At 42.3% G+C, this 117,751-nt stretch overlaps 1 protein-coding gene and 1 long non-coding RNA gene across 4 annotated transcripts; both read right to left on the bottom strand.

Annotated features, from left to right (window-relative positions):
* Positions 1 to 2,592: 2,592 nt before the first annotated feature.
* LOC135185933 (uncharacterized) lies at positions 2,593 to 16,546 on the bottom strand. The gene is made up of 3 exons (XR_010306689.1): positions 16,317 to 16,546; positions 15,099 to 15,194; positions 2,593 to 3,168 (listed from the first exon to the last, which is right to left on the bottom strand). It is a non-coding gene; the product is annotated as an uncharacterized LOC135185933 (long non-coding RNA).
* A 5,565-nt stretch (positions 16,547 to 22,111) lies between these two features.
* Positions 22,112 to 111,208, bottom strand: TLK1 (tousled like kinase 1). 3 transcript variants are annotated; one of them, XM_064163095.1, is made up of 21 exons: positions 111,064 to 111,208; positions 77,824 to 77,942; positions 73,792 to 73,863; positions 63,792 to 63,867; positions 60,006 to 60,052; positions 59,588 to 59,674; positions 57,907 to 57,996; positions 56,984 to 57,076; positions 56,492 to 56,602; positions 53,725 to 53,861; positions 52,343 to 52,531; positions 42,520 to 42,586; positions 39,307 to 39,404; positions 35,784 to 35,865; positions 35,419 to 35,510; positions 35,243 to 35,332; positions 34,332 to 34,501; positions 31,517 to 31,652; positions 28,991 to 29,102; positions 28,598 to 28,705; positions 22,112 to 23,867 (listed from the first exon to the last, which is right to left on the bottom strand). In XM_064163095.1, exons 1-21 carry the CDS (start codon positions 111,206 to 111,208, stop codon positions 23,691 to 23,693), a joined length of 2,298 nt encoding a protein of 765 aa, XP_064019165.1. In that variant the 3' UTR covers positions 22,112 to 23,690. The 3 variants fall into 3 exon arrangements, with proteins under 3 accessions (XP_064019165.1, XP_064019175.1, XP_064019184.1); XM_064163105.1 differs by lacking the exon at positions 111,064 to 111,208 and adding an exon at positions 109,765 to 109,784; XM_064163114.1 differs by lacking the exon at positions 111,064 to 111,208 and adding an exon at positions 104,026 to 104,087.
* Between the last annotated feature and the right edge of the window lie 6,543 nt (positions 111,209 to 117,751).

The following is a 117,751-nucleotide window of genomic DNA, read 5'->3' as shown; positions in this document are numbered from 1 at the left end:
AGGATGGAGCGCAAGTCTGTCTCAACAGCTCCACAATCCCTTTTGGAATTGTGGTGTGACTGATCACTGTCTGGAATAGTAGTTGCATCTAACTGCTGATCATAATGTCTTAATTAGTTTTGAGTGGAAGCCTTACCTCTAATGCCTGTTATCCTGTCTCATCCTTATCACTTAAGTATATATATTTGCCCCATGACTGCATATTTCCTATCACCTGTTGTCTCAAAAGCCTCTGTCAGAGAGATCTCAAATACTTTATTTTTTTTTTTCACACTGTGAGCAGTTTCTTTTCTCAGCTGCTTGTAGTGTGGAGTCTCTGCCTTGTTAGGTAGGAGGCTCACTGTTTCTTGGAATGTATTTTTTTATTTACCTTTGTAAAGCTGGTGTCACATACCTCAGAATTAAACATTGGCATGGGCTGAAGGATGTCCCCTCTTTTCTTTGCTGTATACAGATTATGTGATAGTACTGAGCTTCAGAAGACCTTGTAGGTCTGACAGTCTTTCCTGTAACTTCCTTGTACCCTTCCACAGCTAAAGTTCTTTTCATAACTGTTTTCTAGCTTAAGAACAGCAGAAATAGAAGTTCTGTCACATACAGTCAGCAACTGCTCTAAATCTGGCACTAGATGCCTTGAACTGGAATCCTTGGGTAGGTATTTTTGTTCCTACAGTATGGCACAGTGTCCTTTAGAGTAACATCTGAAGCTAGCTGGTATGTCTGTTCCAAAAGCAAGCTGCAAAGTTTTGTAGCTGTCTCTAGAAGCAGACAAAATAAGATGCTTTATTCTGAAGTCGTGCACTGATGTTAGCTATTTTAAAGTCCCATGTTGCTTCAGAGCTAGATCTAGTGCTTTGATTGGTGTGCAAGCAGTGAAAGGAAGGCAGTGTTTAGCAGCCATTCTGCTAAAGATAACTGGACTTCAAATTAGGAGATGATTCAGTGGTGCAAGATTAAGCTGTAATCTCCCAGCCAAAAGCAAGAAGGCAAAAAAAGACCACTTAACCTAGAAACAAGGACCTTGAAGTTGTACTGTTGCATTCTGTCCCTGGTTTCTAATTCATTCTAGTAGATTTCCTGAAACCATATCTTAATCATGACAAGAGTGTCTGAATGACTGAAGGAGACATAAGGACTTAAGGTGCACCAAGGGACTGGCAGCTACTGTAGCCTTGCTTCCATGCGTTCATCTATTCAGATGGTAATGAGCAGTTACGAATAGGCATCTTAGCTTTATCTAAACCACTGACACATGGAGTTCTTTAACACTGACAGCAGACAAGACAGATGTACCATGAACACTGTCAGCCTTGCATAGAATTAGGAATGATTAATATGCATGTGACATACAGTAAATTGAATAAGGTAATTTCCTGCTTCAACGAAGACTGCTTCGGTGCAGTAGTGTTGGTGTGGTTATTGAGTGCAAGGCCACCTGCAGCTCTGCTGAAGAAGCCATGAGCACACTGAAGAAGTGCATTCTGCAGCTTGAGGGTTTGCTGCTGCTCCAGGAAAGGGCCTCTCGGACTACAAGGTCAGGACAGGAGTGCGGGCAAAACATTAACGGTGCACGTCTCATAATTTTGGTGGTGTCGTACAGTGGGCGCTTTGTGAGCCCTTACCAATCGTTTTTTCGTCCTGCCTAACACGAAAGCTGCCCGTGGCGACTGGAGCTCCCTTCGTTGCCGGGAGCTGGCTGCGGCTGGCCACGCGATGGCGTGCAATGGTTGCTTTTGCCGAGTGGCAGCGTCAGGCTCAGCACTGAGAGCGCTTGGTCCCTTCCCGCCCCGCCCCCCCAGCAGCAGCAACTGTAGGCAAATGGATGCCAGCTGGATGCGGAATGATTGTGCTTTAAGGAAACGCAGATAACCGTAAAAGCAACTGCTCTGAAGGCAGAAATAGGCTGATGTTAAGCTGTTTCTAAATTACAGAATTGTGCTGGCAGTTTGCTGACTTAAGCCAAGCTAACCACAGGGCAGGGTGAAAGTTTGTTTTGAAGACAGCAAATGCTTACACGCAAGGACTTGACTGAGATACCGTAACGCTGAAGGAGAGCCCCGGCTAATATTTGCTACCTCTTGGTGATGTAAGTGTTGATTATGAAATAGTTAAGTTGAAGGGGACAGGATAAGGATCAGTGGTGTCTGATCATGACACCCTGGCTTCCTCAATTATACTAGGGAAATGAATTCACACTCACACCCTGCCACAGAGGACTCACTGGCACCAAGTGCAAGTTCTTTGGTCCATCACTTGGACTTAGACACATAGAATTTGTTTCATTTTAGATTTGAAACCCATAATGGTAGGCAAGAATCAGACTGCAGAAGTGTTTCTTCCTTTGTAAGTATTGGTAGTTCTTAACTAACTCCCGTGTTGTAGTCCTGCTCTGTACATTCTTCCTTGTAGCACCAAAGGCTTGAGATGCATTTGCACAACCCAGTAAACAATGTCTTGCACTGAACTGCACCTTCTAGTAGTAACTTCAGCTCAGAAAGCAAAAAAAATCTTCAAAGTGATTTGCCTGTAACATCTGTGGTAGAAATCTATTTTTTTTTGGTGGTGGTGGTATAATGGGGAGCTAACACCTACTGTAGCACAGTTTTATACTGAAATACTTAAGGTGCAAGAAACAATTTCAAGAAAACAAAACCAAGCAACCCACAGCCCTGGTGAAAGAGAAAACTTAATTTAGCTCAGGTTCTTTTCTGCAGCCCTGGTGAAAGAGTTGAAGCACAGCAATCTGCCATTTTACAGAGGTATTTGCAGATTGTGGTTAGAGAGCTAGTAAGCTGAGCAAGGAACAAATAACATCCTTTTCCAGAAGCCTCAATTCATGTTTATCCTTAGGTCTTGTGAATACATTATGTTGCCAGGCTGCAGCTAGCAAATCAGAATTTCACTTGGGTGAATGAGTGGTGTTTCTTAGGAACAGCTTTTGCATGTTACTTCAGTTGCAAGGTCATACCAAAGTGTTGGTCTTCTGCTATGACATACTTGACACGCAAAGCTTCATTAAGTTCAAAGGTGACAGAACTGGCATGTGAACACCTGCTCTGGATGAGAAGGGTTAGGTGAGGGGCACGATTTTGTTACCTTACAGTGGAAAAGTGCTGTCTCATCTGTCCATTGGCCACTGATCTGTTTCTCCGCTGCCCTTTCTTGCACCTAGAAAGGCAGAATTTTGTCCTAAGAGAAGGCTACAAACACTACTACCCTGCACCAACAAGCTGACTAGGGGCCTATCAAATAATCATGGTCTCAGCCTTGGAACTTTTATCCTATGAGATCAAAAGCTAGTTTTCATTCTTTCTTGTGCAACATAGTATTTTTAATTGCTCCAAACAGTTTCCTGGGTTAAGTTCACAGTTAATCTGTCTTAAAAGCTACATTCCAGCATTTCTCAGCTCACCCACAAGAGCTTCAGAGACCACAGAGGTCAGGCTCACCTTGGGCACCACATGGCAACAGCAAAATCCACTTCTGCCAACAAAACAAGCCATTTTAATAACAGTCCTCTTGGCTGAGAGCCGTTTGCCAGCAAGTGGTTGCATGTTCACGTACTTTGTTCATGGCCCTTGCAGCTTAGGTGAGCTATGAAACCCCAACAGAAGATAAAAATAAAGGAATTGTGGTGAACTCAAGCTGCAAAGCTTAGAGTCGACATAGACTACTTACATACAAAAATCCTGCAGTGGAAGATTATGCTATTAGCAAAAGCAATGCAGATCTATGAGCTGTGCATTTGTCAAGGGGCACAGGATGTAATGAGTTGATCTGTCTGGACCTTCTGGTGTGCCAAATAGACAGTACAGTGCTGCCTGGATCCTGCTTCCTGAAGACATCTCTTCCTGCCTCTCACATCCTCTGCTGGCAGCTTCGTTGAAGAAAAGACTCAAGCAGTGCTCTTACGCCTAAGTGGTCAATAGCCACAAGTAACAAATCTTCACCCAACCCCACTATTTTCTCACCTGGGATAAGAGAACTAGCAGTGAGTTCTTTGCACTGAAGAAAGGGACAGACAGTTCAATAGCTAAGACTTAGTAGTGACCATTTTAATACCAACACACTCTTACCCTTCAAACTGTTTTCCCCATAAATTCTGTTGTTCTAGTCTTAAATATAGCCTTCTTCAAAAACAAAATGAAGATTTCAAGCTTCCTACTCTGGTGTTTTTGAGTACCCATTGTATGGGCTTGGAGCTGTGCATATACCATGTGCTGGGATTGGCACATATCGGCAGGCAGCGCTTAAACATTTTAAGGACAGAATCTGGGAAGTAGAGAGAAATGGTGAGAGGGAGGGAGAGAAATTTCACTCAGAGAAATGATGCAACTAATTTGAGAAACAGAGGTGTGTGTGTGGGAAAGTTGGAATTTTTGTAAACAAGCTCAATATTGATGTTTTTGAGGGATCAGTCAAGTTTTGTCAGCTATGATGCTAAAACCTAGAACTAAAAGAAGAAGAAAGCTGCAAGAAGCTATTTCACAACATTATTTATGCCCTCAGGCGAGTTTGTTTTCACGTGAAATGGAACAGAAGACCTTGGTCGTGTTACTTTGCTAAGACTCAGAAGTCTGACAGTAGATTTTTTTGGTACATATAAACAGTACTTGGGAAGTCCTTTTTGAGAGCAACTACAACTGCTAAGAAAATAGAACCCAACTGGAAGTCTGTGTATTGCCAAATAACATGCTGGGCACTGGAAATGGCTAAATGTGTAAAACAATTACCTTTTGTTTCAAGGTTACATTTTAACCTGTAACAGATTTCTGTCTTACCCATCTTACCAAGTACTGCCTGTTGAGAGAGAAGACAAAAAAAAACCCCAAATACCTACACTTGCTCTCTGAGCACAAGCTATTTAATAATGAAAACCAACCCATTTCTTGACCATTTTAATTTCTAACTAGAAAGAAGAAAAAGAAAGGTAACAAAAAGACCATTCTTCCAAATTGCATTGTGCTTCTGAGTAGTTTCGGCCTAAAAGCACACACCATAAAGGAAGACTTTGAGGAATTTGAGGTGAAATACTGAGAACTTTGAGGAACTGAAACAAATACTTTTCAAATGTTGCTGGGAAACTGCCATACATCATTCATGTAGAGACATGCTCATTCACCCTTACCTGGCAGATTTGCATTGCCAGAGATCAGTATGAAGCATAATCTAGTCCACAGTCTGTCTCCTGCTTGCAGAAATATTTGCTTCAGTCTTGAACCCTGTCTTCATAAAGCCTACCAACTTTTACCTCCAACAGCTTGGCACCGTTCTTCAACAGCTACATTACTAGCCTCCTACTCTAACTTCCTGTGTCTGTGACTCCAGTGCTAGAGAGGTAATATTTCAGGATAAGACCTGAAACCATCTCAGTTTCTTGTGATCTTCCTCCCTTTTCTCTCTTTCTGCCTTACTCCCCATTCATTTCTAGATAGGGCCTTGTAGTATCATTAAGGAAGGCTAGACAGAGTTGCTAAAAGCACAGGGAGATGTGTTGTGGTCCATTATAAAAGGCACATTGTAATAGAGCTATTAAAGGCCAGAAGCCAGATGGCTTTCTCCATACTAATCACTGCATTTGGCACTCTACTTGACTACTCCACAGAGCAGAGGGGTCCCACTGTCACCTTTTGCCTGTCCTCCCACAGAGAGTGCCTATGTTTTTGGAACTACTTCTTAGATCTCCCAAGAAAGGAGAAGTCAACACCCATGTCCACTGCCTGCTCTGCTCTGTACACCCTGCTCACCACCCTTCAGCCACAGTCTGTGCTTCACTTCAGAGCTCTGCAGCTTCCCTGGAAGATGTGGGCTGGCTTGCGGGTGGATAATGAGTCAGCTGGTAGAAAAGAATGCCCACAGACATAGCGCATCACATCAGGCTGACACAGCAGCAGTTTTCAAGAGGCAGGTTAGCAAAAAGCAGCTTGCTTGCACTCACACCTGTAGCCCACTGGAGGAAAGGCATCACACTCTCTTCAAGAAGACCTCTTTGAAAGGATTAAGAAAACTGTTGTTATGGCACACAGGGCTGAATCTGAACAGCATCTATGACTGAATGTCACACTGAGAACAGCTCATGGGCACAGTGCAGGTTCGACTGCAAGGTCTTTGCTCCTGATCCCATGAGCCAAGCAGGTGTGCTTTCACTAGAGGAGGGCATCTGATGAGTCCTGCATGTATCTCCTTATAAATACTAGAAATATGCTTCCTGAAAGAAAGCAGCATTCAGATTGATTAGGCAAATAATAAATGATGCCCTCAGCCTTCCATCTGCAGCAGTCTCTGAGCACTGGGCATATGGCTCATTTCCAGACCACATGGCAGCCAATGAAGCAGAGCTGGTGATTATTATTTCACCCACCTTTGGCAGGAAATGAAACATCTGTTTAATCCTGACAGTGGGACTCCCCAGCAGTTAAGATAAGCTGGTTAAAAAGAAATATAATTGAAACTCATGTTTAAGGCAGCAGAAGGCAGTGCTAGACTTTCCAAAATCAGGAAGACTTTGATACTTCAAGAGTTGTGTGATATTTTCACTGCCATAGCCAGTCAGGACTTCTGTTTCACAGCCCAGTCAAAGAAAAAAATCTTGCTTTTGAAAAAGGGCACCTTTTCAGCTGAGCTCAAGGGACAAGTGGTTGTGGATCTGATCTGTTCACAAGTGAAGTTGCCCACAGTTCTTATGATTACCAATGGTATATCCCATTGCTGTTCAACCACAGGGCAGCTTTAAAGGCTTGAACACTTGGATGATTAGTGCGAAAAAAGCAGCATGAATGCACATGACATTTTGTGAAATATATTAACAGATTAAGACGGTTTTGGGGAGTGCAGAACAACTCCTGAAATTATTTGCTCCCCTGAAACCAGCAATTTTGACTATGAATGAGTAGCCAGTGGGCAGGTTGACTACTTCAGCTAGCCTGTGATGGAGGGAAAGGACAGCTGCAAGTCTCAGCTTCTATAAGAGTGGCAGAACCCTAAGTGGTCAAAAGAGGCAGCCTTCAAAAGAGGGAGGTATATTTGCTACAGGTGATACAGTCAGAGTAGTCCAGTGAAACTGAGCAATAGGAACTTCTTTAGACCAAATGCTTGTAGTATGATTCTGGTGTCTCAAATTAATCTGCATAATACTCTTAGCAGGGATGTGTTTCAAATCCCCTTCCAGAAAAGGACAAAACAAAGACTTGTTTTCAGCGACCCAAAGAATAAGCCTGTGCTGAATTACTGGAGCAAGATGAAAAACATCTCACTCTACCCTCTGTATCCAGCAGAGCCTGCTCACAGCCACTGTAGTTCTCTTTGAGCTGGTTTGGCTCAGTGGGTGGAAGGGCATTTAGTTAGCAGTGGTCACTTTGGAGGGAGAATGGGTTGGAGAATCTTTGTTCCACAGACAGTCACTGAGAACAGATTCCTGCTGGTTGCAAGTGCTCCCATTAGGATGTGAAGCACAGTGAAAGCTTAAGTGAATGATGCTTCTGAGCACCCTTGACAGTCAGCAAGCACAAGCACCCTGTCACACATGGCAGTCACAGTCATTATTGGGCCACCCCTAAGGAAGCAGGTGATTTTGCAGCAACAGATGTGGACTAAACCCTCCAAAAATTTGTATCCATTTTATGGAGGAAGCAGTACATTATACAAGGGAGTCTGAGTCCATCCAAACATATAACTGAAAAACAAAATGAGATTTCAGTAAACTTGACTTTTCCTATTGCAACCACCTCTCTACTAGCTTTGACTAGGGAAAAATACTAACCAAAATAACCCAACACCAACCAACCAAAAACCCCACCACAACGATCCAGCCCCTGCTGCTGCAAGGTAGCTGCTTTTTTAAAATTCATTAATCAAATCAGCTATTGGAGCAGAGCTGTAACACAGAGTCCTACTCTGGTCATAAGCTTAGAGCTGCTAAGACTGTGCAAGATCATTACAATCGTCCACCCTAGCCTGCCACAAAGTACTCACCACACGAATTCCTGTGCAAGCCTCACTTTTCCAGATGAGTTAGAGCATATTTTGAGAGTAATGGTGGATTATATACCTACAACTGTGAAAACTCTCACTGTGTTTTGTTTCCATCACTGGAAACAAGAAGAGGTGAACTTTTCTTCCTCAATATGGCCTTTGTAATACTGTGAAATGGCATTTTTCAAAGGTTCACCACAAAAAGAGTGCCTTGCTTGACTGTTGGTTACACATGCACAGGTATCTTTGCTGCCAGTTAATGATGCTATCATGAAAGCTGCATCCCTTAAAAGGCTTCCAGCTGAATTGAACCTCCAGGCCAGATACTTTCTCTCTGCAGGGCAACTTTTTACCATCAAATCTCACTGGAACAAAAAGGCTTTAAAAATAGGAAAAATAAATGAGGAAATCAGTGACACCAATTACGTGCCAAACAAAGATACACCACTCTGTCTCATTAGCATTGTTTAATTATGCTTGGATTTAAATTCTAAATATAGTTCATAAGAATTCACAAGGGCCAGTGTTGTAATCCTCTCTGTATCTAAAGTTTCTCATTCCTATAAGAGCAACAAGCTTTAAGGACCTGTCTGCTTGAGTCACAAATAGATGGTAACACTTCATCCCTTAGAAGTGAAAAATGTCAGCTAAGCATTGCCATATGTTTGATATTTGCATTATTGTGGGAGTCCAGAAGTCTGAGCTAACTTCTCAGCTTCCTGTGCTGGGTCTGTGTGAATATGTGGACAGAGTCCCTGCCACAGGGTCCTATACTCTTAACAAGGCAGAGGTAGTGTATTTTCAGTATGCACATGTATATATATTAATGTATGCATCTATCTGTCTATCTCTTCAAATACAAAGCATCAAAGTTTGCAGGAATTTGAGTCTTATCTCCCCAATCTAAGTCAAGCACTTAACCCAATCCATCTCTCTTTGGGATTCACTTTAACCTCTTTACCAGTTTATCACTACAAGCCTGGTAGTGATTATTATGTCTTAGCTATTTGAGTCAGTCCAGTTACTAGTACATTTCAAGAGTATTACAAAAAACACCCCCTAAATCTGAGTCTTGTACTAAGGAGCTCATCTGGTAAAGACAGGAGACTGATTTCTTGACTCCCTGGAGAAAATGTCCCCAGAGTCAGTTCTCACCAATAGAAGCCTACTCTCAGACTGTGTAGATTGAACCTGTGTAGATTGAACCTGCCCAAAACATCAATGAAACTCTGCAGTAGTCAATTCTAAAAGTAGAGAATGGGGCAGTTCAGCAGGGAGGTTCCCAGTCAGTCACCAGTCATGAAGTAGGCACCTGGCATTGATGCCAAAAACTCCTGGCAGTTACATTCAGCATATTACATTCCCTTGCTGTAAAATATTCTTCGATGTGCACTCATGGCCAGGAGGGGCAATGCCATTCTGAGGTGGATTAGAAAGGCTGTGCCTAGTAGGTCGAGAGACTTTCTCCTGCTTAGAGCCTCCACCATGACTGTGAGCATCAGGGTCCAGTGACTCACCACCCTTATGGGGAAGAATTTCTTCCTCATGTCTCATCCAAATCCAGTTTCTTCTATTTTGAAGCCATCACCCCTCACCACGCTTTTCCCCTTCCAAGCTTGTGTCCCAGGTTAGGGTGGATCTCTCCCCTGGTAAAATAAACTCACTACAATGCAGATTTTTTTTTTTGGAAAGTCAGGGGAAAATGAAATTGTATTTCTTATAGTTTAAATATAACAGCCTAAGGAGAATAAACTACTAGAGAAATACAATCACCTTAGTGAAGACGGGGAAGGGGTCAAGTGGCAGTGAAGCAGCAAAAGCAGCAGCAGACAAAACAGTGACAGGAGGAGATGGCAGCAAGGGGAAGGTCCAAGATGTGCTTCCAGACGTAAAGCTCTTGATGCTCCAATGAAATGATACTAACTTATCCACTGTTGCCATTATATGGCCTGTCCCTAGAATGTTCACCTCTCCACTCAAGAGCTTCTACTTCTCCGTTTCTCTGTTGTGAATAATTTTATGTCTGAGCTAGAAATCTAGCTCAAATGGCCACAGCCTGGTTAGAAAAACAAGAAGCTCCATCTAAGATAGAGCTTTCCTAAACATCATCAGCATTTCTAAAAGCACAGTGAGCACAAACATGTTGCTTAGAATGGCACCAATCTTTGCTAATCCTTTATCAGTAGTTTTGACTCGTAAATACTATTAATTCATCTAACAACATACAAAGATTGTTGACTGAGTGAAAATTTTACTTCCCTCAAAACTACAAGTATATTGTACTTACAAATGCATTTTACATTTGAACCCTGGATTAGTACATAGCTGCCAAGAGTAGAAGTAATTGCTTAGTCACAGTGCACAAAGCGTCTGAAGCTCATATTTAATACTGCATCTATGTTCAATATCCTTTGGGCACCTAAAGCTGAGCCTATTCTGAGCATCAGAATTCATGCAGGACCTACAGGAGTAAGTCCTTTTGCTCCCGTGGGATATGGGATAGTTACAACACCAAATTCCTTCTACATTAGTTTAGCTGGAGACACTTTAAAAAAGAGGCAGAGGTTTTGTAACTCCTCTAGAGATGCTTACTCACAAATGGCACCGAGTGCTTAAAAGCTGATAGCACCCAGAGGTGGTGGTGGTGTTTCTTGCAAATTGTGGGTCTTTGTAGTCCCTCAGCAGAAAGCCCAGCCCAGCATGGTATCTCACACATGCTATAAAAGCAGTGACTTGGTCAAGGATTTGTGTGATGGCACAAAACAACACTAAACTAACCAGCTGCTTGAGGGCGCTGTGGGAAGCGATATCGACTCGCAGAGGAATGTTTCCTCCATCTCCTGCTGGTGGCTTTGCCTTCTGCTGCAGAACGCGCAGAATCTGAAAGCCTTACTCTCCTCTTAACACAACTGAATTTGGTCAGTGAATGAAGATAGTACGCCACCCACATGGGGAGGATTAATAGCTGTCGTGTGGAGGAATGCTCTTTGTTCCAAGCCCTGGCTGAAAAGTTTTCTATCAAACCGGGCAGAGACTGACAGACAACTCTGAAAGCAGGCTCTAATCTTTGGCAGTCTAGGGGAGTGTAAGGCAGACATGAAAGAACATAACTGCTGGATACCACTCGCTGCTTTAATGAGAACATGTCCTTGGGGTTTATGACAAACAAATTCCAGTTGCTGTCTTGCATTGTGTCTGAATTTCCTAGTGTCATTTCAGCTGGATACAGCACACTGTTGGATCATAGCTGGAGAGGGAAGTTATTTGTGCAGCTGTGGAGGGAAGGAGAAAATCTCTGGCAAGATGTCCACACAATAGAAATTGGAGACTATTGGTAGGGTAGTCAGCCAATTGTTCCCACTAAGAAGGGTGCTCCTCCTGGGAGAAATCCAGCACACCAAGGCCCAGCTATGAAAGTAAGCCTGCCTCAGGGGAAGCCCCTTTTTCTCCAGTCCAGAGGGAGCACAGGCAGGCAGCAGAGTAGCTTGAGCAAAAAGTGAAGACCTGCCCTACACCAAGTTAAGATGCAGACATTTCCAGAAGTGCCTCTTCCCTTTTTCCCCCATGCCCAGTGGTGCTCACACCCATTTCCCAGCTCTGATGCCTGCACCCATGTGGCTGCTTGGAGCCTTGGGTCAACTCTTGGTCTTGGCTGAGAAGTAATCCAGCCAGAAAGAGTGCTGTATTTTCACCCAAGCATTCTAGCTGATGAGACTGAGCACATGGCTGCAGGGGTTTTGGTCTGGAGACAGGGGAAGCTGAGGGTTGAGCCCTGTCTTAGTTTACACTGACAGCAAAAGCCACATCTTCACTCAGGAATGTAAAACTGAGTGGTATTAAATACTGGAGCAAGACCAAGACCTTCACAGATCTCACACCTTTTAAAACTTCACTTCAGTAGCTACAAAACAGTGGGTTTTTTCCCCTCCAAAACCACAAATGATTGCAAAACAATAGTTTTAATTGTTAAGACAGAAATGTGTAACATAGAACCACACTCCAATGCAATCGACTTATCTGAAACACTTAGATAATTTTCATGGTAAATATTTGTCCTGAGTAAAAAACACAACAAAATCCTTAATGCCAGTAGGATATTTAATTGTCCTAAAGTTCCAAAGTCATGCTATTAGGATAGTAACTACTGAATTATATTTAAGTGAAAAACTCTCTTGCAGATTATATGTTGTAGTAACTCTCAGTATTTCTTTCACCATATTAGAAATTAGCTTAAAAATATATCCTATCATTAATTAACCTTTATCAGCACAATATCCTCCAAATAAAATGTTAGAAATCTAAGCAGTGACCATCACAAGGAAATATGTGGCTTGAAAATGATAAAATGACACTTTATAAGGCTTCTAAGTTATGGCTGTGTCATTTCAAGTTACAAGAATGGCAGAAATAAAAATTCAATCCAGAATGGAGAGAAAAAGACCTGAATTACAACATTTCCAACAACTCTCAATTGTATTCTGTTAATTTTGTCTCAATTTATTAGGTATCGATCTGTGCATCTAATAGATTCATCATTCTAGTATCTGAGCATCTAGAAGTCCACCATTTCTTAATGACAGGCCTAGAGGCTTAACACAAAAACTGAGGGGACAAAATTCAGGATTGTTAGAGTTAAGTTCTTTTACAGACCCTTTTCTCAGACACTACAGTTCAATACAGCCATGAATGCCAAACAGAACTCAAGCCTCACACTGGAAACTTTGATTATTATTGCAAAGCTCTTGCTTCAAGTCAGATGGATTGTATGAACTGGTTACAAGCTATCCCTCCTTGTTTTACATAATCTATAAGAGAAACAGTTTTATCATTTGTTGACTCAATAGGTATTGATAAATAATAAATACTGATACCTCATGCCAATTTCTAGGAAAATTATAGACTCAACCTGGTTAGAAGATACCTCCAAGATCATCCAGTCCAACCTAGCACTCAGCCCTATCCAGTCAACTAGACCATGGCACTAAGTGCCTCACCCAGGCTTTTCTTCAACACCTCCAGAGACAGTGACTCCACCACCTCCCTGGGCAGTCCATTGCAATGGCAAATCACTCTCTCTGGCAACAATTTCCTCCTAACATCCAGCCTATACCTCCCTCACCACAACTTGAGACTGTGTCCCCTTGTTCTGTTGCTGCTTGCCTGAGAGATCAAACCCCACCTGGCTACAGCCTCCCTTCAGGTAGCTATAGACAGCAATGAGGTCCCCCCTGAGCCTCCTCTTCTCCAGGCTAAACAACCCCAGCTCCTTCAGCCTCTCCTCACAGGGCTATGTTCCAGGTCCCTCACCAGCTTCATTGCCCTTCTCTGGACACATTCCAGCATCTCAACATCTCTCTTGAATTGAGGAGACCAGAACTGGACAGAGGACTCAAGGTGTGGCCTGATCAGTGCTGAGTACAGGGGCAGAAGAACCTCCCTTGTCCTATTGGCCACACTGTTCCTGATACAGGCCACGATGCCATTGGCTCTCTTAGCCACCTTGGCACACTGCTGGCTCATCTTCAGCCTACTATCTAATCTAATTATCTACTATCTATCTAATTAGTATAATTACTATTTAAATGCTCTGTCTGCAAGAGACAGAAGCCCTGGTCCAATAGCCCAGAGTGATGAGCAGTCCTGATCAGTCACAGCATCCCTTGCTCTGATGTTGCCATGCCCAAGCTCTATGTCAGTGTTTGGTGCAGGCTGGTAAAGTTGATGTTCTGTTGTCTGAATACAGCACCTTGCTTTGCCATCTAGTGGGCACTGGGAATCACGTGCTTCCTTCCAGGCTGCTGGCAAGTATGTCTAATGCCTCTTTCCAGTGGCATGTTGAGTTTTGATATACCTCAGTGATTTTGGGCCAAGGCCAATTTATAAGCAGCAAAGTGATGTTTATAAAGTCGTGATGGTTCAGGCACTGCTACTTTCCCCCTTGTGCCCTGGTCTTGCTTTCAGTATATATGAATATGAAACACAATGTCAAACTTTGCCACTAGCTACTACAGCAATTTACCTTACATCCACCCAGTGCATAGTGCTGAGACTAACAGTGTTCTGGATGTACAGCAAGTTATCTCAGTGAGCACAGCTGGAGAGTTGTTTCAGTCACACTATCTGTCTGCAGCCTTCCCTAGTTGACTCCTGCTTGCTTTTCTCCAAATTCAAATAGTAATGCCTCATACTGGCTTTTCTCCACGATCTCTATGTCCTGCCTGTGTTGCTCCTCAGCGCAAAACAAGCACATTCCCTTTGCAAACCAAGTAATAACTTTACAAAAACTGAAAGCAGAAAACATGACCTGACTCACTGAATCAAAAAGGGAGAGGCTTCCATATTGCTGCCTGATGTTAACAGAGCAGATCAAAGCGTGCCCCAAAAGAGAAGTGCTATCTCAATATAATTCAGCTGAATTAATCTCTGAGATAAGGAGAAAGACAATCCAGCTTTGCAGTTTTCACCATTGGATGATGTTTTGTTTAATGTGGTACCAATATATGATTTTTTTTTCATTTTAGTAATATATTAAGGTATTAATATAAGTTGAAAAGGATGGAGTTCATTAAAAACACAGAATTTGTGTTTCTGGCAGATGACAAAGCAAAAGAGAGAAGTAGCTCTTCTGTTTTACCTGTATAAATTTTGTTAATTGGTTGGCAGGAAAATAATCATAGAATGGTTTAGGTTGGAAGGGACTCCAAGGATCATCCAGTTCCAACCCTCTGCCATAGGCAAGGACATCTCCCACTAGAGCAGGTTGCTCAAGGCCTCAGCCAATCTGGCCTTGAACAATTTCAGGAGGGAACATCCAAAACCTTGTTGGGCAACCTGTTGAAGTGTTTTGTCACCCTCACTGTAAAGAACTTACTAGTATATCATAAAGAACCTTTATGATATACAAATTTGTTCAATTGCAATGGGTTTTGGGCTCAGTAATAAAATTGTTCTGACATCTCTAAGAAGACAGTTTAGGAGATCAGGCTCAGCATCTAACTCTACAAGTAACATGAGGATGTTGTGGCATTATGTGTGTACAAACTGACATTTAACCAATGAAGTAAGATGCTCCACATGCACTGTGGGCAAGTGCTCATGTGTAGTTTGCCAACTAACATGTTTCTTACCTGACTTTGCAATAGGATGGCAACCAAGGAAGGTATTCTGGTGCTTGAATCACTGATGAGAGTTCTGCCAGCTGCCAAAGAGCCACAGCTGCAAGCCTGAAAAGAAGTGTTTGTACACTAGTTAGGGTGATTATTTCTGTCACAAACAAAGTTTTCTATTATGCAAATGTACAAAACTGTGAAATAACTCTTCATATGGCTGTTTGGAGGACAGATCTAGGAGAATGAAAGAAGCTGCAACTTCTTGCTAAGTCAGCTCCATTTATGAAACCGTCTGGCAGGTTTGGTTCCACTCTCATGCTCAGCTCAAGGGCATAGTGGGGAGTAAGGGGAACATATTCTGCTTCTTTGAATCTTCAGGTTCTTGTTAGTCCCACTGGTTTTAGTGGTAACTGTAGTGAAGTCAAGTAAAGATCTGCTACACGAAGCAGCACAGTTCTTGGTACTCTGTCCTGCAGAGCTCTCACCAATGCTAACAGGGAGTCAGTTTCCTCTTCTAGCCTTCCTTCCATGCCTGCTAAAGTAATAAGCGTGTCCCAGAAGGTTAAGATGCAAGTAATCATCTCTTCCATGTTGTCTCAGTTCTAATTTAAATTCCCCAGAGACTCAAATATCATTGACAGAACCAATAACAATTAATAGGATTGCCCTTCCCTCTTCCCCCTTCTTCCCCAAAAGGAAAGGAATGAGATGGAGAGAGAGGAAAAGGTATGCAGACCCAAATAAATAATCTCACAGCCATTTGGAAGTTAAAAGAAGAAAGTTTAACAACAAATAAAAGGCATATGAGGTAGGGAAGTTACAAAAACACAGGGAAGGGAAAACCAAGACACAAAGCGCATGGCAGGCCCAGCCATGCGGCAGCAGACATAGTGGGCTGGGGGCAGGCAGCGTCAAGCCACGACGGTGGAAACATCTAGAGTCTGCGCTGCCAGGCACCCTCTGGCCTGATCCCCCAACAGCAGCTGATACACAGAAAAAGTAGTTTTCAAAGCTACGGCAGCAGTTGTGAGCCCGAAGTGCTCCAGACACCGAATTCGAGAGCCTCCCTTCCCCCTCTGCCTCCAAACTGTGAGGCCGTCCGAACCCCGAGGCCCTGCCCAGGCCTCTTCCCCAGGTGAGGCTCCCCAGCGCAGTGTCTCGTTTCTGGAGAACACCAGCAAGCCCTGGGAGCTCTTATAAGAGAAATAAATGTCTCGGAGACATCTTTTACCATACCTGCAGCCACCTTCCAGACAGCAGTACGGCGCAGCCCGCGGAAGGAAGCAGCGCAGGCGGTGAGGAGAGGGCAGCTGCCGCCGGCAGTGGCGCAGTTGCGGGCCCCGGGCTGCAGGGGCTCCTCGGCGCTGACAGGCGGCGGCGGCTCGGGTGCGCCCTGCCTCCGCACGCTTTGGAAGTCACCCAGACCGGACTCAGCTGGCTCGGGGAGTTGATTGAAGCTTATTGTTTACAGCTGGCACAATATGCAAGCAGATAGTTACAGTATAGACAGTTATACACAGAGATATGCAAGGTAAAAGGTAACACACAAACACAACAGCCCTCCCAGAAGCCTGAGTCCCCAGGAGGGGCTCTCAACTGCACTTCACCTTCCCCCTGCCCCTCTCAACCTTACCCCAGTCCCAAGGAAGAACGGAGGTTCGGCCAGGGGGTTAGGAAGCAAAGTGGGTTAGAAAAGGAACGGCAGAGAGGGGTGAGGTTAGAGATGCAGCTCAGAGCTTGCCAGCAGCAGAAGTGAGACTCCCCTATCTATGTTTTGCTCTTTCATAGAATCATAGAATCACAGAATCAACCAGGTTGGAAGAGACCTCCAAGATCATCCAGTCCAACCTAGCACCCAGCCCTATCCAGTCAACTAGACCATGGCACTAAGTGCCTCATCCAGGCTTTTCTTGAAGACCCCCAGGGACGGTGCCTCCACCACCTCCCTGGGCAGCCCATTCCAATGGGAAATCACTCTCTCTGTGAAGAACTTCTTCCTAATATCCAGCCTATACCTACCCTGGCACAACTTTGTTCTTATACATCTCAGCAAGCCTGTGAAGGAAGCAGACATCACCATTGTTTTCCTTCCACAGCTTGTAATCCAGTTCTTCTCACCAAAACATTCTAGCCTGCTTCAAACTAGCACGCAGGCACAGCTTCAGACCCAGCAGAGCTGAAACCCAAAGCAAGACTGGAGCAAACAGTGCTGTTGGAAACTCCTATCTGCTCCCCAAACTGGATCTTGTCTGGGACAGCTGCGGTATGGAGAAGACAGGTCTGGGCAGGCTGACAGCCCTGCCTCAAACCCATGGTTTCCTCAAGATTAAGACTTCAAAGCTGGAACAGAAGCACTTGGAAGGGTCCAAATCCCAGGGCATATTTTCCTTTCCAGAGCGTGCTTATTTTAAAGCATGTCTTGGCCAGTGACGTGCTCAGGCGGGCAGCAGCCGCTGCTGCCCTCCGCTCCACGCAGAGCCTCTGCAGCACAGAGCACCCCTCGGCAGCGCCTGGGCACCTCCTGCACCTGTGACTCGCATACTGAGAGCCTGGGGCTTTGTGGGCTTTTGAAAGCCTGATTATGCAGCAGTTTGCTCACAGCCATAGTGTGTGTGGGTCAGTGGCACTTGGGCAGCCAGCCAGCAATGCGATGCCCTTCCAGTCTTCTTCTGAGTACCAAAAAGCACCTTTTGTACAGTTAAAATATTAACCAGCCTCTATGAAATTGGTATCTATCAGCTACAGCAGACCAAGTTAAGGGGGAATAGTATTCTGTGCTAAAACCTGAACAACTTCAGCACAAACAAATGAAATAAAGCTGTGCCAAAACATGTCTGTTTTCCAGAAATAAGCCAATGGTCGGCGCAGTCCCAGGCACAGATACAGGCTGGGTGGTGAATGGCTGAGAGCAGCCCTGAGGAAAAGGACCTGGGGGTCTGTGTTGATGAAAAGCTCAACATGAGCCAGCAGTGTGCATGTGCAGCCCAGACAGCAACTGTGTGCTGGGCTGCATCAAGAGCACCATGGCCAGCAGGGCAAGGGAGGGGATTCTCCCCCTTTGCTCTTGTCACACCCCACCTGGAGTACTGTGTGCAGTTCTGGAGCCCCCAACACAAGGAGGACATGGAACTGTTAGAGCAAGTCTACAGGAGGGCCATGAAGATGAAAACAGGGCTGGAGCACCTCTGCTATGACAGGCTACAAGAGTTGGGACTCTTCAGCCTAGAGAAGGCTTCCAGGAGACCTTATAGTGGCCTTCTGGTATCTGAAAGGGCCCTATGAGAAGGCAGAGTAGGGACTATTGACAAGGTCTTGTAAAGACAGCACAAGGGGTAATGGGTTTAAAGTTGAAGAGGGGAGATTTAAACTAGATGTTAGGAAGAAGTTCTTTACAGTGAGGGTGATGAAACACTGGCACAGGTCGCCCAGGGAGGTTGTGGATGCTTCCTCCTTGGAGGTGTTCAAGGCCAGCTTGGATAAGGCCTCGAGCAACCTGCTCTAGTGGGAGGTGTCCCTGCCTATAGCAAGGGGTTGGAACTGGATGATCCTTGAGGTCCCTTCCAACCTGAACCGTTCTATGATTCTAACCACTGTTAACTCTGGCTGCAATGAGCTGTAGCACTACAATCATCATTGAAAGTGCAGAACTTCTCTTACAGTCACAACTGTTTTTATGTAGCTTTTAAAAATTATCAAGTGATGGAGTATTTTACCATCTTCCAGTAAATGCAGAGATTTTAAAGTATTGATGAGTTTAAAGGATTATTTTACTTCCAAGGTTCACTAAATACACACTGATGAACTTAAAATGTCATTCCTTTCATCTAACCTTCTGCTAAGTCAGAAGAGAGCTTAGGAAATCTAGTGATGGATGACACAGGATGAAGTTAGTAAAACATGCATGAAATACAGACCAAACAACCAATGTATGCATTACCTAGGAGTGAAACAAAACTCATGAGCAGCAGCAATCCAGACTCACTTTCAAGGATAGTTCTATCCCAAGCACAAATTGCTGAATACCAGCTACCAAATGCACTATCTCAGATGTCTTCTTGTGACTGTGCAGTAACTTCACGTGGGGCTACACAGCATCTACAACTACCTGAAGGGAGGTTGTAGCCAGGTGGGGGTTGGTCTCTTCTCCCAGGCAAGCAGCAACAGAACAAGGGGACACAGTCTCAAGTTGTGCCGGGGGAAGTCTAGGCTGGATGTTAGGAGGAAGTTCTTCCTAGAGAGAGTGATTGGCATTGGAATGGACTGCCCAGGGAGGTGGTGGAGTCACCGTCCCTGGAGGTCTTCAAGAAAAGCCTGGCTGAGGCACTTAGTGCCATGGTCTGGTTGACTGGCTAGGGCTGGGTGCTAGGTTGGATTGGATGATCTTGGAGGTCTCTTCCAACCTGGTTGATTCTATGATTCTAATATCTTACAGTACTAAGAGAAACACAGCTGTCAGTATTGAAGGCAAAAACCTTGCAACTTTGATTTTAAAAAAGAGATGGTGACTCTCCTTTTTTGTCTTGTTCTATACAAAACTTTGTTTAAAGTGAGTGTTTAAATCCCAAAATGTGTATTTGGTAAAGCTGGAGTGTTCAGCCACGCAGCAGCCTATTCCCAGATGCTAACAACAGGAAAAACAAGTCTGCATGTAATTAGTGCAATGCATTAACCACCTTATTTTTAGATAGCTGTAAAACTTTCAGTTACTTAAGTAGTTCTCTAGTACATTGCCAAACTTCCCTTTGCTAGGCGTAACCAAAGTACATTCCAGATAAATAAAAAACAGTTAACAAAATCTTACATCCTTTCCTTAGGCAAAATCATTCTTGGATTTAATACCTGGCTGGAGAGCAGCCAGGAAGAAAGGGACCTGGGGGTACTGATAGATAGTAAGCTGAAGATGAGGCAGCAGTGTGCCCAGGTGGCCAAGAGAGCCAATGGCATCCTGGCCTGGATCAGGAACAGTGTGGCCAGTAGGACAAGGGAGGTTCTTCTGCCCCTGTACTCAACACTGGTCAGGCCACACCTTGAGTGCTGTGTCCAGTTCTGGGCCCCTCAATTCAAGAGAGATGCTGAGGTACTGGAACGTGTCCAGAGAAGGGCAACAAAGCTGGTGAGGGGCCTGGAACACAAACCCTATGAAGAGAGGCTGAGGGAGCTGGGGGTGTTTAGCCTGGAGGAGGCTCAGGGGTGACCTCATTGCTGTCTACAGCTACCTGAAGGGAGGTTGTAGCCAGGTGGGGGTTGGTCTATTCTCCCAGGCAACCAGCAACAGAACAAGGGGACACAGTCTCAAGTTGTGCTGGAGGAAGTCTAGGCTGGATGTTAGGAAGTTGTTGGCAGAGAGAGTGATTGGCATTGGAATGGACTGCCCAGGGAGGTGGTGGAGTCACCATCCCTGGATGTATCACAGTATCACCAAGGTCGAAGAGAGGCACTTAGTGCCATGGTCTAGTTGACTGGCTAGGGCTGGGTGATAGGTTGGACTGGATGATCTTGGAGATCTCTATCAATCGGTTGACTCTATAACATATGCAAAAGAAAGAGGAATAATATCTGGTGTGAGCCCACAGCTATGGCAGATTCTCCTTGAATCTTACACTCAGTCTCTTGCTGTAAAGGGTTGAAAAGGATGCAGTCCCAGTACTCTGGTGTAATAAAAGAGGTGAGAGGAGTCACAGAGTCTAATTTTATTCTGTGAGCTTGTTGGGGAGGGGAAATTAATTAATCTATTTTCCAAAATTAATATTACTTATTAATGTTGCTATTCAGAACTCTCATCACCCCCGACCACTAATTTTAATGATATTTTGGTTCTTACAGGGTTATGGAAGCATTCTATGGATAATAATCTACATCTAATGCAACCAGCAAAATCTAGAAACATTAATTGAGCTGGAAGAGACTACTCCTGTGGTTAAATGCTGTTTGCCCAGTAGATGGGCTCAAGCTCTTTCTGCTCTAAGGTGAAAGCAATAGAGAATTACAAAGAGGCATTGAGCATTTACTCACAGATTACTATTACCCTCGTGGGGGCTAGCCACAGTCCAGACAGTGCCCAAATGCTTTCAGGGGACTTTGTCTTGTTGGATGTTGAGGCTTGAATCTTCCCAGCTTCTGAGGAAAGGACACAATCTCTGACCTTGTTCTCCTGGCTTCTTCTGTGTATACGTCCAGGAATTCTAGGCAGGACCTTCAGGTGCAGAAGGCAAGGATGTTGTGCAGTCTCAGCACGATGTCACGCTGGCCACACAGGCTGATTGTGTGCAGACATCCAGGGCCTGCTCCTGGTAACTCACGGCAGTGGAGTTTACCAGCAAACAATAAGGCAGTGTGCAACAGCAGCAGGGCTGGGCACAGCAGACAGCAGGCACAGAGCAGGGAAGCAAAGCAGGGAAGTGAAGCAGGTTGTTCACCTGCCCATCTCCTTTTATCAATGTGGGCCGAGATTAATTGCCCCTTGGACACAAGAATAGCCAGTCAGGATGGCAGTTAGCCAAACCTGACCATATTAGGCTAAGCCACAGGCTCACTTTTCCCTAATTTGGGAAAAGCACAGGCCTTGCACTAGGCAGGCACAAGCTAAGTGTGTGTACCTTACACCACAGGACCCTGGGCAGGCCAGACTCAGTGGCTCCAGGTCCTTTTGTGCTTACCTCTCTGGTGGAGCAGAAAAACATGCCCAGGCAAGGCAGGACATGTATAAGCCTGTTTTGGGCCTATGAGGCCTACCACAATAGAGATAATTTTATTCCACAGTTAAAAAGAATCCTAAAAAGACCCACAGAAACACTTAAAAGTTGCTTTTGTGAAGCCTACTTAGTGAAATTACGTTTTAGTTCCTTTGTTATGGCAGATGTTTATGTTTCACAGAATCCTCTTCCACAGCCGACGTTACATAAATTCATTAATCCATTATTAGCCTTTTGTTTGTAATTAAAGAGAGTATGTTTTAAACAACCAAGTGTAGTTCAGTGATACAGTTATCTGATTTGCCCTCCCTTACAATATAGAAACACACAGTGAAAACCTTGAAATTTCAACTGTCATTGTTTATTACTGTTTTGGCTACATTCTCTACAATTTCAGCAGCATCTTAAAGAGACAGTTAATGTTTCTTTATATACAACGAAAACAAAATGGCTTGCAACATCAGAAACAAGAGCAACAGTTTTAACTGTACAATACTAAATGAAAACCTGTGGTAATACAGCCTCCTTTTTCTGCAACATGGACAAAATTACATATAGGTATTCAGCATCAAGAATGGGACAATAAAAAGAATGGTGAATGGGAGAGAGATACACCGTTCTGAAAAGTAAGTTTCTACCATACAAGGCAGTTAGAAAATGTTTCACATTTTAAAATATCTGTACAAGCCACAAGAAACATTTCCTTGTTGATAGGAACTTCCAGAAACGAAGAATAACCATGAGCAACTCCTACATCTAGTATCGATGCGCTCTGCAGGTTGAGAACGCAATAAACTGACTTCAAGAACTGTACTGCATATTGCCAACACGGATCTGGTTTACATGCCTGGTTAATGAATTGCCTACTCTTAGTCTCTCTATCACGTACAGTTGACTTGCACCTTAAGGAGGTCATTCTGATTCTTTCACAAAAGTAAAAGCAACATCATTTAGCAGCAATTAAAAGCGCCTTGAGGGAGACTTAAAAAAAATACAATATCCAATTAGAAAAAGCCATACTTTAAACATTTGTACAGGAGTAAGTTGCTGAAATTTAACTGAAAATGTGACAGCTGTACAACAATTTACAATAGAGCTAGAAGGGAATTTATCATTATTCCTGCATAGAACATTATACATAACCTGCTTGCATTTGGTTTCATACTGCTGCTTGCTTTTATCAGAAGCCTGGGCAGTTCACAAGTTTCAATACCACAGCAAGTATAGTATTTTTAGCTAATTGAGCAGATCCCAAAATGAGCAATCTATTTGAGAAACAAAGTACCAGGAATTCCATATCACCCTTCCATCTAAATTCAGTGAAACACCACCACATTTTTGGAGGTACGAGCCTGAGTTGCCAAATAAAACACCACAATTTTATCTATGGATCTGATACAGAACATATCTTTGACTGTCTCACACTCCTTACTTTGGTTTCAAAACATCAGCGTCTTGGGAAGATGGCAGTTGAGTTAGTTTATAACCAGGCACAGAAATTTTCCTGTTTTCAAAATTTGCTACCTTTTTTTTTTTTTAATTTAAATAATGAAAAACTACCCTTCATGTTAGAACTTTCCAGTATCAACCAAATGTATTTTAAGTATTAAAAAGACTATTTACAGTGTTCCCCATAAAAACCAAAACCCTTTTCTTCAGTCTTAAACACAGTATACCTGTTAGTGTGTAACAGGCAGTGTCATCCTTCAACGTTTAAAGGTATTTCTCAGAAGGGTACATTTGTTCACAGTCCATGATCCATTCCAATCATACAAACGACACTATGTAGGAGGACTTGGGTCTGAAAACACTGTTATCAAACTTGTCCTGTGTAAAAACACTCAAACGCTTTCAAGCTCAGGTCTGCATCTGGAAAACTACACAAAGATATTCATGCCATTCCTCGGTGGGAGAAATTTCAGTACGAAATAATGCTTGATGTAGGTGGTGTAGGGGATGCTGCTAGCCCAGTCATATGCAAGTTTCCTGAAGAATTTGATCTCCTCATATGAGGGAGAAGGTAAGGATCATTAGCCAGCTGGTGGACATCAAATCTATCCTCTTTTCGGTATGCTAAACAGCGTCTGATAAAGGCCTGGAAAAGAAGTGAAGAAACTTACAATACTACTTCTGCCTACAAGCAAATAAGCATGTCACAGTATCACAGTATGATTAGGATTGGAAGAGACCTCACAGATCATCAAGTCCAACCCTTTACCACAGAGCTCAAGGCTAGACCATGGCACCAAGTGCCACGTCCAATCTTGCCTTGAACAGCTCCAGGGACGGCGACTCCACCACCTCCCCGGGCAGCCCATTCCAGTGCCCAATGACTCTCTCAGTGAAGAACTTTCTCCTCACCTCAAGCCTAAATCTCCCCTGGCGTAGCTTGAGGCTGTGTCCTCTCGTTCTGGTGCTGGCCACCTGAGAGAAGAGAGCAACCTCCTCCTGGCTGCAGCCACCCTCAGGTAGTTGTAGACAGCAATAAGGTCTCCCCTGAGCCTCCTCTTCTCCAGGCTAACCAATCCCAGCTCCCTCAGCCTCTCCTCGTAGGGCTGTGCTCAAGGCCTCTCACCAGCCTCATCACCCTTCTCTGGACACGCTCAAGCATCTCAATGTCCCTCCTAAACTGGGGGCCCCAGAACTGAACACAGTACTCAAGGCGTGGTCTAACCAGTGCAGAGTACAGGGGCAGAATGATCTCCCTGCTCCTGCTGACCACACCATTCCTGATGCAAGCCAGGATGCCACTAGCCGTCTTGGCCACCTGGGCACACTGCTGGCTCATGTTCAGGTGGGTATCAATCAGCACCCCCAGATCCCTCTCTGTTTGGCTGCTCTCCAGCCACTCCGACCCCAGCCTGTATCTCTGCATGGGGTTGCTGTGGCCAAAGTGCAGCACCCTGCACTTGGAGCTATTGAACCCCATCCCATTGGACTCTGCCCATCTGTCCAGGCGGTCAAGGTCCCGCTGCAGAGCCCTTCTGCCCTCCAACTCAGTCACACCTGCCCCCAGCTTAGTGTCATCTGCAAACTTGCTGATGACTGACTCCAGGCCCTCATCCAGATCATCCATGAAGATGTTAAAGAGGATGGGGCCCAGCACTGATCCCTGAGGGACACCACTAGTGACAGCTGCCAGCTGGATGTGGCACCATTCACCACCACTCTCTGGGTCCGGCCCTCCAGCCAGTTCCTAACCCAGCACAGAGTGTTGCCATCCAAGCCATGGGCTGACAGCTTAGCCAGCAGTTTGCTAGTCCTCCTGCATAAACTAGTTTCTAAACAAACTCTTGTCCTTCTGTGATCCAATTCAAATGCCAGTGTAACATTTTACTGCCGAGCCCAAGGAAAGAATGTAAAGTCACAGCATAAAAAAAGTAATTCAATAAATTAATTGGCTTTGAATAATCACACTTCAAAAAAAATCTATTTCGTGTTTAAGAACTTTATGTACAAGCAAAACATTGGCATCTCACACACTCCATTAGAATCCTGCATGTGTTATCCCCAGACAGCTTAGTGAAAACCAGAAGCAAATGTCAGGGAATTTAAAAAGTAGAAAGCAGCTCCATGGAAATTCTAAAACCATTCAGCTGTGTGGTAGATGGGAGACGCAGGAATAGAATTTCATGGCTGTAGCTGACCTTTTAAAGCAGGCAGTGCCCACATGTGCCATGACAGAATAGAGCAAAATGTGAAATCTGGTACCACATTCAGTAGGCGTTAAATAACTAATAGACTATTTAAGAAACCACTACCTAGCTGGAACTCCTCTCCCAGAAAAAAAAACCACTTCAATGCCACCCACATAAAAATGTATTATCAACTGAAAAATCTGTAGCTAGCACTACACTTGCATTATTCTGCATTTACATCCATAGGTTGTATGCCAATCATTTTGGGCTGAAAGTTTCTGCCAAGTCTTATGTCTAGCACAGGCAGAACATTTGGTCTCTGGAGAGTTTGGACTCCAACATTTAATGATAGAAAATCCTTATTATTGCTACAGAACTGATTAGCACACCATTACTTAATTTAGAACTTAATTGAAAAGAATTACGTCTCTTTTCTTTGATAAATCTGTTCAGCTGTTTCTTCTTTGCTCCAATTAAAAACTGGAGATTAAAGGGGGGAAAAAAATAAATCTGTGATACAAGTTGCAAAGAACCCTGTTAGAATTTACTTCTATCAATTGTACATCCAGCATGAACAAGCACAACATAAAAACTATGCATATCTGTTAATATATATTTATTTATGTGTTCTTGGACACTATGGATTTTAATCAAATTCTTCAAACTAAACCCTTCCTAAAAAATGAGATCTTTCCTAACAAATTGCTAATAAATCTGTGACACAAGTTGCAAAGAGCCCTGTTAGAATTTACTTCTATCTATTGTACATCCAGTATGAACAAGCACAACATAAAAACTATGCATATCTGTTAATATATATTTATTTATGTGTTCTTGGACACTATGGATTTTAATCAAATTCTTCAAACTAAATCCTTCCTAAAAAATTAGATCTTTCCTAACAAATTGCTAATAAATCTGTGACACAAGTTGCAAGGAATCCTGTTAGAATTGACTTCTATCTTTCTATCTATAGTACAACCAGCATGAACAAGTACAACATAAAAATCACGCATATCTGTTAATATCTATTTATTTATGTGTTCTTGGACATTATGGATTCTTCTAACTAAATCCTTCCTAACAAATTAATTGTTAGGAGTTATTTGCAAGATCTTTGGAGTAACAGTTGGTGTCTAAAATGCTTGTGAAATACTTCATGCTTCTGTGACACTGTAGACAAACTACTGCCATGCAAAGGAGAATACTGTACAGAACAGGAGAAAACTAAGGAGGATGAAGGGAAAGCTAGGGTCTGAAAACTAACAATGTCATTCCAGGTTCCACATGGATTTCATCTCTATGTTTTCCTGATCAGAACTATTCATTCTTTCCTGACAGCCTCTATATAAAAACTACTAATGACAAAGAAATGCAAAGTTAGAAGACAGATATAAATTGTTAACAAGTAATGTTATCAGTTACATGATGCATATTTGTCAACTGCATTCAAGGGAGAGATTTTTATGATGTGAGGGTGAAAAAAATAGACAAAAAAATCCAGGATGAACTACAGTTCTTCAGCCAAATTTTCACAACCTATCCACTAACACTACTTTTAGAAAGCAGAACCAACAGAAATATTCCACAAATCCAAACAGCAGGTTTATGTACCCAAAAGGCTTACTTTCTTGGGAAGTGAACACCTCTAGTTTTTTTTCCTTACGATCTTTAGAAGCTAAATCCTAACATTCTTGGGGTTTTTTTGCAGCTTGTGTCCCAAATGAAAGTATTTTTAATTAGCTGCTGAAACTTTAATAGGCATTCTAGTATCTTGGCATTTTTAAAAACAAGCACATGTCTGCTTCATCTGGTCATGAATGAACTGTCTGCAAACTGGGGTAGTTTTACCAACAGTAACACACAGGTTACATGTGTTTTCTTCCACATTCACAGAACTGAATTTGTGATACAGATGCTCACAGAGGCAATCATTTGGGAAAACACCTTCATCTCTTTCTGAACAGCTAGACTATGGAGACAAGTTTGATACTACAGATGTTTCAACACAACATTTCTAAAATCAGGAAACACTGACATCCATGCCTTTGTGGGAACTGATTTTGGCAGTCTTATTGCCTGAATCAGCATCAACATATCTTACACTTCAAATAAATACACACACACCATGTACAATCTTTCAAGGGGAAGTGTTAGCAGGTTCCAAAGAGTTTGTTACTATTAGCAGAAGTATTTCACAAGAACTTCTAGCAAGACACCCCAAGGAAGACACCCAAGGTCCTCTGTAAAGTAGTACAGTCGACCATTTTTTAGACATCCTACTTATAAAACCCACTTACAGATTTCTGGAATATGTGTGTGTGCATGTGTGTGTGTGTATGTGTATACATATATATATATACACATACACCAGATCCTGGGCTGCATCAGGAGAAGTGTGACAGTAGGTAGAGGCAGGTGATTCTCCCCCTATACTCCATTCTGGTGAGACCCCACCTGGAGTACTGCATCCAGTTCTAGAGCCCCTATTACAACAGGGATGTGGAGATGCTGGAGAGTGTCCAGAGAAGGGCCACGAGGATGCTCAGAGGGCTGCAGCACCTCTCCTATGAGGACAGACTGAAAGAGTTGGGGCTCTTCAGTCTGGAGAAGAGGAGGCTCCCAGGTGACCTCATTGTGGCCTTCCAGTATCTGAAGGGGGCCTACAAAAAAGCTGGGGAGGGACTTTTTAGGCTCTCAAGGAGTGCCAGGACTAAGGGGAATGGAGCAAAGCTGGAGGTAGGGAGGTTCTGACTGGACGTGAGGAGGAAGCTGTTCAGCATGAGAGTGGTGAGAGGCTGGAATGGGTTGCCCAGGGAGGCGGTTGAGGCCCCATGCCTGGAGGTGTTTAAGTCCAGGCTGGATGAGGCTCTGGCCAGCCTAGTCTAGGGTAAGGTGTCCCTGACCATGGCAGGGAGGTTGGAACTAGATGATGCTTGTGATCCTTTCCAACTCTGACTGATTCTATAAATCATGTACTTCAACATATATATGTACTATATGTAAAGCCCCCTCCCCATAGTTTCTTTGAAGCACATGATTTTGGGAAGTCTCAGAATAAGTTTGCTTAAATAAAAACATCAAAGTATTAGTTTGCCATTGTGTTTTCCTACACATTCAGTCATTATGTCCTTAAAACAGCAGAATGCTTGTTTTAAGTTACATAAAAGATCATATGAAAAGTTACCTTGGCTTCATTGCTTACAACAGGTTTGACAGGGAACTGAACTTCTGTGGCTTTTAATATTGTATTTTCTTGTAAAATATCTTGCTGTGATTGATTGTGGCCAAATGGCTGAAAAATAAGGACATGGTATTCTAATGAGAGTTATCATTACTTCAATTTCATAAATATTTATGCTGTATTACGTTGTTGCAGTGTTAATACAGACTGCTAAACATTCTGTAAATAAAAGAGTTTCAGCTGATTTTCTACAGTTCTTGCAATATGAGTGCACACTACCAAAAGGTAAGACAAGTAATTGTCCACATATATTCATGGGTTTAGGACTACAATTCAATCTACTGGAAACAAATATTTTCACTAAATCCCTGAGATTTTCACCCAATATTTCCTTACCTTTCTACCATAAAGGCATTGGAAAAAGATTACTCCAACTGACCATACATCAACCTTATTAGAAATCTTTGGTGGCTCTTTGCCAACTACAAAACACTCTGGAGGCAAGTACCTGGAGAACAAAACATGCATCTCAGTGTCTGTAAGCAGATGTACGTCATCACTACAGTAAGTTACACAAACATAAACATAATTCACACAAATGTCTGTGATCTTTTGACAACTGTGCAGTTTCTTTACGATTCACATTCTGATGACCTGCACAGCCATCAAAACTGACATGATTTTTGTATTGCTGGTCACACAAAGAGAAGTCTATTTCATACAAGCACAAATACTCATATTCTTCACTTAAATTATTTTTCCCCCTTTAAATTGGGAACCTAAGTTAAATATGAACTTTCACTATCTATCAGAGCAAGAAAATATGAAAGGCTTATACAGCACTTTAGAGCAGGTCTGGTTAGGTATCAAAGATAGTGTAAATACAGCTTAAAGACCCTTTACTTAAGTTTTCAGTAAGAATGATGACATTAACTAGAGGGATATATGGTAGACAAAGGTGACTGCTAGTTCCATTCCTATAATAAGGAGGCAGCTACACATAAAGAGCTTGAAGTTGAGGAAGTTCCTGTGGCACTCCTGAATTATGTAAGAACTGGTGAAACGAAATCACCTTTAAAAACAGTATCAATATGGTGGCAGTTAAGTATTACTGACTCTAACAACTGAAAGTGAAAAATGCACAGAAACTATCAGAGAAACTACAGACAAGATGTTCTTTTATCAACAGCACATATGGCTTTAAATAAAGTTTCAGTAAGAATTTGTGGAGTACTAAGTAAGTATTTTCCTTGCAGAAAGAAAAAGAGAGAAGAATGCAATACAAGCATGAATTTCATACAGCATCACAAAATCTGTTCTGGAATACTTGGGTACAATTCTGATAACAACAGAAAAATAAAGTGATGCAGAGAGAGATACTAAGATGCTCTGAAGAATGGATGTAAAAAACCTGAAGGCTATAAAAACATCAAGGAGAAAGTGCAAGAAAGGGAAACAATCTACTTTGAGGGAGGACAGGAACAAACAAGTATAAACTGGCCACAAATAAACACAGTCTGTAAATTAGAGGATTAGGTTTCTAATGATCAGAGAACTGAGGTTATGGAACACTCTGCAAATCAGATTACTGGGGACAAAATACTAACCAAACTGAATACAAAGGTCTTTAAGTTTACAAAAAAGATTACATGACCCCACTTCATAGAAAGGCAGGTAACCAGAACCAGTGACTGAGGAAATCCCTTCCATGACTACGCTAGTGACAGATTGTGAAATGTACTCCAAACAGATTCATCCCCCACCTCAAACTCCAAATACTTCCATCCTTAATGAAGATTTTGAGCTCAAAGAATTGGAAACATGGAGCTTCACCACGAGCTTATAATGGCCACAAACTTTTCTGCATCTCTTAGTTTACAGCACCACTAGTGCTTGTGATTAGATGAAATCCAAAGGCCAAAACTTTTTGAGGTGCATTCCTACAATAAAATACTTAAACCCATGTTTAATTAGAACCATTAAAGAGAGCAGCAAAAGCCTAACTCTTCTAAAATGCTTCAACTTGACTAATCATCTTTTCACAGCATGTGTGCACTGGAATGCTGAGAGAATGTGTGTTTTCTAAAAATTCTGATGGGAAAGGCAAAAACTTTGTTACATGCACCTCTGAAAAGCTTCAGAACAAATGGGAACGACACTAGCTTCTGTTTAGAGTCAGGTTACAGCTCAGCTCCTGACTCTGATCTTATTACAGCTACAGGCAGTATAAGGAGAGAAAGAGCTAATGAATTCATAAGTAATAACCTGACTGATACAGGCTTTCTATTCCACCCATCCTAACACAGCTGTTGTGCTCTCAGGTTCAAATAGCTACTGTGAAGAAGCTGCATATTTAAGCGAGCAAATTCTACAAACAGCTTTTCTGTAAGCAATGAGATGCTTATTGTCATTCCTCTTCTGTAGGCAGTTCTAATACTTCAGGTTTTTGGATAAGCATGCAAGTGCACACAGAAAACAGCTGCTGAGCTTTAGGGTGGAAGAGTAAATACTCTTTTGTCCTAAGGACATTACCTGCTGGTAATTCCTGCTCTAAGATTTCCAAGGACTAAGCACTCACACTTTATCATCATAGCTCTGTCAAATGTCTTTAACCACCTGCAGCCAAAGATTAAACACCTGCTTCTTCAGGGAAACCACGTACTGAACCAATAGTTATCATCTCCACATTTCTAATACAGATAAATGACAAACACCCACACTTCCACATCTTAGTTTCAGGTTACCATCCAAACATTTGGGAATACCAACATTCACAGTATCACACAAAAATCTTCATTTATCATTCATGCTAATACTCTAAATCTTAACTCTCTGTCCAAATTGACTTTATAAGACAGCATTTATGAAATCTGAACAATGACCCAACCAGGTACTACACAGCAAAATCAAAACAGGCATTACCAGTAAGTTCCTGCTCCCTGCGAAGTTAAATCCATTCCATCTACACCATAGCTGTCATCATCCATTATTTTGGATAGGCCAAAATCAGTAATTTTTATTTCTCCACATGCTGTTCCATCTACAAGAAGGATATTACCTAGGCAGGGGGAAAAAAAATTACTTCAAAAACAGCTAATGAATGCTTCATTTTTAAAACTAGGTTCAATTTTCATGCACATCTCATTTCATGAGGGGTGACAACTTTATATAGTTTTTATATCCTGAAATCTTACGTAACTTGATAATGACATATTTCAGTGTAGTCTCAGGAACTCTCTAGGTTATCATCACATCATCTGAAATGGCTCCCTCAGCTGGGAGCTGGCTGAACAGCAAGGAAATACCCAAACGCAGGGAGGAAACGTCAAAACGTAGCATCATACTAGGCACAAATTAAGTTTCACAGTTTTCTGCCCAGAATAAATCCTACATTATGGGTTTCAGGGCCTGCATATACCACAAAATCATGCCAAGAAACTGCTGCAATACTACAAACCTTACCCCACGTTAAAGCTGTACAATAATTTTTTTTATATAAAAGTTATTTGATGATAGTCCTCTAAGAATAAAACCTAGTGAGACCAAGAGTACATTCTGTGCCACTCTGTACATTTCAGTGAAATCTGTATGAACGATTTATTAAACACCAGCAAGCAAACAAGGGCAAGTATAGGCTGGATGTCTGAAGGAAGTTCTTCACAAAGAGAGTGATTTGCCATTGGAATGGGCTGCCCAGGGAGGTGGTGGAGTCACTGTCCCTGGAGGTGTTCAAGAAAAGACTGGATGAGACACTCAGTGCCATGGTCTAGTTGATTGGACAGAGATGGGTGGATAGGTTGGACTGGATGATCTTGGAGGTCTCTTCCAACCTGCTTGATTCTATGATTCTATGAATGGGCTGCCCAGGGAGGTGGTGGAGTCAAAGTCCCTGGAGGTATCACAGTATCACAGTATCAACAAGGTTGGAAGAGACCTCACAGATCATCAAGTCCAACCCTTTACCACAGAGCTCGAGGCTAGACCATGGCACCAAGTGCCACGTCCAATCCTGCCTTGAACAGCTCCAGGGATGGCAACTCCACCACCTCCCCGGGCAGCCCATTCCAGTAGCCAATTATTTCTCAGTCAAGAACCTTCTCCTCACCTCGAGCCTAAATTTCCCCCCGTGTAGCTTGAGGCTGTGTCCTTTTGTTCTGACGCTGGCGACCTGAGAGAAGAGAGCAACCTCCTCCTGGCCACAACCACCCCTCAGGTAGTTGTAGACAGCAATAAGGTCACCCCTGAGCCTCCTCTTCTCCAGGCTAAACAATCCCAGCTCCCTCAGCATCTCCTCGTAGGGCTGTGCTCAAGGCCTCTCACCAGCCTCGTCGCCCTTCTCTGGACACGCTCAAGCATCTCAATGTCCCTCCTAAACTGGGGGGCCCAGAACTGAACACAGTACTCAAGGTGTGGTCTAACCAGTGCAGAGTACAGGGGCAGAATGACCTCCCTGCTCCTGCTGACCACACCATTCCTGATGCAGGCCAGGATGCCACTGGCTCTCTTGGCCACCTGGGCACACTGCTGGCTCATGTTCAGGCGGTTATCAATCAGCACCCCCAGATCCCTCTCTGTTTGGCTGCTCTCCAGCCACTCTGACCCCAGCCTGTATCTCTGCATGGGGTTGTTGTGGCCAAAGTGCAGCACCCTGCACTTGGAGCTATTGAACCCCATCCCATTGGACTCTGCCCATCTGTCCAGGCGGTCAAGGTCCCACTGCAGAGCCCTTCTGCCCTCCAACCCAGCCACATCTGCCCCCAGCTTAGTGTCATCTGCAAACTTGCTGATGACTGACTCCAGGCCCTCATCCAGATCATCTATGAAGATGTTAAAGAGGATGGGGCCCAGCACTGACCCCTGAGGGACACCACTAGTGACAGCCACCAGCTGGATGTGGCACCATTCACCACCACTCTCTGGGCTCAGCCCTCTAGTCAGTTCCTAACCCAGCACAGATGTTGCCATCCAAGCCGTGGGCTGACAGGTGTTCAAGAAAAGACTGGATGAGACACTTAATGCCATAGAATCATAGAATCAACCAGGTTGGAAGAGACCTCCATGGTCTAGTTGATTGGACAGGGCTGGGTGCTAGGTTGGACTGGATGATCTTGGAGTTCTCTTCCAACTTAGTTGATTCTATGATTCTAAGAGTTACATTACAAAACCCCACAGTAGGACATGTAGCAAATAAAAGTATACAAAGAACACCAGCATCATCCATGCAAGGCAATGAAACAAAGGCCACAGAATCAAGACAGTAACAGTCCTTATTAATTGTAAAGGAAACTTCTGTCAAGCCCTTTTTTTGACATGGTTATACTGGGGTGCTGAAACTGACAGCTTACCCATTTTCATCCTTTATTGGCTAAGAAATTCATAACAGAAAAATAATTTACACATCATCACTCCACAGCATTCAGGCAGGATTAAGTCTGCTAGCTCTATTATTTGCTTATATTGCTATTTACTAACATAGGTGCTTATGTGCTATTTTTTCCCTTACAAATTCAAATCAAAATAATACAAAGCCAAAAAGTTATGACAAACAATTTTCTGAAGACAGATGATTTTGGTAATAAAACTAGAAAGACAAGTACACACTTTTGGAAGCTGTTTGCAGTAATCCTGACATACAGGAGATAATTCTGAAATTTTCACACATGGAATTGCAAACAAAATGAAAAAATAAGATTAAAAAAAAAAGATGACATTTTCAATCATAACACTGCTCACTTACCTGGTTTAAGATCATAGTGTATAATAGGGGGCTTGATCTCATTGAGATATCGTAGTGCATTTACTATTTGCATTACAATGGACCTAGCTTCCTTCTCTGACATCAATTTATGTTGCTTGAGATAGAAATCCAAGTCATTGCCTTCACAGTATTCTAACACCGTGCAAAACCTAGGGTAGAATTCAGAGAGACAAAATTAAGTAACATATCAAACTGCACAATCAGAATCAGAGACATGACAACATAGTTTGATACTGGTAGGTTTAAGAGTGCCTGCCTGAATATTAAACTATTTGAAAGAAATTATTAATAGAACACATGACATAGTTATTAGCTTATGAACACTGACATCAGTCAGAACACTCCTGCTCACCAAAAGATAAAATGCATCCATGCAGACAAGAGGTTAAGTTAAAAAACCACAAACTATTTATGTAGGCACATTTCTCAGTAGAAAAAAAGAATAAATTTACTATCCCTTAAGAGGTGACACAAGTGGTGCAGCCCTGTGACTGAAGGCTATGCTTAGGCTAGTAACACTCCTGATGTCATTTAGTCTTGGGAACTTAAGTTACAACAGCTTTTCAGAGCTGGCCTGCAGCAGCCCTTGTTCTGCCCAGAACCATTATAGCACTGCATGTCCTTTTCACCCTCAGGACACCCTTTAGGGCTTGCTAGTCAGGTGTTGCAAAACACTGTTCTCATCATATTACAGGAGGTCTGCATCATTTAGCTGAGACCAAATTCTGCAATTAGGTTATTTTTTTGTAAATCCCCCTAAGGACACCCTGAATGTCTTGGCTAAAAGCAAGAACATATTTTTGCCCAAACACTCTTAACTTCCAGTTACCTAAAATATGACATTAAAATGCTTGTCAAGTTCTAGGAAACATATCATTGTGTGCACTTACGTATCTGTATCCAGGGAGAAGTAGTCATACAGTTTAACTATCCGGGGGTGATCCAGTTCTTTGTGTATTCTATACTCTCTGCAGGCATGTCTAAAAGAAGATGGATATGTTAAGCTTCTAGAATCAATAAAATGCTATTCAATTTACCATATGAAGCATAAGTCATTAATATTTACTTGTGGTAATTTTCTTTCTTTTCATCCCTCCAGCTTTTGTTAAGCTGGTGAATCTTCACAGCAGCGTATCTTTGTTCATAAAGATCAAAAGCCTAAAAAAGAAAGCCACAAACACAGGAAAGTTATAACCAATGATGATAAAAATAACACTCAATAGAGGAAAAAACCAAACCCAGCAGGTAATTTGCAGGGCTGTTTGAATGTTACCTCTCTCCACAGGTTAATCGATGTTTGCTCAATCAGTGTTCAATGAGTATACCACATTACAATCCTACTTATTTCGATCCCCTCCCTTCCCCACCAAAGTGTACCACACAAACGTGCATGACTCAAACACCAGATTTAGCAGACCCAACACACTCTACCTTGTATACTTCACTGAAGCCACCTCGGCCAAGTAAGTGGAGTAACAAATACCGTTCATTCAACGTGGGGTGATCTTTGAATCTCAAAAGAAAAAAAAAGAGTAATTCCATTTAATGTATATTAGTAAGAGACTAAAATGTGAACCTTTAGTACTCTTAGTATTACTTCTTGAATTTATAGAACAGTAAGGGTTAGAAGAGATCATCTAGTCCAACCCCACTGCTAATGCAGGTGCACTGAGATCAGGTTGCACAGGAAAGCGCCCAGGCAGATCGTCAAAGTCTACAGAGGAGACTCCACATCCTCTTTGAGCAGCCTATTCCAGTGCTCTCTCAGCCTCAAAGCAAAGAAGTTTTTCCTCAAGTTCCAGTGAAACTTCCCATGTTTGTACCCCTTGTCCTAGTACTGATCACCTCTGTAAAGAACCCAGCCCACAATATGCTGAACAGTGCTATACTATGTTCAACTTCATGGCACAGCTATATAATGTGACTAATTACAGCATCTTTTAGCTACATAGTGTACAAAGGTTATCACAACACCACTGTCAATACAGTCCATTCTGGCAAATATTTAGCTATTCTTCTCTAATTTTGTGAGGATAAGAAAAATACATTTAAATTCATAGGTCCAATACAAGGGCTCTCTCTGTTGTGTCAGGTTTTAGAGAGGTCTCAAACTTCAGTTTTCTGGAATAGACAAAGAGAATATTCCAATTTCATGAGACATGACCAGACCTGCTGTACATGTGTGTCTCTTTTTAAGAAAATGGTTAGACTTGATGATCTATGAGGTCTCTTCCAACCTTGGTGATACTGTGATACAAAGAAGTTACCAGATAACAAACAGCAATATAGGCAAAACACATCAAAACACTGAACATCTGCTCATACTCTAATCAAAAGCAGTATGAAAACTCTCCTACCAAATGCAAAACCATGCTGTAGGGCAGAGGAAAAGACCTTCTGAATGTGCAGAAGGCAAAATACATCCTTCCATCTAAGCAAGGGGAAGGGAGGTGAATACTCATCACATTTCTAGTGCAACAATGAGACAGCTATAACCATAAATCTAGGGCCAAATGCCAGTTATGCTCAATAGAAATATTAAGCAAGGGTTTAGGGCTACTCTGCCAATAGGACATCCCATCTTTGCATGTTCCCTATAGTTTGGAGGTGTGGTCATAGATAGTCAAGTGTTTGAGGGAAGATGTGTGTTTTTATGTGCTGTGCTCCGTTTAAATGTAGAGCTTTCCTCTTCCTCAATGTAAAAACATGGATTTCAATGATAAAGACACTGAAAAAAAACCATAAACAGTAAATAATGCACTCAGTGCAGAAGAAGTAACAAATTTAGAGGTAGAATCGTTGGGCAAATCATGGAATGTGATCTGCAGCCCCACTCTTTAAAACCACACTCAACACAGTTGGATTTTTATTTTCTTGTTTCTTCTGTGCCTTTAGTAGGGGCAGTCTTACAAGCTGTACCATCTTCACTCTCCACTGCTGCTTCTGCTACTCCCCGTGGCTCAGAACCTGCATCCTGTAGGTAGCTCCAGCATCACACGGACTCTAAACCCAGGCAGGGAAGTCTTAACCCACACTCTCAACTGGACCTGTTATCCCAGTGCAGTTGTGAAGAACATATGCAGATGTTTAAGCTTATCCATCTCTAAACTGGGCAAATATTTCCTACTCTTTGTTCTCAAAGCTGGAACTCTGAACAAGTGAGTTAGCTGCTAGAACAAGAAAGATAGCTCAGCTTTGTATCACAGCTAGAAGATGAAACCACAACACAGTCTGAATCTGGACCCAACGACAGCTTTGGATCAGAACTATATTCCTTTCCAGATGGCCAGGTGCCAAGATGTGTTAGGAAAGAAAAGAGGGGGTACAGACCTAAACCGCTTCTACATTGCTTCTGTCTCCTATGTTATGAATGTAAGCTGCAGCTTGGACACTTGGCAAATACTCAAGCCTAAACTCCCACAAAAAAAATGAACAGACAGTTTAAAGCTTTTCACTCTGTACCATAAAATGTGTCAACAGGGACTGCAGGAAATGAGCAGTGAAGCTGTGGTATTCGGCTCATCTACATCCTGAAACTGTTTTCAACTGGGACTAATTTTGGTCTTGTTTGTCCCACATATGCAGTATTTACACAGTCAAAGCCTGTCATTTTTCTGTGGAGTTTATTCCTTTCTGTCAAAAGATCCTTTCTTATAAAAAAACACTCTCCTAATACTGAAGAGTATAAAATAAGAAAAGTTTTTTATATAGAGAGAGATAGTTATATATAATTTAACCTGTGAAGAACTCCTTGTATGTATATTTGTTCTGCTACAAAGTGTAAGGCTCAACATTGATTATTTTTCATATCTAAACCACATCATCAATTTAGCTACCAATAAGCAAAAGAGAAACATGCTAAACTAAAAATTGTCTGTGTTCCTGCAGGATAGGCATGAGGATGATTAACAGTTAAGCATAACTTAACAACTTGTTCCTTTCATTTTTAGTAGTCTTAGTGTATATATAAAATTCTATTGTGTCTGACAGGTAAAAAACCAAAATTCTGAAGTCTTCAGGCTACTGCTTCATAAACATTTACTAACACAAAAAAGAAAGAAGCCCAGTCTCATCACCTCCTTTCCCATGGCTGCTCACTGCTTTGCTTTCTCTCCTGGCATTGCTTTCTCTCCGTATGGCAGCAAAATTTTTTTTCCAACTGGGGCAAAGAACTGAATTTAAATTAATTCACAAAGAGAAATCACAGGAACTGTTTTTAACTTGGATCAATTTCCAGTCTGTTGACTAAAGAAATGCCACGGCAAGCATATGAAAGGAAATGAGGGAGGCAAGGACATAAATAGTCAGAGATAGGCAGAACCAGCTCCTTTCAAGTAACAGTGCCAGCTTAAAGAGCTGATAAAACTGCAGCGTTAGTGCCTGTATTTGCCATCACTAATTTATTTAGTTAGGTAATTATAACTTTCAAATTTACATGATAATAGCCAATATTAACTACCAATTTAATGTTGTGACAGTGGAGAGTAGCATTTAACGTAATACAAAAGACTGCATATATCTTTTGCTGGTAGTCATCTGTACCTAGTATGAATACAATACAATGCAGTAAAACCAAAGCTAATTTTAACTGCATCACAAAATTGCTGTTGTTGTATCAAACCTACCTGCCATTTGCTTGCATCTTACCATCTAAGTGAATTGCATTAGGTTCCCTTTACAAGTATTTTTTCAGTCTAGTAATGCAGTCTACAAGTTTTAGCTTTCTTGCACTATAAAATGGGTAATTATGTTATTTCTTGAGTAGTCAATAAAATGGTTAAAAAGTTTACCAGATGCTAAGAAATTCTGTTTTTCTGAAGTTTAAATAAGTCTGTGTTTTAAATATACACATAAATCAAAGTTTGCAAATGAGCCTCTTCCTCTGCAAGAAAAATGTGTTTCTACAGCATTATTTTAAAAAGATATGCAAAATTAAGACAGTAAAGTCTCTTACTGTGAATTATCTTCATTATTTATTCTTTTCAGTTCTCTTATGTGAAGATTCCTAACTCTTTCCAAACGTTCAAGTTCTGCTTGTATTTCAGCTTCCTCCTGCAAATGAAAAGAACAAAATATAAAAGCTCATTTACTTCCCATTTGAAAGGGATATTTTTACCCCTGCATCAATGCTAGTGGTGATGGAGGAACATTACATTAAAAAACCCTGCTGAACTAGAAGAAAGGACTGCTTTTCTCTTAAAGCCAGAAAAAAAAACCCAGAAAGATAGGGCAAAAACTTGTTTCAAGGAACCTTTCTGTCCATGAACCCACAGGTAATGGGATGTTCAGAGTTTTGTTCTGCACTGTAGGGATGCTATTTGAACTGAGAGGCAGCTGGGTTTTGTACCTCAGCCAAGGAGAGAAATTATCTGGGAAGTGGTCTGAAATTGATACACAAAGAAGAAAAAACAGAGATATGTGCACTTAGAGGTTTTGTACAAACTGTCAAATTAAGAAAAGATGTTTAAACTATTTGGAGGCTAAAGTGCATGTGAAAAAAAAGTGTTGATACAAGACACCAATAGCAAGCTAATTGAAAAAAGATGGGTTTAATTTTTGTCTTATTAAGATTACAAATGCAGAACGTGTGTTACATAGGATTTTGAGTGCAACTTCAAAAGAAGCATGTCAAGTAAGAGCACAAGCCCTAATCAATTTCAGCACTTAAAATTATCTCATCTTTATGCTACATATTTGAGAACACTGAGATAGTTGTTTATTCAGGATATCTACTCTCAAAGTGAAAAAAAAACTATGCTCATTGAAAGACACCGTAGAAAGGGTTAGAACAACTGATCAATTCCAGAGTTAGAATCTCTAGCATTTGAAAGTAAAGAGGATACAAAATCAGTTCATTCCAGAAAGCTCACAATTATGGATTTATTCCAGCAGATAAAAAAGAAGGCCTAGTATCTGATATGTGTGTGTTTTTCAGTAGCAGTGCCCATGAACGCAATGCCCCACATCATTCTTTGTTATTTTGGCACAGACTCTTTTACAGCCACATGGTGAAAAGCAAAATTGAAAACTCTTTGTTTTTTTAAACCAAAACAAACTAGCCTTACAAAAAGATACATATTTGAGTTTTGAAAGAAGCTAGATCTGTTTTCCAATCCAATTTATACTGTGATGGTACAACCTGGTGGTAATGACAAAGGCAAAGGGCAACAAGTCATGGCAGAAGCCAGGGGAACAGAGAGAAAATGCTGTAAAGCTGGTATTTGCTAATACTGTATATCATAAACCTACACCCTAAAAGAACAAAAGTATCTATATAATCTGAAACACACATTGAGTGACCACATTTCCAATGAGCTGAAGAGTTCAGACTAGATAATTTCAGTGGATATCCCCATAAGCTAAAGAAAAAAACCTCCCAGCCCTAGCCAAGGCACTACATGAGCCTCCATTCAGAAAACAAGAATCATATTCCTCTCAGTTTAAAAGCTGGACTAAGTAACATCGACCTGCTAGGAGATCTGAGTGGACCATTTGTTTTTCCTCACACAGTGTCAAGGAAGTTTTTTCCCCTGTTTATTCAATGTTTAACTCATTTTTATGCATTTAGACTCATCTGCAGTTCTCTGTTAAATACCCTGAAACGATATGCGGTTCCTCATAACCCAAGAGTCCTTTACAAAGAATTCCAGCCCTTTTCTCCCCACAAAAGGCCACACACTTATACACACACAATTGTAGATGTTCTTCCCAAAGGCTGACAACAAAAAAATAAATCCATCAGTTATGTCTCTTTTGGGCTTTTTTACTCATATATTATGCAATTCAGCGGTTCTCCAAATGTGGTTCATAGGCCAATGTTAGTCCAAAGAGAACTGGCTGGTTGCATTGTTTCCAGCTGTTATTTAGGACACTCTGGCTGTGAATACCTTTAAGTGAGAATGAGCCAGCTTAGCTGCCTCAGGTCACTGCTATATAAAAGGAAGTGAGAAAACAAGAGCCCCTCTCCAGGACCAAAGCTGCTAGCTGGAAAAGAATTTCCTGGGGAGCAGAAGGAAAAGAGAACTGGTGGTGGCAGCATGGACAGGACACCAAAAATAAGAGCACCAGGAAAGCATCTGGAGATTGAAATGGAAGAGGAGAAAATAGTAACACAGCATATGCAAAAGGCAAGTTAAAAAATAATACACAGGTAAAAAGGTAACCAGTAAAGAAATATCGAGGAAGAAAAACAGCCACATAAAAAGACAGTGAAATCGTTTTTCTTAGTTAATGACAAAATCTGTGTCACATACAAGAATTAAAATACAAGTATGTATTTTTATCATTATTTCCAGACACATTCAAACATGATTTGCTTAGAAATAGCATTTGTTTCCCCTCTGGCATTTAGTCAAGGAAGTTCCTTTATATATAAAGTGTTCCAGCATTAACGCTCAAAGTGAAAGAGGAAAAAATGCAGACATTAAACAACTTAGTAGAAGTTTTCATCACTGCACATCAGATTTCCACTTGAAACTTAAAAAAAGATTTAAAAAAGCCTGGGAAAAGCCAAACACAATTTCCTAAGAGAATTCTGTGAAGTTGGTGCTACTTTTAAAGCATTAACAATGAAGAAATATGTGGGCAGCCTACTTCCCTAGTGCCAACAAGTTTATATGCAGATTCCCTACCACAGGTTCAAGTACTTGCTTATTGTATTCTTTAAAAATAGCATCTGTGTTCTCAAGGGGTCCAGCTCAGTTTGTTACAGTAGAATCTGTAACAGGTGACTCACACATTTGAAGAGAACAGGCCTGAAAATCCTGCAGCATTTCAAAGGGAAGAAACACTGTGACCTGTTACAACTGACCCCCTCAAGAACTACTGCTCAGCAAATAAAGGTATTTTCCTTTCGCACTTTGGGCTATTTCTGCCTGCTTCAACTGTCATTACTCTTCACAGGTTGTTCCTTATTTTTGTTCTTCAATAATCAAGAGTTTATTAATGTAATAATTACCTCATTACTCATGGTAAGTTGTACCAAAAAAAAGCCCAACAACCCAAACCTTCAGAAAAGTAAAAGCTATTATTAGACATAACATTTAAAGGTGCTTTGAGTATTATGCTTTCTAATCAGATAGCTCTCATCAAGCCCTCTTTGTCATTTTGACAGGACTAATTTCTATATTCTTAGTCAAGGTAGAAAATATTTTTTTTCAAGAATTACCTTTTTGAGATGTCCTAACCGAAGTTTGAATATTTCTTCTTGCTCATGATACTCTGCTAGAGTCAAACTAAACAAAAGAACAAACAAATTACAGCTTTTGTATGTTGGTAAATGAAACAACAGCATTCTTCTCTACATGCTACATGTAAATGCAGAATCTTATGTTAATTATTTGCTATCACAATACTAGGACAACACTTTTGAGCCATCTGAAACATCTTTGCAATTCCTGGGTCAAAACACACTTAGTACTCTGGAATATTGACTGCCTCTCCCATTGAACCATTTCTGTTATCACAGGTAGCCTGTTATGATTACCTGAATCATATCACCATCCCACTATTTTAGCTGATGCTACCCTATAGCTTGGTTCTCAACTCTTAAACACATCATGGACCAAAGGATGGCAATCCAAAAGCGAATTAGGCAAGACTGGTAACACTGGAATTTTGAGCTGTAATCACAAGAACATAGTGTGTAACACAGAACAGAACCATTTTGTTTGGAAGAGACCTTTAAGTTCAACCATTAACCCAACACTGTGAGGTCAAACCATACATTCCAAGTTCATTAACACCACACTTCGCATGAGAATACAAATTCAGTTTTGAATTTACATGTGACTCTGTTGCTTGTTCTCTTGTCACATCCCTTTACAAAAAGATTCCTGGCTGCAATTAATTCAGTGGTCCCTCACTTATCTGTAGACTTGCTGAGACACAGTCAGTAACCATCCAGATTGTTCATACAGACTGGTAACTGAGAAAAACATGCAGCATCTATCTGACTAATGATCAGACAGGACACAGAAGACAAATCACAAAAGAAAAGAAACCAAAGAGACTTCAAGTTCCAGAAAAGAAATCAAACATATTTGGTGAAGAGAAACAGGAGACAGGGGAGGAGAAAGAAGTACAGCCTCCTTGAAAGGATTCAGACAAATCCCAACAAATTAAAATGAAATATGTTATTGTTTTGTCTAGGCTTTCGCATGATACAGAGGTAAAGCTAACAGCACAACATGTTTTCATGAACTCCCTATTTTAGCAGGCTTAATTATCAACTGTCTTGAGAAGTTACACAAAGTGTTTATATTATTATACACGCGGTTCATATGCAAGTCTAAGGAATTAGAGTGTCCTAAAAATCACTAGTAGCAACCCAAGAGGTAAGAGACAAATTAAGGATTCTCTTACAGCAAATTACAACATGGATGAAATTTGCAGAAATTACAAAAAAAGAATTCTAAACCCTGTGAGATGGACAGAGGCACTGAGTGCACCCTCAGCAAGTTTGTTGACAACACCAAGTTGTGTGTGGCAGCAGACACACTGCAGGGCAGAGGGATGCCATCCAGAGGGACCTGGACAGGCTGCAGAGGTGGGCACAAGCCAACCTCCAAGATCACGTGCAAGGTCCTGCAGCTGGGTCAAAGCAATCCGAAGCACAAATCCAGGCTGGGCAGTGAGTGGCTGGAGAGCAGCCCTGAGGAGAGGGACTGGGGGGTGCTGGTGGATGAGAAGCTCAACATGAGCCAGCAGTGTGCACTTGCAACCCAGAGGGCCAACCAGATCTTGGGCTGCATCAGAAGTGTGGCCAGCAGGTCGAGGGAGATGATTCTTCCTCTCTACACTGCTCTGCTGAGATTCCACCTGGAGTACTGCATCCAGTTCTGGAGCCCCTAGTACAAGAGGGATGTGGAGATGCTGAAGCGTGTCCAGAGAAGGGCCACGAGGATGATCAGAGGGCTGCAGCATCTCTGCTATGAGGACAGACTGAAAGAGCTGGGGCTGTTCAGTCTGGAGAAGAGGAGGCTCCCAGGTGACCTCATTGTGGCCTTCCAGTATCTGAAGGGGGCCTACAAAAAAGCTAGAGAGGGACTTTTAAGCATATCAGGTAGTGCCAGGACTAGGGGAAATGGAACAAAGCTGGGAGTGGGTAGATTCGGACTGGACGTGAGGAGGAAGATCTTCACCAAGGCAGTGGTGAGAGCCTGAAATGGGTTGCCCAGGGAGGTGATTGAGGCCCCATCCCTAGAGGCATTTAAGGCCAGGCTTGATGAGGCTCTGGCCAGCCTAGTCTAGGTAGGGTAGGGTGTCTCTGCCCATGGCAGGGGGTTTGGAACTAGATGATCCTTGAGGTCCCTTCCAACCCCGACTGATTCTATGATTCTGTTTAACCATATATTCATAAATGATACCAGGTTGGAAGAGACCCCCCAAGATCATCCAGTCCAACCTAGCACCCAGCCTTAGCCAATCAGCTCGACCATGGCCCTAAGTGATGATGGTACTTTATGGAAAAGGCAAAATTTCAGTGCCCAATGTATATTAGGTTGAATATCACTCTTTCCAGATTTTTAACTGCAGTAGAAATTACAGGTGTTTGCATTTCCAGAAACACAGATAGTAAAGTTTGTCCTTCTCAGGAAGAAGAGTATTTAGTTCCCTTAGCAAAGCTGAACCACAGCTAAAATGCACTGAAAATACAAATTTTACGACATAACCTGCCAGAATTTTTGTTTAACACTGAAATCCTTAAATCCACAGATCCCCTAATAGAGGAAATCTGGTCCTCTGTACCAAACCTCAGCTAGCTGTGAAAAGATATGACAAAGTGCCTAGAGTGCTCTAGCAAGTACTGCCTTTCAGAAAGCCACTCTTTCCACGTTTTCCATGTTATATTCCAATAAATGACTGCTTTCCATTTTTCTATTCCCTTACAAATCTAACTCTATTAGAGGCACAGCATGATTCACAGCAATTTCAAACTGCTGTTACTGACCATCACGTTCTGAAGGGAGGCATTTAAAATGCTGAAGTGTATATATGGTCACTTTGGACGTTTTTTTGTTGTTCATTTATGAAAAAACAACAACAAATTATTCCCTTGCATTCAGAAGCATCTTTTTTTTTTTTGAAGGAGGAATTTATTACTTTTTATCTATAAACACACTGTACTTCATATAAAAATAGCACACGACAAATAGCAGCAGAACAGTGACAGTTTGCATGCTATTTTCTAACTAGAGGCTACCACCTCACTTAAGTCATCCAGCTTAGACAGTGTCACACCAGCCCATCATTTCTTCTGCCTTTGTAGGGTGTTGGCACACAGGAGGCATCTACTGGAAACAGAATTTACCTGCAGAATCACAGAATCAACCAGGTCGGAAGAGACCTCCAAGATCATCCTGTCCAACCTAGCACCCAGCCCTATCCAGTCAACTAGACCGTGACACTAATTGCTTCCATCCAGGCTTTTCTTGAACACCTCCAGGGACTCCACCACCTCCCTGGGCATCCCATTCCAGTGGCAAATCACCCTCTCCACGAAGAACTTCCTCCTAACATCCTATACTTCCCCTGGCACAACTTGAGACTGTGTCCCCTTGTTCTGTTGGTGGCTGCCTGGGAGAAGAGACCAACCTATGACACATCTGCAGAAGGGATTGCTCCTCCTTTACCAGAGACACACAGGTCTTATTAGATGCAGAGAGAAGAAATGTTGAGAAGCACAGCAGAGGGACACCAGACAGAAACAGGTTGCTGCCATCCACTAAATAAGTTTAAGTTGGATAGCCAGCCTTGAGGTTAATCTGAGGAGAAATGAGGAAAAAGCAGCTGGGAGTAGGTTGCATGAATTAATCTGGTAACAGTCCTGACCATGATCTTTACCACTCAAAATCAGTGTCCAAGAAATGCTGCTCTTTTAACTGTCTACAAGCAAATGAACCATCACAAAGATGCAATGAATTCCTGAAATTCCCCTAAAAGCACTGGATATACCTGTGTGTGTAATGTCATTTTACTCTGATAGTACACCTTAAGAAAGTAGCGAGCTTACCCAGTCTGAACTGGTTCATTATCACTACTGTAAACTTCTTTTAATTATAAAAAATACTAAGTTCATTCAACTCTACTTTCACAGCTAATTTTCAAAGGTTTTTACTCTGTATGCATGAGTAGAGACATAGTCAATCTTCTTGACTGAACAAAAAGGCCAAGATACTCAATAACTTCTTTGCCTCATTCTTTAGCAGTAAGACCAGTTCCTCCTGGGATACTCAGCCCCCCGAACTGGAAGACTGGGATGGGGATTAGAATCCATAGGTCCCATAATCCAAGAGGAGATGGTTAGTGACTTGTTGCACTGCTTAGACATACACAAATCTATGTGGCCAGATGGCATACACCCAGGAGTACTGAGAAGTGCTCACCAGGCCACTGACATCAGTCCTGGCTAAGCAGGGTGGTCCCAGCTGACTGGAGAGAGGCAGATGCAACATCTACCTACAAGAAGGGCTGGAAGGAGGATCTGGGAAACTACAGACATATCAGTCTGACCTCACTACTAGCAGAGGTCATGGAGCAGATCATCTTGAATCCCATTATGCAGCATGTACAGGACAAACAGGAGATCATGCTCAATCAGCATGGGTTCATGAAAGGCAGGTCCTGCATGATAAACCTGATCTCCTTCTATGACAAGGTGATCTGCTTAGTGGATGGGGGAGAGGCTGTGGATGTTGTTTATCCAGACTTCAGTAAGGCATCTGACACTGCCTCATGTAGCATCTTCCTGGAGGAACTGGCTGCTCATGGCTTGGGTGGGTGGACGCTTCACTGGGTAAAAATGTGGCTGGATGGCCAGGCCCAAAGAGTCAATGGAGTTAAGTCCAGCTGACAGCTGGTCACAAAGGGAGTTTTGCAGAGCTTGGGTTTGGGGTCAGTTCTGTTTAATATCTTTATCAATGATCTAGACAAGGAATTGAGTGCACCCCCAGGAAGTATGCAGATGACACTAAGTGGGAGGGAGAGATGATCTGCTTGAGGATAGGAAGGCTCTACAGATGGATCCAGACAGTTGGGATCAATGGTCTGAAGACAGTTGTATGAAGTTCAAGGTCACGTGTCAGGTCCTGCAGCTGGGTCACAACAACCCCAGGCAATACTACAGGCTTGGGGAAGAGTGGCTGGAAAGCTGCCCAGTAGAGGAAGACCTGGGAGTGTTGAATATTCAGAAGGCTGAATATGAAGCAGCAGTGTGCCCAGGTAGCCAGGGAGGCCAACAGCATTCTGGTCTGTATCAGGAAGAGTGTGGCCTGCAGGACCAGGGAAGTGATTGTCCCCCTGTACTCAGCACTGGTGAGGACACACTTCAAATACTGTTTTCAGTTTTGGACTCCCCACTAAAAGAAAGACATTGAGGACTTGGAGCAGGTACATAGAAAGGGAATGAAGCTGGTGAAGGCTCTGGTGAATGAGTCTTCTGAGGAACAGCTGAGGCAACTGGGGTTGTTTAGTTAGGCGAGAGGAGGCAAAGACCTTAGTGCTTTCTGCAACTACCTGAAAAGAGGCTGGAGTCCCTTCTTCTCACTAGTAACAAGTGAGGCAGCCTCAAACTGAACCAAGGGAGGTTTAGATTGGGTATTAGAAGAGATTTCTTCACTGGATGGGTTATCAATCAAACACTGGAATAGATTTTGCAGGGAAGTGTCTAAAAGATGCACAGATGTGGTGCTAAGGGACATTGTTTAGCAGCAGATTTGGTAGAGCTACATAACAGTTGGACTTGACCTTAAATCCAATTGAAAGAATTCCACAATCCTTTACACTTCTTCCTCAAAAGGTCAGACAAAACCTTCTATGATCAAAATACTCTTACTAGTGGGTACAGACAAGACAAAACTACAAAATAGTGACCCTCTCCTTGGATTTCACAACAACCAAGCCTGGCATATTTGCAACCATCTCTCTTCTTCCCAGATGAAAAAATCATCCTGGATACATAGGCACAGCAGAATATGGTCATGCCCTTAAACGGCGACACACACATCCAACATGATGCTGGGCTATAATTTCTAAGGCACTTCTTTTTTCATTCAACCTTATTCTCCTCTTGTTCCTCAAGTTTCTACAAACATAGGGAGATGCTGACCAAGTCAAAGCCTTCTATGGGGTCTTTTCACCCATTGTTTCTACACTTGCCTTAGAAAGAGACTGCCTCAGGAAAGGAGCTGTTTTCACTTGTCCTGTAAAGCCCAGACACATTGTTGGCACTCCAGCCTGAAAGAGTTTCTGAAAATATTTGTTTTGTTCCATACAGAATAGCATGCTCCTTCTAAATGATGCATTTGTTCAGCTACATTAGCAAACTCCACCAGCTTCCTCTGCTCTCCTATTCCAAACAGCATGCAGGGACAAGATGCATGCAAACTCCCATGGAGGAACTGGGAAGCAAAGGAAGAGGTAACTGGGAATGGAATACAACAGAAGCTGCACAGGGAGGACTGTGCCACCTAAACTACGCAAAATGTTGTTTCTAGAAATAATAATACTCACTTTCATGAAATGAACTAATATGAAATAGTAATTGTCTAGTCAAGTAAGAACTGCTTCCAAGAAGTGGGGACTAGCATTATAATCTTTCAAGACTCCAAAGATTTTGGAATAGATCTTTTAAACAGATTTTTTTATGTAAGAAGGCAACTTCTACTTCACATTAGTATGTCTTCAAATGAAAATAACAATGTTTTTTAAAAATTAAATCTTTAAATATATTTCAGTGTATTTCTTTCATGTTAGACTACTAAATTTTGTTTGCTCAACAGAAGAGAGATCTTTCAAAACTGAAACCACCATTTAATTTTGGTTTGGGCTATAAAAGCAGAAAGAATGATGGAAGACCAGGATAGTGTTTAGACTCATCTGTTAAATACCATGTAACTACCAAACCCACCACTCATTCATAGGTCACTGGCAAATAGCAAATTTTACACTAATAACCTCAGTGCAAAAATTTTGCTTTTACCTTTAAATCAAAGACACAGGATCACAGATCACAGGATGTTAAGGGTTGGAAGGGACACAAGGAGAACATCCAGTCCAACCCCCCTGCCAGAGCAAGACAACACTATCTAACACAGATCACAGAGGAACACATCCAGGCAGGCCTTTAAAGTCTCCATAGAAGGAAACCCCACAACCTCTCTGGGAAACCTATTCCAGTGCTCTGTGACACTAGCTCAGAGACCACAGTACATTCAGCTAAACTAAACCAATGTCATTATTAACACCTTCAATCCAACTGTTAACACCTGTTTTCATAAAGGCCTTCAATAATACTCCTTGTTACAATGCTGTAGATCAATTTGTCTTCAGTACCTGCAGCTGGAGACATTTTCTACAGCAAACAACGTAGCAGCAGAGATACTTGCAACCCTCAGCAAGCTGTTTGCTTAAAATTAAAGATCTGACTAATCACTTGCATATATGCTGTACTGATTTACTAATGGTTTATTTCATTAATCTCAAATGGCTCTGCATTTCCCCATGTCTCATTTAAACAGAGCCTCTTCCATTTGGCTGTACTAATTAAGATCATTACTACTGAAGTAACACAGGAACAGCAACAAGCACAGTGTAAGAGGAAGGAATCACAAAGCAAATGACAAACTTACTCAAAAATGGAAGTGCACAACTAGTAATTGTTTTACCAAAGATATACTTAAGTCTACAGTGAGAAGCAGAGAGAGGTCAACACATAACACCACCACATAAAATTCCAACTAATCCTAAACATAAACATTCAAAAACTCAAACGCTGAAAGCATGATGTGGCTTAATGATCTTGTGATCTAAGGACACACTGTAGACCTTCTCAAAGGTCTGAAACAAAATTTATAAGCTTATCATATAGACAAGAAATCTCATATCTAGATCAAATTAGGATACTTAAAGCAAACCAGTTCCAGCAAGGTCAGTTTGCATTCACGTTAGCTACAGCTATAGAAGGGCAATTCTGATTGTTCTCTTGGCAATTCTCTAATCAGCAAGCACTTTCATGTGCCATTTAACATGTGACTAGTTAAGCCAAACCAAATGAAAATTTGGAAAGCTCTTAGTAAATCAGAAATTATTTAAAACTGCCTAACAACAGAAACTATTTAGGAATTCATCTTGTCCTACTTAAGGGCTAGAATGTGACTTCTGTAATTTTCCCCAAAAGTGTGTTTTATCACCTCAAAAAGAAGCAGTAAGATAGGAATCATAGAATAAACCAGGTTGGAAGAGACTTCCAAGATCATCCAGTCCAACCTAGCACCCAGCCTTGTCCAATCAACTAGACCATGGCACTACGTGCCCCATGCAGGCTTTTCTTGAACATCTCCAGGGATGGTGACTCCACCACCTCCCTGGGCAGCCCATTCCAATACCTCCCCCAGCACAACCTGAGGCTGTGTCCCCTTGTTCTATTGCTGGTCGCCTGGGAGAAGAGAAACTTAACATGAACAAAGACACTGCCAAAAGCTGGCAATTTAGAAGGTCTGTAATTTTTCATGTCTCTTCTATTACTTAAATGTTTTGTTTTTTTTTATAACAAGAGGTATTATGTTAAAATCAAAAGGTATTTGTAACACAACAATAATCTTTACCATACTTTTCTAAGTATTATGTTCTAAGAAGAAATGAGGTATAGGCTGGATGTTAGGAGGAAGTTGTTCCAGAGAGTGATTTGCCATTGAGATGGGCTGCTCAGGGAGGTGGTGGAGTCACTGTCCCTGGAGGTGTTCAAGAAAAGCCTGGATGAGGCACTTAGTGCCATGGTCTGGTTGACTGGACAGGGCTGGGTGCTAGGTTGGACAGGATGATCTTGGAGGTCTCTTCCAGTCTGGTTGTTTCTATAATTCCATGATTCTAAAGAATCAATCTGAGTGATGCCTTTTCAGTTCTTTACCAAAATAAACAACTAAAGCTAATCGAGAGTTGCTTACATCTCTGGTCTTACTACTGGGTTTTCATGGTATTTACATCACAACCAAAACAGTTTCACAAAGTGAATTTTAAGAATTATGGCTTTTGCTGAACATGTAGTTGTCTGCATAGTGATGGTCCAAACACTCATATTCTGCAGATCTAACCACAATAAATTATATACCCTCAGAGGTATAAATCACTGCTTCCACAACTGAGAGGTGACAGGTGACCATGTTCAACACAAGTAGCCTACTTCTGCAAGGTAACAGATAATTTTCATGGTTTTTTTTAACTTTAGCTATTTACTTTTAATTTAAGATGACTAGTAACAGATACTCTATCATCTATAGCCTCTTTGCATCAGTGGCAATAACTGCAATCTCCAGGCAACATCTTGAAATGCTCAAATTAAGTGTCTGTGCCTCAAATTATACCATTTCTGTCTGTAGAAAAAAAAGTCACTTGAAAAGTGGAGAATTCTTTGATAGCTCTCATTTTTTATGTTTAAATGCCCCCCAAAAAAGTCAACATTGTCAATATATGAAATGAGATCAGTAAATTCTGACAGTTGCTCTCAGGATCTGTCATTCATAAAAGAAAAAAAATGTATTTTTCCATGTATTTTCAAACTTGTCTCCAAATACTAAAGACTGAAAAAAGTTCCTGTCACATGAAAAAATAAATTATTTCAAACTGAAGGAGAGGCTCCCAACCTGGTTGATTCTATGATTCAAACCAATCTGAATCAAGAAAAGTCCAATATCAAAAGATTCAGTGACATTACAAGAGCAGGAAACCAGAATGAGGATTCCTTTAGATCAGGAAAACAGAAAGAACATTGCATAAACAGAGAATGGGCCTTTCTCTGGTGACTTTACCAAAAATAAGTTGGGCAATTGTACATCTTCATAGGCAGTGGTGCAAATTTCCCTAACATCAGCAAGTCATCAGTGAGAATATAGCTGTTGAATATATTGTGTCTTTTTATGCTGTTATTTGAATAGAACTCACATAGACAATATCTGAGAATTCATGTAAAAGACTGATTGAAATGTTAAACTTACAGCTGTGGTAAATTTGGTCTAACAAAGGGATCGTTTTCTGCCCCATTCACAGCTTTATTTTTCCTCTGCTTGGGTTCAGAATTGGCAGATGGTGCCTGAGAATTATTTGTAGTTGGAGGCTTTCGCTTGGCCAGGAGCTTTCTTTGCCTTTCAATGTCTTCCCTTTGTTGATTCACCCATTCTTGCTGCCTGTAAACCCCAAAAAAAGCTTTATTAAAGTTTCATCATTTTGTGGTTTTTAAAAAACCTTTTTAGCTGATAAAGCATTGAGAATTTTTTAGAAAACATACTGCTCATGTCAAAATATTTCCTAGGAAAAAGAACACCAATCTTCTTCATGAGATGGGAGAAATTCTGCTAGTTTTGGCACATTTACTTTTGAAATATGTGGTGTTTCTCTGAGGGGGGGGGTTGAGGGTTGTATTGATTTTGAAAATGTTACACATGATTTCTGCACTAGAGAAGGAAAAGAAAACTGTATCTGAGCTGGTGGATACTTCTTCCATACCATCGATCAAAATGTAACAGAGTCCACGGAGAGTACTTTATTCTTATAAGCCAAATATTGAATTTGAACTGACAATTCCTAAATAAATCATCAGTTTGACTGCATGGCAGTTTGTATGCAAAACACACATATTGCTTTTAAGATTGCCTTAACCAAAACAATGCCCTAGGCAATCACATAATGCTAAGACTTCTTATTTCCCTTTGAAAACTATCTCTATATATAGAGATTGAATCGGACTTGTTACCGAAGAACACCTTTTGAGGCACTGCATGATTGTTTTACTATGGTCTTTGATGATCTTCCGCAGCAGTTTTCCTTGTCTCATCTCTGCTGAAATACCTGTTGCAGCAGCTCTTTTCCAGGTGACTACTTTCTCCCATCCACCTACACTAGACTCTATCCGAGGCTGGCCGATTTGTCACTCCTTCACAGCACTGAGGAGCTGGATGCCTGAAAAAGCTGCTACAGAGCAGGATGTAGAGGCAACATCTACGTGGCCAATCAGAACTTAACAGGTCTCACCTCCCCCAGTGATCACTGGGCGATACATGGTTGGCTGATTGAAAAAGATCAGTGCTGTAGCTACACAGCGCTTTCTACTAGCTGAGCTGGACAAATAATGTGCTGCACATTTAGGACATCCATGCTTTTCTAAGACAGTTAACATAAACTAAACCCAACCTATTTTTCAAAGACACCCAACCTTTGGTATTCTCTCAGCTGATTAAGTTCTGTACCATGTTGTCTTCAAAAGGAAAAGCAAAATACCACATATGAAAAACACTCTAGCTGTAGAACCTTAGTAATAAGAAAAATCCACTAGAGGGAACTAACAATTGGTGACAGTTTTAAGAACATAGCATTGACTAACTTCACAAGATTTTGAAATGCAAAGCCATCTGTCCACTGTTCGGTAAATGAAGCACCATGACGAACTGTTGTAAAATGCCCCAGGCGTAATCTGTCTTGCATGCTCTTCTCTCTGCTTGCCAGTTTTTCCTGTGTGCTCTAGGAAAACAAAACAAACAAAATTTGTGCTCAGTAACACTAAAGTGTTTAAAAAAAATTAAAAAAATCAGGATCTTTTTTTCTTCCCACAATTTTCTAAGGGACAAATAAAAGGGGATGAAAATATCTTTTATTACTTCATTCCATTCATTCTGATTTTCACAGAACTTGAATGTCTGCAGTTGTCAGAGTTGATTCCAACAACAATCTTGTGTGCACACAAAAAAATCTTAGTTGAACTCAGTTTACTATGAAGTTTGCCATTCATCAGAACTTACAAAATAGTTGTAAATACAGCAACACTGATAAAAGTATCAAGCATACAATTAAGAGTATGTCTGTACATGTCTATTACACTAAATGTGTCTGCTTAGATACCAGAAAGTGCAACTACTATACTTAGCCTGGAAACTCCCTTGACAGAGTATCCATGTTACTACTTGCACCAAACTGACTGAGCTCAGGAATCTCTGTGTGGGAATGCACTGCAGGTATACTTAACTGCAATCAGATATTCACTTGCAGTAGGAGAAAGTTGATGCCCTTCTTACAACCAGTCACTACTACTACAAGCACTCTTGGGATGTGCTAAGTGAGCCTGCCTAGTTTGCTTCAGCACAAGAAGAAAAAAAAACCCACTGTAAACATTGCTGATGGACAGAAACTTCTGTGACTGTTACCAATGCTTGCTTCTTAAGGAATGCCTATGGCCCAAAATCACAGATCATAGAATCAGCCAGGGTTGGAACACAAGGATCATCTAGTTCCAAACCCCCTGCCACGGGCAGGGACACTGTACCCTACCTAGACTAGGCTGGCCACAGCCTCATCAAGCCTGGCCTTAAACACCTCCAGCCATGGGGCCTCAACCACCTCCCTGGGCAACCCATTCCAGGCTCTCACCACTCTCATGCTGAACAACTTCCTCCTCACATCCAGTCTGAATCTCCCCACCTCCAGCTTTGCTCCATTCCCCCTAGTCCTGTCACTACTTGATATCCTTAAAAGTCCCTCCCCAGCTTTTTCGTAGGCCTCCTTCAGATACTGGAAGGCCACAATGAGGTCACCTGGGAGCCTCCTCTTCTCCAGACTGAACAGCCCCAACATGCACACAAAAAGAAGTGAGGAGGTGACAGAACTAAGCACCTTTGTGCAAACAGACACGTAGGCAGAAAAGGATGCCTGCATAGCCTTCCAGGAAACACGGCCTCTCAGTCTGAAGGTGCCCACCTAGAATCATGCTCCATAGATCTGATACATCTTTACTCTGCATTCCCCTCATGCAGGAACTTAAAAACAGGCTGCAGTAATTCATTTATGGCCTGCTAGTGAGGAAAATCCCTAATCCCCCGATGGATCAGTTACTGCCCTTGTATCTCACAGCAGCATTTACTGACTAGTGTTAGGGAAGAAATTTAGCTGTTTACCTCAGAAACATAGAATCAACCAGGTTGGAAAAGACAACCAAGATCAGCCAGTCCAACCTATCACCCAGCCCTATCCAGTCAACTAGACCATGGCACTAAGTGCCTCACCCAGGCTTTTCTTGAACACCCCCAGGGATGGTGACTCTACCACCTCCCTGGGCAGCCCACTCCAATGGCGAGTCACTCTTTCTGAGAAGAACTTCCTCCTAACATCCAGCCTAGACCTCCCCTGGTACAACTTGATACTTGAACTTTTCTGTGTCCCAAGTTATAGTAAGCTGATTTTCTATTCACTTTTTGTTAGAATTTAAAAAAAACAAGGCTGTTTTAAGGAGGGAAAGAAACAAGGTATTCTTGTTTTAAGCTGCTGTTAGCTTAAATACAGCTGCAATTACATCTGAGATAAGTATCTCTTCTACAGCAGAGTGAGTGTAAATGGCTATCTCAGTTTCCTTGTTTCCATTAATTCTGAGCTAACATAGCACTTCATCATTCCACATAAAATAATCTCAGCCACTAAAGTGTCTCACCAACAGGTTTTATCCATCTCCTCCCCACAACAGAAGCTGTTTTTTCATTCACTGTATCTTAAAGTTTGTCTTGAAAATTTGCCACGCACCACATTACTACCTTTTATGCTTTGCTGTACCTCCATTACTCATAAAGTAAAAAAACTCCTTAAATTAAAAAAGGCACATTTTCCATCATCTGAAAAAGCCCTATTCTGTTATTTTGCCTATTCGGGCTTAAAATAAAACACTTACTGCCAGACAGAGACCACGTATATGAAGTTTCAGTCTCAGAGGCTAGTAAAAGTGAAAATGAATCATAGAATCAACCAGGTTGGAAGAGAACTGCAAGATCATCCAGGCCAACCTAGCCCCCAGCCCTGGCCAGTCAACTAGACCATGGCACTAAGTGCCTCAGCCAGTCCTTTCCTGAACACCTCCAGGGAGGGACGGTGCCTCCACCACCTCCCTGGGCAGCCCATTCCAAGGCAAATCACTCTCTCTGGGAAGAACTTCCTCCTAACATCCAGCCTAGACCTTCCCCGGCACAACTTGAGACTGTGTCCCCTTGTTCTATTGCTGGCTGCCTGGGAGAAGAGGCCACCCCCCACCTGGCTACAATGTCCCTTCATAATGGAGTTCAACAGCACCCCCACAGCATTCACCATAAAGATTTTAAAAGCAGCAGACTTACCTTTTCAATTAGAAGTTTCTTGCTCATTGAAATACATTTGTTTAACCTTTCTTTATATTTTTCAAGTAGCTTTTGTTGTTCATCTATTTGTCTTCTAAGATCACAGTTAGCCTAATAAATATATACAAAATATGAAAAGATATAACTGAAACAGAATTTTCATCAGCTGTCACAGTAAATACAGGTATCTCCTGTAACATGGTCTACAAATTTAAATATATTTAACTCTTAAATGTCTACAAACTTATTTATTATCAAGCCATAGCACAGAAGCAGGAAACCATCTTAATTTCACTGACATTTAATTTTACAGACTTCTCAGATGCTAAGAAAAATAAACACACACAAATTAAAAACCTGTTTGACCTTTTCATTTAGGTTAGCTCCAGGGTAATTTCTTAAAACAAGGATTATTCAGACATGCAAAGTATTTGCCTTAGATTCCCTATCTGTTGTTCTGAATGAGTACCTTTACCTCCGTGTAACACTTACCCTGAGTAAGTCATCTATACGACCTTCTTTCTTTTCCAAGTCTTGATTTTTATTACTTTCTAGTGCAGCTAATTTCAGCATTGTGAGATCAGTCTAGAAATAAAAAAAAACAAAACACTTTGAAATATCTATCTTTTCCTTGGAGAACTACAGCATTATTTTTATCATGTTTGTTACACAGAGAAACAAACTCTTTAAAACATTCAACAAGATCGTTGTATCTTATTTTCATGTATTTTATGTGACATGGAAGGTTTTTACTCAAAACTCCTTTCCCTTTTCATGAGGACAACTACGAAGAGTTGGGAGAAACCACTAATGGTGTTAACAGATTTTGTCACTGACAGAGATGTTATTGTTGACAAAAAGGCATTTAAAACGAAGCAAGAATATAAATGTCAGTTAATTACTTTAAATTCTCTCTGGTCAACAGGTGACATAGCCTTGTGAAAAGATAGAGCAGATCATGTTGGAAATGGCAGAGGATAAATCAGTTACTTTCAGCTTTTAGAAGTTAGAACTATAACTGATCTCTTTGACTAACCATATCTCATTTTTCTTCTTCAATATTGTATTTTAAGTGAGATAGGTCAACAGTAGCTGTCACTTCAAATACAGCTATAAAGAGCACCTTCCACTTCTACGATCATACAACAGCTAAAATCTTGAGCAAATGCCTGCAAATGACATGGTCATCTGACTCATGATGTGCAATGTTGGAAACAGAGCAAGTGCAGAGCACTAAACTGATCAGAGAGATCAAAATTACAAGTTTCTGAACGTAACAGATAAACACTTTGGCAGACTGTAAAAAGCAAAGCTTTTGAAAGCCTTTGAGAACTTAGAAGAAAGACATAGCAATAAACATACATATCAACTTACTCTACAGGCTTAAGGGATATTGAATAGCTCTACTCAATTACCTGAGTAATTTTAAAAGATAACTGCTTTGGTTGTGTGATAGGGTGGTCCCCAAAAGCTAATGAAGTAGGAGAAGGACTATTCTGTCGCACCTGGAAAAGAAAGGACTTTAAATAAAACTGTAACAGTCAATTACAAACAGAGAGAAATAAGGTATTTAGTAGAGACAGTACTGCTTGGAGCACTGCACTGAGAGCTATCACTGTGTTGTTACAAATCACCTGAAAACTAGTATTGTCACTTTTGGGAAAGAGACTGAAAGATTTAAGGCAACAGAAGACTGGCATAAGGTGATATCACAGCATTACTCAGACTTATTTTTCTGATTTCAAGCTTTCACAACTCAAAAATGAAGTAATGCAAGGGTCTGGGTTTTTTTGAGTGGTTATTTCCCATAGGAGAACCAGAAAGGAGAAGGTAGTGCAGATCAGAACACAAATCTCATTAACTAAATTTCCCCAAACCTACTGGTTTGTGTGAATGAGATGCTTAGCAAGCCCAATTTCACAATCTGTATTACATTTCCTACTGTCATCAAGAACAAGAGGATGTCTGAAGTTGAGAGTACACAGAATAAAAGCTGAGGTCTACCAGCAGAGAAAACCAAATCCTTTCTGTAATAGGCAGAGCCTGTTTAGCCATTTAGAATTTGACGTGAGTGTGCTTAACACCGAAACTGCGCAGAAGAGGAGGAAAAAAACCCCAAGCATTAATTGCATGAGTAGGCAGAGAACTGTAAAAGGATACAGGCTAATGAAGTGTCAATTAAGAAAATTATGATTTATCAAAAACTGATCTCTTCAAGTCATAAGTTTGGGGTTCACTTTCATTCTGAGTAACAAAAATCCTCCACCTGTTTACGTGAGGCTTGTGAATAGATACAATTAAAAAATGTTAATATTAGTCAGCATTTCGTTTTAACAATGTATTTTAAAATGATGTTTTAGGAAAAAAAGTCCCAACATAAAAATAAATTTTTAGTTTACTACTTGATTTTTTTGGCAGGTGGCAACCAGCAAGAAAACAATGGAACATAGTCTCAAGTTGTGCCAGGGGAGGTCTAGGCTGGATGTGAGGAGGAAGAGTGATTGGCATTGGAATGGGCTGCTCAGGGAGGTGGTGGAGTCACCATCCCTGGAAATGTTCAAGAAAAGACTGGATGAGGCACTTAGTGCCATGGTCTAGTTGATTTGGCACGCCTGGGTGGTAGGTTGGACTGGATGATCCTGGAGGTCTCTTCCAGTCTGGTTGTTCCTATAATTCCATGATTCTAAAGAATCAATTTGAGTGGTGCCTCTTCAGTTCTCTACCAAAATACACAACTAACGCTAATCAAGATTTGCTTACGTTTCTGGTCTTACTACTGGGTTTTCATGGTATTTACATCACAACCAAACAGTTTCACAAAGCGATCTTTAAGAATTATGGCTTTTGTTGAACATGTAGTTGTCTGCACAGTGATGGTCCAAACATCTGCAGATCTAACCACCAGTGGATTGGATAGAGCTGGGTGCTAGGTTGGACTGGATGATCTTGGAGGTCTCTTCCAACCTGTTTGATTCTATGACACTAATGAAGTCCTTCCTAGTATTCCTTCCTTTGAAAACTATTCCCTTGAATATAGATTCTTTTCAGTTATGCTGCTTTTAGACTCCAACAGTTATCAACAGTTCACAAACTTACAGAAGAAGGAGCGGAATGTGAATTCTGAGGAGATCGGATTGCAGGAGGTACACCTCGCACTGGACTAGAGCCGTTTCCACCTTGGTACTGTAGAGAAGATATGGCCCTCCAATTAGTCAATCTTCTTATGAACATACACTATACTGAATGATACAGCTCATCTGTACACAGAATTTGTGTATCAGGTGGTATTACTTTTCTAAGTGTAACCTTTGGCCACCTAAAGAAAAGTGTAAAAGAAAATGTTTGGGTTTTTTTGTATTTTAGCTTAGCAGAGACTCCATCTCTACTTCAAGATTTAATAATGGTACCCTCTCAAGAGGTCTGTCCATTTCAAGCAAAAATCTTCTAACAGCCAAAAAAGCTGAAAGTAAATTTTAAAGCTAAAGTAAATTTTGCAACCACACAAAAACCTTACCTCAAAATAGTCACTTATCTTGTGACCACGTCCCCCGATATTCTTCCCTGAAAACAAACATGAGAATTGATTCAAATAAAATCCTTAGAGAAGTGGCTTATATTTTTACCTATACACCTATTATAGCAAAGCCTTACCAGTTGTCAGTTGGCTTGCTTTCAGGTACTAAAGCCAGTAACAGGGTAAACATGGAGAAGTATTTCCTTTCCTCCCAACCTAATTATGGCTAACTCACAGAGCTAATGACAGAGCAGAATTTCTTTCATCTTAATCGGTATTGAGACTTCAGCAGCACCAATGCGAATTAATCTTTGAGTGTGAGGTCTCGATGCATATGTAGCATTCAAAGGATCACACCCAATGTCTTACCAAATGGCATAAATGCTTCACCACAAAATTGTTTTGGCTGGAAAGGACCCCTGAGATCAAATCCCACCACCCTTAACAGAACAAGGGGACACAGACTCAAGCTGCGGCAGGGGAGGTCTAGGCTGGATGTTAGGAGGAAGTTCTTGCCAGAGAGAGTGATTGGCATTGGAATGGGCTGCCCAGGGAGGTGGTGGATGAGGCACTTAGCGCCATGGTCTAGTTGACTGGATAGGGCTGGGTGCTGGGCTGGACTGGTTGATCTTGGACGTCTCTTCCAACCTGGTTGATTTTATTCTATTCAGCTCTGAAATGACTCATAAATCTTAAAACTGCAATTGTACCTTGGACAGGTCACACCATATCTTAGGAGTTACCTGAAAACAGATTATTGTTCAGAACGTTTTTCTTCATAGAAATTTTTGTGACAAATTAGGAGATGATTGCCAATAGGTCTGAAAATGTAATTCCAGGCTTTTTAGCAAAGATTTTCAAGCTTTTGTATTTCTATCCCAGTATGTGTCTATATTGGCACTGCTGCATAACTCTGTGTAACTAAGAAATTCCATGAAGAAAAAGAAATTGGACGTGAGGAGGAAGTTGTTCAGCATGACAGTGGTGAGAGCCTGGAATGGGTTGCTTAGGGAGGTGGTTGAGGCCCCCTCCCTGGAGGTGTTTAAGGCCAGGATGGATGAGGCTCTGGCCAACCCGGTCTACAGTAGGGTGTCCCTGCCCACAGCAGGGGCATTGGAACTAGAGGATCCTGACTGATTCTATGATTCTAAACTTTTAGCAACCTTTTCTGTGTCAAGACTTTTAACAGAAACACATAAAGTAATTCCAGGACCTAGAACAGCACACAGAGCTAACTCCACTAACACTTACCCAGTCATACAAATCACCACTATCGACTTCTAACCAATTCTTTACTTCAATGTTTAATTCTCATATATCATTTTATTAATTTTTGTTTCATCCAAGTAAATGAGATGGAGTGCATTCATTTCAGTACAGAAAAATATATTTTATGCCATGTCACAGAACCATGCACTGAAGAAATACATCAATTTATTTCTGCACAGCCATTTACCAATAGCTTTACGCTGATTTTTATCCCATTTTCCAATTACCTCCATGTTCTAAACACTTTGATTCAACATTTATAAATGGTTTTGCATGTTACAAAGTTAAAATCCTAGGGAGCTGGGGTTGTTTAGCCTGGAGAAGAGGAGGCTCAGGGGTGATCTTATTACTGTCTACAACTACCTGAAGGGGCATTGTAGCCAGGTGGGGGGTGGCCTCTTCTCCCAGGCAACCAGCAACAGAACAAGGGGACACAGTCTCAAGTTGTGCCAGGGTAGGTATAGGCTGGATATTAGGAAGAAGTTCTTCACAGAGAGAGTGATTTCCCATTGGAATGGGCTGCCCAGGGAGGTGGTGGAGGCACCGTCCCTGGGGGTCTTCAAGAAAAGACTGAATGAGGCACTTAGTGCCATGGTCTAGTTGATTGGTTAGGGCTGGGTGATAGGTTGGACAGGATGATCTTGGAGGTCTCTTCCAACCTGGTTGATTCTATGATTGCTTTTTCCTTTTCTTCATTACAAGAGTAGTAGCAGGGTTTGCTGTGCTTTAACTGTACTGCACCACTCCAACATGCTGCAGTTTCCTAGGCCAGTTCCTTGACAATATTGCCGTGCAGACTATTTACTGTCAGCAGCAGTGAAACTGAAATAGCAATAACATATTATGATCATACTGCCTATGCCAAGAAGTTCCTAAAATCTCCATCAACTCTAATTTCAGCTCTCACTGGTAGTAGGAAGGATGGGCTACTAGAACAACAGAAATAACAAGTTTCGTTCAAATTCTTTGACCAGAGTAGGTCTCTATGAAGCAACACTTGAAAAGAAAGTAATTTTAGTCAACACAATTTTTCTACTACTAGCATGCTGCATCATGAAGACTTCCAGATATAGAGACCATTCATATGGAACTTAACTGGCATTTCCTAGCTTGGTTGGAAACAAAAGAAAGCTAATACAGATGTTATCAAAACTATTTCCACTCACCTTCTGATGATTTCTCCTCTCAGGTTAAATTTCCACCATTCCTCCCACAAAAATCACGTTAAAGAGAGGAATCATAAAGCCTATACTTTGCGAATACAAAACTGGAAACTGGTCTTATCCTGATTTCCCCATCCCTCCTGACAACTAGCCAGTTCTGGGCTCCTCAATTCAAGAGAGATGTTGAGATACTGGAACGTGTCCAGAGAAGGGCGACAAAGCTGGTGAGGGGCCTGGAACACAGCCCTGTGAGGAGAGGCTGAGGGAGCTGGGGGTGTGCAGCCTGGAGAAGAGGAGGCTCAGGGGTGACCTCATTGCTATCTACAACTACCTGAAGGGAGGTTGTAGCCAGGTGGGGGTCAGTCTCTTCTGCCAGGCAAGCAGCAACAGAATGAGGGGATAGAGTCTCAAGTTGTTTTGGGGGAGGTCTAGGCTGTATGTTAGGAGGGAGTTGCTGCCAGAGAGAGTGATCTGCCATTGGAATGGGCTGCCCAGGGAGGTGGTAGAGTCACTGCCCCTGGAGGTGTTCAAGAAAAGCCTGGCTGAGGCACTTAAGAGCCATGGTCTAGTTGACTGGATAGGGCTGGGTGCTAGGTTGGACTGGCTGATCTTGGTGATCTCTTCCAACCTGGCTGATTCTAGATCAGTAAGTGTTGAGGATAAGCAGTCCATGTTGTGATGGCAGAAAGTTACTAGTTAGGTACCATAGTACTACATGTTGTATTCTATTCTATTTGATTCTATTTGTATAAGATCACCACCCCCTCCCTAAAAGAACTTAGAAGGAGATAGTAATTTTCAAATGTCTACTCTGCCCTGGTGAGGTCTCATCTGGAGTACTGAGTCCAGACCTGGGCCCCCCAGCTCAAAAAGGACAGGGAGCTACTTGAGAGTCCGGTGCAGTGCCACAAAAATGATTAAGGTAGCTGAACATCTTCCTTATGAGGAGAGACTGAGGGAGCTGGAGCTTTGTAGCTTGGAGAGGAGACTAAGGGATGGAAACTGAGGCACAGGACGCTCCATGTGAACTCAAGGAAGAATTTTTTCCCTGTGAGGGTGACAGAGCACTGCCAATCAGCTGCCTGTAGAGGTTATGGAGTCTCCCTCTCTGAAGATATTCAAGAGCTGTCTGGATATGTCCCAGTGTCATCTGCTCTAACTGATCCTGCTCTGGTGGGGGGGTTGGACCAGATGATCTTTTGATGTGCCTTCCAGGCCCCTGACATTCTATGATTCTATGATCCAAACCCCAACGCCTAAAACCCACATTTTATTAAGGCAGTCAAAACTTTCTGTGTTATAATTTGATTGAATACATGCAACAACTATCAAATTAATTTACATTTCAGTTTACCTTGGCTGCTTTCACTCTGAGTGTCTGCTTTTCTTTTTCTTCCTCTGGAAGGTTCTGACTGTTTCTTTTCTGGAGTCTACAAATAACAAAAAGACTATGATCCAACAGCAGCTCTATTTATTTATATTACTGTTATGTTATTGTGCAAAAAAATTAAATCCTCATTCATAAAACATGATTCCACAGTTGAGCAGGGATGTAATTTCAGACGGTGGTTAAAGCAGATAACAGGATCCTTGGTCAATCAGATAAATACAAGCTAGAAAAGATACATAAGAAAGTGAGAAATAATTTGTATATTTTCCCAACAGGCAATTCCACAGATTAACTATAAAGCAATTACACATTTACATCCATTCTGGGGTTTTTGAGCACCCAATTTTATTTCACTTGGGATTACACTTTACCAGGACCTTTATACTATAGTTGGGAGCATTTTAAAGCTTGGTGATATAAGCTACTTCTTGATAGTGTTTTCAACACATTGCCACAATATGAACACAAAGTTCTAGTCCTGCAGTGGGAAGCCAATAATATAGTGTGGGTTTGCAAGCAAAGAAGTCATCCCCAAAGTAATATGAATTAGATTTCTAGAATCTGTTTAGCATCTAAAAAGAAAAGAGAGAGGAGAGAGCAATTGCTCAAAATGTGGACATCTACACACTTGGAAAGTGTACCTCCCCTTATAGTTCTTATATGTGTATCTCAAAAAAGTAAAACATCAGTGGTTGAGTGAAAAAATAAGGATCTGCTAAGAATTTATTCCAGAAGTATTATATATAGTTGCCTAGAAACTACAATCAGCATTTGTAACAGAAAACAAGAGCTGTAATCAGAAGCATCTCCAAATTATATTTGCTCTCCTTTGATCTGAGCCTTCAAACCAGTTAGTTTCCTCAGTGTAAGTTCCATTCTGCAAGCTTCTTTGGTTCAAGAAAAAAACCTGCAGCTGTGCCTGTGTGTATTCAGCCTCTAAGCAGCCTCATACCAGTAAGTGGACAAAGCATAGAAAGGATTATATAAAAGCCCAATTTACAATCAAGAAGTCCAAGTTCCCTAATATCCTGAAGTAAATTTGAGGTCAGTGTTAAAATGCTTCTTTTTTTTTTTGTGCTACCATCATTCTGTCATTTCACTGTGTTTGTTACTTGTGCTTCCAGTATTCTTTTGCAACATAGAAAATGACACCAAAATTCAAATTTGACTTATAGTGAAAAGCATTTCAAGTATGTTTAAGTTCCAAAATCTTCACATGGATGTTAAAAAAAAGAGAAAGAAGTTTCCTACAAGTGTACAAATACTTATTTTGGCAAAGAACTACTTTATGTTACCTGTGATATGCAGACAATTATCAGTCTATGAAGAGCAGGCAAGACAAGAAAAGTCTTCATTACCTATACCATGTATTCTTTTAAACCTTTAGCTCTGTGGATACCTTCATAAAAACACCTTTGGAAGTCTTGCAGTTAGTTCTAACCGTTGTGCCACCAGGCCACAAATGAAGTTGGAATTACACACAGTTTATTTCAAACTACCAACTTCCTACCAAAATCTGCATCTTACACAGTATTATTATACATTAGCAACATACAACACAGATTCCTGGAAACAAAGTTATCTTAAGACTGTATGATTCTAAATGCAGAAAGCATGGCTTAGAAATATTACTTTCATAATTTACAGTTACTGCTAGGTAAACAGGTACCACTAAGCTATCTTTTCTCAAAACTAAACTGAAACTATTTAACCATTTTCATGTTATTCTTATCTTCTGGCTTTCAATTCTATAGTTATTCTGACATAGTCAGTTTTATCTACTATAGGAAGCAAAAAAAGTTTAGAAGGTAATAAGAAAAGCCTGGAAGAGGCACTTAGTGCCATGGTCTAGTTGACTGGATAGGGCTGGGTGCTAGATTGGACTGGATGATCTTGGAGGTCTTTTCCAACCTGCTTGATTCTATGATTATTAGTTAAGATTTCCCCTCATTAAAATTAGTTTCCAACTGCAGTGACTGATGTCCTGTATTTAAACCCCGGACATTTAAAGAGGTTTAAAGTTTTAAAACTGAAACTCAAATAATTCATAAAGCTCCTCTGATTTCCTTCAGTGTTTAATTTAACTTTCCAGACTAAAAAGTACTAACACACTAATGAGGTTGTTAATGAGGTTACCCAACAAGGTCATGTTCACCTTTTCTAAGTACAAAATTCACACTTTAATGTACAGCGTACATCAATCACTAAAATATATACCCCAAAGTATTTCCTAATGAATGGAATCACATGAATTACACAAAACCAAAGGCCAATGGGGCTAAGGAGTATCTTCCTGATAAACAAAGACTTATTCCAGTCACTTCAGAGGGTTTTTACACACAGCCAAGATTTACAATAAAATCCAACTTTATAAGCAAGACAAAAAAGTTTTGAAGTTATCCAAAATGAAAACTGCAAAGCTATAAAGTTACCCACACTCTGGTGTATCATCAGAACCTCATACATCATGGTTTTGATTCCAGTCTACCCCTCATGGTTAATTTGCTTCTCCTGAGTTTTCTGTTCACTCTCAGAGTTTTAAATCTTGGCTTTTTGCATCCTCTTCTATAAAATAAACATTAAGCTCCTTCGAAAAAAACCACCCAGATAAGCAATTTTATGTGTTTTATGTACAGTTAAATACTTCCTACCCATTACTGTAGAACTGGTAACAGCATAATTCAGGACGCTATTTTTGTAGATGAAAACTAAAAGTGCAATAAACCTAAAGTCTTTATGTTTTGTCTCCAACTGCATAAATTTTCAGTATGCTTAGAAGTTATGATTCAGTTGTTAACAATTTCCATATGCATGAATTAATAGCTTTTCAACATTATTTTCTTCTAAATCCTACTCTCAACCCAAAAGTTTTATCATAGAATCAAGCAGGTTGGAAGAGACCTCCAAGATCATCCAGCCCAACCTAGCACCCAGCCCTATCCAGTCAACTAGACCATGGCACTAAGTGCCTCAGCCAGGCTTTGCTTGAGCACCTCCAGGGACGGCAACTCGACCACCTCCCCGGGTAGCCCATTCCAATGCCAATCACTCTCTCTGGGAACAACTTCCTCCTAACATCCAACCTAGACTTCCCCTGCCACAACTTGTGTCCCCTTGTTCTGTTGCTGCTTGCCTGGCAGAAGAGGCCAACCCCCACCTGACTACAGCCTTCCCTCAGGGAGTTGTAGACAGCAATGAGGTCAGCCCTAAGCCTCTTCTTCTGCAGGCTGCACACCCCCAGCTCCCTCAACCTCTCCTCACAGGGCTGTGTTCCAGGCCTCTCACCAACTTTGTCGTCCTTCTCTGGACACATTCCAGTACCTCAACATCTCTCTTGAATTGAGGAGCCCAGAACTGGACACAGCACTCAAAGTGTGGCCAACCAGACTTGAGTACAGGGGAAAAATAACCTTCCTTGTACTACTGGCCACACTATTCCTGCTACAGATCAGGATGCCATTGGTTCTCCTGCTCACCTGGGCACACTGCTGGCTCATGGTCAGCTACTATCTACCAGCACCCCCAGGTCCCTTTCTGCCTGGCTGCTCTCCAGCCACTCGGTCCCCAGCCTGTAGCGCTGCTTGGAGTTATTGTGGCCAAAGTGCAGAACCCTGCACTTAGCCTTGTTAAATCTCATCCCATTGGCCTCTGCCCACCCATCCAGCCTGTCCAGGTCCCTCTGCAGGGCTCTCCTACCCTCCTACAGATCAACACCTGCTTCTAGTTTGGTGTCATCTGCAAACTTTACAACTGCAGCAACCAAGCACAGCAGCGCTTTTTTCCTCTGCCACACACTATAAATTCAGATCAAACCTTTAGTTACTTCTGAAATCACATTTATAATGAGAGTTCTGTATTATCTGTAACTGCAGCAACTACAAGCAAGCAGAACAAAACACTGGAATAACTGATGAAACTTGACAAATCAAGCCACAGACAAAGTTGTTGTCTTTAAAATAATTCATTATCTATAGAGAATAAAAAAATACTAGTTATAAGTAAAGGAACATATTTATAACCAAAATAAGGGGGAATAATCTACTTTAATGAGGATTAGTGGCAAAGGCCAAAATATGGGAAAATGACTGGAAGCACAACTTGAGGTAGCCAGTTCAGGGTTTTTTTTTAACTACAAGTAGCTAGCATTGTGAGAGAGCTGAGGTTGTCTAGCCTGGAGAAGAGGAGGCTTAGGGCTGAACTCATTGCTGTCTACAACTACCTGAGGGAAGGCTGTAGTCAGGTGGGGGTTGGCCTCTTCTGCCAGGCAAGCAGCAACAGAACAAGGGGACACAAGTTGTGGCAGGGGAAGTCTAGGTTGGATGTTAGGAGGAAGTTGTTCCCAGAGAGAGTGATTGGCATTGGAATGGGCTGCCCAGGGAGGTGGTGGAGTCACCATCCCTGGAGATGTTAAGAAAAAAACCTGGCTGAGGCACTTAGTGCCATGGTTTAGCTGATTGGCCAGGCCTGGGTGCTAGGTCAGACTGGGAGATCTTGAGAGGTCTCTTCCAACCTGCTTGATTCTATGATTAAGACCTATGCACAACTGCAATGAAGCATTTACTAAAAGTAGTGTGTACATTTACAAAGAAAGGGGAATACAGGTCTGGATATTAAGATCAAACATCCAGCAAATGCTTATTGCTCACAATGCTAAGCTGAATCCAGAATAACAAACATGTTAAAAGACTACAGTTCCACAGCTCTAATAGTTGTATTTTTGCCAATCCCTTGTGAAAAAAAAAAATGTTAACAAACCAAAATCAGCACCACCAGAAAGACAAAAAAAGCTGTTTGGGAAGCCTGCTCTTCTTTGAGAACTAAGGCTGAAAGACTTTCTATGAACATGTCACTTAGTGACTAAAACACAGAATGATAACATGAATGCATTGTATCAGTTGGATCAGAAACTGACATTCTTGCAAGAAATTGATTTCAATGACTCTGAGATTTGCATTTCTACTTCTTTTCCCTCACAAAATCGACTGTTTTGCAACAGTTCTCTCTCAACATGAAATGATGGCTCTGCTTCCCATATAAGTCATTCTACACTACTATGCACAAGAGAATTTCCCTATTGTTATGAAACAGCCATTGTGACACGACTAAGAAAACAACAACCAACTGTCATGGAAGGGAGCAGAGCCCTTTTGCCCTATTGCAGAATTTTCACTTATACACAAAATTGTGGCTCAGAGGCCTTCCATCGAAAAAGTCAAACCAATATCTCCTATCTGCTTGCACTGACGCAGCTGCTGTACCAGCAGACGTACAGGCCTTGGGAGAGTCTCTCTCTCGGAGAAACAAAAGACATAAACATGGCTATGTTTTGGAAAAAAGGTTCAAATTCTCAGACATGGTGACCACCCGACAAACATCTGCTGGGGGCTGACCCCTGGGTGGTTCCAAAAGTTGTTTTTGGTGACAATTAGCCACACACAGTATCACCAAGGTTGGAAGAGACCTCACAGATCATCAAGTCCAACCCTTTACCACAGTGCCCAAGGCTAGACCATGGCACCAAGTGCCACATCCAACCCTGCCTTGAACTGCCCCAGGGACGGCGACTCCACCACCTCCCCGGGCAGCCCATTCCAGTGCCCAATGACTCTCTCAGTCAAGAACTTTCTCCTCACCTCGAGCTGAAATTTCCCCTGGCGCAGCCTGAGGCTGTGTCCTCTCGTTCTGGAGCTGGCCACCTGAGAGAAGAGAGCAACCTCCTCCTGGCCACAACCACCCCTCAGGTAGTTGTAGATAGCAATAAGGTCACCCCTGAGCCTCCTCTTCTCCAGGCTAACCAATCCCAGCTCCCTCAGCCTCTCCTCGTAGGGCTGTGCTCAAGGCCTCTCCCCAGCCTCATCACCCTTCTCTGGACACGCTCAAGCATCTCAGTGTCCTTCCTAAACTGGGGGGCCCAGAACTGAACACAGTACTCAAGGTGTGGTCTGACCAGTGCAGAGTACAGGGGCAGAATGACCTCCCTGCTCCTGCTGACCACACCATTCCTGATGCAGGCCAGGATGCCACTGGCTCTCTTGGCCACCTGGGCACACTGCTGGCTCATGTTCAGGTGGGTATCAATCAGCACCCCTAGATCCCTCTCTGTCTGGCTGCTCTCCAGCCACTCTGACCCCAGCCTGTATCTTTGCATGGGGTTGTTGTGGCCAAAGTGCAGCACCCTGCACTTGGAGCTATTGAATGCCATCCCATTGGCCTCTGCCCATTGTATAAGTTGATTATAACTTTGTACCAATCTGCAAAGCTAACGCAAGTCTGCCTGAGTTGGCTGAACACACCTCTTCTAAAGTACTATAAAAAATATACCCACTTGCACCTTAGCTTAACTTCACTTAACTGAGCCCCTCGCTCTCTACCCTGCTCTACTTGCACCTCTTTTGCTCGATACCCTGCTCGCTGATTACACACGCACACACCCGCGGCATTCGCACCGCAAACAACCAGCTCAAGACTGCACCGTTCCAGGCAGGGGCCTGATCCTTATGAGCCCTGGGAGTCAGCATTCAGCTCGACCGGACCCGCGGAGCCTCGGACAACGCGCTTTAAAATCCATAAAGACTTTGAAACTTCTCTGAACTACATTTGAACAGTGAGTAACTGACAAGAACTTAAAAGACTGAATAATCTCTCAAGCTTCAGTGAACTCTCTAAAAAAAAAAAAAATCACAGACTCTCTCCCTAAATCCTGGCGTTTTCAAGCCACAAACTCTCTTTCTAAATTCTTTTATAAACTGTTGCTAAATTCCTGATTTCTTGTACATAAATCGTTCTGTGATTTAATTTGCAAACCGCATAGAAAGAACTTACGTGGGATAATTGTAAATGAATTTGGGGAAGGGGATTTCTAGTATATATAATATTAAATCATAGTATCATATCATAGTATCATAGTATCATTAGGGTTGGAAGAGACCTCACAGATCATCGAGTCCAACCCTTTACCACAGTGCCCAAGGCTAGACCATGGCACCAAGTGCCACGTCCAATCCTGCCTTGAACTGCCCCAGGGACGGCGACTCCACCACCTCCCCGGGCAGCCCATTCCAGTATCCAATGACTCTCTCAGTGAAGAACTTTCTCCTCACCTCGAGCCCAAACCTCCCCTGGCGCAGCCTAAGGCTGTGTCCTCTTGTTCTGGCGCTGGCCACCTGAGAGAAGAGAGCAACCTCCTCCTGGCCACAACCACCCTTCAGGTAGTTGTAGACAGCAATAAGGTCACCCCTGAGCCTCCTCTTCTCCAGGCTAAACAATCCCAGCTCCCTCAGCCTCTCCTCATAGGGCTGTGCTCAAGGCCTCTCACAAGCCTCGTCGCCCTTCTCTGGACATGCTCAAGCATCTCAACGTCCCTTTTAAACTGGGGAGCCCAGAACTGAACACAGTACTCAAGGTGTGGTCTAACCAGTGCAGAGTACAGGGGCAGAATGACCTCCCTGCTCCTGCTGACCACACCATTCCTGATGCAGGCCAGGATGCCACTGGCTCTCTTGGCCACCTGGGCACACTGCTGGCTCATGTTCAGGCGGGTATCAATCAGTACCCCCAGATCCCTCTCTGTCTGGCTGCTCTCCAGCCACTCCGACCCCAGCCTGTATCTCTGCATGGGGTTGTTGTAGCCAAAGTGCAGCACCCTGCACTTGGAGCTATTGAACCCCATCCCATTGGACTCTGCCCATCTGTCCAGGCGGTCAAGGTCCTGCTGCAGAGCCCTTCTGCCTTCCAACTCAGTCACATCTGCCCCCAGCTTTGTGTCATCTGCAAACTTGCTGATGACTGACTCCATGCCCTCATCCAGGTCATCTATGAAGATGTTAAAGAGGATGGGGCCCAGCACTGATCCCTGAGGGACACCACTAGTGACAGCCGCCAGCTGGATGTGGCACCATTCACCACCACTCTCTGGGTCCGGCCCTCCAGCCAGTTCCTAACCCAGCACGGAGTGTTGCTATCCAAGCCATGGGCTGACAGCTTAGCCAGCAGTTTGCTGTGGGGGACAGTGTCAAAGGCCTTGCTGAAGTCCAGATAGACCACATCCACAGGCCTCCCCACATCCACCAAGCGGGTCACCTGATCATAGAAGGAGATCAGGTTAGAAAGGCAGGATCTGCCCTTCCTAAACCCATGCTGGCTGGACCATATCATTTCCCCCAAACCTCCCCCCCAAACAAACTTTCCCGTCCGCGACACCAGCAAAACAAAAAACCACTGCCCCCCCCCAAAAAATCCCACAATCTGTTTGCAATATGTCTACTTTTTATAGGATTATAGACTGTAAGTAACCAAATGCTAGTTTAAGAACAAAGTTCCAAACAAATATTAACATATTTGGTATTACAGTTCTAGTTTAAGTGAATACAATGGCCAGCTTCTGAAAATGGGTTAAAAAATCACATTTCATTATTCATCATTAAGACTCACATTTTTTGAAAAAATAGAAACCTGGAGCACTGGAGATCTGTGCAGGGACTTTTTAGAAAATAAAAACAGATTCCTACTTTAGAATTTAAGTTTTAGAATACTCAACTAAATAAATAATCCATACCCAGAAGCCTGGATTGAGGTTAAAACACTGCAGATTGAAGATACAGGCCAAATTTACAGGCTTTGAAATAAATCTTGCCTCCCTAACTCATGTCTAGAACTGGAAAATAACATTTTTTTACAGCAGAGTTGTTACACCTGTAGTCAAGAGTTCTGGGATCACTCAACTACTCACAGATACATTTTCTGTCATGGAATTGCAATAACTCATTGTAACCTTCAGGCTACTACAGCACACTTCCACTCCCGTACCTACATCTGAACTGTCTCTCTGCAACACTGCCCAAAGTATTTTTAGGAAAAAGCCATGGAGAAAAACAACAGGCAGACAGACTATTCCGGTTAAGAAAATGGTACAATTGTAATGAAAATCCAGCTGAGAAAGGCAAGGGGGAAAAAGCACAGCAATGTGTTTTTCAAAGAGCAAAACATGAAATCACACCGAGAGAGAACATTTATATCAGCCTTGGGAACCAACTGAATTCACTTGCTGGTCAACTCAGTATAAAAGCAAACATCAGACAGTAGGGACACAGTAGTGACTAAGGGAATGAACAATTAGGTCCCAAAATAAAGCTTTAACGTGTGAGAATAACATAAAAAGCACATTCCAAATAATTTTCCCTCTGGCATGACAGAAACTCAGGTCTAGCCTGGGCTAGAAATACACTCTTGCTTTCAATGGGTAGAACCTTTTCAATGCAGTCTGTGCTGCACACAGCCATAGCCACCTGAGGAACTCACTGACTCAAAATTAGTTGAATTATAAAAGAGCTGCATTTGTGTACCTATATCGATGCTGTTTTTTAAGAGGAAAAATTTCTACCCCTGGGAAATCTGTACTCTGCACATTAAAGCCTAGTAATAGTATAAATCCTGGTTTTGGATGATTACTATGATGATGAAGTGGTACTAGGTAAGAAAATACACAACAACAGCTGTATCTTTCACATACACAGATTATAGCTACTGTCTGACCCTGAAGTAAATGCCTATTTTAAAACAAAATATAGACAATTGCACTGTATTTTCAAAAGGTGCAGCTGAAGACTACTCAAAAGTTTGTCTGTGCTGATGAAAACCTTGGAAGAAAAAAAGAAAGTCTGCTATCTTCTTTGCAAATGAAAACGATTTTTCAGCTCCAAAACAGTACAGATCCTCCCAGCGCGACTATATAGATAATAAAGATGCAGAAGCAGCTAGTTTCATGAGCAAAAATCCAAAGAAGCTTGTATGAAGTCATGTCTCCTCCTCCAAGTGACTGTATCTTTTAACTGTTTTCCTATTTAGCTGTGTATTTTGTCTTTTACTTTACAAGTTTCTACATAAAATAAGGCAAAGTGGAATACCAAACTATGACTTGTTAGCATGAAAGTTTTGAGGTAATAATCAGTCTGCCCAATATGCTTACCTCTGATTCTTTATCACTTAAAGATCCCAAGCTTCCGAAACTGTGATTTGAACTTTCGTTATTTGTTGAGGCCTACCAAGACAAATAAAATACTAAACATTACACACACACTTAAAAATCAGCTAATCCACTATTAGCATTCACAGTTATAACAGGTAATAGCAATAAAACTTCATCCTTGCAAGGAAAAACTGATTAACTACAGAGCAATTTTGACTTTCAAGGGGGACAAGAAGGTTGAAGGTGGATGTTTTGACAGGGCACAGTAAATGATGTGATTCAATTGCTTTTAGGACAAGTAAAACTAGAGAATATTCAAAAACATTTCAGTAATTTGGAATAGCAAAACATCCAATATTGTGCAACCAAATGATTTCACAGAATTACATTTTTTTAACATTAAAATTACAAAGCTAATATAGCTGAAAGTGCTGGAGACTGCTAAAAATGTTCATAGTTTTGAAAAGAGGGTTTCACACTCCCCACAACAGACACTAGAGGCTACTGCAGAGATTATTTTCCTAATCCATTCAGTGACAGAAAATTACAACCTACTGACAATATTATTTTACAGTCTTAAACAGCTTCCACCAAAGTATCAATTTTAGATTAACAAGAATAAAAAAGGAGAGGAAAAAAAAAGACAAAAAAATGTGAAATAGTACAAAGTTACAATGTTTATTTAGAATTTTTTTAAGAATTTTTTTAAGGTTGACTTATTCAGAGATCTTTTGAACACAGAATGGCAAAAAGGACATTTTATTGAAAAGGTCTGTTCCACGTTCACCTAACAAAAAATGTCAACACCAGTTGAGCTTCTTTTTATTAACAGGAAAAAAAAAACCCTTATGCTGTTGGACTCTTCACTTTCATATATGAAGGTAGAACAAATACTTTGAAGTGAAACAACAACCAGTTCCAAGGCAAACATTCTGCTTTCTTCAAAGCATTATGTTCCAGCACTTCATCAGTTGAAAGGACAATACTGATCTGTGCTACCTTCTGAGTAACTAGGTTAAGTCTCTGAATTAAAACTTCTGGAGAAATGTTAAATAAACCCACAAAACTTCCATGTGTGTTCCCTTGGAGGGTCTCAGGGTTTGTTCATCTGAGTCACTTCATGTCATTGCCTGTACACCTGCGAGTGATGTGCTGCAGCACACTTTGCTGGTCACCCTCTGTCCCTGGAGGTGTTTAAGGCCAGGCTGGATGGGGCTCTGGCCAGCCTGATCTAGGGTGGGGCGTCCCTGCACACAGCAGGGGGGTTGGAACTAGATAATCCTTGTGGTCCCTTCCAACTCTGACCGATTCTATGATTTTAAGAGTCAGTTAAAATATTATCTCAATAACCTATATTCAAATTTGCACCCTTGCTTACTGAGAAAGCTTGAAGATAATTAGGTTATTTGCCCCCAGCAATTACCAAACTCCTCAGCAAAAGAGCAGGTAAAGGTAGGCTTTCAAAATAGTCACAGTATCACAGTATCAACAAGGTTGGAAGAGACCTCATAGATCATCAAGTTCAACCCTTTACCACAGAGCTCAAGGCTAGACCATGGCACCAAGTGCCACGTCCAATCCTGTCTTGAACAGCTCCAGGGACAGTGACTCCACCATCTCCCTGGGCAGCCCATTCCAGTAGCCAATGACTCTCTCAGTGAAGAACTCTCTCCTCACCTCGAGCCTAGAGCCCACCTCATTTTAATTACTGGAAGACTAATGACCTAGAATGTTTCAGAAAATTAACATTAAATGCAGCTGCAGTGTTTGTATTATTCTGCAGTTTAGGAAAATTAGAATTTGGTACACGTGGATTTGGGTATGTATGCAAAGAGGAATTATCTTTTGGCTTTGGTTTCAAAGTGAAAGCAGAGTAATGAAGAACATATTTATACAACATGTTTTCCCAGGTACCTCTGCACATCAGATCAAAAAGTGTTTATCAGCTCTTAAAAATAAAAATCAGATAAGCTTCTTTCTGCATCTCCTATCAGGCTACATTAATTGAACAACAAACCAAATCAAACAACACAAAACAAAAAAACAAACCCATCCTGGCAAACAGCATATTCCAAACACAGCCCAGATCGCTGAATGGTCAAAAAGAAAAGAAGTATGAACTAAACTGATGTAACTGCCATTTTACTGACAGTGGGATAAATCACAGGACCAGGTACTGGTATTTCACTCTACCTTCCTACCCAAACAAAATAGGCAGGGAAAAAGAAGAGATACTGCACTGTATACTGAGGATCATTTGTGGAGTATCATGGGCGAAGGGTAAAAAGAACAGTGTCTTGGGTGAAGACCTGCATGGTAGTAGTAGTGTAGTCTGCAAGCAGTTATCAAAGCATTTGATAGTATATAAAACAACCCAACAAGTTTATCCAGCTACCCATTTGGAAACTGACAAATACAGTTATCTGTTCAAGAAAGATCTTCGAATGTGGCAGAGACAAGAAACGGTGGAGTGAAAAAGGAAATTAATTATGATGCTTTGTTTGTGGGTTTTAGGGTTTTTATTTTGGTGGTTTTGTTTGTCTTTTCCCCTGGCTGATTTGTATGAACCTAAAAGTGGAACATAATTTTGCTAAAACTGAAATCAGGTGACAAAGCACACTTGAACAGATTTATGGACATGGTAAGCAGCAATTCATAGGGGATCAAAGTTTAAAGAAAAGGAAACCCTAGAAACTTATTAAGTACAGCTTGTATTACACACAGAGCACTAGGCAGATTCTGAGGAGGAAAGACTGACAAGAAGGCAAGGCACCAACACATCTGTATTAAAAACTAATATAAAGGTTTAGAAATACACTAGAAGTTAAATTAAGGTAATAGAAGGTACAGATCTAGCAATGACCAGCCAAGCCTGTATAAGTACTTAAAACACGAGGACACTTGAACACCTTGGAAATAAAACTACTTTTGTCATGAGAGAAATATGCCTAAAAAAATAGAATTATCTCTTTTTAACATCAGATTATCAAGTACTGCACTTGGTAAAGAACACTGAAATGCACAAACACAAAACGGAGTACCTTTGGCTAAGCAGTAGTACTGCAGAAATCTGCCTTGGAAGTTGAAGCCAGTAACTTGAACAGAATTTGCAATAGAGGCAAATTTATTTTGCAAATGTATCAACTGAAGGGCAATATGTGGCATATAAAAGGTAATGAAGCCCTGCTGCTCAACGTTCCTGAGGTTTTTCCTCAAGTGTTGCAGTGTGATTCAGATACAAATGGACAAACTGCAGAAAATCTACAAGGAAAAACTGAAAGAATTTGGCTTTGTTAATCTAGGTATATTACTAAGGATAGAGCTCACACCAGACTCTGCATCTTTCCCAAGCCAAACTGTTAAGTAGTTGGCTAGAAGAAAACATAATGCGGGGTTGGTTAGCCTGGAGAAGAGGAGGCTCAGGGGTGACATCATTGCTGTCTACAACTACCTGAAGGGACATTGTAGCCAGGTGGGGGGTTGGCCTCTTCTCCCAGGCAACCAGCAAGGGGGACACAGTCTCAAGTTGTGCTTGGGAAAGTATAGGCTGGATATCAGGAGGAAGTTCTTCACAGAGAGTGATTGGCATTGGAAGGGGCTGCCTGGGGAAGTGGTGGAGTTGCTGTCCCTGGAGGTGCTCAAGAAAAGACTGGATGAGGCATTTAGAACCATGGTCTAGTTGACTGGCTAGGGATGGGGGATGGGTTGGACTGGATGCTCTTGGAGGTCTCTTCCAACCTGGTTGATTCTATGAAATACTGAGACAAACTTCCTTCTGATTACATCTACACTAATTTGAGAATCTGTGCAAGCCAATTCTTTGGTGTTTTTAAGAGTGATTCCATGTCCATGTCACAGGTTCATATCTCAAAGCAAAATAACAGACTAAGAAGGATTTTCCTAAAAGCCTCTTCCAATCCAGTACTTTTGCAGATACATCACATGGTTAATGCACAAGTGAGACAGTGTGAGGTAAATTAGTATTTCAGAGACGGGAGGTAGTATATATGGATGACTGCTCTTAGAACTCACTTTAGCTCCAACACTGCAACTTCCAGTACTCCCAGTGCTGCCACTTACTACTCCCGTAAATCTTGCTTCTAACAATTCTTGTCTTCTTGGGTCCAGGCTATGAAGTTCATCCATTGCTCCTAAAAAACAAAAAGATTAATCAATTCATTCTGTTTGCCATGGAATATTTTACAAACGATCCAAACGTATCACAGCCCTAGGCAAAGGAAGGATTTATATCCTCAGCTTCACAATCATTCACTGTCTGCTACCTAATAATGACTGCACTCAATGAAGTCCAGATAATTTAGGTGAAGTTCTGTGTACTGGAATAGCCTTGTCAATTTTTGGTGAAAACTAGAATCTGCTAGAAGCATGTAAGACACATGGAATCTGCAGTGTGCAATATGCCAACTAGTTAATTATTTTTAGATGAAAAACTGACAGGAGCAGAATACTTTCTAGCATAAAACCTCCTTTTTTTAGCCAGGTGGCAACCAGCAACAAAACAAGGGGACACAGTCTCAAGTGGTGCTGGGGGAGGTACAGTCTGGATGTTAGGAGGAAGTTCTTCCTAGAGAGAGTGACTGGCATTGGAATGGGCTGCCCAGGGAGGTGGTGGAGTCACCATCCCTGGAGGTGTTCAAGAAAAGCCTGGATGAGGCACTTAGTGCCATGGTCTAGCTGACTGGAAAGGGCTGGGTGCTAGGTTGGAAATCTTGGAGGTTTCTTCTAACATGGTTGATTCTATGATTCTCCCAATTCTGTGATGCCTTTGTTTTCCGTATTAAATTGTTTAGGTTATTGACATATCAATGTGCAAGACAAACAAGTAATAATCATAGGAAGAAAAGGAAAATCATAAAGAGACCAGAGTAGCAAACACATGCAAGAGAATGCAGGCTTATGCGGAGCTTAGAAGGGCAGAGAAGCAAGGAGTGAGATCAGCGACATGAAAGAAAAGGATGCCACCCAGAGGGACTTGGACAGTCTGGAGAAGTGGGCCCAAGCCAACCTCTCGAAGTTCAACAGGCCAGGTGCAAGGTTCTACACCTGGGTCAGGGCAATCCCAAGCACAAATACAGGCTATGTCAGGAGTTGCTTGAGAGCAGTTTCAAGGAGGAGTGTTTGGAGGTGTCAGCTGACAGAAAACTCAACGCTGAGTCGGCAATGTGAACCGGTAGCCCAGAAGGCCAACCATGTCCTGGGTTGCATCAACAAAAGTGTGAGCAGCATGATGAGGGAGGTGATTCTCCTCCACTACTCTGCTCTGCTTAGACCCCACCTGGACTACTGTATCCAGCTCTGGTGCCTACAGCATAAGAGGGACACTGAACTGCTGGAGTGGAACCAGAGAATGGCCAACAAAATGATCAGAGGGATGGAGAACCTCCCCTCTGGGGACAGGCTGAGAGAGTTGGGGCTGGAGAAGAGAAGGCTCCAGAAAGACCTTATCGCAGCCTTCCAGTTCCTTAAAGAAGCCTACAAGAAAGACGGGAAGGGACTTATTAGAAGGGCTGTGATAGGAGAGAGGGAATGGATTAAAGCTTGAGGAGGATAGATTTAGACCTAATATTAGAAAGAAATTCTTTACAGTAAGGATGTTTCACAGACAAGGGTACAGGTTGCCCAGGTGGATGTTCCCTCCCTGAAAGCGTTCAGGGCCAGGTTTCAGGAGGCCTTGAGCAATCTGGTTTAGTGAAGGGTGTCCCTGCCAGTGTCAGGGGGATTGAAATTAGATGATCTAAAGGGAGGTTGTAGCCAGGTGGGGGTTGGTCTCTTCTGCCAGGCAAGCAGCAACAGAACAAGGGGACACAGTCTCAAGTTGTGCCGGGGGAGGTCTAGGCTGGATGTTAGGAGGAAGTTGTTGCCAGAGAGAGTGATTGGCATTGGAATGGGCTGCCCAGGGAGGTGGTGGAGTCACCGTCCCTGGAGGTGTTCAAGCAAAGCCTGGCTGAGGCACTTAGTGCCATGGTCTAGTTGACTGGATAGGGCTGGGTGCTAGGTTGGAGTGGATGATCTTGGAGGTCTCTTCCAAGCTGGTTGATTCTATGATCTCCAAGGACTCATGCAATCCAAACCTTTATATGAATCTATAAGCAAGACTAACAGAGACTCTTACACAGGTGGTGCCTCCAACATCACCTTGTCTGCCAAACACGGTAAAGAAGTGCTGCTGGCACTGGCAGGGAAAGCAGGGTGGAAGGAACTGGAGTAACAAAAGGAGGCTCTGATGAGCTCAGCCTACATGAGTAGGCTGCAACACGATGTGCAGCTTTCCAATTTCTATTTAAATCACAGCCATTTAGTGAGTCTGAAAGACGAACTAGACAGTCTTCGGTATTTACACAAACTGCATGCCTTGTTTTATCTTTGTGACTACTTGAACATTCAGTTTATCTTCAGTTTGAAACATTTCAGTTGCTTTATTTTAAATAAGATATTTAATGCCAAAGTCTTTATGCACTGTTTTAATAGCATATCCTTCAAGTACCATATAAAAAGTGATACAGACTCATTCTTTTCAACTAAGACACCACCTAAGAAGTTTGTACTTTTCAGTCCCAAAGGACAGCACAGCAGTTGAGAAAGGACTGCAAGTAGTAACTATGTGTATTCAAACAGAGCTATGAATAAACCCTCTTGAAATTCTCTTTTCATGAAAGCTAGTGTTTGCCAAGTTTGCATGCTCCTGTGAATTTCTATCCCTCGGTGAAGCATCTTAACAATGAAGACACTGGCATAGCTTTCCTCACCATTAACAGACATGAGACACTTCCTTATATGACTCTCGGTTATCTCAAACATTTAAAGTTCAGAAACTAGACAGGCCTTTCCATACCACACATCTTGGCTGCTCCCAGCCATGCAGCTACCCCACCTGGTAGGTAAAGCAGTGTGATGGTTTGGGTGTTACCCCCCCCCCCAACTTGTGAAAATCACCCAGTCTAGGCTCAGTCAAGCTGGAAATTAAAAGAATGAAGCTTTATATTTACAACTTAGCACAATATACAAGCAGGTACTTACAATATATACAGAAACATACAAGTTAAAAAGTAACACAGAAACACAACAGCCCTCCCAGAAACCAGAGTCCTTAGGATGGGCTCCCAACCACCCTTCCACCTTCTCCCTGCCCCTCTACCCCAACTTTGCCTTATGTCAAGGTGAGTCTGGAAGGTCAGGAAGGGGGGGTTAGGAAGCAGAAGGATTAGTCAGACAGCAAGTTAGAGAGAAAAATGCAGCCCTAAACTCAGAGAGAGACTCTGTTGTTTGTGTTCTTGTTCTTACACATCTCAGCAAGCCTACGAGTGCAGTAGACATCACCACTGTTTCCTTTGCACAGCCTGTAACCTAATTCCTGTCACCAGAATATCCTGGTTAGGCTCAAACTAGCACAAGCACCAACTTTGCTAGTTCAAAAAAACATAGTTGCCCTCATACCCACAGGAAGGCAGATGATGGTGAATGTGGTGCCAGCGCACCTTTACTGCAGACCCCAGCACCCAGACCTCCTCTGACAGAAGAAAACCACAGCAAAATGGTTGAAACGAAGACATTTGAGAACTGTGCTGCTGGCAGAGGCTTCTATTGGAAAAAAAAAAACAATCTCTAAGTGGCAGGTTGTGGATACCATACTGCATTTTGTTTCCAGAGGCTAGGTTGTTTACCCAATGTACAGGGTTAACCCTCCAGGGAGAGTGACTTTGAACCTGACCCTAGGTGGTTTTGACCCTTCCCCAGGGGTGGGTCTGAACACCACCAGGTGATTCATGGTTAGCTCACTCCCCCTTCCTGTCTAAAGATCCATAAAAGCAGGGGGGACTTTCTGTTCTCTCTCTCTGCGCTCCCTGCCTCCCAGCATCACCATCCTGTTCCCCTTTGTTTTACCACTTGGCTATCACCCACGAGGCAGACAAAGCCATCACTATCAAAATCTGGTTGTATTTACACATTTTGTATTTGTTTTCCCTTCCCTATACCTTTGTAACTTCCCTACCTCAGATACCTTTTTAATTTATTGTTAAACTTTTCTTTTTAACTTCCAAATCGGAGTGAGATTTATTTGGGTGTGCTTAGCTTTTCCTCTCTCTACACCTAATTCCTTTATTTTGGGAAAGAAGGGAGAAGAGGGAAGGGCACTCTATCAATTGTTAATTGGTTCTATCTAATATATTTGAGTCCCTGGGAATTTAAATTAGAACTGAGACACACAAACAGCCACATATGTAGTTGGAGGCCTCAGAGAATCAACGAGGTTGGAAGAGACCTCCAAGATCATCCACTCCAACCTAGCACCCAGCCCTATCCAGGCAACTAGACCATGGCACCAAGTGCCTCATCCAGGCTTTTCTTGAACACCTCCAGGGATGGCGACTCCGCCATCTCCCTGGGCAGCCCATTCCAATGCCAATCACTCTCTCTGTAAAGAACTTCCTCCTAACATCCAGCCTATACTTCCCCCGGCACAACTTGAGACTGTGTCCCCTTGTTCTATTGGTGGTTGTCTTCAGCAATGCAGACTGGCTTGTTACCAGCAGTTGTAACACCACTTCTGAACTTGTCTAGTAAAAATTCCTCCAGTTTCTAAATACTTTAGATTGTAAGCTCTCTGGGGTAAAGGCTATTTTGCTACATGTATGTGCAGAACAATCAGGAATCCTCTTTTAAATTGCTGCTTACTAAAAATGCGTTTCTGTACCGCATCCAAGAGTTGGAAGAACAAATTGTACACTTCTCATGCACACACAAAAAAATTCTTACATTTACACATTGTGCAATAAGACTTCTGCTAAAAAAAAAATAGCTATGTACTGTCATACCTTTCCTAGCATGCATGTAATCTGTAACTTAATGGGAAAGTATTGCTCTGAAAAAGCAAAAGAAACTAATCATCCCAGATTTGTCAGGTGAGTTTAAATTATTGTTTTGCTTCATTAAAGTATCTCAGTGCATGTTACTCTGAGGTAAGCAGTATTAGTTTATCAGAGCAACCCATTTAATGAAGCACAACTAGCAATATTTTGATTTACTAGCCTACTTAATAGACACTGCCCACAAAAGTTGCGAGCTTACTGGAAATTACTGACCTAATTCTGGCAATTTCAGATCACACATGTATTACACAAACAGATACTACCATACCCTATATTGTTTGTTTCATAAAATATGGCAAAGCAGTAAGCACAGAAACATTCAGGTTGGAAAAGACCCTCAGGATCACCAAGTCCAACCGATAATCACTGCAGATAGCTAAGGCTCAAAGTGCTGCAGGGTAAAATTGCTACTGCAGGTCTCATCTAATGGGTCTAGATAGTAATGCACAAATAGATCAGCAGCCCTGGGTTACCTTACTATTCAGAACAGCAGTTTAGCAAGCAGAGTGGCACAGCACAGATGAATTTTTTTTTCTGCTCAGATTTCAGAGCCTATACACATTAATGAATGCAGTGTAATCTCTTCAGTATTTCTGCTGGAGTGTTTTTGCATTGTTATGTTTGGAGATTTTGCTTAGGTGAGGTTGTTTTGTTGTTGGGGTGACTTTTTTTGTTTTGAGGGGCTTGGGGAGGGGTTTTTTTTTTTGGTTGTTATTGTTTGGGGGGGTGGGTGTGTTTGTTTGGTTGATTGTTGTCCATCCTGTCCCCTTGCCCCCCTTCCTTGTTAAATACCCAGAACCCAAACATAACACACACTCTGCCATCCTTGTGATGTGCTGAACAAGGAAAGAAAAAAAAGCTGGATTCAATGCTTCTTTCACAGCACAGAATCTAGTAAGATCTATCAAACTGCCTTCATCATTCATGCTGTAATTTAACATACTCCACTCCTAGACACAGCTGTTTTTTTCAAGAACGTGCAGTTCTGCACAATTCAAGCTTTCAGCATAAGCTACCTTCTTTTAAAAGGTACTGTAAGCATTAAGGTACTTCAGGTAAGGGAAAAATACATAAGACTTTATAAATTCTCCTTCCCACAGAAGACCTGGTTGCCCACAAGGCTGACATAACTTACATTACATTACACAAGTAATTTGACATTACTTAAGTTTTGAAAATAGACACACACTTTTGCTTAAGCTAATTTCATTCCTGTCCCCTGCAAGTCAACTCACTAATTCAAAGCACAAGCAATAATGCTACACAAGTAATTACAGCATACTTACAATGACACTAAACAAAAGAGCAGCATTGCTCCCACCCACTGCCATTCCAATTTCTACAATCTTCTGAAGAGAATACCTGGAAGATTGTCCAACAGTCACAGAAGAGCTCTAAACCACTACTTCACTTTGTTTCTTGTAACCATTACAGATTTTTGGAATGTTGCTTCTAGTAATTTTAAGTTACCAAAACCAATTGTTTTATTTTTGGGGAGTGGGGCTATCTTCCCTGTTAATTTGTCTTTCAGAACCATATACAATCTCTCCTCTAAAAACTAATATAAGTCACATTGGTTTTGTTTTGTTATTTTGTCCTGAAAAGGACTTCCAAATCCTCTGAGAATTTATTCAGTGAGTTAGGCCAAAAGTCAAAGCTACAAACTCAGAGAAGCAATTTATAAGCCTAATCATATTTAGTATAATCAAGTATACCATAGCCTAACTTACCAAGAGATGTAAGGAATTATGAGTATTTTCCATGGTAATTTAAATTTGTCAGAATCAGTGACCAGAAAATAAGTGCAACTACACCTGCACCTACAGGATCCATATGCTCAACTACATAAATACTTGCAAAACATCCATCTGTTCAACCAAATACTAGCTTGTACCTCAGCAAAACTGCCATCTTAGCAATAAGTTCAGCAGACTTGCAACTGCAGATCTTCACTTCCTAAAACCTTGTCTTTTGGACACATTCACTGTGATGTCAGACTCAAATACTGCTAGAGCAATGTTGCAGACCCTAACCCATGACTTGACAAATCAGATGTATTTTTCTTTTCCACTAAATACGGAATCAAACTCCAAGACTCAGTCTTTATCTTTGACTCTCTTATTACCCTGAATGGATCTTGTTATCTGGCAATCAATTACCGCTTGGAGATGAAGAGAGATCAACAGCTTCACACATTGTCAGCTTTCTACAATGAAGATCAAGTTCATTATGCAGAAACCAGATTCTTAGAACAACCCTCCAGATTAGATTGAGGCCCCCTTCTCCTGAATTCAAGGCCAGCACAAACCACCTTTCACTTAAGTGAAAGGCATACTGGTTTGGTCTGGTTTCTTTAACAGACTTATATGCATATAGCTTCCAATGCCAAAGCTACTTCAACACAGAGACCTATCTGTTGAAGATAAGAAGACAGTTCAACAATAGCCCAAATGTAAATTAAATTCCTTGATGTGCTGCTTCCTAGTAGGCACTCAGATTTTATGGTAACACACATGGTTTGAGAATTATGTCCAATAAAATTACATTTTCAGGAAGGTTTCACATGAAATTGGTAATATTTACCATCACGTACTCTCTCTGCTGGCAGTAACATCGTTTAAATCAGCACATGTAACTGATACCCAACTAAAAGAAAAAAGCAGGCATTTCAAATATCAGCAAAAGCAGCTTGGGAAGCAGGTTTGTTGATTTTTTTTTTTCATTTGTTTGTTTTTAAAACAATTTGTAATTAGTTTAAATGTATCAAATAATCTCTGAAGTTATGAATACCAGACTTTAAGCATAGTAACCACTCCAAATATAGAAACCACTGTTTACTAGCATTGCAATGCAATCCAAGCCCTTAAGTAATTGTTTATTTTAATTTGGAATATCCTAAATACACATTGATGTCATTATGTTGATGTTCTAATAATTTAACTTCCTAACAATTGAGTATGACAGTTCTTGTCATTCTAGAATTCACATGTACTGGCAGATAAAAGCTTTAAAATATCAAATGCAAAACAGACTACAGAAAATCACTAAAAATACAAAATTTTAAAGCCCTTAAGCAGCTGCCTTAAAAAAAGCTCATAAAACTACTTTTCTTCTTTTACCAACACGAAAATGCAACTGATCTCTGCACCCACATTTCAAGTGAGCTACCCTCTTGTCAGATGTGTGGGAGGGGAAATATCTGACCAAACCAACCATACCATGCACTCCATTTCATTCTTATTTTCTTATCTTTCTGAAAATTTAGACTCTCCCTAGTGCAGAACCACAGTGGACTCCTCTGTTCTTCAGGAAACTACAAGGCTAACATTTTTGCCTCCAAGAAAACAAACTACTTGGTAACAAACTATTCCATAGCTAGATAAATGCTATCAAATCACTACCATGTGATCGAGGTCTCTTCTTATTAATAGTAGAACTTTCTATTTATTACAGTTTATACTTTATATATGCTTCAGTACCTGACAAAGCTAACAGAGAACAAATCAACTCAGAACACGTTATCAGTGAAGGAAAAGTATGCAGCTGTAAAATACGAGTCTAATCAAGTGAAAAGGCATGGCAAATCAAAACACAGTAAGAGATCAAACTGTATGAAGTGAACTTCTTTGCTTTTAATAAGAAAAAAAATATGCTTATGTTCTATTTAAAATAGAACGTCTGGTCTGTGAGACTGAGAAATTAATAATAAAAAAACCCAACTCTCAAAGTTGACCTGAGTTGCTAAACCATGTCTTCAATAGTCTTTCTCCCCACAGAACGTTCTGGGGAATCACAGAAAGCAGCCTTGGAAACTACTAATGTGCTACGAAAACAAACTGAGATGCTAGTGTGACGGCATAAAGCCAAGCAGCAGTAATTCGAGAAGAGCTCACTGCAGCAAAAACAGTCTGCCCCTAGCAGAAGGCTTTGAAGTGCATCACCATCCACCGTGAATCACAATCCCGAGGCCAGTCATTCAGTACTGCTGTCTCAGAAGTCAAGAAGGTTCCACTCAAATTAAACGGGCAGTCAATAGGGCAGACAGCAAGATACAATCTCGGAGATTGAAAGTAAAACAAACAATTTCCAAAACTATATTTAGCTCCTAACAATAGCTTACAGAACCAAAGCCTAGAGGATTCTATTTACCAAAGCCTCAGGATTCTAGCTCTTCCAAGATAGCAAGTAATAGGGAACAGCTACAGGCTACAAAAATGTTTAGAGGGGAAATTTAGAGTGCTTAAAACCATTAGCTGTCTGATGAGGAGGATTCACTTATTTTATAGAGGACTGTATAGCTACTATAACGTCCAAACAACAGGTAACATGAAAAAGTTCAGGGTACCACATCTGGGTTGAAAACCTTCACTGGAGCTGAAACCAAAAAGCAGCAGCAGAGGCAACAGAAAATACATCCCCATGTTGAAAGTGAAACTAGCCGTTTGAAGAGATCTTAAGAGATAAGGAATTCCTAATGAGAAAGACACATATCTAAGATCAGGGTCGGGAAAGAACACAATCTATTTAATTAATCAAGATTCACTTAAAATGCACAGTGAAAAGGCAACACTTAGCACCTGAGTAACACTGAAGCACACAACACAGAAAAAAAAGTACCAAACCAGTACTTCTCACTGAAGTAAGTTATCTTCTGTTTCCTAGTGCTCCCTGCCACTGCTAAGATGTCTGGGCACTTTTCTGAATAATTAAAAGAGCTTTAATTCCACTAATGCATCCTCTTAAAATGAGAAAGCCTGTGTTCAAAAGAAGGAGCCAAAAAAAAAGGTGACTACTCTTATGGGAGGCTAGGGGTGAAAGAAAGGAGGAAAAAAATGGACAATTAGCAGTCAGATCAGGCCTTAGCCTATAGAAAACCTATTAGAGGATAATAATATAACTGGCAAATTCTAGCATTAAACAAAAAGCACAACTATGGTAAATTTGACAAATTATACAGAAAAAAATCTTCCCTATAAACTAGAGAAGACAGTGCTTTTGGACAAATACTGTGAAAATTGTGTCTGCTTATTGCGTTGTGTGATTGTTGGACACAAGCTTGTAGAGAACTGTGTTCCCATTAACTACAGAACTGATGAGGAAGCACATTTTGGCTAGGCTGTTGGGTTACCTGTGCTTCGCCACTCAGCATTATTTCTCCTGGTGCTGAAAGAACAGGAAAATATTCCCCATGCCCCTTCTCTCCCTACTCCTTTTTGGAAGTCTTTTCCAAAGTTGGGGGTTTGTTGTTTTTTTTTTAAACATCTGAGGTTCACTTTTTAAAAAATGCTGTTTGAACATTGCTTATTTCACTTTTCCCTACAGTTCAACAGTCCAAAAATTAGATCTAAAGCAAAGAAAATAGGCTGCTGGGTGGGTAAGTAATTTTCTGCAAATCACTCTACAACAGAAATCAATTCTTTAACACTAAAAAAAACTGTGGTAATCTTCAGATTTCATCTCCGTGCTGCCAGCTTCTGGATTTCAATTGTCTGGTCAACAACTTGGAAAGGAAAAAGTGAATTACAGAGAAGTAAGTTCCTGAGGGAACCTCTGCTAACACCTTGAAGAATATATTTATGGATAAACCACTTGGGCCAGTTCCAGAGCAGCTAGGAGGCATTTGTGGGTATCAATTTAAGACATTTTAACTCTCTCTGCCCTTAAGCTAGGTGCCCTATTCTAAGGATCCCTCGGTCATCAGATGGCTGTAGGCAGCAGAGTCAGAGATGAATTGCAAGTTGCCTACCAGTGCCTTTATTTGGCCACAAACCAAGAACGTAAACTCGTACGGTTATACGCCACAAGGGCTGCAACTCAGAGTGGCTCATTCAGAGTTTGACGAGTGAATCATACAACAGAGGACAATAGCTCTCCAAGGGTCTATTCCACTGTAAGTGGGGCTGAATCAAGCATGCCACTATTTCCATGCAAGCTGGTAACGTCTCATTTCTGATGAGTCCCTCTACCAATCCTGTGCCTTAGAAGTACAATGGAATTACGTGAAAGTCACACACAGCTCAAGAGCAACACCTGTGCCTTATGAAGCAACAAAGCTTTCATTTCTGAATGACAGTATTTTCTTTACATATTGCATGTAAGTAACTGCACTTTCCCTCAATGTTGCAGTCAATGCACACAGGTGTAAACACAAACCATTAGAGGTGCAGCATAGTAACACTTACCTGTCTTAAATAACATAGGTAATAAAAAGAGTTTAAAAGACCACAAAACCTCCAATTGACTGAGCACCTTTAAATATTACATCCCCAAACTGAAAAACGACAACATGTATGCCTATGACAGCTTTCGAGACTTAAGCCTAAGAATTTAAGGTGCTGCTGGGTCTGAAAGCCAGAGAAATGGTTTTACAGCATTCACTGAAACAATGGCATGATGTGTCCCATTCCAATGAGCCAGCAGTGTGCCCAGGTGGCCAAGAGAGCCAGTGGCATCCTGGCCTGCATCAGGAATGGTGTGGTCAGCAGGAGCAGGGAGGTCATTCTGCCCCTGTACTCTGCACTGGTCAGACCACACCTCGAGTACTGTGTTCAGTTCTGGGCCCCCCAGTTTAGGAAGGACACTGAGATGCTTGAGCGTGTCCAGAGAAGGGCGACGAGGCTGGTGAGAGGCCTTGAGCACAGCCCTACGAGGAGAGGCTGAGGGAGCTGGGGTTGTTTACCCTGGAGAAGAGGAGGCTCAGGGGTGACCTTATTGCTGTCTACAACTACCTGAAGGATGGTTGTGGCCAGGAGGAGGTTGCTGTCTTCTCTCAGGTGGCCAGCGCCAGAACGAGAGGACACAGCCTCAGGCTACGCCAGGGGAGATTTAGGCTCGAGGTGAGGAGAAAGTTCTTCACTGAGAGAGTCACTGGACACTGGAATGGGCTGCCCGGGGAGGTGGTGGAGTCGTTGTCCCTGGGGCAGTTCAAGGCAAGGTTGGATGTGGCACTTGGTGCCATGGTCTAGCCTTGGGCACTGTGGTAAAGGGTTGGACTTGATGATCTGTGAGGTCTCTTCCAACCTTGGTGATACTGTGATACTGAAAATGAGTCAACATTTAATTTTAGTAGGCATGAACCCAAAATTCCTTAAAAACAGGTTTTTTTAAGCCAGACTTTTCTTTATGATAGATTTCAGTCATCAAGTTTTGCTCATTTGGCCACAGAAATGATCATGTCATCACTTCTGCAATGGCTTTTTCCGTATTATTGATGGGAATTGATGGCTTTTTACAGTGACATCACAGCAACAGAGGATAAGGGAAGGGCAACTGATGCCATCTACCTAGACCTGAGTAAGGCATTTGACTTTGTCCAACACGACATCCTGGTCACCAGACTGGAAAAACACAGACTTGATGGGTGGAGCACTGCTGGATAAGGAATTGGCTGCATGGTCTCACGCAGAGTGTGGTGACCAACAGCACAATGTCCACCCAGAGACCAGTGCCAAGTGGTGTCCCTCAGGGGTCAGTGCTGCCACCAGTGCTGTGTAACATCTTTGGCAGCAATACGCACAGAGGGATCAAGTGCACCCTCAGCAGGTTTGCAGATGACACCAACCTGTGTGGCACAGCTGACTTGCTAGAGGACAGGGATTCATCCAGAGGGACCCAGACAAGCTGGAGAGGTGGGCCCAGGCCTACCTCATGACATTCAACAGGGCCAAATGCAAGGTGCTGCACCTCAGTCAGCGCAGTCCCAGGCACAGATACAGGCTGGGTGGTGAATGGCTGAGAGCAGCCCTGAGGAAAAGGACCTGGGGGTCTGCGTTGATGAAAAGCTCAACATGAGCCAGCAGTGTGCATATGCAGCCCAGACAGCAACTGTGTGCTGGGCTGCATCAAGAGCAGTGTGGCCAGCAGGGCAAGGGAGGGGATTCTTCTCCTTTACACTGCTCTCAGCAGACCCCACCTGGAGTACTGTGTGCAGTTCTGGGGCCCCCAACACAAGAAAGACATCAAACTGACGGAGCGAGTCCAAAGGAGGGCCATGAAGATGATCAGAGAGCTGCAGCAGCTCTGCTATGAGGACAGGCTATAGGAGTTGGGGCTCTTCAGCCTGGAGAAGAAAAGGCTTCAAGGAGACCTTGTAGTAGCCTTCCAGTATCTGAAGGAGGCCCACAGGAAGGCTGGAGAAGGACTATTTACATGGTCTTGTAATGACAGGATGAGGGGTAATGGGTTTACATTAGCAGAGGGAGATTTAAACTGGATGTGAGGAAGAAGTTCTTTACAGTGAGGCTGGGGAGACACTGGAACAGGTTGCCCAGGGAGGCTGTAGGCGCTCCCTCCCTGAGGGTGTTCAGGGCCAGGTTGGATGAGGCCTTCAGCGATCTGTTCTAGTGAGAGGTGTCCCTGCCTACAGTTTGCAGTTAGAGCTAAATGATCCTTGTGGTCCCTTCCAACCTAAACCATTCTATGATTCTATAATTACTACATATAGAATAAATAACAAACAGAAGGTACAGTATAGCACAGAACATTCAACATGGCATCTACCTATCCAAATCCCAAACTTCTAACAGAACTCCATGTGCACCATGTATGGGAAGCATTAGCATAACAAATACTGCCATGAGCAACAGAACTAGGACAAGATCCTTCCTGAGTGTGCTGAATAATGTTTAGCATGACAAATGAAGGGAAAAAAAGACAACTGAAAGAAATGCAGTACATTACCAGTATCGTGACAGCAGTTTATCTTGGAGTTGCCACATTTCATTAACATGAAGACCTGTGCTAGTTTGAGTCAAATTGGAGTATTTTAATAAGAGAAATTAGATTATGGGCTGTGAAAACAATGGTGATGTCTACTTCACTCATAGGTTTGCTGAGACATATAGAAACAAGAACACAAACGTAAGACAGAGTGTCTCTATCTGCCAGAGTCAGTGCCTGTGCTTTCTCTCCTTGGGCTTTTGTGGCTCTGTAACCCAACTAATCTTTCTGCTTCTAATCTCCCTTGCTGATCCTCCAAATTCACCTTGCATGTAAGGCAAACTCTGGGATAAGGTTGAGGGATGGACATAAGGTGGAAGGTTGGTTGGGAGCCCCTCTTGAGGACTCTGATTTCTGCAAGGGCTGTTGTCTTTCTGTATTACCTTTAACTTGTATATTTCTGTATACAGCTGTATATATTTGTAATATATATTGCAAATATCTGCTTGTATATTGTACTAAGCTATGAATATAAAGCTTCATTCCTTAACTTCTAGCTGTCTGAGTCTAGTCTGGGTGATTTGCTAAGAGTGGGGGGGGGCAAGTAACTCCCAAACCATCACAGGGAGACTACGTTTTGAAGACCAACATCACTATATTTTCTCAACTCCACGCAACTGAACTAGACAAAACTTGAATTCAACAGATCAGTTGACTAGGCATAGTAAAAACAACATCTGTTGTGCCCAAGGGCAGCAGAATACACTCAGAAGAATTCCCCATTTCCAAAATCCCTCTCTGTCCAGTAATCTTTCCAGGCACTTAAAAACAACACTGAGTTAGTTAAGATCAGAGTGTACTTGTACATCTCAAACTGCAGAATCTTTCCCCATCATAAGAGCCCTCCTATATCAATCAAACAGAAAAGCCACTACAAATACACACTCCACAGCAAAGCACCATCAGTGAGTAATAATTCCTTCTGGAAATGTCCTCCTTAAAAAAGACTTACTCTGAACTCATACAACTAAAAGCTTAATAAAATATTTACTAAATTTCCCAAATTGTTGGACACAATACCATACGCAGAAGGAGCCTAACACAAGTAGCCAACACTCTGAACAGGTACAAAATAGATGGGTGATAATCTGGCACATGTTTGTTATAAGGGATGGTACCCATTCCTTTCAAACCTGTCACTATGTAATCCCAAGTGTCATTATCTTCATGCTTTTTGAAATCCTGGATTACTTGCTTGCAATTGTTTTCTAGATAATTCTGAAGTGCCAAGAGAGATCAAAGAAGCAGCTCTGATTTGGCAGAAGGACTTTGGTGGCTTTCAGTAATACCATTTAATAGAGAACTGTCAAAGTCAAAGTGCTTCAAAGAAACAAGCAGGTTTGTTAACAGTCATTTCACTGACCATTTTACACTCTTTATAGCGAAAGACAGTGATCCTCAAGAGGAGGTTTATTGACTAGTTGACTCTCACTGTCTAAAGTGCAGCAATTATTCAATTTAGAACAAATGTATAGATACTGAAAAACAAATTAATCTTCAGTAAAACTCTTTTAGTGACAGCATCTGATTTGAACATCTGCTACAGTGACGGAATAATGAGACACAAAGCAGTCATTTAAAGTCCTTTTAACAAAGTTTTGTTCAACACAACTGTCAGTTTTGGCAGCAACTGAGTAGCCAACTAATACATCCTCTTGATGTTTCTTGTCATCTCTGACCACTATAGCCTATGTCTGCATAAATGTGATAGCAATCTCTCTAAATTCTCCCAAAAAGCCTTAAACAATCATCTCTAGGTTCCATACAGGTTTCTCCTGGAAAGGGAAGATTAGTTACACAGTTGTAAGGTCAAAATCAGTAACATTTCTCTCTTCAAAGCCAAGAATAATGTTCTGGTTAAGGAAAAGCTACACTAAATGCACTCCTTTAGGACTGTATGTTGTCATGTTAGAAGAAAGATTAGAAGAAAATACAGTGGCCTTAGTCTGCTGGAGATGCTCAGTCTATCAAAAGTAAAAAAATCCTTGTTAGTATCCTGTTGGGCAGTATCAGTGTTGCTGTATATCACTAGTGCAATTGATGAGCAAATACAAACCACACAGACAAGAAGTGTATGCTAGAACTCCCCTATAAGGTAAGAAAAGCCTACTTGTATTTTACAGAGAGCACCTAACATCTTGGCCAATGTTACACTACATCTGTGGCAGGAATGTTAAAAGACTGTCTTTCTAGGCAGCAAACATATGCCTTGAACACAACATTATGTCAAGAGAGATAAAAACTAATGTAGCAGGCTGCACACATGCAGGTGATGTGCTGTCTGTCTATCTCTACCAGCTCCCTTTTCAGCTCTATGTAATGGAATCTGCAGCAATTACTCTAAATGGTAACCAAATGGAAAGAGTGAAGGAGAATTTGTTCATTTCAGCTTCATCTGCTGCAAAACCAGACACTCCCTGTCCCCATTCAGGGGGGGAAAAAAACCATCAGGGAGAAGAACACTGCAAGTTCATAGGGTAACTTGTTTCCAGCACGGACTAACAGGTCACAAGATAACACCAGTTTTGTGGTACTCTCTAAAAGCGCATTACACCCTGAACAAAAGCTCACTACTTTCCACTCCTCATTTTCTGTGTTTCTTGAAAGGACTAAAAGCCTGGAGCAGTCCCGAAGAAGAAAAGTCTGCTTAGAGAAATACCAGAAAGTACAGTCAATTTAATTTGCTTCGTATAAGGAAACAAATCAGTACCTCTGAATGCTTGAGTCCACGAAATGGCTGTTCTGCAAGCATATAAAATGGCACAGGTCTTTTGCACATATCAAAAATAAACAGCAGTTTCTGTTAAGAAAGGAGTGAAGAGGAAGTTAAAAGCAGCAATCACCTACCAAACAGGAAGGGAGCAAGCAGTGTCCCTTCACAGGTTTTTGGCTCTCAATCTCACTCCTCAGGAAAAGCAAACCATGAAGGAACAAATACGAATTGTCCACCTTTTCCCTCAACTTTGTCTGGAAGTTACCTATGGGGTAGAAAGGCAGTCCAAAAGCCTTCAATAATTTCACAGAATAAAGATGTTTCTCTGAGTTTAGTATGAGTCATTCGGTATCTGAAAGCTGTATTTGTGTCAATAGGAGTGTTTTCCAGTTGTTAATTCCCTGAACTTCCTAATCTCCTTACTTCTGTAGCTCCTACTACCATTTCTGCCCTCATGATCTTCAAAATCTTGCCAGCACATACAGCCCACTGACCCTCATGGCAGAGACAAGTGCCCTGCTCCCTGGAGCACACAGAGCATAACAAACTGCCTATCACTGCACCCAACTGCAACAGCATCCTTCTCACCATTCTATAGCTACTAGTAAGAAATTAAATGACAAATCCTAAACGTTTACAAATACATCCACCTATTCCACTCGTAACATTGTGACCAACTGAAATTTCAGCCTACATATACTGCAAAGAAATTGTTTGGAGAACCAGAGCTCAGGTTAAGAAAGCTAAAGCACAGCTAGAATTGAATCTGGCTAGGGGCAGCAAGGGGAACAAGAAGAATTTCTTCAGGTATATTGGTGAGAAAAAGAGGACTAGGGAAAACGTGGGACCCTTCCAGAAAGGAAATGGAGAATGGGTGACAAGGAATATGGATAAGGCTGAGGTGCTCAATGATTTCTTTGCCTCAGTCTTCAATGGCAGGGGCTCCAACCACGAAGTCCAGGAGGGCAAAAGTAAGGACTGGGAGAAGGAAGAAGAACTGAAGACCATGTTTGTGAGCACCTAAAGAATCTGAACATGCACAAGTCCATGGGGCCTGATGAGATCCACCCTTGGGTGCTGAGGGAACTGGCAGATGAAGTTGCTAAACCACTGTCCCTCCTATCTGAAAGGTCATGGTGAAGTTCCCACTGAGTAGAAAGGGGCAAACATAAGACCCATCTTACCCCGTGAACTACAGAGCAGTCAGTGCCTGGCAAGACCATGGAGCAGATCCTCCTGAAGGCTCTGTCAAGGCAAATGGAAACAAAGCAGAGGCGACTGGTGGTAACCAGCAATGGCTTCACCAGTGGCAAATCATGACTGACAAATTTAGTGGCTTTTTATGATGAAGTCACAGTAACAGAGGATAAGGGAAGGGCAACTGATGCCATCTACCTAGACCTGAGTAAGGCATTTGACTTTGTCCAACACAACATCCTGGTCACCAGACTGGAAAAACACAGACTTGATGGGTGGAGCACTGCTGGATAAGGAATTGGCTGGATGGTCACACGCAGAGTGTGGTGATCAGTGGCACAATGTCCACCTGGAGACCAGTGCCAAGTGGTGTCCCTCAGGGGTCAGTGCTGCCACCAGTGCTGTGTAACATCTTTGGCAGCAATATGCACAGAGGGATCAAGTGCACCCTCAGCAAGTTTGCAGATGACACCAACCTGTGTGGCACAGTTGACTTGCTAGAGGACAGGGATCCATCCAGAGGGACCCAGACAGGCTGGAGAGGTGGGCCCAGGCCTACCTCATGACATTCAACAGGGCCAAATGCAAGGTGCTGCACCTCAGTCAGTGCAATCCCAGGCACAGATACAGGCTGGGTGGTGAATGGCTGGAGAGCAGCCCTGAGGAAAAGGACCTGGGGGTCTGCGTTGATGAAAAGCTCAACATGAGCCAGCAGTGTGCATATGCAGCCCAGACAGCAACTGTGTGCTGGGCTGCATCAAGAGCAGTGTGGCCAGCAGAGCAAGGGAGGGGATTCTTCTCCTTTACACTGCTCTCAGCAGACCCCACCTGGAGTACTGTGTGCAGTTCTGGGGCCCCCAACACAAGAAAGACATCAAACTGACAGAGCGAGTCCAAAGGAGGGCCATGAAGATGATCAGAGGGCTGCAGCAGCTCTGCTATGAGGACAGGCTATAGGAGTTGGGGCTCTTCAGCCTGGAGAAGAAAAGGCTTCAAGGAGACCTTGTAGTAGCCTTCCAGTATCTGAAGGGGGCCCACAGGAAGGCTGGAGAAGGACTATTTACACGGTCTTGTAATGACAGGATGAGGGGTAATGGGTTTACATTAGCAGAGGGAGATTTAAACTGGATGTGAGGAAGAAGTTCTTTACAGTGAGGCTGGGGAGACACTGGAACAGGTTGCCCAGGGAGGCTGTAGGTGCTCCCTCGCTGGGAGTGTTTAAGGCCAGGTTGGATGAGGCCTTCAGCGATCTGTTCTAGTGGGAGGTGTCCCTGATATAGTTAGTAGTTAGACCTAAATGATCCTTGAGGTCCCTTCCAATCTAAACCATTCAATTCTGTACTCTTACATATAAGAGGCCACAGTTTAATATCAAACACGCACAAAAACTTATTACACCTCCAAGATTAAACTGGGGCAGAAAATCCATCTCTAACTGTAAGCACAATATTCATGAACTATTTTGGGTATTGAGCTATTGCACATTAAAAAAGTCAAATTAAACTCAAGTAGCACTCAACTTCCACCTTTCAAAATCTCAGTATGGTGCACACAGCCTGGAAAACACTCAACACTGAAACAAAGCCATTTACGTTACGAGATTTAGATTATAAAATCACAAGCTTTGCAAGAAACCACCATGCTACCTCTGCTGAGAAAGGCCATGCTACCTGCAAGATGGCTCTTTTTCTCTTCTTGGTGCCCTGTGTGGAGGCTAAGTGGTGCCTGAAGAATCAGACAACTAGATACTGTTCCTTCAGGTTTTGCAAGTTTTCTTCCTTTGAATTTTATTTTATATTTACAATTCAATCAGTAGCCTCTGAACTAAGACAACAAAACAGCTTTGCTATACAAGGGAAGAGTAGCCTCTCATTGCAGCTCTAAATAGATAGATACAAACAAAGCTGACATTGCATGTTCCCCAAGGATCACTGCTGGGCCCAGTACTGTTCAGTATCTTTACTGATGACCTGGATGAGGAGATTGAGTCCAGCATCAGTAAGTATGCAGATGACACCAAGCTAGGAGCAGGTGTTTATCTGCTGGAAGGTAGAAGAGCCCTGCAGAGGGACCTGGACAGGCTGTACAGGTGGGCAGAGGCCAATGGGATGAGATTTAACAAGGCCAAGTGCAGGGTTCTACACTTTGGCCACAACAACTCCAAGCAGCGCTACAGGCTGGGGCCAGAGTGGCTCGAGAGCAGCCAGGAAGAAAGGAACCTGGGGGTGCTGGTAGATAGCAGCTGAACATGAGCCAGCAGTGTGCCCAGGAGGCCAAGAGAGCCAATGGCATCCTGGCCTGGATCAGGCACATAGTGGCCAGTAGGACGAGGGAGGTTATTCTTCCCTGTACTCAACACTGGTCAGGCCACACGTTGAGTCCTGTGTCCAGTTCTGGGCTCCTCAATTCAAGAGAGATGTTGAGGTGCTGGAATGTGTCCAGAGAAGGGCAACAAAGCTGGTGAGGGGCCTGGAACACAAACTCTATGAGGAGAGGCTGAGGGAGATGAGGTTGCTTGGCCTGGAGAAGAGGAGGCTTAGGGCTGATCTCATTGCTGTCTACAACTACCTGAAGGGAGGCTGTAGGCAGGTGGGGAGTTGGTGTCTTCTCCCAGACAAGCAGCAACAGAACAAGGGGACATAGTCTCAAGTTGCGCCAGGGGAAGTCTAGGCTGGATGTTAGGAGGAAGTTCTTCACAGAGAGAGTGACTGGCATTGGAATGGGCTGCCCAGGGAGGTGGTGGAGTCTCTGTCCCTGGAGGTGTTCAAGAAAATCCTGGATGAGGCACTTAGTGCCATGGTCTAGTTGACTGGCTAGGACTGAGTGCTAGGTTGGACTGGGTGCTAGGTTGGACTGGGTGATCTTGGAGGTCTCTTCCAACCTGGTTGGTTCTATGATTTTAATGACTACTACTTCTTCAGACCTTGCAGCACTGCTCCCATTAGACAAACAAAAATCAGACTAGCATGAAATCACACCTGAAGCAGCAAACAAAGTGTGATGCGAACATATATATTTTGCATTCATCCTTCCTTCCAACACAGCTACAAAGCCTGTTGCTATCAGGCTACATAAATCCAGTTGCAACTTGACGCAGTGAACAGCTTTGAAAATTCAGCACCCACCCCGTTCACAAAGAAACATCCTATGTAATCATCCGTCAGATACTCGGTTTTACTGCTGCTCAGCATTATCATTGCAGAAATCTGCATTACAGCCCTTTCTCCTATCCAGCTTTCATTGCCTAATTTTAAACCAGCTTTCTTTTCTGCTATACTATCACTTTCATTCAAGTTTTAAAAGAAAGAAAGACGCAATTCTCATTGCTTTCAACACAGTCCCTTCCTGAAAACTGCCCATCTTGCAGACTGAGTGCAGAACAGACTTCATGGAACAGTCTGTGATGACGCGAATAAAACTTCACAACATACAGTTGAAGCCCTAAGGGCAACTTCAAAGTAGGAGAGTTCTAAGCCTGTAATATTGGAAACCGGGGAGAGGAAGGGGGAAATCAGGATGTATCCAAAATGTATTTTGAGACACTGGTAAAAATACCTATGTGTAATTAACGTGACCCATGATACAGAAACAGAGAATAACAGAATCAACCAGGTTGGAAGAGACCTCCAAGATCAGCCAGTCCAACCTAGCACCCAGCCGTAGCCAGGCAACTAGACCACGGCACTAAGTGCCTCAGCCAGTCCTTTCCTGAACACCTCCAGGCACAGTGACTCCACCACCTCCCTGGGCAGCCCATTCCAATGCCAATCACTCTCTCTAGGAAGAACTTCCTCCTAACATCCAGACTGTACCTCCCCCAGCACCACTTGAGATTGTGTCCCCTTGTCCTGTTGCTGCTGGTTGCCTGGCAGAAGAGACCAACCGCCACCTGGCTACAGCCTCCCTTCAGGTAGTTGTAGACAGCAATGAGGTCACCCCTGAGCCTCCTCTTCTCCATGCTGCACACCCCCAGCTCCCTCAGCCTCTCCTCACAGGGCTGTGTTCTAGGCCTCTCACCAGCTTTGTTGCCCTTCTCTGGACATGTTCCAGCACCTCAACATCTTTCTTGAATTGAGGAGCCCAGAACTGGACACAGTACTCAAGGTGTGGCCTGACCAGTGCTGAGTACAGGGGCAGAAGAACCTCCCTTGTCCTACTGGCCACACTGTTCCTGATCCAGGTCAGGGTGCCATTGGCTCTTCGGGCCACCTGGGCACACTGCTGGCTCAAATAGCCAGTGATACCACAAGGTAGTTGCACACCTTACCAATGGCTAACAAACTCGGATGTGTTTTACCTGACATAACAAAACTGCTTCCACACTCCTGACTTTAAGGGTAACTAAACACTAAGCCAACCACACAGTAGGTTTTCTAAAACTGAATAGAGCTATCATTGAATCTTTGATAGACTTAGAGAGGATATGGAACCAAGCCAGGCTTATCTCCATTAGTTAGAAAACACAGGCAGTTTAAATGAGACCAGTGCTTGTACAGTCAGACAAGGCTAAATACCTGACAAACGACCTGATGCATGGGGGTACTTGCCACGTGTACCACACTCCCTTCCCAATCCCACTGCTTTACCATGCCTTCTCAGTGACAGAAAGGCAAATGAAATTTAAGAATTATCAAAATCAAACAAAAAAAGCACATCAGGAAGGAGGAAGTTTCACCAACAACATTTCCCAGGGAGAAAAAAAGTCAAGTTGGAGGCCATCCTTGTCACTGTGTCCAGCAGATGCCACTGCTGTCAGCAGAATTCTGCCACCCAAAATAAACCAATATTTTTCTACATTCTTTCCAGAGACAGATGTTTGCCAATCCCTAACTGCCCAAGGCCCTTGCCAGTGCTGCTGGCACTATAGCAGTAGAGCTTCTGCATAGTGATACACCGTGGGGCACAAGAGGAGAGACTCCCAGCTATATCCTTGCATAATGATGTCACTGAGTGCACCTTCATTAGAGCATGGGCAGCTGATGTTTGAACATCCAGAAGTTTCCTGTTTCTACTGCATCAAACTGCTAATTTTATCAAAGACTACCCTCCCTTCAGCAAAATTGACAGCATGCACAAACCAAAACTGAGCAGGAGGGCTGTGATACAAGGGGGAACTGACAATTTAGAGAAGCCCAGGGAAAGAAGAGCAGGACAAGTCTGCAGGTCACCCTTGTGGCGGAGCACCATTCAGGAAGGCAAACTGGCAGAGGGTGGAGGCAGGGTGGTGGACCTGATGTATGAGAGCACACACATCCTACCTGTAGAGCCATGGGGACAAATTGTACAGCTTCTGATAGCCACTGTACTGCTGCTTCATCACTCCCTTCCCTTAAAAAGATGAGATTTCAGTGTCACAAGAACAACAATTAAAATAGTAAAAATAGCAGGTTCTCTCTCTCTTTTTTTTTTTTGGTATGAACAAAGTTGAAGAAAGAAATTTAAGAAACACAGCAGGAAGGTGGTGTCAGATGTTGGCAGAGATTGGTGTCTGTTATTTGCACTTCTCTAGAAGAGAAAAACAAGTGAAAGGCTCAGAGAGAACAGCGCATTGCAATCTAGCCAGGAGAACAAATCAGGTCAACTTTCAATCACACTACACAGGAGGGAGAAAAAAAATGAAACTCACTATTAAGGTAATTTACTGGAAATTATTTTGTTTGTCACATCTTCAATATTTCATTCTCCAACTGTAGTATATTTTGAAAGTATAACAAGAAGAAAAACCACAAGAAATATTACTGTGTAGTCTCATACACAACCAGACTGGGTTTTCTCAAAGTCTACATGTTTTAACTGTTCTGTTGAAAAGAGGAGTAAAAAAAGAAAGTAGCACTCAAAATATGGCAAAATTAGCAAGGTTTCATCCAGCAGCCAGATTTTGCATCATCTGTAATACTCATCAGGTTTAACAAAATGACATATCTGGGAAAAAAAAAAAAGGAGTTTGTAGAAATATTTACTAAGAGACAAGAGGAATGTAGAACATTTTTACTAAAGAGCAGCTGAAGTTTTTGTGTGAGCTTAGCTTGCTTATGAGACTGCTGTGGGGGATGGGAGGTCCTAAGCACAACATTAGTATTCCTAATGACTAAACAGACAGCTCATTAAGACTTCACACACACACTGTGTGTATATGTAAAAGTGTGCAAAGGCATGATACGTAGAATTGCCTCTTACTTAATATTAAACACTTGTATGTACTGGAAGTGACAATATGTATCAAGAAAGAGACCAAAAAAATAACCTATGGATACAGAATACAAAATACTGTCTAACAAGGAAGCAACGACCACAATATTTGCCTTTCATGGTTTGAACACTAGTGTTACCCCTCTCAGGCATTATTAGCATCACAATCATTTAATAACACAATTTTATTAGAAAGAGGTAATATGTAATTTGATTGTGGCAGTAAATTAAAGGGGCAGTGAACTTCACAAAGAAACATTCACATATTGAGGCAGTAACATTCAAAGCCAAGTGATTCTGGTATCTCTAATGAAATTTCTAAACCTCTATCTTCAGGAATGAATCACAGAAACAAACAGGTTGGAAGAGACCTCCAAGATCATCCAGTCCAACCTAGCACCCAGCCCTAGCCAGTCATCTAGACCACAGCACTAAATCTCTCATCCAGGCTTTTCTTCAACACCTCCAGGCACGGTGACTCCATGACCTCCCTGGGCAGCCCATTCCAATGCCAATCACTCTCTCCAGGAACAACTTCCTCCTAACATCCAGCCTATACCTCCCCTGGCACAACTTGAGACTGTGTCCCCTTGTTCTAGTGCTGGTTGTCTGGCAGAAGAGATCAACCCCCAACTGGCCACAACCTCCCTTCAGGTAGTTGTAGACAGCAATGAGGTCAGCCCTAAGCCTCCTCTTCTCCAGGCCAAGCAACCCCAGCTCCCTCAGCCTCTCCTCATAGGGTAACTTCTAGTTACACTCTGCAGTAACTTTAAAACCTGAAAATCCCGCTCCTCATAATTCCTCATAAAGGAACTGACAAGAACCTAGCAACTATTAGTAATAAACCTACTCTTAACAATCAATAATCACAACTAAAAAAAGTATTACTTCAGGAAGATAATCACACCACCTAGACCACCATCACTTTTCTCACCTCAGTTGACGTTCTCACCTGGCTGATGAAGGGAACACATTATGGGGAAAAGAGCTGAGAAATGGAAGTGGGAGAGTTTCCTGGATACACCTTAGCAATAACAAAGGACTTTGAAAAGTTCCAAAAGTTTTGATGCATCTTCTAATGCAACTTTCAACAGGCTAAGAACTGATTATTACTGTGCTAGTTTGAAGCTAGCTAGAATGTTCTGGTGAGAAGAATTAGATTATAGGCTGTGAGAAGATAACAATGGTGATGTCTACTTCACTCAGGCTTGCTGTAATGTATAAGAACAAGAACATAAATATAGATAAAAGAATCTCACTCTGGGGCTGAACTACTCTCTCTAATCTAACTTGCTGCCTGATTAATCCTTCTGCTTCCTAATCCCCATGGCTGACCCTCCAAACTCACCGTGAACATTAGGCAAAGTCTAGGGTAAAGTAGAGGAGTGGGAGAAAGTTGGAAGGGTGGTTGGGAGCTCCTCTTGGGGACTCTGGTTTTCGAAAGGGCTGTTGTGTTTCTGTATTACTTTTTGACTTGCATGTTTCTGTCTATAGCTGTATATATTGTAAATACCTGCTTGTAAGTATAAAGCAGCTTTTAAGCTGTAAGTATAAAGCTCCATTCAATTTTCCAGAGCAGCTGAGTCTAGTCTGGGTGATTTTCTTAAGTGTGTGTGTGGGGAACACCCAAACCATCACAATTACCTAACAAGACTAAAAAAAACTGCCAATAACTTAAGAACCTAAGCATAATACCTGATTTTTTTCCCCCTACATAAACTATTTGCAAAAGGAAAAAAGCCAACAACAAAGCTACTCCAATGCTTTTGGACCATACAAACATATTTCTTAAGAGAAGTGGTTTAACTAGAATCTTGTATAAACAAATACAATTGGTCTTTACAATTATATCACCTAGAACAATATAAAACCTACTGTAAGTCAGAAGTGTGAGGAAAAAAAATTGTCCTGCCTAAACAATAAGCTTAGTTTAAATTATAATTATGTACATCTTAATTTTAAAATATATGTTCCTACTGATCTTAAAGAGAGCATCAGCAATAATGTAGATTTTTTTTCCTATTTTCTTATAATGAAAATATCAACTTAAAGGACATTTATTTCTCTCATCATTTTTACCAGGAATAAGCTAGGAAAAAGAAAAGACTGCAGCATCCCAGAGGACCAAAACAGGTAGAAAGAGGGTATTAGGGTACATTAAGGAAAAAAAAATCATTGCCCGAAATACAGCTGCAAAATATAGGACAAAACTGTACAACTTATGAGAACTCAGCATTAACTTGAAAAAAAGCACACTTAACAAATAGAACTACGCAGCATACAGGCGTGATTAACCTAAGCCACGGGAGTGAAAGAAGTAGCAGAAATACTACTTGTAGCATCATGCAAGTTTGTTTCCACAGAATCAAAAGGTGCAAGAGTTCAGTGGTGGTGAAAAGGGAAACAAACACCTCTGCTGTTAAATTTACTGTGTGATCACAAAGGAATCAAAGATCCATCAAGTGAAGAACAAATAACAACCTTTCAGACCTAGAGAAGTTCTAAAAACCAACTTAAATATTTACTTACATATTCACAGTTACTTTCAGGTTTGTTGCTCTTATGCATACAGTTCAGAGGTTCTATTACCTAAATAAAGAAACAAACTTTGCAATTCACCAGAGGCAACAGCTGCTGGGCACAATGCTTATAAAGCATATATAAAGTATATGCTTTGAGCTCAACATGCAGTCAGAAAATATCTAGAAGGCTGAATATATGCAACATCATACAACGAATTGTTCTAAACCCATCAATGTTGCCTGTTTCCTTATTTGTATAGGTGTATTAGAAGTCCAAAGAAAGAGAATCCAGTACTTGACAGTCTCCAAGTAATTACAGTGAGGCTTCACTTCCTGCAAAAGGCACTCTGGATTTTCTTACCACCATCCTCATCTCTTAAAATCTGAAGTGCAAAGTGCTTTGTTCTTAAGGACATTATAAAGAAAGCACTGCAGCCTTTAAGCTTCCACCCACTTAAAACTGTGCAGATATGCTGAAGCAAGATGCACTGCTTAATGCTCCTGCTGCCACTTCTCAGCAAGTGGAGGTGGTCCCAGGGAGCACCAATCTTCTCCATGATGTTCCACTTTACGTAAAGGCTCCAGCAAATTGCTTTCCATTCCAAAGTGATCAGGTTTCCATCACAGTTGTGTAATCATCCAACAATCCCTAGCTTTCCCTCTAAATCCTTGGAGAACACTTGTTGGCCTCAGAGCCTCTCCAGCTCAAGCTAAAAAGGCCTTCTGAGCACGGGGGGAATCAATTTTCTGATTTGTGTATTTTAACAATACGCTCCAACGTTTAACATTTAAGCTAAACTTGGAGTGATAAGAATCTATAGCGAGGTTTAAAGTTTATGATCTATTAAATTCATACAAGGGAATAATACATCCAAACAATATAAACTTTTATGCTCTGCTGGCAGCCAAACCATCACATCACTGGAAGCTGTCGGCAAGCTGCCCAAATCAGAGCTCTGAAGCACTCAAGCAGCTTTCGCCAGCAACCCTTCTGCCATTTTCATTTGTTCAACCACTTCAACAGTTGGTTCACTCAGAACTGCTAAAGAGCAACTGGCAACTCAGAAAAAAGGAAAGCATGGAAGCATGGCTTTCCTTTCCAAGTGATGAACAAGAAGGAACAGTGGCTGGATTTGATCTATTAACTCTGAATCTTTCAAGAGACAGTGTCCAGAAATAACTGACTCATTCCACAACCTACAGACAATTCTGCTTCATCTAGTTTAAATGCAAAACACATCTGGATAGGTTTATTTCTTCTTATGTATCTAGCAAAACTAGAATTCATGTTATTTAGCTAATAAAGTTACCTAAAAGCTGTCTATAGCATGGATAATTGTTTCTTAAAGAATCTGAGCTGTACAACTACTTCAATAAATGCATATAGATGCATACCCTCCTGCCTAGCAAGAGGAATAATCAAATTAGACCAATCAGAATCAACTTTTCTTTAGGAAAAATAATTAAGCACAAATGCAAAATAAAATTAAAAACAATTATTTAATCAGGATTTCCTGTTCATTGATTTAAATAATGATTCAAATTAGTAATATAATCACTCTGATTTCAGTCAATCCCATCAGCACATCCCACCCCTAAAGGCTCTCACAACCTCGGCCTTCCTTTGTCCATCTTCAGCATGCCCAACCTCACTTAAACCTTTCTCCTCCACTCTTTTGGGACTAAGTCTGACTGAGGTCGAGTAAAGCTTACAAGCATTCGTGTTCCTGCCACCTACCACATCCTCCCCAGGGAAAGGCTGGTTGCCAGGATTTTTCTGCTGGCATATGCTAGTGCTCTGCCCAGGAACGAAAGGAAGGCGAAAGACCTCCAGAGAGAATGTGCTGAGGAAGGAAGCAGACCCTTAGTTTCTATCACAAACAGAGCATCTCAAGAAGGACAGAGTCAAGATGAAGGAAAATGTAGGATCCAAAATACCTTCAGATGCTCACTAACCTTTCTCTGCTGTTACCAAAAGTGATTCTTAAGTACTGAACAAAATGCAGTACTTGTCCCTTGTTATCTTCAGTAACCATTCGAAGTTTTCCATTTGCAAGTCCATTTGACAAACTGGTTACGTTATGGTGGCCAGCTTGCTAACTGCTCTCCAGGCACCACAACTGAAGCATTGCCATTCTCAACAGAAACCCCAACCACTCTTTCTCTTCTGTCCACCTTCACCTCTACCCAAAGCAGTTTGCCAAAGTGAATGTCACTTCTCCTCTCTCATAGTATAAACACACCATATCAAGCAGAAAGAGGCTCATGAAGTTCATGAATATAAAGCTTTCCTTCTCCTACCACCCCTTGTGTGCTTTTACACTTTTAAAGGAGCTACAAGTCCAGGAAACACTCTGCTGCATAAACTTCATTTACTAATGTCAACATTTTCTGTGGGAGTGAACTGGTTTGAAAGCAAGTGCCACTTCAAAATACAACCTTATATCAAGAAATAAATTATTATTTCAGCCTGACATATTTCCATAATCTCCAGTCTTTCAGGTAGCAAACTTTTACAGGCTTAACTTTGACCAGGATGCACATATACAGTAGCCTTTCCCAGGAGCCCAAATGGTATATTGTCATCATTTAGGACTATGAGGCTCTGAGAAAGACCAAATGTCAAGACTAATTGCAGACCAGAGTTATTACTAATAACCAAGTTTACTTCAGCTTGCTGAAGAAAAAAAAAAACATATACTTGCTGAAAGAAAAAGCAAACAGAACATAAAGAGGCAAGAAAAAAAACTACAAGCTTTTTATTTGAATTGAGATAATAATAAATAAAACCAGCCTGTCCTTAACAATATTGATTCTCTCTACATTTAAAATGGAATAGGTTATGGAATTTTCCATTTTTGCCATTCTAGGCAAGTTAAAAGAGAATTGAAACAAAACAATCCCCTAAGTACTAATTTGCTTTATTCCCTTATTGCCTCCAACACTTGCCTTCTAGAAAGCCAGAGGCAAGGGCCCATATTTTAAAATGGTCATACTTACCCATTTCTTATCTGGGCATGCTATAAAATCTTGAAATAATTTGGCATAAGCATCAGCTCACTATGAGAAACACAACTGCCACAAACCCATCAGTAATGCCACAATCTAGAATCTATACATATCAGTAGAACAGCAAAGTCCTACACAACACCTGCTCATGCTACAGCCAGCCTAAATAATCTCTTGATGGCTGTGCTCATCCTAAGTAAAAAACTACCACCATCTTCAAACACCGAGTTTTTCTCTGCTGCTACATAAATCCAGAAAATCATCAATCTACACTTGAATCATAAAATCTAAACTTACTGAGAACCTACTGGTTAAACAAATAAAGAAGCTGAGTTTTCACACCACAAGCAAACAACAGCAAAGAACAACCCTGGAACTTCTAATAAGATCAGGTAGTGTTCATAGGCTAATACACTGTATGTGGCATACGTAACACATCTGGCATCTAGAAACTTGACTAGAAACTTGAGGAGGAATAAATTGTACCTTTGTTCTCAGATGAACAACTACCATCACATTTTATGCACCCATTAATAGTAACATACATTGAGTTTTGAGTTTGGTGGGTTTTTTTCCTTAAAGTCAACAACAAAATCCACTACACCTACACTTTCGTTCTTCAGAGAGTGTCAAATACATATCATGAGTTTATCTACCGCTTTGTCATCATGGGTTTATTTGGGTTCAAATCTGAACACTGCAATGTACATTCCTGTCCTGGTAATCCAAAGTTGTATTTGGCATTCTGTTGTGTGTTTAGCAACATGTTCAAAGCCAACAGCGCACACAAACAACACCCAACTTGCAAAGCATCATACTTCACTACCAGACACTGTGGAACTGCCTCCAACTTCAGAAGAGAAACTGTTTCCAAGACACTCATAGGTACCTCTCAAAATCTCTCCTGTCTCTCTGCCTTGTCAGTAATGGGCCAAACATCACCCATTTACAAAACAGCACTTTCCAGGTACATGCTTTGGTCTTTTCAGTTACATGCATGAAGCAGTCGAAAGTCAAGAAACTTCAACCATGAAGTTGTGTGACTGTAATATATGACTTGTGGCACAAGATTTAGGCACATAATCACGTATCATGTGTTAAAATAATATACTGCAGTCCTCCTAAATCCATCATAACATCTACTGCAGGGCTCTTGAATAAGTGACCACACAGCCCACAAATAAATTATCATCATATAAGACAACTGACAGAACTACAGACATTTACACATGATACCGAATTGCACACAAGACATTTGTTGGACAACAAAAGTTTACAGATGCAACTGCATCCAAGTCAGCCATTTCACTTTAAAACCTTTAAACATTAATTCAAACCTATACAGCTAAGCCACAATGAGTCTGTAAGATATAGAAGAAAACAGCCAATGAAAAAATCTTGTTGTAATGTTGCAATGTATTTAAAAATAAGATGATTTTCTCTAATTTCACCTTTATTTCCCAAGTAGTCCCTTTTTGGTACTGAGAAAGCATTATAATAAAAAAAAACAACAAGCCCAACATTGTGACACAGTTTTAAGTGTCAGAGCTTTCCTTTCTGCTTTCTCTGTATTACAGCTTCAGAGACTATTTTTAGGATTTCCTAAATCAGAGTGCTGGAAGTTTCTGTTCTTAATAAATCAGAACCTTCAAATGCCCCTACTGCAGGACACGTGGTGCACTCAATGTGCATTTGAAGGCAGCACAGGCATAAATGTCACAGAAACCTATCAAAGGCATCTGAATACACAAACGAGAAGGCCAAGCCAGTCCACAATATCAGCCCAAGTGCTGAATGCACTGTATCTGGAAACATTACCCCACTCGGAACTGGCACAGGCACTAGCAGCGATGCAGCTCTGATCCACTACGGGCCAGTACCCTCGTGTACAGCTCCACAGTTCATGAACTCTGTTAACATCACAAAGTATCACAAGTTCAGAACTGATGAACGCACAAACTCCTGTAAATACACTGCACTGAACGCTTATTAGTTTGACATCACTCTCTCACGTATATCAGCTAACATCTAAGAACATATGGACACTTTTATATTGCAGGGTCTACAGCTTTCATGCAAGATAATTAACTGTAAAATGTACATACATAAAGGTGTGTTGTTAACATCTCATGAGCATGAACACAAAATATGGACCCAAGCACGGCTGGCAGCTTCTGATGGCTTTCAGACAGAACTACCTAGTGAGGATGCACAATTATCATTACCCAGGAACGCCATGAAAATACAGTACATTACAGCACCAAGCAAACACCAGGCTTCTGAACTACTCCATCACCTCTGGATCTGTATTAGAGGATGTAAATTACAGTACACAGAAAAAATCCAACAGCATGAGTTGCAAGAAAGAAGAAAAAAGTAATTATCACCATCATATTAAAAATTAATTTCACAACAATGTTCTTCCTTGTCTAAGGCATCCTATTTTCCCTTAAAATAGACATATAAGTTGTGCTGCAATGTCAGGTATCCAAAATACATCTAAAACCACCTCATGTATACGCTCTATGTGACTATTATATGCATGCATATTCATAACAAGTGTTTCAGCACTGAAGAAACCTACTCTTGACAAACTCGAACTACACATTCAGCCAGTGGTTGTTCTTTTTGTAAGAGCTTCAGGCTCCCAGAAAAGACGAGCACAAAATGCCTGCCCCTTTACTCAGCATCTTTAACATATACCAGGTATTTTCTAGAGCCTTTCATGTCAATCTACCTGCAGGAGCGTGTGCAAAAGTGACACGGAGTGATACAAGTCTGACAACTACCGGCGTGGAAAACGGAGAAACACAGACGGCCTGGTGCATTTTCAGGACGTCGAATTGCTGTTGCCAACTCCTGCCAGAGCTTATCGAAAGAGAGGAAGGGGGAGAAAAAAGAAAGAGGGAGAGAAAAGGCAGGCAAGACACCAGCTACAGGAAGACCTAAAAACCAAAGATCCCCCCGCGTTTTCACTAATATTTCCATTTTAACTTAGAAAGTCTCCCGCTTGAAAAACGCTGTTTAATAGAAGCTACAAGAAACGCTACACGCTGGTCATGAAACTGGGGCAAACGGAGAAAAATGACCCGAGTGCCAAGTATGCGAGTATCTGGGTATAAAAGTTCTCCTCCGCCACTAACCGGCGTTCAGGAAGTAGTTATTTTCGCTAAAGCACCGAGCCATTCACTAGCTGTATAACTGCTACATCTTGTGGCAACACATTTCAACGCAAGGAGGAAAACCAGACAATACCCGAAAGGGAATAGTGAAGGGACTTGTTTGCTCATAACCTTCACACGGATATTCCCTGCAAACACCCACAACACCCTGCTGTCGCTGTCGGTGTAACACAAGAGGGGAGGAGCAGGGGAGGGAGGAGAAAAATATTATCATCTAAGGCGTGATGGAGGACAGGAGAAAGTTGCAGTCATTCCGTGGTGGCCGTAAGGCGCTCTGTCACTTCTTCTGGCCGTAAAACCGGCCTCCCCCGAGCTCGCCTTTCCCAGGGGGACGAACCCTCCAATGTCGACCCCTCTCTCCTCCCCACCTCCATGATGCCAAAAGTGCCCGACTCCCTCCATCCAGCAACAACGGCCGCATCCCTCCGGCGCAGCACTTTTACTTTGCCGCTGGCGGAGGGGAAGCGATTTCGGGGAGGACGCGGCGAGTAGCCGCCCGCAGACAGCCGCCGCGGGAGGAGACACGAGCGGCGGACGACGCACGGCCCGGGAGCGGAGGAAGCGCGGTCGATTCCCCCTCCGCGGCCCGGCGGCGAGGGGGAACAACGAGGCGCCGCCGCGCTAATAAGCGGCGGCGGAAGACGCGGGCGGGGACGGCGGGGCCCTGCTCGCCCAATGCCCACGGCTCCCCTCGCCGCCACCGGGCCCAGCGCTGACCCCACACAGCCGTCGCCGGGGGTACCAGCCTCTCCCGCCGTCTGTCCCCGCCAGCCCGGGACCGGCCTCCGGCGGCGGCTGCCGAGCCCCTCCCCGAGAGCCGGGCCCCCCGCGCAGCCCCGCGGCGCGCTGGTTACCTTCCTTGGGCGGCTTGCTGGGCGGCGTGCTGTGGAGCTGGGAGGCCGCCGCCGCGGAGCAGCCCTGTAGGCTCGGTGGGGACGTGGAGAGCCGGGACCAAGATGGCGGCCCCTCCAAACTTCCACTGCTACTTTGGACACTCATCAAGCTACTTTCCTGGAGCCCGGCAGCCGCCGGGGGCGGCGAGGGAGGCGGCGCGGCGGGGGGACACCCAGCGCCGCGCTCATGGCCGGGGGGCCGGCCCGACACCGGCGCGGGGAGGCCGCCGGCGGGGACCGGGCTCCGGAGGCAGGCGGGGCGCGAGAGAGACGGGGCGCGGGGCCAGCGCAACCTGCCCGCACCTCTGCACTGCGTCGCCGCCGCCGATCAGCCGCCTGTGTCTGAGGCCAACCTTCCCCGCCGCCGCCGCTGCCGCTGCCGCCGGGGAGGGGAGGGCGCAGGCGGGGAGGGGTCATGCGCAAACAGGATCGCGAGCTGAGCGAGCGCCGCGCTCCGCCGGCGCCCAGTGGAGCCCGACCGTGCTACAGCCGCCCAGAGGCGGCGAGCGGGGAGCGGCGCCTGCCCCCGCACACACCTGCCCCATGGCCCTCAGCGACGCGACCCGAGTACGCCGACTGGCTCCTGCCTTCGCAGCCGCCCCTGCTCCATACCCTGGGCCGGTCTGCAACTGCCCGCCGACTGACACTCCCCCCTCCCCCCCCCGCCCCTTCCCCTGCACGCTCGTCCCGCGGCGGGGCTTTTCCCCCGCACCCCAGCGCGCACCTTCCGCACCGCAGGCAGCGTTCCGCCAGCCGCCGCAGCGGGGCCGGAGGTGGCTCCTCCGAGTCCCTGGTGCTTCTCTCTGTCCAGGTCTCCTGAGTGGCCCGGTCCGCCCGCGCTGGAGCCCACTCGCTCCGCCGCCACGGCCATGATCGCAGGAGCGGAGCCCGTACGCACCCGGCACCACCCCGGTGTGAGACCGCTCAGGGGAGCGCAGCCCGCTGCTGCGGTAAGTAGGGGCAGTAACAGCGGGGCTGAACGAGGCACTTCCTAGCACGGTCAGGAGAATGTTTTTGCAGCTTTTCCTCCGGGTGCCGTCAGAGATCGGATGGATTGGAAGTGTTTTTCTTTCCCCGAACAGGACCGTGTGGCAGCAGAGTGCTGGGGGGACCCGAAAGAAGCTGTTGTCCTGAGGGAGGTGTTGCTCGCCAGCTGTAACCTGCCTTGCTGCAAAGCTGCAGCTGCCACCAGATGAACTGAAACTGGGGCAGGAGCCATGTGCCAGGCCCCACGACCTCTCTCACCTGTCTCATCCCACAGACTGAAGCTCCCAGCTGGCTAACTCCCCACCTTTCAAAACGTGCCTTGCTGCTTTGAGTTAGGATAAAGCGCAGGCATAGCAGAATTTAAACCAAATCTTCAGGATTTCCTTCCTTAAAAGTAACAGTCTTCACTGAGAACATGAGAGATACACGGCAAAGGCAGTTCAGGAGCAGAGTGCAACTTAAGTATGACAATGACTTTGATTACTTAATAAACCCACGCTTGCAGATATATTGCATTCTGCATGTCCAAAGAGGTATATTCATAAGCAAAGCACGGTGCTCATTTTGTGGTGACTGTTACAGAGACATCCTGGCTGTCTAATCTACTTTCCCCTCTATTTGAGAATGGCCAGAATAGATTACCAATGTCAGGTTGCAGGTCTGTGCACAACACAGATATAACCAATTCTGTCTCTTCCTTTTAAAGTGTCATCTGTCAAATTATCTAAGATCTTCAGTTCCCACAAGTATACAGCATAGCTGTAAGTTTCTTTGCAGCTCACTATTAAAGTAAAAATTAGTATCTTTACTTGCTAAATAAGGTGTTCCAGGACATTTATTAGTAACAATGACACATTGTATTTGGCAGGGAAAAGTGATGTCATACTTCAATCAAGGCTTACTTGTGTGTAAGGACTTGATCCTAAAGACGACTTCTCAGGCTTTACCTAAGCAAACTAAACCAGGGAATTGCTAGTACTTAGGCATGAAGTAAAACAGTGCCAGTTCTCTCTGACTGCAGTATTAATATTTAGTATAGAAACTTCTTGCAAGGTTAAAACATAATCTCACAGTCCATACAATAGCCTAAGTGAGCGTGCACCTCATTTCACAGTATCACAGTATCACCAAGGTTGGAAGAGACCTCACAGATCATCAAGTCCAACCCTTTACCACAGAGCTCAAGGCTAGACCATGGCACTGTGTTCAGTTCTGGGCCCCCCAGTTTAGGAAGGACACTGAGATGCTTGAGCGTGTCCAGAGAAGGGCGACGAGGCTGGTGAGAGGCCTTGAGCACAGCCCTACGAGGAGAGGCTGAGGGAGCTGGGATTGTTTAGCTTGGAGAAGAGGAGGCTCAGGGGTGACCTTATTGCTGTCTACAGCTACCTGAGGGGTGGTTGTGGCCAGGGGGAGGTTGCTCTCTTCTCTCAGGTGGCCAGCACCAGAACAAGAGGACACAGCCTCAGGCTGTGCCAGGGGAAATTTAGGCTGGAGGTGAGGAGAAAGTTCTTCACTGAGAGAGTCATTGGACACTGGAATGGGCTGCCCGGGGAGGTGGTGGAGTCGCCGTCCCTGGGGCAGTTCAAGGCAAGGTTGGACGTGGCACTGGTGAGTATATCCTGCTGCAGCAGGCTGCTTTTAAAATCTGCCACATAAGCAGCACCAAGTTAAAGAAATTCAATCTCATTGTTTATATGCATTTGCATCCACTTAATACAAACCCCTGCTACTCTTACAAAAAAATAAACACGTGTTCCTTCTGCCACTTACACACTGTTGTCCAAAGTTATTCCACTGATATGATTGGGGACTCCAATAAAGCATCGGTTGCTTTGACAAGGAGAACAGGATATGAAAGGGAAAATCCCATTCATTACTTCTATCAGACATGAAGTTTAAATAACTATAAAACCACCAAAATGTCTTTTACAATTGACACCATGAAAAACATCTTTGCAATATCTTGTCATGTGTTAGAAGACACTTCAGTGAGGGACCAGGATTCCCCATCACAGCACTCATTAAACACAGCACCTGCTGCTTGTCAGAGATGGGTATGCCTACTTGCAAAATACAGGTTGGAATCTACTTGTAATACAGCAGAGCTATAGCTCTTGATTTTGTAAGCTGTTATGTAGACTTCAAGTAGAATGTGAATTATATAGATAATCTCCAGATAAGGCTATCTATGTAACTTCAAAAACACATGGAGGTGGTGTTATTTCCTCCCTGTAGTTCATACAAAACCTGCTTTCTCAACGTGTTAGAGCTGACATAGTATCCTATTATTGTACAGCCACATTGCTTCAGTGCTACCAATTTATCACAGCTGGAGAAAAGAACATCATCATTAATACCATTTAGAATTTTCCAAATATATTCTAAAAGACTTCCCTTATTACATAGAATCATAAATGTATGTAGTGATTTTACTTGAATGCCTCGCTTTTGTTTTGCAGTAAAACTTTATGACCCAGTGGCCAGATGGTGAACCTCTCTCTCACAGTGGTGAGCAGTCAGATCAGTGTTGCCCACCCAAAATGTTAAAAACGAAATTGAACTGAAATAGTACTAAATCAGTAGCACCCCTTTTTTTATTTTTAAATAGAACAAACCTTAGATATTTGTTTTCTAATTTTCATGAGCAGAGTCGTGTGCCATCAAGGTTTCCTACGTAAACACTGCATATCAACACCAAGCATAACTTGATGTAGTAGATACAAGGAAATACCCCTTCTGTGTGGGATTGCACTGGATAAGAATTAAGAAGGTGCCATATACCTATCTAGAAGGGAAAGCTTGGCTCCAGGTTAAACCCAAGAAACCTCATTTAGCTTTGCAAACTGCTAAGGAAGAGGACATTGAAATTCAGTTCAGAACAGAGAGGAATGAAACGCCTGTGTGCTATTTTTCTTATGAGAATGTGTCAAATGGAAGTTAGCAAGGTTTATCACAGCAGTAACCCTCAAATCAAGGACAACTGAAGAACAGAAAAGTACAATGAAATCCCATTATTCCAAAGATGAGGGCATTACATCTCTTTACCTCTTCGTATGTTTAATCAGAAATATTTAATGTTTCTTCTTGAAATTGAAGCAAATTACCTTCTTCCACAGACAACAGAACAAGCCAGCCTTGTTTCTGTTCTTCCCTCAAACAAGCAATTCTCTTCTACAAGCAATATTCGAGTCCTTAGCCCATCCATTACCTTCAATACCAGTGAAACTGAGGTTCTGCTGTTAAGAAGGCTTCAGATTCTGTTAGTTCCCTGCAATGCCAGCACTTTGAAAAACAGACCTGCAGTGGTGTTTTGTTAAAGCATAAGCTATTAGAATATGCCATGCTGTATATTTGCCAGTATATATGAACTACATACATAGATGTATGTATAGACACATATACACATGCACTCACCTACCCCATATATAGCACATATGCACACCTATAGCTATGCCAACACCAGCAGCCAATCTGATTTAACTATCATAGAAGAACATTCTTCTAACTAAACAGACATACTGGTACAGCAGCTCAAGAAGAAAATGTCTATGTTATTTCATCATCAAAATGATGTATTTATGACATTTCTAGGTTAGACAGAATACAGTACACTGGGAAAATGTAGCTTGGGAGGAGAAAATACTGCTTTCTGTTTTGGTGAATGCTGTTAAGTTGTTGCTCAAACGCTGTCCTTTCTTCTTCTGCCTGACACAGCACATGTATAGACCCTTCCTATATCAAACCACTGTACTCCTGACCAGCCTGGACTGGAATGACAACTAGAATCTTCTAGTCTGTGTCGTGTAGCTCAGAAGATTCAAAATACAGTATTGGCACAAGTACAAGGTAAAATGCCGAGTGACTGTGACAGCAAGTACATTGCTGTGATAGAACACTGTCTCAGACTGTAACAGCTCCTGCACCTAATTCTCACACAGCATTTCTATTTATAAGCAAACAGGAACGTTGCAATTGTACTAACATTAATTTTCAAATTCAGTTGAGTATCCTGAAACTTTAATTTACAGCACCAATGTTTTTATTGGAGAAAAAAAAATTATTTAGATCTTGATGAAATGAATTTTGAGGCTGGCTGAATTAAGAGCTGTCTCCCTGAGCCATTTACTGCACTACATGCTTTGTAATTTTTTTTCTTTTAATACAGCACTTGCTAGCAGCTCTGAGTTGCAAGGTAACAAAAAAAAACAACCCATACATAAATAATAAACTAGCAAAAATATCTTTGCTAAATATACCAGCATATCAAGATGCAGAGAGAAGGCAAAATGGTATCACATTAAGCCTACATTCCAGAAAAAGACACAAACACCCTGTAAGCATAGATCTATTTTTACCATCCATGTAATTGTCATAAACTGCATTTATCATACCTTTGATACCATCACCGTCAGTCGGATGCAGTCATCCACCTCTGGAATGCTTATTTGTACTCCAATTCCCTAAGAAGCCTGGGAACAGCTTCCCTCCCAATTTAAACATAAAAATTAAACAGTGAGGGTTTTTTCACCATATCTCTCTGCTCTAGCTGCTCAGGTTGTTAGCTACATCCCAGTCAGAATCAAAGACAGCTTTACAATCTCTTCTTGTTGTATGTCATTTTAATAACAAATAATTTGGTTTTAAATATTCCCTGGTGAAAGAATTAAAAATCCCATCATGATGGATGCTACATTTACTTTCATTTCCCCCACCTGTTTTCATTTTATTTTATTGCTTTTCTTCTCATGTCCCTTGCAATTTCCTTGTCTACTATTCTCTGCAATCTTTTCCTGCACTCAGACTATTCCTCTTATAACACTGCTCTCAGGTAAACAGGCCCCTCTTATCTGTCAGCCTTCCTCTCCATCTTTTTTGAAGCTCATGCTTTTCCACACATCTTTCATACTTCTGTCTCACCCTTTACACCTTGTATCTTGTTTCATGAAGTATCTGTCTTGCCTGGAGCTTATTTTGTTGCCTTTGATTTAAGCCATTAGAGATGGACAGTGTTTGCAGAGCCATGTCTGCAGGTGGTTTCTAAAAGCAATGGGGTATGTCTTGATGCTTTTTTTCAGACAAAAGCCATACCAGTTTCAGGTTGTTGGGTTTTTTTTTGCTGTTGTTGAATAAGGTCTTCAAACTTTGGCCAAATAACATCAACAATAAGCCTGACAGGTGACAAAATATTCATATGAAAATGACAGTAGAATTTAGATATTCCCCACCACTGTTTCACTTCCAGCTTCAGGTGAGCAGGTCTGCTGCATCACTCCGTAATGCCTGTTGCGCTGGGAAGAGGGAAGCTGCTTTACTTCATCTGATCTGAAACCCACCTAGTCCAGCATCCTGTCCCTTTTTTGTGACATCCAGATAGGTCATATTCCTCCCTCCAAGAAAAAGATAACACCTTGCAGATTTGGGACAACCTTCTCTTTTCACCCACCCCCCATACATACACACAAGTTCCTGGAAAATATTTGTACAAGAGACAAGCTGCACAGCACATCCCTGAAGGGTACTGAGAACAACTACTTGTGATTTCAGACAGTTGAGGAGGTAAGAGAGGAAAGGCTGTTTTGCATACTATTTAGCCTATCAGTTAATACTTCCTGATTAAGACAAAGGTGGGAGGTTATACATATAAAACTGATCAGAAAACAAT

This window comes from Pogoniulus pusillus, chromosome 2, assembly GCF_015220805.1.
Source record: "Pogoniulus pusillus isolate bPogPus1 chromosome 2, bPogPus1.pri, whole genome shotgun sequence".
Classification (NCBI taxonomy): Eukaryota; Metazoa; Chordata; class Aves; order Piciformes; family Lybiidae; genus Pogoniulus; species Pogoniulus pusillus.
The sequence above is the reverse complement of the archived record's forward strand: the minus strand, read 5'-3'. Positions and strand labels throughout refer to the sequence as shown.

Coding starts and splice junctions, on each gene's coding strand:
- TLK1 (XM_064163095.1), bottom strand. CDS start 111,208: ATGAGTGTCCAAAGTAGCAGTGGAAGTTTGGAGGGGCCGCCATCTTGG. Junction 73,864..77,823: donor GTTGCAGTGTTGGAGCTAAA/GTGAGTTCTAAG, acceptor TTGTCTTGGTAG/GCCTCAACAAATAACGAAAG. Junction 63,868..73,791: donor TAAGTGATAAAGAATCAGAG/GTAAGCATATTG, acceptor TGTTATTTGTAG/ACTCCAGAAAAGAAACAGTC.